We start from the raw sequence: 119,374 nt of genomic DNA, 5'->3' as shown, positions 1-119,374 counted from the left end.
TCGATGCTCTTCGTAATATAAATAATGGATTATAGCATCTCTACCAGCCATTAGACTGTTTCTCATTAGGTAGAAACTATGCAAAAAAGGCGATTTGGTACAGTAGAAAGAGCAGAGAAGAAGGACCCAGGAGATCTGAACTTCAGTTGTGACTACAATTGTGGCTGAGTGACCTCAACCATTTCACCTTTCTGTGTCTCAGTTCCCTACCTATAAAATGGGGGGAGATTCCCTCTCTGAACTATAAAACATTTGCCTTACTCAAAATACTAAGACTTAAGCAAATGGTATTGCAGACCTAAGTTTATTTCATGTGGAGATCCACAGAACCTTCTGGTTATCTATTAAGCCCTTTGAAACAGTGGCTGAAAGTTGGTCTATGTACAATTAATACTATTAACTAAAACAGTTTCAAATATTCAGTAACAATGCCATACACTTAAATCTGATGCAAGTGAGTACAATGCCTGTGAGGAGGTAATGTGTGTGCCGTCAATCAGCAGAGACAGCTGTGGATAATAGTACCATGAACACCTACCTGCCAAATCAAGTTCATTTTCCTCCCCTGCACCTTTCAATGACATCTTTAATACACTTAAACATAGTAATGTGTCAAGTAAAATGTTAAGATTCATTTAGAGCTTATTTCCTGTTGCAGAACATAATTGTGATTGTAATATTTGCCTCCTGAAGTAAGTCATCTCAAGATTCAATTAATTTCAAAAGCAAAAGACTGAACATAGTGAAAACCTAACATCAGCTCTAAAAAGCCAGCAAGGTCTACTAACCAAATGGTAACTTCAGATTATGGTCTGTGAATTGGAACACAGGGATGCTTTTAAACATGCAGATTCCCAGTTCTCAACCAACAAATTACGATTTAGTAAGGAATCCATATTCTTATGCACCTTGCAAAATTGTGTTGTACATCCATCCACTGGGAAACCACTAGACACAGTGATTTCCACAGCCCTTCAAAGTTCTAACAGTTCGTAACTGGCAAGAATTAAGCAATATTCCTGACCAAATGACACAAAGAAGACAAAACCCCTGTAATCAGAATATGAGTGCTCCCGACAAATGAACTGAAATGGCCAGAGCAAACTTACATGATAACCAGTTAGAAATCTCTGGGTTTCTTCAGTCTGTTATGCCCTCAGGTCCACAGTCCAAGAAAGCTAGCTTAAAGAAGGCTAAAGTGAAGAAGGAAGAAATAATTTCCTGAGTACAAGCTGAGAGCCAAACACTACGCTAGATGTTAATAATGCTTTGCCAACTGAATCCAAACAGGCAGACTTCTTAAACCAACATGCATTAATAATCACTTAATCCTGAGTGTGGGATTACAGGAAAATAGTTCAAAAAACAATATATATTGTATATCTGATAAGTATATACCTGCATATCTGATAAATAACAATGAGGAAATAAATGATGGTATATCCAATCAATATTAAAAAGGAATAAATAATGGTATGTCTAATAGACAGCAATAGGAAAAGAGTGAAATCTATCTTGATATCCCAATAAAATTTATGAGGATGATTAAACAAAAAACATGCTTAGAATGGAATGTTATAATCTTTAAAATATCACATTCAAGTACACTGTCATTAGAAATCTATCAAACATGCAGATCAAAATGCTAAGAGTAGGTGCATTCACGGAGGAATGATAGGAACAACTTTTATGCCCAAATTTTCCAAATTTGCTCTAATGCTCTAATATCACCATCATTTACAACAAATTAACCCTTAAGATATAATGAAAAGAAATAAGCAGCAAATAAGTGAAGACAACCATGGCTGAGGAGTGGCCATCTCCAGGGCAAGTGTGGTCCAACTCCCACCCACTTCTCTTCTGTAAGAGAAGGAAAAACCCAGCCCTTGAGTCATCACTTACTGTGACCCGGCCACATGTGGGGCCCCAGGGAGGGATGCACAAAGCTATACATTCCAGGCGGCAGTACCCTTAGGGGGTTCCATAGTACGGCTGCAGAGAGAGAATAAAATAATGTGTGAACACAGTATTAAACAAAGTGTCCTCTGAGGATAGCAGAGGACACAATTAATGAGAAGGAATCACAGAAAATGAACCTTAGCTTCATACAGCAACAGTGACATTTGGGTTTAGTTGGGTAGCTTTTGCCAGAGAGCTCATTTTACTTTCAAAGCCTCTATCTGGCCAGAGGTTTCTTCTCTGGAAGCCACATATTAGAACCATCTGGTACTTACCAAGCCAGGAGGTCCACTGTGAGTGTTCCTGGGACCTGGGCTGAGCACTGAAGGCTTGACCCTTGCATGACCAGCCCCCTGTCTTTAGAGGCTAATCACCAGGCCCGAGGGACCCTGCTCACGACATTTCCTGACCCCTGGTCCCATGAAGGTTGGCCACCTCTAACTTGTGCCAGTCTGAGAGGGAAGAAGCTTGCGTATGAGAGAAGGAAGGAGCAGGTAGCCAAGACTGGAGGATGAGACATTAATCAAGTCTGGTAAAAAGGGTCATTTAAAATTCTAAAATCAATACAGCTAATGCATTGGCAAAGAGCAAGGACACCTGACCAATGCAGAACCCATTTATTATCTTTAATGCCAAAATACTGTTTTCTGCTATTCCACTTAATATCACTGAAAAAGAAGTTCAGAAATTGGATTATATATAAGAAAAGTTGGAAATGTCACTTTGGGTCAGAACAACAGTTCATCTGGATGAGTACTTCGCCTTTGACAGTGGCACCAAGGGAAATTTGGGAGAAAGAGTGGTTGGCACTTCCTGAGAAACCAGCCTCAAAACTCCCATTTAATAACCCATTGTAAATCTTTTTTGTACATAGATGTATCTAAACCCTTCCAGAGCCCTCTATCTGCTTTGAAATATGTTGGTATTACAGTACCAACAGGAGAGAGCTAATGCTGAATTGTTAGCTCGGCTTCCTGGCCCTCTGATCAAGTAGCTAAAATGTGCTTTCTGTCCCCGTGCCTGGATCAGCCAGGGACTCAACAACTCGGTGTCCACAGGGAGCGGTGGTAACAGCAGCTTTGAGGCCATCGACAGCCCATAACGATTGACTTATCCCTGCTGTTGGGCCAAATAAGCACATAATTTGTGGTCAGCAGCTGAGTTTATGTGCACCACCTCTACCACCAACTGGCCAAGGGCACGTGGGAAAGTCTCTTAAGTTCTGTAAGGATTTGGTGAACATGCCTGCTCTCAGAGATTTCCAGTAGCGCGTCTGCTCTACCTATAGCCCACGGAACCACCGGGAGGACTGAACGGGGCAGATGCGATTGTGCTTCGTGAAGTGGGGCCAAATGTTACGTACCATCATTAGGTCCAAAATTTCCAGTCACCTCTTGAGTTAATCTCCTATCCTTGGCCCTCCAATGTATGGAAAGCAGAGTCGAAAATTTAAATTCAATTAGCACCACTCTTCAAATTGGTAATCAATCAATTTTGAGCATGCCTCCCCATCAGTAAAAAATGTGAGCCCTTATAATTAATTTTGTTATTCTATTTATATATAAATGTTATGCACATACTAGGTACTACAGTGCTAATATACGATGTGCAGTGTAAAACCTATATGGGGGAAAAAAGCCTTTAAAAGAGAGAAAATAAATACAAACAGGAAATTCCATACTCTAATAGATCATTTTACACACCACCGGCATGCCCATTCCTACCCTCTATTAGAGAGACTAGTGCCCTAAACAAGGATTCACGATGGGATTCGGGGGAAGCAGAACATCAGTGAAGTCCTGAAATAGGGTGTTAAATTTTGTGTGTATGTGTATTTTTCTTGGGGATGGATCCTCAACTTTTTTCAGATGCCTCAAAAGGGTTCATGACCAAAAATCATGTTATGAACTACCGCACAAAGGCAGATTACTTATTTAATAAACCCTGGGCTTTCCTGAACTATGACTTTCATATCTCATTTTGGGTCTCACACCTGGAAAATGCTGCATTTTGGGTCTCACACCTGGAAAATGCTGCTTCTCCTGTTCTAAGGCCTGGGAGAACCAACCAGCACCGACCCACATTAAAATCGAGGTTTGGGCGCCTGGGTGGGTCAGTTGTTAAGCGTCTGCCTTCAGCTCAGGTCATGATCCCAGAGTCCTGGGGTTGAGCCCCACATTGGGCTCCCTACTGGACGGCGGGAAGCCTGCTTCTACCTCTCCCACTCCCGGTGCTTGTGTTCCCTCTCTCTCTGTGTCTCTCTGTCAAATAAATAAATAATCTTTGAAAAAAAATTAAAAAACAAAAATTGAGGTTTGTCTTTCATTCTCCCACTTCCCTGCCATGGGCCCTCTCTCCTGTGTTTTAACAGGCCTGGCAGATGCTTTACGACCCAGAGTTGGACTTTCCAATATCAAAGTGCACCTGTCCACAAACAAATAAGAACAAACAAATTCAATAATGGAGACTGATTAATGAGTTATTCTTTTTAGGTAAAATATGCATATGTTAATTTTTTTTAAACGAAGTTTAACCACAAAGAAACTGTAATTCCTGGTACAATAAAAGACTGTAAGGACAACTGGAACATGTTCTTCAGGGACCTTCAAATCCCCCCAGAACCAAATGTCTCCTCATCTGGCTCTTTCTAAACAGAGCTATTATTTCCCCAAGCTATAAGAATTTTGGCCAGAATTAACAATCCTCATGGACTCTAGAAGGCATCCTTAAAATTGTAATTCATTACATATTTAAAGAAATTCACAAACACAAAATGCCACTAAAATAAAATTTTTCTAGTGTAGCACTGCTCTTGGTGCCCAATGACTTAATTAATCATCAACAGCATGGGGGGTGGGGAGAAGCAGAAACAATTTTTTTCATGGACTCTATTAATGCTAGGCAGAATAAGAACACCTACTCATACACCACCGAGCTGAGTAGATGGCCTTTCTCTCCCTACAGGATGTCACTTTGAGTTCACTGCTCCCCCTGCTGACTGGATAATAGAACACCCCAGTCTTCGACTGCAGCCACATGCACACCATCCAAGAAAGAAAACTCAGATTTCAGAGTTGAAAATAGAATGGCCTCCTGTGCTTATTTCCTGTTTGCCCAGACACACAGCCTTCCCTCCAGCTTCTGTAGCAGCCTACCTTCATGTCCTCAATGCTCCCGCCTTTTTTTACCCTTTTAAATCTATCCTTAATCTCTCTCCCATGGAGCTGGTAAAATGGAAGTCACAAGTAGGCAAATGTAAGCTCAAGGGGAGAACGGGAGAATAGCCTTCTGGGTGAGTAGAGCTGTCCAGTGCTACTAACGTTGCCCCACAAGGCAGTGCGTAACTCCAGGAGTGAAGCAAGGAGTCTTGGGGATTACACAGAATGGACACTACAGGATGTGATGGAAAGAACAGGGGCTTGGGTGGCAGGGCTCTCTGCCTATGAGCCCTGTTTCCACCATCTCCTCTTCTGTAAGATGGGGATAACGATGAACTAACTGCCCACCGGATGGCTGGGATTGGAAACAGGAAGGCACAGCGGCGTGGGGGGTGGGTGGGCAGTGAGCAGGCAGCACCACTGTGGCCTCGGCCCCAGTCCCCGCAAGACTGCATCTTCCCTGCAGCCTGGAGCACCACCCTCACCCTTCCAGGAGTGCCCGCTTCTCTGAGGACAGTGGCCTACACCGCGAGCACATCTACAGTTCGGTGACACTTCCATTTCTCCCGCGACAAATGGATTCCAGCAAACTTCCAAACCCTCACAGTTCTGGTGAATCCATCTCCACAATCCAATAAAAAAGCAAACAATGAATCATGGAACACTACATCAAAAACTAATGATGTACTGTATTGTGACTAACATAACATAATAAAAAAAAAGTACTGAGCTTTTATTAGAAGCCTGAAAATCTTCTCAATTTTTTATGAAGAAAAAAACAATCCCACCTCAACAGTAAAAACACAAAGTAAAACTTCTGGAAAAAAATTTTTTTTTCTAATTCAACTAGGCTCTGCCGTATGCTAATAGGTTCATCCGATTTGGGAGACAAAGCTTTCTGAGCAGAGACAATGGCACTTTGCTTGCTTGGAAGCCCGTTCTTGTACACAAATGGACTACAACTCATACATACATGTTGAATTAGCCAAACTCCTGACACTTAATTTTCACAATTCGAGTTTCTAAAACTTTGTCTCTGGCAGCAGAAATTCTAACTCAAGAGTTATCAGCACAAGTGATAATCATAATTACTAAATCCATGCCCTAGGGGAAATTTCTTGGCCTATATGAATTTACTCAAGGGCTTTAAACATCATTAAATCACCTATTATAGCCAGTGCTTTGAATGTCTATATGAGTATTATTATAAGTGGATCCTTCAAAGAAGTTGGATTATAGTCATTTCCAACATGGTTTTTCTATCCCTGATTATAGGTCTCCTCTTCCTTATAACACAAAAGTCTAAAAAAATTTAAGCCTTATCAATGTCACTAAATTAAAGTTTCCATCAACTACTTTGCTCATCATAAGATGCTCCTAATCAAAAGAGTAAAAAAAGACTTTACTCAGATAACATCTAGAAAATTGTCTATATAACCCTTTCTCTGGGTTTATTCATAATGAATATTTATTTGTCGTTAAATATTACAATATAGTATATTCACATTGGCTAATGTGAAGCTCCGCATGTATTCTTAGATTATCTTCAACTAAAATGTCACAATAAACACTCGCCTTGTCACCATAAATTATAAAAAGAGTCTTGCTTTTCTTCTCCCAAGCTTGGGAGGGCTATCTATCAAACAGAGTACAAAGTCCACTAAATCCTTTGAACCTTTGAAGAGAGAAAGACAAATCAATGCCAAAAATGATGGGCCTTCTCACCAATACACAAATTAAACTGTGTATTTTGTAAGATTTACAGGGTAGGTGGGCTTCTTTTTATTATCACTTTTGCTAGGTATCTGTCAAGTGAGTCTAATTCAGTAAAATAGATTGATCCATTGGGGAAAACCTCTAATCTCCATTCTGGGTTGGGGGAGAAAACCATGAAGACAGTTTAGTCACTCTACACCACTCATATTATAATTTAATTGGTCTGAAATATTGTTTTAAAACTCCCTTTGTGATTGTAATATGCAGCCAGCGCGGTAAGGAAAACTGTACTGGACTAATGCCACAGGGTTCTGAAATGCTCCCTTAAGATAACTGGTGAAGTTGGAAGTGGGTGCAAATGTGCCTCTTTCTAGGAAGATGGTGTGCAATTTAAAGGTTTTCCAGAGCCCATACAGTATCTACCTAACCAGAATTGCTGGGGGGAATCAAGGTATCTTCATTTTTAATGACTATCACTGAGGTGATTCCCATGTATTCTCAAAGTTTGGGAACCACTGGTTTAGTTGTGTCACTGTATTACTGACATATTCTAAGATGATTCTGTGACCCTCTCCCCGAAATGTTTAGGGCCACAGCTCTAAAATCATGGGCTCTAAGCTGCTTTAAATGAGAACATGTAATGGCTCATTGAACTCGTGAGCAATTAATTTGGGAACAGTTGCAGTATTATAAATGTGATTACTTATTGCAAACCCAATTAATCCAGTCAGGAGGAATGTTAATTACAAAGGAGTATGGAAATTAGCATGAGTGCATGACTAAATGCCTAAATTCTGACCTATTATATTGTGGTCTGGTAACTTACTTTAAAAAATACTTCCATAGGACAACTCATGTATGTATGTGTGTGGGGGCATAAGGTAACATTAGTCCACACTCCAGGACTGATGAATGAACTTGGAGATACCCTACTTAGGAAAACCCAAGCTTTAGAGGCGGCTGCTGTGCCATTTCAAATGGGCATTGCTGAAAGCTACATCGGGGATATATTAATTAGCATAAAAGATGTGAAAAGTAAATTTTTACTGTTGAAATAATGGTTGTTAAGATAAATGACTACTTAATATTTAATATTAACAAAATTTGAGCTAAGCCTTGCTCTACTAGCAGCCTGCCACTTAATAATAAGATTGACAAGAAAAGACAGATAGTCCAATTGGTCTCCAACCACTAGAAGCTACCTATATTTATCTAAAACTCCTGAATCACTAAACTGGTTTAGATCAGATTAGAAAATGACTCAAAAAAAATTTTTTTTTCAGAAATGGCAGGAGATGGCCAAGAAAATAATAGGCAAAGCAAAACTGTATTTAATTGATTTTAAAAAAAAAGAAATTGCATACAATAACCATATTTCTCTTACAAGCAATGGAATAACAATCAAAACAAATCCAGACAGAGTAGAAAGCAATTGGGAAGGCTTCCAAAGCTCCCAGAAAAATGATCTCTCCTAATTTGGGAACAGCTAAGATTTAGTAGGCCTATGATTTTATGGCCCTTTCCTCTTCCATAACTGAAAAAATAGAAGAGGCAGATACTTAGCCACCTGGGCCATTTGACTCCTTTTCCCTGAGAATGTAAAACTTGGAGTGGAGAATGACAGAGATTGGGAGCCCTTGAAGTTGAGGCATGCTAATGACAGCACTCTAGGGGTGGCCATAAACTTCTGCTGATGAGATCGTAGAACCATAGCAGGTTTTGGGTTGTGCTTTTAATTATGAAATAACCCAGTATCCTTTCACTATCTATTTCACTTAAGTTAGAGGAAAATTGATTTCTATTACATAAAACAAAAACCTTTAACTCATGCACCTAGTAAACAGATATAGAGTGAACAGCAAAAACAGAGGACTGTAAGGCTATCTTAGAGTAAAGAGATACTTAGAGTTAGTAGAAACAAGAACCAGAAATTTAAATGGCCCGAAAACATTCACCAGAGAAAAAATATTGTAGGGAGACAATGCCACAAAATATCTTGCAGACAAAGGTACTGATAACATTTGTTCTGGACTATCTTCTCAAGGATGTTCATAGAGTGATAATGAACAGCCCTGAAAGAAGGAGACAGTGTCTCCTTCCAGAGTGGAGAACAGGTTACTGTCAATGTAATAAAGATAATGTCTCCCTACAGGGCAAATGTCTGGCAGGTTTGCTTGCAGTCCACTGTAAAACATTCGGGTTCCCTATGCTTTGTGTTCTTCTGTTGAAGTGGGTCCAGCTGGGTTGCTCTGCACTGCCCCCACAGGCCCTGGGGGCAAGGGAACCGGAAGCAAACATAAAGCTTCTGTTGCTTGCCTTCCTGTGAGTAACATCTCCTTTGTCTCTGACCTAGAAGTTGCATGTCTTCTGCCAGCATTTGTTAAACTGTAGCTGGCTAACATCTCAGCTTTAAAGCAGAGAAAATTTCAGACCCTCCACAGTTCTTGACAAACATTTTGAAGAAAAATACATATCACAATGGAGCTGCCTCAGATCTGTATTCCTATCTTTCAAGTTGCCTAGCAACTAGTTGGTCACCATTGATCTGACACTCTGCAGTAATGAAAGACCACACTATGTAGAAAAGTATGATGGAACCGTATACTTCAAGATCACAGAGATTGTTTGATTCGTCTCCGTATCTCCTTTATCACCTAGCCCAAAACCTAATATAGACTGTATGCTCAATGATTTTATGCTGAACAAATTATTAAATCAAAGAATTAACTAAAAAATGACTCTGCTGAGATATGTACGGAATTCTAACTGAGATAGTATTAAATCTGTAGCACAGGTACTTTGCCTCAGAATCATTCTGTTTCTTCAAGTTCACTTAATTGTGAATAATAGAGATGACTCAGGGAAGCTCATGCAGCAGGGACATAGAGTGGGAAAGGTAAACAGCTTTGCTGAAACTGGAGCTGGAAAATGCCTCTTTTTTTAAGGGGGTTTTAGAGATCTCAGGAGCAGGAATTTGTGACTCTTTTCTCTGCAGCTCTCCCACTAATCTGGTTCATTCATATTCCACATGTTTGTCTTTTTAGATCTACTATTAATTAGCAGCTTTTTTTCCCCTTGCTGTCCTAATTCCTTAGGAAGAGATTTCAGTGCAGTTCATAAATCCCCTGGAAGCCTACTAACTGATGACCTTTGAGTAGACATCCCATCAATGGTGATCATTAATGTCATGTGGTATAACACCTGGCCACCTAGGCATCAGAAGCCTTGGGTGGGGTGATTTTTCAAGAGGGCAAGGGTATGAAAGGCCATAAACAACATCTCTATTTGGAGGTATGCAGCCTCTCTATCCTCTCACTCTTTCCCTGTCACTTCTTCCTCCTGAAAAATATGTACCTTATTTCATGTGGTTTGAGTACTTTGTCTTCAGATAAGAATGTAAAACACAAAAAGTTCTTAGACATTAAAAAAACACGTACCTATACCAAAAAAACTTGGGTGGTGGGGGCAAAGAACATGAATTCTGAAAAACAAAAACAAAAACAAAATGTCATTAAATATACAAAACAAATGTTCAACTTGTCTAATAAAGAAACAAAAAGTACAATCTTAACTGGTCAATGACTATCCTTCTTTTAAAAATAATAGTGCTTTAGCCAAAATATCAGTCTTATGTACAGCTGGCATGAGTATAAATCAGTACAAAATTTCTGGGGAGCAATTTATCAGTATGTACCAAAAGCCTTAAAAATATTTTTATACTTTTGAGCAGTTATTATTCCATACCCTGGAATGTATCCTAGGAAATGAATCCTTAATTTTTCTAAAGACTTTTGAGCAAGCAGAGTTTGTATTAAGAGTGAGACTCTAGTTTTCTTCCCTTGTCCAAATCTAAGCACATAGCTGTCCTCTCATGCAGCTGCCCAGAGCAACCTAAGCTTGGAGAGGGAGCACTATACTCGTGTGAAAGACAAGCCCATGAATTACAGAAGTCTTCAAACTTTGAGAAATGCCATGGCTATTTGCAGCATGAAGCTGACAGAAGGAACCAGAACCCGGGAGCTCTCAAAAAAGCCACAGCAAATCCACTCTTTGAACTGGCTCGCATGCCTAAGTGCCAATCCAGTCATCTGAACAGAAGGTGTCCTGGTAAGGAGTCTCCAAGAAACACCAAAAGGTTGTACTCATAAATGTATGTCTGACTACCTCCTCTTCCACTGAAGTCGATCCCCAGTTGGCTACGGTGAAATCACATTCTCCGCCTCCTATATCCTATCCGCATGAACGTGATAGAAGGGCCTAAAGGAAAGACACTACAGCAGCATAAGTACTTGCACAAAAATAATGATCGACTCTCGTATCACATCTCAGGCGCAACAGTTGTCATAGCCTTATTATAGCAAAAGATTGGAAATTAACCAAATGTCTAATAATAGTGGATTGGTTAGAGTAGATATGGCACATCCAGATGATGGATTGCAATACGGTTATGAAGAATGTTCTCCAGGAATACTTAGTGATATGGGGTGAATTAATAACTATATACTAAAATAAACAAGTAGATTACAGTGAAGTTGCCTCTCAGGCAGGAGATAGGTTTTTAAATCACGATGAAAAAAAAAAATCTCATATAGTTAACATTACCCTTGAAAATCTCCAGGTTGGAGAGCAAATACCATAACTGCATCATAGTTTTTCTTTTTAGCATTAGAATAGGTCATTGTGTCTGTGATTGAGCATCAAAGCAGCTGGTCTGAGTTTAGACCCTGTTATAGGAAAAAGTATGTATTTTTAACCACTGGAGTCATGGTCACTATAGCAAGATGCACATACCATAAAAGATACACAGGAATTGAGACACACAGACTAAGGAAACAGTAAATTCCTATCACCCATCTCGTGCTTATTCTGGGGCATATACTTGTGAACAAAATGAAGGGGAAATTTTTAAAAATCTATTTAAATTGTTGTCCTCTCATATGCACACAGAGTAAAATTCACGTAAGTTAAATGTGTGTAATGGTTATTTGTATAAAATCACTATCTACAAGTCCAAGACTGCTTTAGAATTTTCATTTTATACAGATATGCATACATGATCCAGAAAGAGTATATGCAAAAATTGAATAACCATCATCTCTGAAGAGATGATGAGTATTGTCGAAGTTTTCTCATTTTTCTGTATTTTAAAAAAAAATTTAAATGAACATTTATTGCTTTCATTATCAGAAAATAATAGTGACTGTTTTTAACTGGCACTCACAAAACATAGATGCTATCCTTAAAACCAAGCCTTATTCTATTACAAATCCTTAGCAGTATATAGCATTTGATGCACAATCTCTGTATCAAAAGAACAAGCACTTGGTTAAACAAACTACTGCTAAACACAACAGAAACACGAGAACATACGTGGAGTGCAGGAAGTCTCAATCAACAGAATTCTATTAGTCTACCTCAGGAAAGCAGTGTTATTAGGGACTATTGAACAGGACACAGAAGCAGCCTCCTAATATTGAACTGGACATTAAAATGTACTTGTCAAAAGAAAAAAGAAGGTTCTGTCTAGATATGGATTGTGTAAATATGCAGAGTCTATAGTAAATTATGTTAGGAGACGCCTTCTGAGCTCCCCTGAATTCCTATCCTTTATGCACTTGCCTAAAATTTCATTAAAATACCTATTATAGCAATACACTCTCTGCTCCATTCATAAAAAATGCATAGATGCATTCATGTAATAAAGGAAATTTCTCACTGAAACACATATATCACTCTGGTAAGTCTGTTTTAGTGATTGGAAAAAATAAATGTCTCATAGGAGAAGGATTTAAAAGACAGGTCAGTTAAAATAGTTCTTTGATTGTGTAAAATTACTGGTCATTGATCCATTGTGTCAGATGTGAAATGAGATTAAACTGTAAGAGTCGGTTTTAAATTCTCAGCATTAAACTGAATTAATAAATTGAGCAAAGACATGGTTCAAGTAGGATTGAAAGGTTCTGCTAAAACCAGACTGTTTAGATCCATTAGCAACACAGCTATAAAGAAAGAATATCTTATCAGAAAGGAGTGTAGGCTGTGGAAAATTAAGAGAGTGCTAGACCCAATCTTGGTGTAGAATTACATGGAAGGGATTAGGAAGTGAGGGGAAGGTAATTAAGTAGAAAGAACAGCCGGAAAGAACTGAAAAGCGAACGATCAGATGGTCTGAGGTTGAGCCCCTCACCATCTGTTGGCAATCATCAAAATTTATTTGATCTTATTGTGTATTTACTTTGTCAAAGGGGGGGGGAACTCATTCTAATGAATGAATAGGTGGGATACAAGGTGAATGCCCATTATAACAGACCTCATTATTGCTGGAGTAAAATCATTGCCATTGCAACATAACAAATACAATTAATGCAACCTGATTGTTCCATCTTTGTTCATGTCTCTGACATCAGCTTCATAAAAAGGTTCTTATGCTTTCCTGGCCTTTTGTGATTTAGTTGGAGGGTTTTGTCTGTAATTTTACTGTCATTGTTTATTGTATGTCTGTCTATACAATTTGCTCTTGTAAAATTTCTGAGTGACTGCATGTCTCCATTAGGAAAGTAGGTCAACCAGCTACTTATGTTTCCCCCTTCTAATCACCATCAGCACCTGTGATTTCAATATCAGATAAGGGAGTTAACCATCACCCAGATATACAGAGAAGAAAATTCAATTCTTTCCTCGACTTTACCTCTGGCCCCCATATTCACTCAACTACCAAATCCTTCTGAATGTTTTTCCGACATGCTTTCCTTTTCAAATATTTTGGTTCTACCTCTCATTTTTTCCCCCCATATTGCAACTTGAGGCTTTCATGGTCTTTCACCTTAAGTGCTACCTGCCTCTCTTTCTGTCTCCCTCAAATCCATCTGCTATCACACAGAGAAAACACAAATCTGACCTTTCAATCTCCTGTTAAGAGATTTCTGTTTCCACATCACTTACAGGATAAAGTCAAAAGGCATCTGTGTGGTATATGAAACCCTTCACTACGGTGTCCCCTGACAATTTCACCTCTCTAGCTCTGCTCTCCCATCTCACAGTTTATACCCTTCAGCAAAACCAGAGTGATTTATAAAGCAACTACTAATAAATAATTAAGGAATTTTTATTATAATCAACCCATGACATGCCTCAGGGATGAGTATTTTCATTCATTCTTTATGCCTGTGCCATGCATTACTATTTTAAAATTAGCTGCTTGGGTTTTCAAGTGCAAGCCTTACAAGTAAGGCAGAATGGACGACAACACTGCCAGCTGTCACACAAGAGCGTCAGGACAAGAGGTCTCAGCAGAGCTCGGCAAGACTAGCAGATACATCATCGTATCTCCAGACACATATTAGTATTGCCCACCAGTCGAGCAGTGTGCAGCTACACAGGAGAGTTATATATTTTCCTTTATTAAAAAATGATTGAAACAGTGTCGTTCTTTGTCTAGTATCATCTTTCACATACCTAGCAACACACTTTTAACATGCCGGATATTTGAAAGCTTTATCAGAAAAGGCTGGCTGACTCAAATCAAGGGTTTTATTTAATTTAGCTCTGAAGTTGCTGGAGGAAAATAAATTGATGTCAGGTTTTTAATTTTAAAGTTACATTTGCATTGCAGATGGACTATTTAACAGTTCACATAATCAATAAAATTACTGCTGAGGCACAGGATATGTTAATGAGACTCTAATATCTGAGTAAGTTGTTTCCTTCTGAAAAGTCAAATCATGTTTGTTTGCTTGTGCAAGTTTGTTAATTATAGAAAATCACCTTCTTTCAATGGAAAAACAGCTAACTGATTCCACAAGGTACTTGGCTCCTTGCACATGATAGGGATTAACATTATCTTGATAAGTAGAGATATTCCACCCCACACCCCCTACCCTAGAAAAGAATCTGCAGATCCAAATTTGTGTAAACTGGTTTTTAAAATGCTGATTCATTACTGTCCCAAATGCCAGCGAAGAAATAGTTTTAAATGTCTTGAGTATTCCAAATATCTACAAATGGGATGAAATAAGCATTGGGCTAGTTAAAAGTAATGCTACATTTTTTGAACATTTAATTTTCTTTTCAGAAAGAAAAGATGAGAGCTGTTTCTGTTCTGTTACTGAGCAGTTTAAACTACATATTTTAACAACTTTACTGAAGTATCATCAACACAATAAACTGAACATACTTAAAGTATAAAATTCAATGTATATATTTGATATATATGGAGAGATTTTATTATTTCTAGTTAAGAAGTCAGAAAGATAAGAAAACAATTGACTATATTCATAGTAATACAATCACCATTAAACCTTTAAAACACTGCCCTTCCAAGTTTAAAAAATCTATTCATATATATGTTTGAATAAAATAGATATATGCTTCTACTTCTACCAAACCACTATACTGCATATACGTTCCCTTGTTTAACTGTTAAGTTTTCATGAATATTTTCCATGTCTTTCCTGATCGTCCTAAAGATGATCTTCAGTAATACAATGTACATTTTTATCAGTAGTAAAATAATTACAAAATGAATGATGAAGGAAATAATCACCTATAACCATAGAAATATAAACAAATAACCATACAAATAATCACTATTAAACTCTAAAACAATTTTAATCTACATAGATGAATTACAAATATAGATATGTGTGTATATATATACATATGCTCTTATTTTTATTAATTAGTAATCAAACTATCTGTATTATTTTGTACTCAAGTGAATTTTAATGAGCATATTGTATATTTGTAATTTGTGCTGCCAAAGGTCAAAAAATACAGAAACGCACAAAGAAAGATACTATCACCAGTAACTCAAGTATTACAAAAAATTACTTAAATTAAAACTTTGGAATAGTGTTTTTCTGGAGAGCTATAAACTGCATTATTATTTAATTATTATTTATAAATTATATTTGATATGGGCATTTTTTCATGTCATTAAATACCTTTTTAAGGAATAATTTTAAATAGAAAATAGCTCTATAGTTGACATCATTGGTATTTTTTAAATCTTGGCCAATTTATAGCTAAATTTTTCATCTCAAAAAAATGTACAATCCTTTGATTAGTAATGAAGTTTACATTTTTTTTTCAAATGCTCATATGCCTTTAAAAAAATATTTATTTTGTCAGTTCTATATGCTATAAATATTTTTTCCCAGCTTCTCCTTTGTTTTTATGGTAATATTCTTATACAGAAGTTTTCAATATTTTCCTTTATAATTTTTCCTTTGGATTTTTGCTTAGTTTAAATATTCATTTCTGTATTTTAAAATTTATTTCATGTTTTTAATTTTCACATGTGGAATATATTTAGTAAATGATGTGAGGTAACCAAGCATCCTTGCACATGAAGTTGAAATGGCATCTTTATCACATAATAAATTCTTATGTATGCATTTGAATTTAAAATTTCTGCTAGTGGAGTGATGAAAGCCTCAGTTCAATCTCAGAGCTTTTGTTCCTTTTGTATCTGTTTAGTTAAATGTGGCATTGATTTAGGGTGGTGCTTTTTTTTTTTTTTTTAACACTCTATGAAGTGCTGTTATTGAAGACTTACATTTCGATTTATATACACACATAAAGTTATTTTTCCTCTTCAGATTTATATTTTCTGTTAAATCAATACAAGCTTTCTGCAGAAAAAAAAAACTAAACAAAAGTATAAAGAAGCAACAAAAAATTAGTTTAATCCCTCTTAATCTTAGTATTCAACAGCAACCACGGATAACACTTTGACATAATTAATTCTAAGCTTTTTTTTTTTTTTTTAACCCACTTCACCACTTTGTAGAGGCTATGAGAGATGTAAATAAAGGTTTCTAAATGGTTTTATAACAATGGCTTTTTTGTTCTTTCCATAAGGCTTTAAATTGTTTCATAATAATGAAATTCTTTATTCTTTTAATGGAGTATGAAATACATTTTTTAAAGAACCTATATGTATAAGCCCATACTCTTAAAAACAGAAAACAAGTAGGTTTTCTTATTTGGTGAAAATGGAAATTCTCTGTTTCACCAGTGGGTGGCAATCTCAACATATACCCGCTTTGGTGATGGTAATGGAACCTGCTCATGCAAAGGGGAAAACTAACCTAAAATGTCTGACAAACAACTCCAGCAGCTGTTGTTGCCCTTCAGTTGTTGTGATTCAGAAAAGAAAACAAGAAACCTGCAGAAATAATCACAAGTGAGAACATTACACAACATGGAACAAAATTACCTTGGCTTAAGGAGGGCTCGGCGAAAATAAAAGCTATGTGTTAAAATATTATTCCTTAGGCGCTTCCAAAGAACACAGTGTTTTAAATATTCCCAGATAGGACTAAGAGTTTACATCGAACAAACATCCTACAATTACACGAATTACAACTCTTGCTAAAAAAAACCAGAACAAAACAAAAAGTAATGGAGAATATTAGCGTGATGGGAAAACAGCAAATCTGAGTTATTGGCGAAACATCCAAATACAAGTTGAGCCACCATGAGAGGTAGTCAGGAAGGTAGAAGGCTTATAAGGGCGGAAGAATCCACATGGGGATGGACTTGGAAGTAATAGCCAGAAACTACACTTACCTCTGATTTCAGAAACAAAGATGAGCAGAAAATCAAAGTACTTGGTTTTTCAGGTGCAAGATTCAATGATCCCAAACATCAGATCACAAAAGAAAGCAGTTCTTGGTACTTTCATTGATAGTTTTGACCAACACACTTAGATACTTAGTCTCCAAGCCAAATACAGCATAAATATGGCAATTTTTTTTATTTCGTAGAAAAACCATATTCTTTTTTGCATTAATGATTAAAAAAATAAAACAGCAAACAGACCTATATAGCACAATCACTTGAGGTGGGGTGGGGGTGGGGGGGATCTTCAAGGTGCTGGGCAGTCTGAGATTGAGGACAGGGCTCTGTGGCAAAGCCGAAGGGTGTGTCTCCAAACTCAAAAAGACAGAGCTCTGAATCCACTCTGTCCAACCCAGTTCTGGCTTCCTGACCAGGAATCCAGGCCCGTTGGCTATCTACAGTCTGTTAGTTCCACTTTCCCTCTAGTTTCGACTCCAGTGTTTTAGAACCTACTGAGCTGGGGGGAAAGCAGGGCACAGCGGGAGTCTGACTCAGGATTCAGCAATGCTGAGGGCCCCTCTGGCAAACCTGTTAGGTGCTCCCTGGGCAAAGACTGAAGAGCCTCTAGGGAGCACTCTGGGGGGCGGGGAAGGGAAGGACAATGAAGCTGACCTAGACCTAGAAATAAATCTATAGTGGCTGCAAGAGTAAGGATTTCTTTTTCTTTTTCTTTTCTTTTTTTTTTTTTTTAAGATTTTTATTTATTTATGAGAGAGAGAGAGAGAGAGAGAGCGTGCAGAGGGAGAGTGAGAAAGGGAGAAGCAGACTCTTGCCTAAGCAGGGAGCCCGATGCAGCACTGGATCCCAGGAACGCAGGATCATGACCTGAGCCGAAGGCAGATGCTTAACTGACTGAACCACCTAGGTGCCCCAAAAGTAAGGGCTTCTAAAGTGTGATGACTTTTTTTTTTTTTTAAGATTTTATTTATTTATTTGACAGACAGAGATCACAAGTAGGCAGAGAGGCAGTCAGAGAAAGAAGGGGGAAGCAGGCTCTCCGCTATACAGAGAGCCCGATGAGGGGCTGGATCTCAGGATCCTGGGATCATGACCTGAGCCAAAGTCAGAGGCTTTAACCTACTGAGCCACCCAGATACCCCTAAAGTGTGGTGACTTCTTGATGGTAACTACCCCCAACCCAGCCTCGGGGATTTCTATTAAAAAGTGACTATAAATAGAAATCTAAAAACTGCAAACCTCTCCACTAGTATCAAACAGCAAAAAAGAGACATTTTTATTCCCTGCCTTATCCAGTCTTTTCCACCACTTCGCATACAATGTAAGGTTGCCAGATGCCTCCCCGCACCACCCCCACAACTTGCTTCTGATTACCAATGTCACTCTCAGGGTATAGCTTACCATAATCAAACCCAATATCCTACCAATGTGGAATAAAGCAGGGCTTCTATAAACCGGACCCTTTTTCTGCATTAATAAAACACAATATTCCTTTAGCTTTTTTCGTATTGACTTAGAGCTCTGAATAAATATTTATCAGAGGTCAGTTTGATGGGGACAGCACTAAAATAGGCAATCTGCTAACTTAAACACTATGTGAAGCATATTCAGCACTCCGGCGGGGATTCAGGTCACCTCAATAGATGGTGATAGATGAATTAATGCAAGATCAAGTGCCACAAGGAGCATGGCAGATTCCAAGAGCTTTAGTAGTTCAGAGTCCAGAAGCAGTTACAGCAGACAGGACTTAACAGCTAACATTCACTGAGCGTCTACTCGGTGCCAGGCTCTGTCCCGTGTTCTCTCAGTAGCATGATCTCATTTAATCCTCACATCAACCCTGTGAGTTAGACACTATTATTATCTCCATTTCACAAGCAAGGAAACTGAGCCTTAGAGATGTTAAATAATTGATCCAAGAGTACACATTCATAATTGGGAAGAGCTGGTTCTTGAACCTAGACAGCCTGACTCCGTTCTGCTGCGCCTTCTCCCTCCGCAGCTGCGGCGCCGTCGGTTTCTCAGTCATGCCCGAAAAATCAGAGGTGTCTCATTTAGCTTAGTTCATGGTGGCTGCTTTCTGATCTTCAGGGACTGACACTTCTAGGCTCCCTTTTTTATGTGAAACCAGGCACACTGGACATAATGAAACAGTCTGAAGCTTTGTCACATCTGAGTCCACCGCATTCATGAGGATCCGGCCCACGCTGGCAGGTTAGCGCTCCGTGAAAATGAGCAGCATAAACATCAAAATAACCCACAACGGAAGATGTATGAGAAGAGCTAATATTAGGATCTATTTTTGATTTGGGGATAGTAACGTAGATAATTCAAAACTATTTACATCTTTTTCACTCAAATAACAAGCATGACAGCCTGCATCATGTGTGCCAGGTGTTGCAAGAGATACTATGGGTATTCACGGCAGGGCTCTGGGAGATGTTTATGGATCTCTGGAAGCCGATACACTTCTTAAGGTTTTTTCCCTTGGGACTTAAGTTTCTAATCCTAAGCATGCAAGGCTATCACGACAGACGTGAGTATGAAAAATACTACATAACACCAAGGAGAAATACACCAAAAAAGTAAAAAGCCTTTCCCCAACATTAACTGAGAATATTTATATTAGTCGAATGCCAACAACTCCAGGCCTATTATGATTGTATTCTCAGCCTCAGGAGGACAGTGCTGTGAATAATGATAAAGTAGAAAGAATTCCTTCTACAGTAATAAAATGTTTGGACTTTTTATACTGTTCTGAGGGCAGGGAGCAAAACAAAACAAAACAAATTTGTCAATAAACATATGAATAATCCCTATTAGAGTAATGAAAATGAAAAGCGATCTTATGTTCCTTAACAACTTAAACATTTACCTAGACAAGTACTATATTTAAGGAGCCAAATTCTGCCTCACAGGGAACCAGCTGGCCATGAAATATAATCTCTAGCTGGATGGAGGATAAACAAAGTTTACTTCTTCGTGCACAACATGCAATGAAGATGGAAAGCACACTGCCCTGGGGTTTGTCCGGAGCAGGTGTCAGCAGCCTCTGTGAAATGGCTGCCAAGTCTTTATTTATTCACTCTCTCACGAACTGGAAGAGGGAAGGACTCTAGTATCTTTAGGTCATTCACACACACAGGCCCAGAAGTGGATGCACTTGGAAGCAGTGAGGTTAAATCTATAGGCAGAAACTCTATGAAAAACACCTGGCCTATGTTTGCTGCTCCACTGAAAATGTGGGGCTAGGGCATCTCCCCCAAAGAACCTCTCCTTCCACAATTCCAGTTACTGCTCCTACGGCTTCTTTAGAGTCCTTGAGAATTTCCTTTTATAATGCAAATACCCTTAAGAGAGACCACACACCTTCTACCTATCAGCACAAAGCCTTAGGACATTGAAAGATACCACTCCAGCACACTTGCCATCTTATGATAGGAGAAGAGAACATTTCAGTTTCACGTGTTTATCTGGTCCCACTGGTGTGGGGCAGGAGAGGCAGAGTGACAAGGAAAGGCCAAGAGTGTTGTTGGTTATGAAAGGGAGTAGCTGCTTATTTTCTGGCTGTTCTGCTTGTCTGCATTAAGATCTCAAGAGGAAGGTGCAGTAGATCAGCTTTGGGGCTGGAATACCACATTACAATCAGATTTTACATATATTTATGCTACTGAGTGGGTCAGTAAACAACAATAATTGTGTTCTGACCAGAAGCAGCATACTGCATTTGGGATTTATGAGAAAAACAAAAAATATAGTGTGGTTTACCTCTAGATGGCTAGCCAACAGAATTTTTGCTACGATTTCCCTACTCCCCAGAGACAACTGGAGCAATAGTTAGTCCTCCAGATCATCGTGTTAAATAATGAGTCATAAGTGCTCCTGGATCAATTAAGGAAATATTCACTTTTTTCTGTTTTATCCCTATATAATTTTTTTCTTTTCTTTTTTTTAAGATTTTATTTTAAAATAAAATAATAATCTCTTATTCCCTGTGGGAAGTAATCTCTTCCCACAGGGTGGGGATTAAACCAACAACCCTGAGATCAAGAGTTGCATGTTCTACCCCCCTTCCCTTTTTTTTTTTAGTTTGATCCTAAATAAACTGTCTTTAGTGTATATATGAGAAGAGGGATGTTATGTAAGATTGATAATAGAGAATTAATAAGGGATCTTTAAAAATTTTCATAACTTGATAAATTCAGTTATCAAATAGAAACTGAGAGCCACCTTCAGACTCTACAATTGGGAGCTTTTAGCCTATTCTTTCTGTCTTCATATCCACCCTTCTCTAAGATATTTTGTTGTTGGTCTTTACTACCCAATATTCATATCCTACTTCCTCAAGTAAACTGTACAGTTTTCCGTGGCAAACTATTTATCTACCTCTCAACAATCAGTCTGTATATTTAGGGTGGCATACCTGGCCCCTGGCCAATCAGGGCAACAGATCCCCCAGGAAATTGGGTGGGGATCCCATGACCCAAATTGGTCCCATTACAATGGTTCCAGGGATTTGTGAGGAAACTGCCAGAGAAGAGACACTCTCGCTTCTCCTCTGGACTTGAATGCTGGAGAAGTTAGGTCTAGAGCTAAAAAAGCAAGCCCAGGAGATAGCAGATTTCAGAGAAATGGCAAAACTAGGCCCTGATGATATCATTTGAGTCCTGTATCAAACCCCAAGATTCTCCGTTCCATGAGCAAATGCATTCTTCTTCTTAAGCTATTTGGAGTTAACCTTCCTTTCCCACACAATCAGAGGACACCTATCTGATAGACAAATTTACTTGCTTCTTCTTACCTTGTGACTATTGTGTCTTTTTCCCTTCTCTAATTCAGTATATTAGATATTTAACAAAAATACCAAATTTCCTGGACTAAATAAAGTATTTTTTTTCATACTTTACAACCAAAGAAACTTTGAGAAGTAATGATGTAGCTGGCATTGCCTGCACATTGACAAAACTTATCTAAGTAAAAGAAGAGCCTTGTATCGAGTTGGGATCTTTTTTTGCACTGGTGTCACACATTATACAACTGCATATGACAAATTCAGATTCCAAATTTTCATTTAAAATACTTTGAAAATGACTGCATTATGAAATAGCACTGAAATGAAACATTGCAATAGCTGAAGATAAAGATTACCTGGCAGAAGTCGGGCAACGCAATTAAAGGTGACAGAAATTGCCAAATCTTTTTAATAAATCATCAAATTTTCAAAGCTAGGAGAGATTGGGGCAAACGATACATGCTTATAAAGAATCATAGCCAGGCCTCCAATAGTTGTCTGTCAGAAATATTGGCTGACTTTCAAGAGAGGTTATTTAACTTCTAGAAATGCTTAATTCAATTGCAGATAAAAAGAATGTATGAGTTTAATCAAATAGGCAAAGCTTACAAAATCCTAGTGCTCTCCCATGTTATAGTGCCCGCGCATCAATCCTAAACATGTTAAAGAAGTTAGTCTCCTAGGAAGTGTTTTCCATATGACTGTCCATAGATGAGAATGATTCAGAAGAGTCTTCAGACTCCAAATATATAGATTCAATCTCTATGAAGCCAAAAACATAAAATAGCACTGTTTACATAAACTAACATACAGGTACTAAATTTTATTGACAGGTTCTGGTTCTATGATACGGACTAACACATCCTGATATCTCTTCTTCACACATAAAACCAGAGAATAACAGAAAGAAGGAGGGAGGGATGGAGGGAAACCTTAATAAGAAAGGAAACTCTTGGTGGGTGTAAGCCTGTGAGGTATCACTGAAAGAAACTGGCAGCTATAGCAATGAGCCAAAGTTACAGCCATAAGTTTAGGAGGCAACCAGGTTATTGTCGGAAGTCATCATAATTGGAATTCATTATAGGCCAAAAAATCTTTGGGCCCTCTACATCTGGAGCATGTCACAGTTGCTGTGCTATGGCATTAAGACAGTCATTCTGAAAGGATATACTGCCCTTGCTATAGCCACATCGTGTTCTATCAGGAGAACTACATCAACCAAACTGAGAGTCAATTCGGATACCATTAGGAGAGTGCCACAGCCTAACATATACACAGGAGAATTCTATCATGGAAGATAAATGTCTAAGTGAGATTTATTAATCCCATAGCAACACCATGAAAGACAGCTAACAAGCTCAGCCCCTCAACTCACAATAAAGAACTTACACCTGAGGAAGTGAGTTAATAGAAAGTTAATAGAATATTTAATCCTATAGGAGAAATAAAGCAGGAAATTTAATCAAATGCCTTACAAGCAAGAACAAATAGTTATGAAACAAGAATAAACAGCAATAAAAATAATCAGTTAAAGATTTTTAAAATGAAAAATTCCCTCATTAAAATATACAACTTAATAAACAGACTGAATAACACTGGATTTATTGCAGAGTAAATTGCTGAGCTATCATATATTGCTGAGGATTTCTTCTAGAACATAAAACAGAGGCAATGATGTAAACTCTGGAGGAAATTTTAGGAGATACAGCAGATAGATTCAGAAGTTCTAATAGCTGACTCAAAAATTTTTCAGAAGAGGAGACAGAAGACAAAAAGGAAGAGCAATGCTTGGAGAAACAGAAGCAAAGAATTTCCAAGAACTAAGTGATGAGTTTTCCTTGTTAAAAATGCTCACCAAGTGCTACCAGAAAAATAATTCAACAAGAAAAAAATTCAAGTTTAGAAACTTCAGAGTAAAACTTCAGACCATGAAAGATAAGAAGTAAACCCTTCTGTTTCTCTTTTCCCGTTACCTAATTAGTTTCCTTTCTTCCACTTCTCTTTCTTTGGAGGTGATAGCATTGCCGAAGGCACAGGAGGCAGTAGTGGGCCTGGAGTTGAAGAGGTGATTGGCGCATGGGGCCAGCAATGTATTTGAGGAGATCCAGTGAAGACAGGGACCACTTTTGCATGAGGACAGGGAAAGGGGAGTAAAGAGGGGATAATGGTGAGGCTAAAGGCGAAAGATATGGCTCCTGTGGTCAGGAGATTAGTTGCATATAGGAGAGTTGAGGGAAAAGAGTAACAGTATTAAGGATAACAGGAGGTAGATCTAACAGTGTTAGAGAGGTGAATTATAAATATGAAAAGGAGGAAGGCTAGAAAGAGGCCTGGACTGTGAAATTGGAATTGGAGGTACCAATGTGAACTTCTGTTTGTTTGATATATTTAGGTGGGTAGATACACAGATATAGAGATGGATCATAATATTGTGTATGCGTGTTTACATATGCATATATATTTCTACTTTCTACTGAGAGACTCTAGGAGCAATGGCACTCTAGTAGCTAACAATGAACATAAGGGAGTGCCCAGATCCAGCAGATTCAAATAAGGATCAACAATGTCTGAATAACACAACTTAACATTTGCTAATATATATAAATATATACATGCATATCTATGTATACACTTACATGTATATATAATCTAAATATGATATATACATATATATCAGAGCATGAGTGTAAATATATATGTATACATACAAACACACACATAACACACAGAAAATTAACTTCTTTTTCTAATATAAATAAGTTTACAACAACAAATAAACATGTGCTACCCACAAAGGTTCAACAAAATACAAAAAGAAAAAAATGTGATATTATGTTATTGATATTATGATATTATGCACACCATGTTCACTGCCCACATGCAATGAAATTAGATATAGAAACTGAGGCAAAAAACAAAATAAGAACACATAAAATAATAGTAAATGAAAGATTTATTTTCTGGTTCTCACAACTATCAGTAAATGGATAGGGCATAATTGGTGGCATCTTATAATTGAGGAAATATAAGCCCAAATCTCTTATTCAAAATTGCATAATCCAGAAACCTCTGAAAATCTAAAGCAATTTTATATTTATTTGGCATCAAATAGAATCTGATCTGAAATCATTTAGTAGCAAAAGCAGATCTAAATTGACAAGAGGCCATTTAAAGACTTTATTCTACTAAAAGTATGGATATTCCTATGTGAGTGGCAAAAAAAAAAAAAATCATACTTTTGGGTAAGCAGTGCTGACCCAGGTCCCTCTGGGAGAAGTTACATCATAAATTCACATGTGGTATTGTAAGGACCTATTTAGCCAGAGCAATTCCATCCAGTTAAACAGTGATTTTGTTGTTTATTATGCAGTAAAACTTAAACTGATGATGTGCCCCCCCACCCACCCAGGGGACTTACTTAAAAGCATGTCCAGGAAAACAGTCCCAGGTAACAGCCCAAATACAAGGGTGGATCAGGCCAGGTGGGGACATCCAATCAGTGGGGCATGCATACAGTCTCCCTAGCTACCAAGGAGTATGGGCCCTGCATTTTGGGTGCCAATTCTGACCAAGGTGATAGGCTAGTTCAAATATCTACTGTAGGGTAAACTGTGATTCAATTGGTCACTTGTGTGTGACCTAGTATGACTATGCAGCGTTCTCTGTGTGTTGCAATCTCATTGGTCACTTGTGTGTGGCCAGGTTCAACCACATAGCCTTTGCCTTTAAAAGTTAGTTGGCAAGGCAGGGAGGGGTCACCCTCTCTGTAAGAGGCGGCCCCGACCAGTCAGTTTGATTCTCGATGCTTGGCACAAAATAAAGCTTTGCTTGACCTTTGCTTTGTATCAGTCTTGCTCCTTTGATTATGGACCCATCAGTATATGGATTTATGGTACCATTTTAAAATCTAAAAATTTTTGAATTCTGAAATACACATCAGACCTCAAGTGGTTTTTACAGGAAATGTAGACCAGTACAGTATTTCTTCTGCATTCTTAACCTAAGAAAAGGGATAAAGAGGGGAGCTGCTTAGTTCCAAGATCTATTTTTCCACCTCCTGAAGCTTCCCAATCAAGCATTTTTCTGTGGCAAGACTACAACTTTATGGCCATTAAAATATGCAAACTCAAACTGTTTAATTTTTTCTTTCTTTTCTTTTATGTGGAGAATGATGGAATACAAACATTTCCCCTCAGAGACAGGGCTTTGATATCAAGAAAAAGAAATATTTTGGTTGTTAATGATTCAACCTCCAAGGGTAAAGAGTCATCAAAGTTTATGGAGTGGGGGGAGGGAAACAGGAGAACTACATTTAAGGAAAGGGAAGATGCCTGTGAGGGAAGTCTGAATAGAGAGGAGTGGGTTTTCCACCACCTTCCTCCATCCCTGGCTAAAAGGAAGATGGAAAGAAGTGAGTAAATGAAAGGAAGTACCAGAAGGAGTCCCAGGAGCCTACAGCCCAAGAAAGAGCTTGCCACATGGGAAAAAACAAGTGGGTGGGTCTAATTAAGGACTATTGCCAAGAGAACTATTCTAGTGCCCAGAAAAGAGTGGAAGGTGAGAAGCAAGCAGATCTCTGTAGTGAGAATGTTACAATTCCAGCTGATCTCTCTTTAGCAAAGAAAAAGGACTTAATAAGAACCCAATATTTCACCAACTGATTTTAAGCAGGGAAGCTGCCTTCTGGGTTATAGACTTCTACTAATCTCTTACTGAATAACCCATTGAGGAAATCTCCCTCCTGAGTATGATACTCCAGGACTTCTCTAAAACCAAGATGGGAGAGATAAAATCCTGGACGACTAGTATAGTAGTAATGATGGGGAAATTACTCCCTGCATTTCTGCTGCAGGGGAGAGAGTAAAGAAATGATTAAAACTTCATTTTGTAAATAGCCTGAAAGACTGTCCTACAGCTGAAGGATTTGGAAACGTAATAGCTTATGCCCCTACCTATCTCAACATCTCTTTATTGATAGCTGTTATCAGAAGTGTGGGCAGTTTTAGCTACTGAACCAATTTACAGATTTTGAAAAAAAAAAAAAAAAAGTACAAGAAATCATATCAAAAATAATTGCAATGGGGCGCCTGGGTGGCTCAGTGGGTTAAAGCCTCTGCCTTCAACTCAGGTCATGATCCCGGGGTCCTGGGATTGAGCCCCGCATCAGGCTCTCTGCTCAGTGGGGAGCCTCCTTCTTCCTCTCTCTCTCTCTCTGCCTGCCTCTCTGCCTACTTGTGATGGCTGTCTGTCAAATAAATAAATAAAATCTTAAAATAAAATAATTGCAGTTTAACAGATTAAATGCTAAAACAGATTTTGTATAGGCACTACTAAAACAAAGAAATAAACTCCAACAACAACAACAAAACCCCAGGCAACCTTTATAATCTTATAGACCTATTCCCCCCCCCTTTTTTTTTAAAGATTTTATTTATTTATTTGACAGAGAGAGAGCGAGAGAGCACAAGCAGGCAGAGCAGCAGAGAGAGACGGAGAAGCAGGCTCCCCACTGAGCTGGGAGCCCAATGCAGGGCTCGATCCTAGGACCCTAGGATCATGACCTGAGCCAAAGGCAATCGCTTAACCAACTGAGCCACCCAGTCGCCCCTCGGATCTATTTCCCATGTTGACTAGGTCTATATTTTAAATTTCACCAGAGGCAAGCTCTTATCTTTCACAACCTCATAGACCATCATTCTACCCATTCAAATATGCCTAACTCCCATTAACATCTGAATGCCTAGGAGTTTCCATAAATGAAAACATAAATCAAAACTATAATGAGATATCACCTTGCACCTGCCAGAACAGCTATAATCAAAACCACAAGTAACAAGTGTCGGCGAGGGCGGTGGAAAAAAAGGAACCCTCCTGCACTGCTGGTGGGAATGCAAACTGGTATAGCCACTGTGCAAAACAGTACGGTGGTTCCTCAAAAAGTTAAAAATAGAACTACTTGAGGATCCAGTAATTGCACTACTGGGTTATTTATCCATAAAATAGAAAAACACTAATTCAAGGGGATACATGCATCCCTATGTTTATAGCAGAATTATTTACAATAGCCAAATAATGGAAGCAGCCCAAGTGTCATCAATAGATGACTAGATAAAGAAGAGGTGGAATTTTATTTAGCCATAATAAAAGAATGAGATCTCACCATTTGGAATGAAATGATCGGAGCTAGAGTATTACACTAACTGAATGAAGTAAGTCAGTCAGAGAAAAGCAAATACCGTATGACTTTACTCATTAGCAATTTAGGAAACAAAATAAACAAGCAAAGAGAAAAAGAGAGAGAGAGACAAACCAAGAAACAGACTCTTAACTATAGAGAACAAACATGGTTATCAGAGGGGAGGTGGGAGGGAGAAGGAGTGAAATAGGTGATGGGGATTAAGGAGCACAATTGTCATAATGAGCATAGGGTGATATATGGAATTGCTGAATCACTGTATTACACACCTGAAACTAATAAGACACTGTATCCCATATTACTACTCTGGAATTAAAATACAATAAAAATAAACAAGAGTTTCCATAAATGCGCAAGTCCAAGGAGGAATTATGGTAGATGATAATTTTCAAAAGAAGATAAAACCACGACTTTCATAAAAATACAAAATTAACATATGCCAAAGGTGTTATTTAACTTGTTAATTAAATGAGACCCATTACAATAGGTTCAAAAGGAGACCTCAAAGAAGACACATTCATGAATCATGAATAATATTGACATGAATTTGCAAAACTGGCTTTTCCATAGGAGGAAAAATGTTTTCCTTCTATATACAAAATTTCTGTGCCTGTCTACAGACAAGAATTATTTGCAATGTTAGCCATTTTTCTACAACTTAACTTTACTCTGTACAGAGTTGTAAAATAACTTAGAGACAAGGTTACATATTCCTATAGGTTCAGGTAATCACCAAAGGCTCTGTATTGTGTTGAATATATAGACAGAAGTCTTCTTTGCTTATTCCAAAGTCCTACATTTCCCCTTATAAGTATTACTTGAATACAATTTTCAAACTGTCACAGCTATTTCTGCAATTCTATAAGTCAAGCTGAGGATTCAGTTTTAAAAGAAATGTTCATCATTCATATGTATAATAAATGTCAAGGCTTTTTGATAATTGTCAAAGTATCAGTGACAGTGAGTAGGCAGAAATGATTAGTTCCTGTTCTGATACTTACTAGATATACTTACGGGTTGCAAAAACTTAGGCAAGGATAAAGGGAGAGAAAAATATTTTGTCAATCATTACTTTAAAAATAATGTTCAGTAGAAGAAACATCTTGATAGTCATCAACAGCAATGCCAATAAATATTTTTATATGTGCTATAATATTTCTGGGTAGAATAGAGATCAATAAAAGGATTCTGTTAATCCTCGAAAATGGTCACTGAGAGGAAAATGTAGCAAGTAGTTCAAACTTTATTGGAAACATTATAAAGAGACCTAGTTTATCCAAATTATAATTCCTGAAACACTTTCTGCATTCTAAGACAAACCTATAATGAACTAAATGCTAGTGGTAATCACCATATTAACTGTGGATCAACATATTGATATAATAAGGTTTTTCTTGAATATATTACATATCACACACATATGCTAAAGTCCCTTACATGTAGCAGAAAGAAACCCAGAGCTATTTTTACAATTTTAAATTATCACATCTGTGTAAATGTTACAGCATTCATTTTGGGGGGGGGGGTCTCTTTAGGATTTACTTGGTGCCAAGTCTTTTGGTCACAAAACTCTAAATTAAAACACCAGGAAAGTATCTGATTTTCTTAAAAACATTACTTACTGATATGACAGAATTATACTGCAGCAAAATATAGGGATTTCCTTATATATTTTTCCAAAGAAAGATAGGGAAACTCTGCTTCCAGCTATTATAGAAAAGCATACATCAGAATACTCTTCTTGCCAAAATCAACTACCAAATGCATGAAACAAGAGTTTGACAACAGCAGAGAATCCTGATGGCAGGCAGGACTTGAGAAGTAGCAGTCCTGCAGGAAAGATAAGCACACTGAAGTGAGCCATTTCCCCTCCAGGCATTTGCAGGTTTGTAGCAGAAACTGATGCTAAACAGAAAGACAAACCCGAATTGCAGCACGCTTACTGGGCAGAAGAGACAGAACTATGTAGTTGAGGGCAGCCAATGGGGTTAAGGCTTGAGAAAGAAGAGGAAATACATAAAAGTGAGCTTGAAATCCTGCACGCAATTTCCCTAAAGAGTTCACCATCTCGAAAAATGCACAAACACAGGGGAAGACTCCCAGGAATTTAGGTGACATAGCAGTATGGTAAAGAGCTAGGCAAAAATTTTAGTAGTATGGTGTTACTGAGGACATACAGATTACAATTCTGGGATCACAAAAGTAGAAGGGATGTAGGACATAACTCCATGATACATCTGAGAGCATGCAAAGGCTATGCCTTAGAAATAAGGCTATCTATGTCCTAGGAATGAAGGTAAATTAGAAGTAGACCAGTCCCATCAGAGTAGAAAATCCACTCTCAACCAGTTTAAGGGGATCTTCCATGTATCTATCTTCCTGTCAAAATGAAAAGGGAAAGACATCATCATGTAAGACTGCTAAGAATTTTTATTCAGGATGCCCAATACTCATCACATATTAATACAGAAAATAAGAAGTTGGACTGTATAACAAAAAATTTAGGAAACATTTGAGAATAGAAGTAGAACTAAAGATGACCCAGATATTGGAATCATCATTGGAGACTTTAAAATAACAATGTTAAATAGCTACATGCTAAGAAATGAAACTGGACCACTTTTCTACACCATACACAAAAATAAACTCAAAATGAATTAAAGACCTAAATATGAGACCTGAAACCATGAAACTCCTAAAATAAAACATAGGCAATAATTTCTTTGACATTGGTTATAGAAACATATTTCTAGATATGTCTCCTCAGGCAACACAAACAAAAGCAAAATTAAATTATTGGGACTATACCAAAATAAGAAAATATTGGGACTATACCAAATTAAATTATTGGGACTATACCAAAATAAGAAAAAGTTTTGTTCATCAACATGAACAAAACAACAAGGCAATCTACCAAATAGAAGAAGACATTTGCAAATTATATACCTGAAAAGGGGTTAATAGCCAAAATATATAAAGAATTTGTACAATTCAATACCAAAAAATTTCAATTACAATGGACAGACGACTTGAGTAGACATTCTTCCAAAGAAAATATACAGATGAACAACAGACACATGAAAAGACTAATCATCAGGGAAATGCAAATCAAAACCAAAATCAAATACCACCTCATATATGTCAGAAGGGCTAAAATCAAAAATATAAAAAAAATAACAAGTGTTATTTGAGGATGTGGAGAAAAAGGAACCCTCATGCACTTTTGTGGGAATGCAAATCAGTGCAGCCACTTAGGAAAACAGCATGAAGATTCCTCAAAAAATTAAAAATAGAATTATAATGTGATCCAATAATTCTATTACTGGGTATTTTGTAAAAAAAAATAATAATAAAAATAAAACAAATAAAAAAATGCCTAATTCGAAAAGATACATGTACTCCTATATTTATTAAATTATTTACAATAGCTAAAGTATGGAAGCAACCCAAATGTCCATCCATAGATGAATGGATAAAGAAGGTATGATATAGCTACAATGGAATATTACTCAGCCATAAAGAAGATATGATATGGATACAAGGGAATATTACTCGGCCACAAATAAAGAATAAGATATGTATTGTCAACAATACAGATTGACATGGGGGTATTATGCTAAGTGAAATAAGTCAGTCAGAGAAAGACAAATAACATGACTCCACTCACATGTGGAATTTAGGAAAAAAAACAAAGTAAAAAGAGACAAACAAAAAAATCCCAGACTCTTAAATACAGAAAATAAACTGGAGGTTGAGAGAAGGGAGGTGAATGTGGATGAGTGAAATAGATAAGGCGATTAAGAGTACAGTGATCATGCTAGGCACAGAGTAATGCACAGAACTGTTGAATCATTATATTGTACCCCTGAAACTAAAGTAACACTATGTTAATTATACTTGAGTAAAATTTTAAAAATAACAATGTTCAATATATTCATGAAAGTAGAGAAAACAAAGAATTTACAAAAAGACAGAAATCTACCAAAAATAAAGCAGAAACTGTATAACTGAAAAAGATAACTGAAATTGTATAACTGAAAAAGATAACTGAAATTAAAGATTCAATGCATCTGTTTAAAAGCAAATAAGATAAGGCAAAAGTAAAGATTAATAAACTGGAAGAGAGGACTAGAAAACCTCTACATGAAAGTCAGAAATGGGGCGTGGGCTGAGTGGCTCAGTGGGTTAAAGCCTCTGCCTTCAGCTCAGGTCATGATCCCAGGGTCCTAGGATCGAGCCCTCCATTGGGCTCTCTGCTCAGCAGGGAGCCTGCTCCCCAACCCCCGCCTGCCTCTCTGCCTACTTGTGATCTGTCAAATAAATAAATAAAATCTTTAAAAAAAAAAAAAAGTCAGAAAGGAAATTCAGTGGGAACAATCAATGGGAAAAGAACAGTCCTTTTAAAGGTGGCACTGAGACAACCTCGTATCTACCTGCAAAAGTCCAACCTCTATCCCAAAACTAACTCAAAATGGATTATGTGAACCTAAAGCCATAAAACTTTCAGAAGAAAACACAGGTATAAATCTCAAAGACCTCAGATTTGGCAATGGTTTTTTAGATAAGCCACCACAGCCCAAGTGACAAAAGAAAACAGATAAATCGGACTTCATCAGATTATCAAATTAAAATGTTTTAGCACACTTTAGCACAAATTTTTAAAGTACAAACTTTAAAGGATCTCATCAAAAAAATTTAAAAACCCTCCCAGAATGGAAGAAAATATTAGCAAATCATGTATCTAGTAAGAGATGCATCCTAAATATGTAAAGAACTCTAACAATTTAATAATTAAGAAAATAACACAATTGTAAAATGGGTCAAGGTTTCCAATACTTCCAATACAAAGTACAATATTTCTCCAAAGGTCATACAAATGACAAGTAAGCACCTGATGCTCAAAATCATGACCTGAGCTGAAATCAGGAGTTGGACGCTTAACCGACTGAGCCACCCAAGCACCCCAAAACAATATTTTTAAATGCATTGCTACAAAATAGAAAGAAAATAATAAAATATACTTATTAATTCAACTTAAAGTTAGGGAAAACGCAAGAGAAGGACCCAAAGCAAAAGGAATAAAATCAATATAGTATACTAATATAGTAAATTTAAACACAAATATGTGACTAATTACTACAATTAAAGGGCAAAGTTTTCAAGAGATTTTAAAAATCTGTATGCTGCTTACAAGACAACTACCTTAAATGTAAAAAAAACAAAAGTTGGAGGAAATATATGGAAAAAGTGGTAAAATGCAAACACTAACCATAAAAAAAAAAAACCCACCATTAAGATCCAATAAGGTAATCTTTAAGGCAAAAAGTAATAACTAAAAATAGAGACATAGAAATATAATTTTTAAACAGTCAATTCAAAAGTGCACTATTCAAAAGGCATACCTTGTTTTACTTTGCTTTACAGGGCCTTGAAAAACTCTTGGGATGATGTCTTTTGGACACCTTCAGTTTTAAAAAGCTGCGGATAGTATTTAATGTAACAACCTGGGCAGGGGGGTAGTTAGCTTATAATCAAACATATTAATAATTCTTTAATCATACATATGAATATTCACATAAAGTGGGATAAATAAAATCTATAAATTGCCACAGATCAGCTGTCAGATCTTAACTACTTAAGGAGTTTTCTGAGATGTGCCATTCCCCCCCCACACTTTTCAATTTTAGAATTGCAAATAAAGGATTGTGGACCTGTGATAGCAAACAGCCAAACTGCATTTATCATAAACCAGGAATATTCTAAGTGCCTTATATATCAAAATATTTTATCCCAGCAAGCACTATGATTAGTGTCATGTTACAAATGAGGACACTAAGGCATAAAGAATTTAAGTAATTTGCCCAAGTTATGTTACCTACTGAGATGCAGAATCAGGAGTCTGTTCCAGAGCTTATTCCTTAATCAACTTGATATGGTGGTTCTCTGAAATCTAATTTAAGTCCTAATTACCTGTAAAGCAACATTTAAAGGCCATTCGAAATAACAATTTCTAAATTCAACTGGATATCAGTCAGTTTCTGACCAAAGGGACCATTAGAACTGTAGAAAAACTCCCCTGCTCTGTGTGCATTCTTGCACTGTGAACAGAAATAGAAAATCTTATTCAAAGTACCAATATGTACAATATCCACCAACATGTACCAATAACCACATTTTTTTTCCCTGCCATGCAGGCAGGGAAAGAACTATCAGGGAGTGAGAAATTGGTGGGGGAGGCAAGCAGAAGGGAAAATAACATGTGAAAATCAATAGGATCCGAAGTGGGTAGCCTTTTGTCATCCCCACATGTTCATCCTTCTCTTGAGAGAACAGGGTAGCAAGTTGTCTGGGCTTGGCTAGAAGTCACACTGCATTGGGTATCCTAGATCTCCTCTTGAAGAATTCTATAAAAGTCACGTTAGAATGCTGGTTATTGATTTAGAACATTTCTTACCTCTGACTCACTCAATGTAGTAAATACAACTTGAAAAGCTTTACCAGAATTTTCTGTAACTTAAATTCAACTGCAAAAATACAATGGCTTCTTTGAGGTCTCTGCAGTAACTTTAGCAAGTTATTAGCTTTTCTTTTTAAATCAGATAACCAGCATTTTCCAAATTAGATTTCTTTATAGATACATAGTAACCATACTCTGTCCAAATATCCTCTGTTTAGGTGATTGGCTCTGCAGTCTAGGATATAACTGTTGAAAAAATGTTTTTTTAATGAGATGTTTTCAATGTTAGTCAAAGAAACAAGGTATTCATTGTGTCCCTGGCCATCCCAGATAGAGTCAAATCTAGGCTGTGTCTGTGGGTTGAAAATCATTTTAATTATATGTCTATATTCCTGTTGGAAAACAATCTGCCCTATTTTATACTCTTGTTTTCCTATTCCCATTTCATGCCTTGGGCCCCCCAGGTAATCACAGTGTTGGCTCTTACATTTGAAAAACAAGTTTAGTGAGATTAGATTTGATTCTCCTTGGTGAAAATGTTGGCTCGCTGTAATATTGTAGTTATGGCATTTGAGGCACATACAGAAGGTAAAGAACTCTAAGAATCAAAGGGTCCAAGAAGTTACTTAATTCTGAAAAAAATGAAAAAGCTAAGTTAGCAGAACACATCTTGAAAAATCCAAAAAACGAATGAGAATATAACAATCAATGAACTACTTCCAAACCCCAGCACTGAATGGTATCAAGTATTCAAAAAAAAGAAAAAAAAAAAAGGCGTAAGATCAAATGGACGAAAGTGAAAAAGGATAAAACTATATAGATGAAAGTTTCAAATAACTTAGTAGCGCCTATTATCTCTCTCCCCAAGGGCAGAAGGGCCATTACTGCCGCTGTGGGACAGTGACATATTCTCTTCATTGCTGAATTGAACCAATCTCCTCTCTTACGGGTGATCACAGCAAGGGTAAGTACACTAAGTGAATCAGGAAAAGAGATTGCTGGCGGGGATGTCTGCAGACAAGGCGTGAAAGAGCGCTTCTCTGGGTCTTACCAGGGCAATCACATTATGGGAAGAGAAACTTTCAATCAACTAGGAAGAAAAGGTTATTATCCGGGAAGTCCTCTTTTTTTCACCTGGTCACTGTGAAACATCATGGGTTAAGAAGAAAGTAAGTGGCATTCGAACACACAGCGGCCAAGGCACCCTGATGCGTACTTTGTTCCTGTGATCTTCCTTGTGACGTAGATGTCTTTCTCCCTCATGAGACCCAGGAGACTACGGCAGAGACGCTGGGTAACTCGCCCACAATCACTCAAGCAGTAAGTGATCCTCTGGGATTCAAACACAGGGTTGCGGGACTTAAAAGCACGAGGTCTTTCCACATTTGGAAAAGTTTCCCTCTCAACAAATAGGTTCCCTCCTCCTTGCTCTTGCTCTTCTTGGAAATATATTAACTTGTTCTCTTCTCCCTCACCTGAGGCAAGAATTCTTTGAACTGGAACAGAGACTATTTCCTCTCAGACAGAGACTCCTTTTCAATCAACTGTTTTCCCTCAAACATCTTTAGGGAATCCCATCTATGAAAACACTTGGGACTGGGAAGAGCAAATCCAGGACAAAAAGACAAAAATCCTTTTAAAATGTGCTTTTGAAAGGGAAGGGATAGACACTGTTTTTGTTAGTAATACCAGTGCATCCTGGCAGTTTGGGTTTAGGTCTGGGATCTAGAGCACCCCTCCAAATGACCCAGGCGTGGCCAAGTATCTGGAGTGACTTAGAATGCCCAGATTGCAGGCCTCCTCCATGCATGTGGTGCCACAAGGATCTCTGCCTCTGGGGATGGGAAATGTGGAAACAGACACTGAACATCCTCAAGTTCTTCACGTTCTTTGTCTACCTTCATGCCAGTCTTTGCTGAACACGTAAGGGAATATTAAAGTGAGGATGGGGTAAATGTATGCAATAGGACTTTTCTAACAGTCAGAAGCCCATCAGACACAACCCCCAGCAGAGTTCAATTTCACCTACCACAGTTTGCACGATTTAAGATACCTCTTTTGCTGCTACCAAGGTATGTGGGGGCCTGGACCCAAAGGAGAATTACAAGCACAGTGTTTATGGATATTTTGTCCAGTTTATAAGGAGGCACGATGAAGTCTTCTCACCATAGAACAATTCTTTAGAGACAGGAATTTGTAAGATCTTCAGATTCAGGTCTCTCTCCTGGTCCACAACTGGACACACCTTCCTGGCTTGCTTTAGCAATGGGTAACAATGAATGCATTGTTTCAGAGATTCAGTATTCCTCAATTTTTCCTCAGCCTTCTGAGAATACTTGTGACTTCTATGTGCTGTCCATATACACATTTTTAAAACTGCGCCTGTAATCTTAGTTTATGCCTTATAAATGACACCCCACAAGAGGAAAAGTTGAAAGCGGAATTCTCCTGAACTCAGTACATGAAGGATTAAAGTTCTCCCTAAGGCTGGGAAATGAGGGAAGACGGCCCTAAAATGGTTAAGCTTAGCCCATTATGACTAATAATTGAAGATAAGAAGGAGAAAAGAAGAGTTGACTGTGTCCTGAGTGTGTTAACAGTTAAAGAATGTTTAACCAATTCCCTGTGTTCTGATTTCATACGCATCACACAAGTTTCAGGCTATAATTATCTACAGAAATAGAATGGACTAGTCATAGACTAGAGTTCTCTGGTTAGTGTGACAACTATACTTCCCATTAAAAATTAATAAATTGCCACTCAATTTTAGATATTAACCTGTGAGCTTGGCTTACATCAAAGTGTCACTGAGAAATGCATCCATTCTCGCTGATTTGACTAAAACTTCAGGGCTTCAAGCCTAGACAAGCTCAGGGCTGGATCAGTTATTGTGATAAATTCACCAAAATAAAGCTTTCTTATAGGGTTCTGTAAGGTGTCTAGAAAGCCAGCTGCTGGCCTGGCCCTGACAACATACCTCTCACAGATGGGGCCTGTCTTCGCATTTCTATTACTTCTGTGCACTAATGTTAACCCCAGCAACCCATCAATTGCTGGCATCCTAGTCAGCCTTATGTGCAGGAATGTACCACAAACAGAACACATTCCTTACAACTAACTGGGGAAAGTACACTTCAGTTGTTGTCTCATCCCACTTGTGTCAATTGTTGATTTTCACTTTTAGAAGAAAAACAAAATTAAAGAAGGGAACGTCGATAATCGTTGCCCTCCTCTCACCACCAAGAACACCAAGCTAATGCACAAAAGAGAACACTTAAAAAATATTTGGACTTACAGGATTTTTCCAGTTTACTATACATGTTTACTTTCACCGGTTTTGATAAGGAGAGACATGATTTTTTTTCCTGTGCAATTTTTCTCTGTCTTGAACATCTGAAAGCAGACAGATTTGCAAATCCATCATCAAGGTAGGATACTGTAAATATATTTTATTCATGTTTACCCATGTTATCTAGAGAGTTGTTTGCTTTCCTACTGTTTCTGGGGAAAAGTGAGAGCTCTACTTCACAGGACTACCACAAACAACAGTAATGTAATTTCATGACAGCCAACATGAAGAAGCACTTCTCTATCAGTTTCTAGATGTATTTTGAATTAAATCAACCAATATTTATTGAGTTCCTAATATGCATGCTCAGCACAGAGAAATCCCCAAGTTTATATTCATGAAAATGCTATATTTGAAGGAGGTTTTATGTGTTTATTTGAAATTGTGTCGAGACTGAGAGACAGGTGGGGGTCTTCATTTGTTCACTCTTGTTGCTACCATAAAAAGTGTGTTTTCCTTTTCCTGTGAAAAGTGAAATAAGATCTATAAGAGGAATTAAAATTTAACTTGGACATCTCAGCCACAGAAGTCTAGGTGTAGTCCACAGATCATAAATAGCCTTTGAAACTCGGTAACACAGGGATGGCTGGCTGTTGCCCTCCACAGCCACACAGTCCTGTGGAAAGAGAGGATGCTTCCGCTGCTAGAAACTCTCAGTGCCATCACCATATGAACAATCCTATTTCCATTCATCAGTAAAATGCCGGTGAAAAGGGAGATGGAAAAACATCCCATAAATAATTAATGATAACCGTAACAAACGTGTATTATTTCTTATCTTTTGTATTAGCTCTTTTTAAATACATTTTTGTGCTTACTGTTTTTGTAATATAGAAGATGAGGTATTTTCTGAATGGGTTGGGGAGACTGAGGAACCTCCGTGTCTCAGTGGCTTGGGACAATGTCCCGGAAATGCATTTTCAGGATGCCTTTGGAAAAAGAAGAAGCATGCTCTCTGATGAGCAGATGGAATTTTGCAAGGTTTTGGTGAATAAACTGTGCTAAGAGTTACACTGTTCTCTTTCCCAGGAGTGAACATAAAGTCTCTGAGAACTAAAACGTGCAATATTGCTGACTAGAAGTAAAACTGAAAGTTCCACAGATTGAATTTTGGTGGCTAAGATAAATTTTGCTGTGTGTGTGTCTGTGTGTATGTGTGTATGTGTGTGTTTGCTGTTGTTGCTTCTTTCTTCCTTTGGTGTACTTTTTTTTTTTTTAAAGATTTTATTTATCTATTTGACAGAGAGAGAGTATAAGTAGGCAGAGTGGCAGGCAGAGGGAGAGGGAGAAGCAGGTGAGCAGGGAGCCCGATGTGGGGCTCGATCCCAGGATCCTGGGATCATGACCTGAGCTGAAGACAGCCGTTCAACTGACTGAGCCACCTAGGCATCCCTGGTGTAGCATTTTTAATCTCTCTCCACAGACCTCAACTTTTATTTATTCATAAAGTTTCTCAATAATTCCAGTATAAGCTAAGCTAGCTTCTCCAGTCTCTGTGATTGGATATACATGGGGACAATTATCATTAACTATTCTACTTCAAGGCACTCTAATGTCCTCTTAAGGATCAATTTCCCCTTTCAGTGTACAATCGTAGTTGGAGGGTAACTATAGGTGCCTGCCCTGTTGGGTTCCCAACTCTAAGGACAGCTGGAGGATGGGCACATGACCTAGGGTCACCCACTGAATGTTTTCATCCTACACTCTGAAGCTAGCAAGTGAGGCAAAGACAAAACGAATGGGTGACAGTCATATGCAGCAGTGTCCCTCAAACAGAATCCTGACCAGACTGTTTCAGCCGTGCTTTGCTGGCTGTACTTCCTGCTTCTCTGCTCTTCAGAACTCTCTGGAATATTCTCCATTCCCAAGCCTGGCCTTCTACCTAACCTCCAACTAATTTTGAGAGCCCCCTGATACTTTCTGAAGTAAGTTCAATTGTCCTTAGTCATGAACTTCTGTTGCGTGCAACTGATATCCCTTACGAACATATTATAGAAGTCAGTACTCGACTGTATGTTTTCCCATAATTTTTGTACTTCAGTTTTGTCTCCCCATCAGGATTTTAAGTCACAGAGTTAATATTTACTAAGTGCTGAAAATGTTAGTAGAGCAGAAAACATAAGCTGAAGGGGATTTCAAAAAAGAAGTTATAGATGAAGAAACAGACCCTACGGCTAAAGCAATTTGCCATAGTTCACATGCTCAGCAGTGGGATCAGGACTAGAGCAAGGATTACCTGCTCTGCTGTTTATTACTCTTTCCACCAGAATGGGCTTCCTTCTTGTTCATTAAGTCATTTTTTGGGAAACATTAAGACTAAACTATGAATCATATTCTCAGATAATATTCAAAGAGAATATAACGTGCATTCAAACAAGGAGCCCCAAGAGCAGTTACAGAGCACTCTAACAAAACAATAGAACTGCATCCGTCATTTTAGGATGTCATCCCGCGGAGCTAATGGAACACAGGAAATAATTCCCAAGAATGTGCCAAAGAAAGTAATTTCCCATAAGAACCCAAGGAAATATACTCCTATAATGATGACTGCAATAACTGATATACTATTCATAAGCCTTCATCTATCATGAGCTTTATAGAATTATTTCCATACTGAACAGAAATTTTTCTCTCGGTTTCTTCCATGAGACAGCTGCAATACTTAATGTCCCAGGATTAACCAAAAGGTATCATGTTGGATTCGGAGTGACAATTTGCATAAGTGTCGCAGGGAGAAGTTTAAGAATTGTGCTGAGAGGTCTGTAATTCACATTAGAGAAGAAGCCAGGAACATTGCTGTAAGAAGGCCAAACACACGTCCCTTGCTGTCTGTGCATTCTTTAATGTGGTTACAGAAAAGCTGCACTCTAATGAGACACAATGCATACTGCTCCTGCCAGATATTTCCATCTCTGGAGTTTTAAGCTCAGTCCAAGAGGAAAGATTTCCTGTTCTGGGGGTTTAAATCATAAATATCATAGAGCAGAACCTTTAGCTGCCATGTTTTCATTGCTTTGCATACGTTTTCTTTTTTTTTTTTTTTTTTGCTTTGCATACGTTTTCTATGTTAACAAATTAATAGTTTGTTCTTTCTTTTGGCATGATTAATATAAACTATTTATAACAACACTTAAATCCATAACTTCTATCTTATAACAAGCAGATATATCATCTAGAATCTAGACGTCAATTACAACTACTTAAGTACAGGCATCCCCCTGATGGGCAAGGATTTAATCCTTGGGTATGAAGAGCTGAGTGACAGAAAACCTGGAATAACACAAAGGAACTTTTCATAACTGTCTTGATACAGTAGTAGCCCTGAGGTTATGAGCACAGATGGAAGATGTCTTAGTAGTTTCTTACCTCTGAGGCCAGAATTACTTAGAATTATATGGTATATGTGATCCATTAAGTTAAATTAGGTTAACAAATCTACATGGAGGTTAGGGCCAAAAAAATGTTTGAAAATTTTTTGAGAAAAGCATAGCCACCATCAAAATATTTCACCAAGGCCTACAAGGCCCTTTGTTAGTTGGCCTCTGCCCTTTGCCCAAAGCATCTTCTATCACTTCCAGCCTCACTTACTAAACTCCATCTACACTGACCTTCTTTCTTCATCTTCTCTTAGAACATTATCACTTTTATCCCAGAATCTGGAATGACTGCCTCTTTCTCATGAAAGTTTTCAACCCAAAGAGCTTCCCAGACCACCACAGCTAAGGGAGCCTCCTATTCCCTGCCTCCTTCAGAGTTACTTTCTCCTGAATCCTCCATTGGCTTCATGGCACTGACCCAAATACAATTATCCCACCCATTTGTAACCCGTTCACTTATAGTTAGTACTCTATGGGGGAAAAATATGAACAAAAACAAATGAAAACACATTATTTTTTTCTAACCATTGCCTTCAACCTTGCACTGTTCAATTTTCCTTTCGTGCCTTTTAACAATAACTCAGGCAGCTCTCAAAGCTGTTGGGTCACTTTCAGTTATTAAAAATCTAGACCTGCTCATTTATAAACTTCAAGTCTCACTCCCCTTCTCAGGATATCTCTTCCCAGCATCTTCCTTCACTATTCCTCTCTAATTCTTCTGGTATTAGGGCTTTTGGAATTGGGGATGAAAAGGAAGAAAATACAGCCAAGATCTTACATAACTGTCTGTTTGTTGATGGTTCTCTCTTGGTCACAGAGGCTTCTCTAGGTAACACTATCTAGCCTTTGATGCTCTCCCTCCAGCAAGCCTTCAAAGGCTAGTTCCTCAGAAAACTCTGAGTGATCCCTGGCATAGGCAGTCCCATTCTGGCTCACTTCTCCCAACTTTCCCAAAGCAGCTACCCTGGAGGTATGCCACAAAGTTCTTGGTTGTCAAGATCTACTCCCAGGTAAGGTCACCAGGAGGACAACTTGAGTCCATCTACAGTTATAGTGTCGATGTGAGCTGGGGAATATATATATTTGCCATGCCAAGGTGAAAGGACAGGCCACTTTCTCTATTCTGCCATTTTTGCTGATTTTTTTTCCGCAATGTAAAAACAGCAGAGAGGCAGATCAGAGAGGCATACATAAGCACCTGACCCAATAGAAAACCAAATGCAGTCTTGCTTTCTTGCGGATACCCCCGATCTCTTCGGATGGCTATCTTGAAGTTCCCCTCTCTTGGCTTTTGGGGTTAAACAAACATTCACTTGACTTTTAGGGGATATCTCCCCAACTCTGCTAAGTACAGTAGAAACAAATGGAGTAGAGGAAAAGCCAAGTACTCTCACTACAGGCAATGGATTCTTTCTTTCTCTGTCCCCTCTCTAAGAGAAGTGAATGAAAATGGAAAGAGGAGATGGCCAGACACTTGGGAGAATTAACTTAAGCAACCACAGCCTTTCTGGGATGTCTGTCCCCACTTCTTTGCTGTTGTCTTCAGAATCTGGAATACTAAGCACATGTTTTACCCTCAGATTTGGCTATTGCCATCAACCTAGGATTTTCCACCCAGTGAAAACGGTCCTTACTAAGCATCCTGTATTAAATCATATTTTACTTATGTGTGTACATTTTTAGCCCTCCCATCAGAGGAAAAGTTCAAAGAGGCAAGAACGTTCTAATTCATTACCATATCCCCAGCCTCTAGTACAGGGTTTGGCACATGTGAGGGGCTGATTATTGAGTGATTGATAGTATAATGAGAGAATAACGGGAGTCTAAGGAAAGTTGTAGTTTGGGGGTTTTATTACTACCCCATGCGCAGAATAAGAAAAGACATCCCAAGTTTACAATAGTGACAACTCTAAGGTCAAATAATCTTTGACAAAGCAGGAAAAAATACACAGTGGAAAAAAGACAGTCTCTTCAATAAATGGTGCAGGGAAAATTGGACAGCTATGTGTAGAAGAATGAAACTCAACCATTTTCTTACACCGTACACAAAGATAAACTCAAAATGGATAAAAGACCTTAACGTGAGGCAGGAATCTATCAACATCCTAGAGGAGAACATAGGCAGTAACCTCTTCAACACTGGCCACAGCAACTTCTTTTAAGACATGTCTCCAAAGGCAAAGGAAACAAAAGCGAAAATGAACTTTTGGGACATAATCAAGATCAGAAGCTTCTGCACAGCAAAGGAAACAGTCAACAAAATAAACAGGCAACCCACAGAATGGGAGAAGATATTTGCAAATGACATTACAGACAAAGGGCTGATATCCAAGATCTATAAAGAACTCCTCAAACTCAACACACACAAAACAGATAATCATGTCAAAAAATGGGCAGAAGACATGTACAGACACTTCTCCAAAGAAGACATACAAACAGCCAACAGACACATGAAAAAATTTTCATCATCATCAGCTATCAGGGAAATTCAAATCAAAACCACATTGAGATACCACCTTACACCAGTTAGAATGGCCAGAAATTAACAAGACAGTAAACAACAAGTGTTAGAGAGGACGTGGAGAAAGGGGAACCCTCTTACACTGCTAGTGGGAATATAAGTTGGTGCAGTCACTTTGGAAAACAGGGTGGAGATTCCTTAAGAAATTAAAAATACAGCTTCCCTATGACCCTGCAATTGCACTACTGGGTATTTACCCCAAAGATACAGATATATGAAAAGAAGAGACATCTGTACCTCAGTGTTCATAGCAGCAATGGCCACAGTCACCCAACTGTAGAAAGAACCAAGATGCCCTTCAATGGACAAATGGATAAAGAAGATATGGTCCAGGGGCGCCTGAATGGCTCCGTGGGTTAAGCCGCTGCCTTCGGCTCGGGTCATGAACTCAGGGTCCTGGGATCGAGTCCCGCATCGGGCTCTCTGCTCAGCAGGGAGCTGCTTCCTCCTCTCTCTCTCTCTCTGCCTGCCTCTCTGCCTACTTGTGATCTCTCTCTGTCAAATAAATAAATAAAACCCTTAAAAAAAAAAAAGAAGATATGGTCCATATATACAATGGAGTATTATGCCTCCATCAGAAAGGCTGAATACCCAACTTTTGTATCAACATGGACGGGACTGGAAGAGATTATGCTGAGTGAAATAAGTCAAACAGACAGAGTCAATTATCATATGGTTTCACTTACTTGTGGAGCATAAGGAATAACATGGAGGACATTGGGAGATGGAGAGGAGAAGTGAGTTGGGGGAAATCGGAGGGGCAGACAAACCATGAGAGACTGTGAACACTGAGAAACAAACTGAGGGTTTTGGAGGGGAGGGAGGTGGGGGGTTGGGTGAGCCTTGTGGTGGGTATTAAGGAGGGCATGTATTATATGGAGCACTGGGTGTGGTGCATAAACAGTGAATTTTGGAACACTGAAAAAATTTAAATAAAAAAAAATACAATAGTGACCAGACTAACTGCTATTAACAAGCTAGTGACCAAACTATAACTACAATCAGGGGTCCCCCCATTTTCCTTTTCTTTCTCTCCCTTTCTCTTCCTTATTCCCCCATTCCTGTTGTCCCTTGTCCTTTTCTCCTTTCCTCTTTTCCTCAGTCTCTTCTTCCATTAACAAGGAACAAAGCAGTAGACTACCTCATTTCTATGTATGGATAAACAGAGGAGATTTTATTAAGGTGAAATTTTGAAAAGCCAGAACACCAAGTTAACTAATTTAGAGCAGATACTTGACATAGGACTGAATTTCAAAGGACCTTAAGCTAAGCAAACAGTAACATGTCTATAGACAAGAAACCTCATGTTTTTCATATCTTTAATTTGAAAAAGATCCCTGGTTATATTAATGCCTTTTCACCCAAACTTTTAGAATAGAGGATAATATTTCTCCAATTTCTACACCTACTTTTTTCTTTCTCTCCCTCTTCCTCTTTTTTCACTCAGAATATTCTCTAATCAAATTCACACTGGAAGAAGAATACTGAGCAATGTATTCCTCCGTTCATTTCAGGACTTTCCTAAATTCCCTCCTGATTTTTATCTGCAGGTTCACAAATGTTTCCTAATCAAGTGCATATGGTGATATATCAATATCACCAATATATCATCAATCAATATATAAGGTGATATATTTTAAGTCAGTTCCAAAATGGAAAGCCAAAGGACTTATCCAGGGGCTATCAGGCCAAGCAAGCATACTACTTTACTTAGATTGAAGAACTACTTGAGGGAACCATTAAAAAGCAGGGTCTAATGATAGTGGGAGAGGATGGCAACCCTCCCTTTTCCAACCAAAAGGCCTCTTTTGACTGTCACAGAACTTGAGTTTCTAAAATGATCTTTTATTAAAATATTTCCTTAATTTTCCCTTTGTTGTCCCCAGTGCCACGCTGATCATTATCCTAGCCCACATGAAGCAACCACTAACCACTTTGGCAACTGCCACACTTAAAATGAATGATCTTTGAATCTTCCTTCCCTCTTACTACATCTAAGCAACTACCAAATTGTATAGTTTCTATTCCTAAGGCACATCTCAGGTCTGACCCACTACTTTCTATTATCAAGTCAGTCAGTCTCATTGTAGGGGGATATTATGCTTCAGTACAAAAAACAAAACAAACAAAAAACCCCAAACTATTTAGTCATAGTGTTCCAAGTATCTGATTCTAGTTCTTGAGTTACTTTACAATTTTGTAAGATATAGATAACCAAGAAGAATGCATAATAATTATCATCTATAATTGTGTAAATTCTGTCTGGTGAGGAGTCAATTTTCTCCCCCCCCACGCCCCCCCGCACCATGAGGCCAGTTTTACCTCCATTTGCACTTTTTTATTCAATATTTTTGATTCATGAATATGTCCTTTTTTTAATAATTTCCCCTTGAATTTATGACACTCACCAGTTTCATTAATAAGTTAAATAAAATCTTTAACATCTACTCAGTTTTATATCTGTATGATGTTATGATTTTACCTTTTTAAAAAGAAGTATATTTTGGGGCACCTCGGTGGCTCAGTGGGTTAAAGCCTCTGCCTTCGGCTCAGGTCATGGTCTCGGGGTCCTGGGATCGAGCCCCACATCTGGCTCTCTGTTCAGCAGGGAGTCTGCTTCCCCCTCTCTCTCTGCCTGCCTCTCTGCCTACTTGTGATTTCTGTCTGTCAAATAAAAATAAAATATTTTAAAAAATAAAAAGAAGTATATTTTAACATCAGTGATAACACTGTCACTTCTTAACATTCAAGGTCATCAGTAATATGGTCCCTTTGGCCATCCTACTCCCCAAGTAAACTCGTCAATACTAAAATAGCCTAAATCATTATGAGTACACGGTGGGAGCTTTTGTTTCCTTTTGCTGGTTCTTGGCCAAGACTATTCATCTGTTCAGATCTTGCCTACCTCCACAGCTAGACCCAAGGACCACTGGGTGCATTGGACCACTGGGCCAGTCTTAATTTCATGGTCAAGAAAGTCCCCTGTGTATATATGTAAGTCTGGTTGCTGTACAGCCAACAAGTTATTCCTCACTGATAATATCAGTATTTGGGAATCTGGTTTTATGATCTAACCACTAGGTGATTCTGTCTGGACATAATGGGGATCTCTTAGGTGAGAGATGATGAAGAATCTGTTTTGTTAACCTCTTTTTTTTGGTTTGTCTGTTTGTTATGTGGGAACTCAGCTCAGTCAAGAAAACATTTTACTCTCACTGAAAGTAGAACATCCCTTTGAGATCTGCACTAGTGGTTCTGTGTTTATTGTTAACCTAGGAGAGGTGGAAGAGCTCAAGCTGCAAACTCCCCGCAAGTCCAGGCCTCTAACTGAGAAAAACTTTTACCTCTCACTGTGTGTTCTCCCACCTCTGGAACATGTAAATAAATAATAAGGTCTCTCAAATCCAAACTGCTCCATTCTAATTGGTTCATAAGGGAAAATAAACACTCATGTAACTCTAATATTCCCAAATTTCTCAGAAAATTAAAAAAAAAATGGACACGAAAAACTAGCCTTAAAAATTTCTCACAGGAACCTCAAGGTTAGAAGCAGTTTTGTCACAAGTTCATATAATAAAGTTGCATCTTTTACAATCTAGGTGAGTTTGATAACTTTCAGTTTGAAAATAGCTATCTGATTCTCCACTGGTTTTATTGGTGCAATTGTATTCCTTTGCTATTGCTGCATGACAATATTATCACAAACTTCTAGGCTTAAAGCAATACACATTTATTAACTCACAGTTTCTGTTGATCAATCAAAGCTAAGTTCATTAGGCCTACTGCAGGAAGGGATATCACCACCTTGAGAGATCCCAGTAATGCCTCAAAATGGGGAAATTAGGGGAGGATAATTATAGGGCTCGGGGATCTGGACTTAAGTGGTTGAAGGTAAGTTTGTCAAGACAGAAAACTAATTGACACGGGGGACAGTCCTTGACATAATAGTTTAGGATTGAGAAATATAGCATGGTCTGCTTCTTGACATGAGTCTTAATAAGTAAATGTTTTTTTTTTTTTTATAAGCTACCTATTTGGCCAAGGGAGCAATTTATTATCCTGATAGGAAACAGAGCTGTTTGGCCAGATGAACAAATCATATGGATAAATTGCTTTTTTAGGAATTTCCAAAAGCAAGTAGTAAAATTGTTTATTGGTTTATATCTTTATCCTCCTGAGCAAAAATTTCCTGGAACAAGTATTATTAAGTCAAATTGATACAGGGAATCTCAGCTCTCACTCACAAGCTAAGTGAATATAAAGGGCCTAAATTCTTAAATTTTAATTCTGATAAATGATTCTCTAAGTTGTAGCATGTCCACTTAAGCAAGATATTTATTTAAGTTTAAAATCCTGGGCTACTCTTAAATGAAGCTATTTAATGCCTAACCTTAGACACTTAGACAATTTCTAGGTGAACTATAATACTGAAATGTGGTCACTCAACGTATTTTTAATATATATGCTTTTGTTTCTTACAGTGGGTATATTTGTTGGTCATGTTAATGCTTGCGTTCATTTTGCTAATTTAAAATGCAAAAATAAGTGTATGTGACTCTAGAGAGTTTTATGTGTGCCTTCAGGAGTTTTGCCAATTTGCTAAAGTATACCATAGATACTACCACATTTCCCTTCCAGTTTTCTCTATGAAATACAAGTTAGCTAATTTGACTGAAAGTTATCATCCAGAGAGGTAATCAAAGACCAGACCAAAGCAATTGTCGCAGAAAACTATAACTATGAATACAAGGCAATGGAAGGGCATATATGGCCCTTATCACTACATCTCTATCTTTGGGGTAAATACCGAGTAGTGCAATTGCAGGGTCTATTTTTAATTTTTAATAGCTCTATTTTTAATTTTAATAATTTTTTATTTATTATATATGTTAAATATATTATATTTATTATAATATTTATTAATTTAATAATTTTAATAGCTCTATTTTTAATTTTTTGCAGAATCTTCACACTGTTTTCCAAAGTGGCTGCACCAACTTGCATTCCCACCAACAGTTTAACAGGGTTCCCCTTTCTCCACATCCTAAACAATGAATCTTGGAATGCTGGGGGGAAAAAAAAGAGATCCTAAACAACCAACCAATCAACCAAAAACAAGGCAATGGAAGGTGTGTTTTTGTTTTCAAGGAAAGGACAGTAGCTTTGTCTTAAAAAATTTGGTTCTTCCAGGGCGCCTGGGTGGCTCAATGGGTTAAGCCTCTGCCTTCCGCTCAGGTCATGATCTCAGGGTCCTGGGATTGAGTTCCACATCGGGCTCTCTACTTAGCAGGGAGCCTGCCTCCCCCGCTCTGTCTCTACCAGTCTCTCTGCCTACTTGTGATCTCTCTCTCTCTCTCTCTCTGTGTCAAATAAATAAATAAAATTAAAAAAAAAAATTCCAGAATGTAAAAGAGGATTGTGTGAGACAAACATTTGATACAGAAAGTTATAGTTGGCAGAAAAAAAAAGCAAACTATTTGTTTCAAACTGCAAGCTAGGAGTCTGAAAAGAATAAAATGTATTCAAGTTTTGACAAAGTTCACTCAGTTTTGGTGGATTTATTTGTAAGATAATTTAAAAAAGTAAAGCAAGGAATTAATGAATCCTTTATTGCTAGATAGAATATTAATGCTAAACTAGAATTTGGTTTTTTAAATACTAAAATGACAGTTTATCTTGAACTATTTGTCCTTCTCTTAACAAGGGATAGTAAATAGTTATTCTTTCACATTCTCTGTGATCTGTCTGCATGGCAGAAATTCCATATCCCATCAAAACAGTCTTCTGTATTTTATGCTGACTTTGTTAAGCCCTTGATTATCAAGCAACAAGAACATAAAGTTCCTCATTTCTGAAATATCTAAGATTCCTTTCAATTGTGTTACCTTCTTGTCATTTAGAATACTATATTGTCACTTTGAATAAGAGGTAGCCAACTTATAGTTTCTCAGGCACACCTGATCCTGTCATAATCAGTGATCTAAAGTGCTCTGATAACTCTTTTGATTTTGCTTTCCCATGATCATATCCCAGATTTGGAAATATTAAAATTTCAGGATTTTTCTTGTAAAAATCCTTTTCATGTAAAACTTCTTTGAAAATTTCCCATAAGCATCCTAGAAGTTCATGAAGATTTGTTGTTTTGCCTTATAAAAGAAGTGATGCCCCAAATAGTTGTTTTCTGTATTTCCTTGATTAGCTCAACATTACTATAAGAACTAATCAAAATAGCAGTCAAAATAAAAGGTAAGTTTTATAGATAAAATAAGACTCACATACATGTTTCTGAGATTGTACATACAACAGAATGAATAAAAAGGTCCTGGAGATCTGTCAGCGCTCTCACTGATCATAATACAATCTTATTCCTGGGAAAAATACTAATCATATTATTACAAAAAATTATGTCCTGCACTCAATACAGATTGTATTCACTTCAATTTTGGCATTGTTCATTACCATGGTAAAATAACCGTAATCACTTAGTCTTGTGATTTCTGTTATCTTCTGAAACTTGCCAAAAGGTATGGAAGTTAAATTTGTATCTTCACCAAAGAAAGACAATCTCAGAATTTCACAGAAAGGACTGTACTGTGTTCTTTTAACTGTTGATATCAACAATTGGCTCAGGAGTTGCAACTCTAGAGCATAAAGATAACACTGCCTGCGCAGTTGTCAGGTATATGTGGGAATGGTTGGGATTTCCAAGACCTGTTCTACTTCAGAAGCAGATGACTTCACAAAAGCAGCCTGATGACCCAAGATGTAGCAGAACAAGAAATAAATACATAAATGAACAAAACAAACTAAATTTAATCATAGATCCTTGGTTTGGAATACTGATGGTAGTTATTTGTTATCTATTTTCTGATACTTGTATGAAGAAGTCCTTTCTTTTACTTGGTAACTTATCTCTAACTCTCTAACTCTCAACATCAAGTGAAATGTTTTAAAAATAGCTTCTAAGACTCAGTGCTTCCTTCATAATTTAAAACCAATTGTGTATACTGAGCCTCTATATCTTAGATCAAAATAAAGTTACCTGCATAGAATTAATAAGAAACGGTTTTCCTTTCACTAGTATCAAATTCTTATAAAAAAATTTTGTGTTACCCCAACAGAGAGTTTTTACTGCCTTCAGTTGTGACACCATCACACAAGGTCCTAACCGGAGAGTCATATATGAAAACAGGTGACATTTTATCAGTTATGAAAATTCCATCATTAAGGAGCAAGTATACTTCATGTGTAAAAGCAAGAAACCATAAACCAGGTATCACCCAAGAACACTGGTCTGATACCTGTTTTTTGGTTAAAGCTTCACAGATCATAGGCAGCATCACTCACTGGCTAGACAAGAACTAGAGTATTTGGGACTTCAAATAGAAAGGAATTCTCCGGAATCAATAAGCAATGAAGATGAAATCTTGGGACAGGAGGTAAAAAAAAAAAAAAAAATGCTTCTAAATGACTGAATCCTATATCCCTTAATGAAATTATTCAGCAGCATTTAGTTCTTTGCCCTGTATAGCTGCTCAATACTGAATGCTCAAGGAGGCACATATGGTTAGTTAATACCTTTTGCTGAACTATGTAAACAAACACAATAAAACCAGACGTGTGTGTGTGTGTGTTGTGTGATCAAAAACAGCCTCTAAAGGTTATTTATGATCAAAAGAATACATTATTAAGCAAAATTATTTAAAATTTGAAATAAAGCAAAAAGGTGGGTGGCAGGACCTTTCAATAATGTACTGGGGTACCACTTAACAGATTAAATCAAGTATTATTTAATTATCATCTAAAGGAAGGTATCTGTGCTTTACTATTTTCTATTAAACACCCAGTCTCTGTGACATACACCTTAAGTGATAGATATTGACTGGTAGAGAGCAAAGTGAAGAACAATGGCTTGTGAATTTACCAGTGACAAGGAACTTTGAAAGAAGAAAGAATCTTTTACTGAGCATCATCACCTAAGTGTCAAAAACTATACATTACTCATTACTCATAAAAACAATCTTGAATGATAGGTATTATTATCTTCATTTTACAAGTAAGAAAGTTGAAGTTCAATAGGCAAAATGATTTGCCACATTATTTAGCTAGTAAATGGTGAAGCCAGGTGTCAAACCCTGAACATTCTTTCAAAACCTACGCTCTTGTACATTATTCTACCCCCGTAGTAAAAACTTTTTTCCTAACGACCACAAAGTTAGACCTGCCACTTCTGCAAACCAAAAATGATATCTAAATGTCACCAAAAAGAAAAATATGATAGTTAAAAAGGCAGAATTTCATGATGGGAAATGTAAGTATATGTTCTGTGTGCATAGAGTAAAAGATCTATGAGTCATCTCCTGCAACCCACTAAGTGTTTCGTTGAAGATTGCTCTTCATCATCTAGCTAGATGGCAATTAGAAGCCTGTGAGACAAAGTATCCCTTAGGAAAAACTGGCTCAAGAATAAATCATTTAAAGTGCTTTACAGACGTTACCTAATACATTTTCACACATCCCTGTGAGCTACACAGCCCCACACAAAAAGCGATTCTAATTTGTTTACGGACCTTCAAAGGTGATACAGTGTAAAGTGGAAGGCCAGGATGCTACTAACAACATTAGACTTACCTGAGGCCTAGGGCAGTTTTGGCCATTTCAGCTGAAACACCACTAAGTTAATTAACCTCTATTGTTTTCCTTAACCTGCTTAATGAAAATGTCAGTACCATTTGGGCCAGAAGGCTGTGAAACCAGGCAGGTCGTTTAGTGTTTTTTTCTCCCCATCAAGCTGCTCCATTCTGATCTGATCAATGGTTAACATCCTTCACCTTAGAAACAGTGGGAGATATTCATATTCTCCTTCCCTAAGGGACAAGGTGCCTTTTAAAAAGCAGTGAACTGTGAATTTCCAGCTAATTTAAACAACTCTTCTACAGAAAGGAGAATTTGTCTTAGCCTTTGAGGAAGACATAGGACAAAATAATTGTTACACTACCATCCCTCTCCCCAGTTTATTTTTAAAAACTGTTTACACAAAAAATGTTGATTTCACCTGGAAAAAAAAAAGTGTACAACTTGGAATGGAGTGGGAGATGCATTTTTTTTCTGCCCTAGAGAAAGGGTGTTTGAGAGTGGTGGGTGCAGCAGAATTTCACACATGAAAATTTAGTATGTACTATGTTTTCTGGGTTTCAATTTGTAAACATACTTCAGTGGAAACAAGAAGACACTGAAAACAATGTTATGATAATCTTTCCTAAGCTTGTTGCCACTTCAGTCTCCCCCATGTTGGTAATGATCCCTGAAGCCACCACTTAGTTGCTCAAGCCAGAAACAGAAGTCACACTTGGTTCTTCCTCCTCGTCTCCCACATACAAACCATCAGCAAATGTTGTCTATTTTACTTCTAAAGTTTGTCTCTAATCTGTCCACCTTTTTCTCATTTCCTCTGATTTTACCCTTGTTGAAACCAGGAAAGTAAATGAGAATCTAAGGACAGGTAGTAAAGCACTTTCTCAGAAGTACAGACATTTGAAAACACTACAATTGGAGCAGTAGGAAAGAAGACAGAAGCTGGAAAAGTGGGAGAAAGACAACACAACTGCGGTATGTGGAGAATTTAGACAAAAATCTGCCCAGAAACCTGAGGTTGCCTCTCACACATCTCTCAATCTGAACACAAGGATAGATGTAAACATAAGGTGCATTCATAATACGTTTGTTATATTTAAGACTATAATATCATGTTTGAAACTTTTACCTTATACAACTTCCAAATGATTACTGAGATTTCTGTATAATTTTTTCCAAGGTGAAATCTTCCAGATTCAAAAAAATGCAACTAAAAACATATGATAAGGTAACTGAGGAATAGTTTAGAATTTCTTATTCTTTTTTGTATCAGTTTTTGAATACTTGAGTAAACACAGATTGGATATTTGAGTTTTGTTTTGGATACACTCAACTTCAGAATCCAAATGCCAATATTCGAATTCACTGTAATAAAAGTAAGTTTTAAATCTACCATAGAAAATTATTCACTTGTCCAAACAAGCCAAAATTCAGTTTGGAAAATATTTATCGATTCCAGAGTCTCAAAATTTTTTTTAGAAGAAAAGTGTATCAATTTTCAAGAACGTTCTTCATTAAATGAACTTACTTTAGATTTAAGAAACATTAATTACTTATTAAGTTCAAGGCATATTCATGTATCAAAAGATAATTTTTAGAAGAGGATACAGCATGACTTTCATACAGATATAAAATGAACATGTGTCTAAGTTTTTATTTAATTCATTAATTAATGAAGGAACCAGAAGATATTACAATTGGTTCAAAGGAGAATTAAAAGAACCACACATATATGGCATTAGGAATAGTGAAATAAATTTGCTTAACAAATGTAAAACTTCAAAACTGCTCAATATCCACAGAGCAATAATCAACTGAATCCCAATGAGATACAATTTGCATTTCTATGGACAAAAATAATTTGCATTACTATAAGTATTATATAACTTAGAGCAATGTAAAATAACTCAAAGACAATAAAAGATTCAGAGACCCGATAGAAGCAGATAATCTGGACAATGCCCACTTTCCCATTGAAGACAACCACAATATCTTGGACCGTTTCTAAGTCTTTCACAAGTTTTCTCTACAAAATACAAAAAATACTAACTCCCTGTGCTCCAGTGCATAAAATCTAGAAGGAGGGGAATGAAGAAGACAAAGATAAACATAATAACTGAATAGATTATAAAGCACAGTGGGATGTATCCCAAAAGACTGAGCTGATAATTTCCCAATACACAAAATCTGCACAAGCACAGAAGATATCTGTTCTGATTAGAGGGCGCCTGTGCTGGGTGCATACTTAAGCACAGACAGAAACAAAGTACCATGAGAAATCCGAGAAAGGAAAGTTATAGGAGCCATAGGCTTACTTCATGGACGAGACAAAATGGGGCAGTCTTTAAAGGAGAAAATTCTTCTGATTGTGGTAATCATTTCACAGTCTGCATAGATCAAATCATCACACTGAACACTAGAAATATAAACAACTGTCTCTGTCAGTCTCTCCTCAACAGAGCTGAAGTAGGGAAAAAAGAAGACAGGTTTTAAACAAGCAGAATGTGAGGTGCAGGGAAAAAAAGTATTTTAAGCAAAGGTTAGAGGAGGAGCAAGGTGACAGATATATAATGTTCCTGGCTTGTAGCTTAGCATGGTTGAAGGAAATGAGAGCTAAATAGAAGACATGGTGGTTTAGGCCAAACCACAGACAACCCTCAATGTAAGAGTATGGGAATTCTGTGTGTACTGACAGGGAACCCCCAAAGTTTTAAGCAGGGAAATGACAAGACCAAACAGAAGCCTCAGACAAATAATTCTAGCAGCAATTAGCAAAAGAAAAAGAGAGAGAGAGAGAGAGAGAGAGACTGAAAAAGTGAGCTATTAGAAAAAGGAGCACTAGGAATCTATTGCAATGGTCAGGTTGGAGCCTGAACCAGAGCATTCTGGGAGAAGGAAAGAGCCTAAGGAAGCCAGAATAAGCAGCATACGGTAAATCACTAATTAAGTGATTTGGGGTTTTTGACTGTGCACTCAATATTCGTTAAAATTTGAGCATACAACATCCATTAAACACTTTAAAAAAAAAAAAAAAAAAAAAAAAAAAAAAATTTGAGCATACACCCCTCCAACTAATGCATATGTATTTAGTCATAAAAAATGTACTGGTCTATTAATAAACTAATATAATGCATGTAATTTGAAACATTCATACGTGCTCACAAACTTTTTTTGGTCTTAAAGACAGTGGTTTAATTCGTGTTTGGATGCTTAACTTCTAAATGTCTTGTTAATTTCCATGGCTTTATATTAGTAGTAACTCACCTCCAAGCACCACAGATTTATAGCAAGATCTGTAGTTTACAATGAGCAAATGTAAATTCTCATTTCAAATAATCGGGATAACTTCAAAATTTTTTCTGATTTCTTACAGAATTAAATTATCCATGTCTATGTATGTCATGGATGACACATAATCTATGTATATATCTGATATATCTATATGTGTGTATATGATAGACTTTTTTTAAAAACAAGTAATGTAGTTGATGAAGAGCTTGTTATTAGCAGAAGATTCCATTCTATACATTCTTATTTGCTAGTGCTTTCATAATTAGAATCATCTTCAATTCACATTTACCATAGGGATTTTTAAGTCATCTTCTATTCTGTGAGTTTAAATAAAAGTAGATAATACAATCTGTCAATCCATTTGCTAGGCTTATAGGTACAATATGCTTAAAGTCAACAAGTGAGCTATTGCTGATCTCTTCACAAATGTGAATTCCCTCACTCCCCTCAAGATTCCTCTCCATGTGCATTTGACATGACTCTACATACAGAACAAGTTAGAGTACCAGGAAAGCACTTACATGAAATAGTAATAAAACCTTATTTTATTGTAGTTAGGAATATTGGAAATAACTTCCTAGATCTATGATAAGCCATTCCTGCCCAGACATGCCACATCAGCAAATCAAAAATTATCTAAGTTTAGTGTCTCTGTATATGCCCCCACTTAACCAGAAATGCAGTGAGCCAATATGCAAACACCAAGCTAGCTCTGGACCTTATACTTATTTTCTTGTTTCTTTTCATCCCCAAATTGACTATGTGATGCCAGCCAATTAGATATTGTCTCTTTTTCTCTTCCTTGGTTCTTTATTTTTTTATCCAATAAATATTCCTTGTCTTCCACCACATTTTGCAATTCTGTGAAAGGAGCTATCCATTTCCCAAGGTGTTAAGTGAAGTTTGTTTTTATCACCTGAATTATCTTTTAAAATCATTTTTAACAGGAATTCACTAGAAATAGAAGTTTTAGTACTTTGTTCTGACTCTCCAATGGCTCATCTGTGATCACACACCCAATTAAAAACCCATACTTGCTAAGGCAGAGGAGAAAGATGAGTCAAAAATTAGGAGGCATGACTTGAAGACAGTAGAGTCAGTAAACTAAATGGTAAACATAATAGAATGAATGGGTTTCAAAGTTATACAAAACTGGTTTCCAACACATTGAATCTAAGGTACCAGGAGATACTCAGTGAAGCTATCCCTGAGATATATGAACAAAGTCTAGGGCACATGAGAGGAATCTAAGTTGCATGCATGGATCCAAAGTGATAGTTGAAGCCAACTTGCAACATAAGTTTCCCAAGAAGAAAAGTAAGCAAACAAGCAAACTCTGAAAAGTACTTACATATAAGGATTTGAAAAAGCAAGAGGATTCTTCTTGGAGATGCGTGAGAAAGGAGAGAGAAAAGGCTGTAATGTCATAGAAGTCAAAACGAAAAGATTTTAAGAAAGCAAATATTCCAACAACACTGCTCAGGGAAGAAGGATAAAGCTAGAATAAAGATATTGGATTTGGTCATTTAGGATGTGGTTGACATTTGAACAAGTGATTTAAGTAAAGTTATAGGAGTACGAGTCAGTTTTCAAGTTCTTAAAAATCAATTAAGCAGTGAAAGAAAGGAAGAAAAGAAAGAAAGAAGGAAGGAAGGAAGGAAAGAAAGAAAAGGAAAGGAAGAAAGAAAAGAAAGAAGGAAGGAAGGAAAGAAAGAAAGAAAAAAGAAGCAAGGGAAGAAAGGAAGGAAAGGAAAGGAAAGGAAAGAAAAGAAAGAGAAGAAAAGAATGAAAGAAAAGAGGGTAATCACAGATTGTTCCTTCAAGAAGTTCGATAGGGGGGCACCTGGGTGGCTCAGTGGGTTAAAGCCTCTGCCTTCGGCTCAGGTCATGATCTCAGGGTCCTGGGATCAAGCCCCACATCCGGCTCTCTGCTTGGCGGGGAGCTTGCTTCCTCCTCTCTCTCTCTGCCTGCCTCTCTGCCTACTTGTGATCTCTGTCAAGTAAATAAATAAAATCTTTAAAAAAATAATAATTAAAAAAAAAGAAGTTTGATAGGGAGAAGAGAGATTGTGTAGTGAGTTAAGAAAAGTGTTTTAAGTTGGAAACATTTGAGCTTATATGTAGGGCAAACAGTGAAGAGGAATAAATTGAAGATAGAAATAAAGAAGGGAAACTTATGAGACCAAGTTCTCAAATAGAGATATACCAAGACACAGATGAAAGAGGCAGCTTTAGGAAGAGAAGGGAGGAATTTTTCAAATCTGAAAAGAAGTATAGTTAATAATACCATATTGGGTATTTCAAAGTTGCTGAGAGAGTAGATCTTAAAAGTTTTCATCACAAGAAAAAATATTTTAATTATGTATGGTGACTGATCATTGTGTAATACTTCATATATAAATATATATAAATGTCAAATCATTACATTGCACACCTAAGATTAATATGTTAGATGTCAATTATACAATAAAAAATTAGATCAATATAAACTAAGGAATGGATACAGTGAAACAAACAGTTTATACCAGAAGATTCTCACCTCAAAATTGTGCTCCTCCTACTGTTCTGGCTGCTCCATTTCGTCTCCTTTTTTTGTCCTCTTTATCCCCATGACCTCCTGTGGTAAAATGAGAAATAGATATTTGGTTAGAAGAAGAGGGATAAATGTTGTAGTTGTTTCTGTTTTTGTTTTTAAGTAATGCACATCTGTAAGTGTTCCTATCAGATGATTTCTCTTTTTATCAGATTATTAGGGGGTGAGGTAACCTGCAGAGCATTACTAAACATTCTGGATGGTTTAGGGGTAGGCAAATCAACATGGAACCGCTATCTAGTTTTTAACATCAACAGATTTGAGCTTTGAAAAGTTCAGTCTGGTTAGAGGTATGGCAGTAAGATTGGATTTTTGAGCCAGAATTGAGGAAGATGAGTGAAAGGAATAGGAAATTCAGGCAAGAAGTCATGCCTTAACCAAGGCAACAGCAAGAGGCTAGAGCACAGACCTCATATTTGAGAGTTATTTAGAAGGGAGAAAGGCAGTGGAGCCAGTGGAGACCTCAAAGTCAATTACTCTTTCTAGATACTTGTCACAGAAAAAAGAGAAATGCAGCAGTAAACACACAGAAATAGTCCATGAATATATTTCATTAAAAAGAGAAACTTATTGGTAGAAGGGAAATAGCCAGGAGAGAGGGAGAACTTAAAGAAGACACAGAGAGGACGATTGACATAGGGATGACTGATGGGAGTCATCAACACCCCAAGAAAAGGGATGGGAAGAGATTTAAAGCAGAGGAGAGGGATTAGCTTTAAACTAGGGGGAAGGAAGAACGAAGTCCACAAGCTATTTACAATATTTCAGAAAGCCTTCTGGAAATTGCAATTAAATAAAATGTCAAGTTTCTTTACTTTTGGCAGGCATTAAATCAATCCTGCGGGCCAACACTGGTTATCACACGCTGATCAGAAATTCTAATTTGCTGTTGATGACATCATAGAAATTGCTAGGATGTTATTGGCGGACCATATGCTGTTAGCAGAGTTATTTATCTGGTTTTTACAATATCTGATTTAATTCCTCCAGCATGTGATCAAACTTGGATCAGAAGAGTGACAGCCAAAATTAAGCGACCATTTCCAGGGAACAGTGCCTAGTGTTTGTACACTTATTTAACTTTATTGCTTATTAGCATTACATCCATGACAGTGATGTATGTGATTTCATTTAAGTGACAAAATCTTTCAAGATATGGGGTCCACGGATGAAAACATAATAAAAGGAGTTCTTGGATGAAAAGAGTTGGGATGACAAGATCTCAATAGTCCCTTCAAATCTTACATTCTATAATTTTAAGAGGGGTTCATAAACACAAGTTCAGGAATGGCTAAATGGGAAAGTTGTAAAGAATACTTGAAAACACCCCACCTAACCAGTGACTCACTTTAAACAAGGCAAATAGATAGGAAAGCAATGTAAATAACCATTTGCATCTGGAGGGCAGCACAGGAGAGACCAAAAAAAAAAAAAAAGTGGGTGAGGGCTAACAATTAAAGCACAGGCATGCTTGCTTTATCGATAACCACAAAACATTAACCAACTTCAGGAGCAGGAATGATTGTCATGTGAGCACACTTTTTAATGTTTGGCGCATCCACCCAGCCAACCCTTACGTAAATACAAATGAAGAGCGAGGATCTTTTCCCCTCAACACCTACACCAAACTAGGCTCATTCTGTACCTTCTACTCTGTACTTTGGTGTACCTTCGCCCACTGGAACTGGGCAATTTTTTCTTTTTTTTTAAGTTTCAAGAGAAATGGGCCAAGAAAGTAAGTTTAAGAGCTGACTGGTCTTCTTCGTGGGTTTGGGTGCTTGGGCTATCAGCAATTTCAACACCTGGCAAGCGTCTGGGATCAGCCAGACTGACCAGACGCCAGGAATATCACATCCACCTGGTTGGGGGGGGGGGCGGTGGGGGCATAAAAAGGCAAGGAAAAGGGTCTGTTGGGGAAGGGGGGAGTAGAATAACGTGACCTGTAGTTCTGTTACCTCCAACCTGGGCTCAGGTAGTGGCCAGAGAGACATGAGAAAGCCCCAGGACTCGCTTCTGGGCTAACTTGGACCCCTTGTCTCCTCTACTCACATCCTCATGTCCCTGTCGCTGCCGCCGCCCGCCAGGGCCCATGACCCGGTGACCCCGGAGAGCGGTCTGGGGCCCGCGACCCCGGAGCACTGGGCATCCGGACCCCCCTCGCAGGCGCAGCCGCTATTAAGGCAGGAGGCTAAAGGGGAGGAGGAGGAAGGGGAGGAGACAGGCGTCCAGGGCGCCTGGGGAACCGGCACTGCCGAGCAGGGGTGGCGAGGCTGGGGTAAAGCCGCCGAGGCGGCCGCGGCCGAGGAGGGGCAGGTGGAGGCCCGGGGCGCCGCGGCGGTGGGGTCAGGCTCCCCGGCGGGAGGCGCGGGTGACGGCCGCGGGGGCTGGCGGCGGCTCCTCGCCTGGCTGCGGCGGCGGCAGCCCCAGTGCTGCCCCTGTGCGGCGCCCCTTCCCCGCTCCGCCGCGCACTGTTGTCATGGAGGAACCAAGATGGCGGCTCTGGCCTACAACCTGGGCAAGCGGGAGATCAACCACTACTTCAGCGTGAGGAGCGCCAAGGTGCTGGCGCTGGTGGCCGTGCTGCTCCTCGCAGCGTGCCACCTCGCCTCCCGCCGCTACCGAGGTGAGCGGGCCCTCCCCCTGCCTGGGCCGGCCGGGGGAGGAGGCGACGCGGCGGCTGGAGGCCGCCCCCCTCGCCCAACACACGCCCACGCTCACGCGGTCGCCCGCCAGCCCGCCAGCCCGCGCGCCGGGCCGGCGGGGAGGCGGTGCCCCCACGTGCCCCCAGGTGGCCCGGGCTGCGGGCCGGGCGCCCCTGGCTGACTGAGCGGACCCCAGTGCGGGCCGCCCCCAGAAAAGGGCCCGTGGTCCTGGGGCCCCAGAGCCGCCAGCGCAGCGGTCCGGGCAGCAGATCCGGGCCTGGCGCGAGCTGCTTTCGGGGTCCGGGCTCCTGCGCGACCTGGGCCGGGGGAGCCGCACCAGGCCCGGGCCTCGCGTGCACCAGGTCGGACCCTCGGACCTCTGGGGCCAACCCGGGACGCCGAAGGCGGAGGCCGCCCGGCCAGGGGCACCTTTGCCAGAGTTGGGGTCGTCGATTCTGAGCCCTAGGGGTCCGGCTCTTTGGCTTTTGTTTAATCCGGCCTCTGCCCTGTACTGCAGAGCCGAGCTGTTGTTGGACAGCGGCAAGGGCCGCCCCATTTTCCTCTGCCGCCCGGGCGACAGCTGGCAAAAGATGCCCTTGGCCAAATGGAGGGGGTATCACCCAGCCTGTGTGATTCAGAAACGTTTAAAGGGTCTGGTTGCACACTTTTTACAAAGTAAAGGCGCTGGGGCAGATAGAAAAGAAGTTACGGGTTGACAGGAGTCGAGGTGGGCAAAGAAGTTACGTTGGAAGCAGTTTGAAAGGAGGCCTTCCGTGTGGGTTTTGAAATTGGTGTGAAGGGTAAAAGGAAATATGACCTTATTTCAAAACGAGTTATCTTTCAGTAATCAAGGGATATTTACTTGTCCTTGTTGATTGGTTTTTTTTTTTTTTTTTTTTAATTTTCTCTGTTAAAATGCCACTAGGAGAGAGGCTGGCAAGCTGAGGGAAATTAATAATGATAGGATCTTTTATTTTTGGCTCTTAATATTATCGAAGCCATTATCTGGACAGCTCTGGGTGACTATGAGATTAATTGATCAAGATGTATTGTGTAATGGACAGGTGCACATTTAACGCTATTCCCATTAAACTTCGCATCCACTTTTGCAAAATATTCAGTAAGTGGATTATTGGAATCTGAGCTCTGTTCTCATCCCAGGAGATCTTTCAAAGTGTAGGGTATTTTGAGCAGTTTTGCTACCTTTTTTCCTGCCAGGATTATAAATCTTTAGTACCCTACTGGATGAATATCTCCGTATATAAATGCACTGAATCGATTTTAAAAGATAAATTCTTTATACCCTTTGGCCTTTTTCTTTCACCCTCCTATAGGTCACAGCCATAGATCTGGCTGGGCTTTGGTTCATCCTGGGTGGATCTAATGGAAATCAGACACTTTCACATGTAAAGTGAACTAGCAATGTTGATGCACTCGAGGTTGTTTTGAAGAAAATTTCCTAACTACTATTAATCATTTTATGTCTGGTATAAGATGACAGTAACCCAACTCGATTTTGTCTATGTGAAGGTAAATGTTCTAACTGTAGTGCTACAGTGCTAAAGATAAATATCTGGTCCCCCCCTCCTTTTTATATTGTGCTTTTGTCTTTTGATAAGCTTGGGTACTAATTATTATAGTTAGATTCTGTATTTCATCCTTTCAAGATCTGTCATCAGCAGAGAAAACAATGTCAGATGGAACTTTATGAGTCAGTGTAGCAATCTGGGGTTGTTTATAAAGCCTCGGCCAGAAGCTAGTCATCGCTTCCGTAGGTGCTTCGGTGTCTTCAGTGTGAAGCAGTACACCTGGTGTGTGTACTTGCCCAGACTGAATGTCAAGAACTTGCGCCAGAGACTGTTTGGGAAAAATAATGATCCTACCAAGAAGTTTTTAGACATCCTCCTGCTTTGGCAGAGTCAAACTGAGTGAGATGTAATGTTCTTCACACAAAGATAACCCTACACTTGAATCACATTATCATAAATCTTTAGAATAAGAAAGAATTTTACATTAGATACAAAGGTTTATGCTTTATGTTAAAATCTGCAGTGTGTGGGTGTGCAGATGCCTCAGGCAAGGTAGAGTGAATGCAGCTCGAATACCCATCTTCAGTATCTCTTGCTTTACAAACTATCGAAAGGAAAGAAAGAATTATGTACCAAAGAAAGTAAAGCTTGGTAAACACTACATGCTAACTTTCAGTACTTATTATATGCCAGATGCTGCTCTACTAAGGGTTTTATATGTTTGAACTCCTTTTGTCTTTACAACCATTCCGTGAGGTAGATGAAATTACCATATTTCTTCCCACACCACCATTTTTGACATCTCTGTAATCAGGACAAATTCTTAAAAACTTTATTGCATGTCAAAGTTTAATTGATAACATTTTTTCCTAGTGTTACATAAAATAGTGATGTGTCTTATAATCAGTGGTCTTAGATCCAGCGAATTACGGTATTATTTACATTTTAAAGATGAGGCATGAGAGGTTAACTTGCCTAAGGACACACAATTAGTCAGTGATTGAGCTAGGATTTACAACCCAGTTAGTCCGCCTCATGCCATTAGGTTATAGACTGCCTTTCTCAGAGCTCCTTAGACAGTGGTGATGTATAGAAGATGGAGTGAGAAAGCATTTTCCAGAGGGACATGGATTAAATCATTTAGAAACACTAATTCAGCCTCACAGTACCAATCGAGTTTTCGTTTTCTTTTTCAAGTAAAATGGTTTTCTAAAAGTTGAATTAGTAAAACTTCAAAATCTGACCAACTTACTTTTTAGTACCTATGTTTATCTTTTCCCTTCTTTCTAAACTCCAGGCTCACAGTCTCAGTATGCTTTGCCCTTTTATGCATCTCACAGATACCTAATTTTCTCTGCCTGCAGTGACCTCTCTCCTTAAAAGAAAGTGCAGATTTTTCTTTCAGGGCGGATTCAAATGTCACCACCACAGAAATAAGAATTAGGAATCTAGTGTTTCTATAGCCATGAGTGCACACTTATGTTGTATCATAGTAATTTGTATCCATCTTCCCCACACAAACTGTGAACTTTCAAGGGCATTTTATGCATCTTTAAACCATCTGAGCTTAACATACAGAGGAACTCCATAAACCACAATTGGACAAGTAGATTCTCAAAGTCCTTATTTCCTTATGGTTTTCTCCTTTTATTTGGTTCTTTTGGTTTTCATTGAATTTCATGTTCTAATAGTATGTTCTGATCTCAACTTTAGAAGATAGAGGTGTTTCTTTTATTTATTTATTTATTTATTTATTTATTTATTTGACAGAGATCACAAGTAGGCAGAGAGGCAGAGAGAGAGGAGGAAGCAGGCTCCCCGCGGAGCAGAGAGCCCGATGTGGGACTCGATCCCAGGACCCTGGGATCATGACCTGAGCCGAAGGCAGAGGCTTTAACCCACTGAGCCACTCAGGTGCCCCGAGGGGTGTCTTTATTATTAATATTACTTTCATATAAAGTGGTAGAATGACATTTTAAATAATAATCCTATTAACTATATTTTTCTGAATTTTCTTAATCTCTAACATTACTAAATCACAAAATGTCCATTAATATTGTGATTACAGATTAAAAACATCATTTCCGTGACAAGAGGCCAGTAGCTATAGCCTTAAGGGTAGTTCCAATCTGGATAAATTTTAATTTTTTAATTGATAAAGTAAACTTGTCTCAAATGCCTTAATTTTCTTGAGATCTAATTCCTTTCTGTCACCAGGCATATTAAATGCAAATATTAAATATCATTGCATGTTTGGGAGAAAAGTGAGTTCAAAGTTCAGAAATTAAAGTAAAAAGGAAGCAACTCTTGGTCTCTTAGCCTTTTCTCTCTTTGCCAGAAAGATCCTGATCTATATGACAGCATCTGTAATAGAGGCCACTCCTAGTTTGTCAAAGGAGAAATGTAAAAGGTGATTTTTCAACACAGACCAAAGTGTGACCTTGCTGAATTTTGGGCAAACAAACATTAAACAAATCATGTTAAAAACTTTATGGTCTGATATTTTCATGGTTGGTAGTATGAAACAGATAGCTTTGGTAGGATGATTTTCCCAGTCTAAGGTACAGAATGCCAGAGGTCTTCTATTCAAAGGGAAAAACAAGTTATGGTTTACTTAGCACATTAGATGTTTTCTTTAGTTGTTATATTTTGTTTCTCAGCCTTTTTTTTTAAACACGTGTTTGTCTTTATACTTACTTGGGCCTGGCGCGAGCTGCTGCTGGGGTCCGGATCCAGGTTGTTTTTAGTATCTTTCTATTATAGAAAAATTATACATAAAAACCTGAGACTTTGGATTGACAAACAAAATGCTTATGGTTAAAATAATATACTGAGGAGGAGGACAGCCATTCATCTAGATAATCTTAGTATTGGAGATAGCTGAAGTAGATAGTTCTCTCCCTTTAGTTGTGTGTGTGTGTAGTTTTTTTGTATTTTATTTTGTTTTGTTTCTAGCTTGATTCATCCAAGCACTTGGTAACTTGCATCTCATACTGGTTGTTTTAAATTATAAGAGACAAATGAAAATAATGACTGGGATTTTTTTGTTTTCTTTTGTTTGGGGTTTTTCTGGGTAGATTTTGAAAGGGAAATATGTGCCAACAGATATTTATGTATACTTAGTATACATGATAAAGATGTGGGACTTAAATTTATTTTAACATCTAGATTACATTTAGTGATTTGGTCCGAAAATACCTTTCAGGAAAAGGGAGCTTGTTTCAGAGTCTGGAGTTTTGTGGGAGTTTTCTTTTTTTGATTAGGTTAATTTATTTTCAGTTAGATTAAATAATAGTTATTATCACCACTATTTTATTTTTCAGACAAGTATAAGAAAGTCTCTTGCTTTTTCGGTTGTTCTAGTTAGCAGTTCTTTTACTTTTCTAACAGTTCTTTTTTTTTTTTTTTTTTAAAGATTTTATTTGTTATTGGACAGAGAGAGATCACAAGGAGGCAGAGAGGCAGGCAGAGAGAGAGGAGGAAGCAGGCTCCCCACTGAGCAGAGAGCCCGATGCGGGGCTCGATCCCAGCACCCTGGGATCATGACCTGAGCCGAAGGCAGAGGCTTAACCCACTGAGCCACCCAGGCGCCCCTCTAACAGTTCTTTATATTAAATTCTATCTATTGAAATAGCTGATAAACATTCTGTCCTCTGACAGAACCTCAACCAGTACTATACAGAGGCTATCGATTTCAGATACAAAGATTACTAAAAAAAAAAAAAAAAAACTTTGCATCATAAAATATATTAAGAAGCATCATCATCAACTAGCATTCATTAGCAAATTAAAAGTTTCTTTCCTGGAAATACCAGTAGTTTCTTTTTTCTTTCTTTTTTTTTTTTTTTTAAGATTTTATTTATTTTGAGAGAGAGAAAGCACAAGCAGGGAAGTGGCAGGCAGAGGGAGAAGCAGGCTCCTCGCTGAGCAAGGAGACCCATGCTGGGCTCAGTCCCAGGACCCTGGGATCATGAGCTGAGCTGAAGGCAGACGCTTAACTGACTGAGCCACCCACGTGTCCCAAGACCAGTGGTTTCTAAAATACGATGTTTCTAGTGCTTTTCGGTTAGTGGCAACTCCTGATCTGTTTAGGGGGTGGGCGCAATATGGATTCGTCAGTCTATACCTATTTTTTTTCCCACTAGCTGAACTACTAAAAAACAATGTGTGAGTGGTAGTAGTGAGGAAAAAAGAACTCTGCATTTTTAAACACATTTTCTGATAGAGAAAAGACTGGTTATTTTAAGATGTTGGTATTGTACTTCCAACTTCATAAAACCATATTGAAAACCCTGTAGATACTTAACAAATAATATAATTCCACATACTGAAGGTGTGTTTCTGTTTCGAATTCTATTAAAAAAACAAAAATTAAATAACAACAAAAGGAAGGGAGATAGAAGAAAGAAAAGGAAGAAAAAGTCCACAGAATTAATGCCTAGTTATTTGCAACTTCTATTAAGTTTTTTAGAAAATACAAATTACTAACTTTTTGCTTGGTTTGTAGGTGTATTTAAAGAGTTAGAAATGCTACAAGTGTGGAATTTTCATTCTAATTTTAAACATTTACTAGATTTTTAATATAGAACCATTATAAAAGAATGAAGCAGAAGGATGTTCTTAGGAAAAAAACTTAATTGTGTGTTCTTATAGTCCTTTTTTTTACTCCTTCTTGATTATTTATGTATCTTAATTTTGTTTTTTAGAACTAGAATTAGTTTTTAATAATTGGAAAGAATTAAGAACTGATTATTTATTGTTTTCTTACAGGGATGTTATTAAAAAATCTTGGAAATACCAAAAAATAAATAAATAAATAAATAAAACCCTGCACAGGCTACATATATAATTGCAAAATTTTAATAATTTATATTTTTGTTTTCCCTATCCAGTTTTCTACCAGCACAACAATGCAGTATTTCCACTTTCTCTTCCTGTTCCATTTTAGAATTTATGACACTGAAATAACAGCACCTTCATTATTTATGCATACCCATCTTGTATTTGTATCACCTTTTATCTATACGTTGGCCAGATAAATGGATAACCAGCTAAGAAAAGAGATGTGTTCTTCTTCTTTAAATATTGGGTGTTCTCTGTCCCCACCCTAAATGGTTCAGTACCATTTTTGTGCCATAGTGTTCCTCTCTCCTGACCTTAACTATTTGTGGCTTTTAATAAAGAACTAGAAAGTAATTTAAATAATACATATATTTTATTGTAACCCCATGGCTTTTCTAAATATCTTGTTTTTCCCTTATCCATTTGACATATTTGGACTTTTTTAATACCTCCAACTCCCTTTTAAACTCCTTGAGTCATGTAAGTTAATGTCCAATAAAATGGCCAAAGGAAAAAGGGGGACCATCTCTCCCATTTATACAAAACTCAAGGGTTTCCCAGGTGTGGAGCTTTCTGTATGAAACCATGACAGCCTCAACCAAACTAGGAGGAGTTGGCTGGCTTATGAGCAGAAAGGAAGGCAAGAACATCAAGAGAAGTAGAGAGGCTGAATATTAATAATGTGAAAATCTACATTTGTTATTGATACCGATATTATATGCCTTCAGCTACCATGTAGCTGACATAGTTCTAAGTCTTATCTTTGTAAATTATAACAGGGTAAAATTTTGGTAAGCTCAATAGGAACTTCTTTTATTTTTTCTTTTTAAACATTTTATTTATTTATTTGACAGAGATCACAAGTAGGCTGAGAGGCAGGCAGAGAGGGAGAGGAGGAAGCAGGCTCCCCACTGAGCAGGCAGCCCTCTGTGGGGCTCAGTCCCAGGACCCTGGGATCATGACCGGAGCCGAAGGCAGAGGCCCTAACCCACTGAGCCACCCCGGCGCCCCCAATAGGAACTTCTTAAATAAATCTTCTGTTTGCACATTTACAGAATAGGGCTAGCATACTTCCTCACGGGGAAGTTGTGAAAATCAGGGAATAGATGGTTTTTTTGTTTTTTTGTTTTTCTTTTTAAAGATTTATTTATTTATTTATTTGACAGACAGAGATCACAAGGAGGCAGAGAGGCAGGCAGAGAGGGAGGAGGAAGCAGGCTCCCCGCTGAGCAGAGAGCCCAATGCAGGGCTCTATCCTAGAACACTGGGATCATGACCTGAGCCGAAGGCAGAAGCTTTAACCCACTGAGCCACCCAGGCACCCCAGGGAATAGGTTTATATAAAATATCTTCATTACTGCTTTTCCAGTTGTGCAAATGGATTATACATTATAGTAATTGAATAAAGTAATTAAAGAATCCATTTCTTCTTTTTTATTCCTTAAACTTTTCTTTTTCAAGTAGGAGTGGTAAACAGATACAAGGACTAGTTTGAGATCATGTCCCTAGAAAAAGACCTGAAGCAGAAGGCAGTTCTGAATATAGCATTTAAAAATATAGCATTTAAAAATTAGGAGTCCCTTCTACAGTGAAGCATCTGTCATTAGTGGCTCTTATCCTCTTGAATATTAATGTATTGATATTTACTGTGCTTCTCATGGATGAGTAATATCCACCTAGAACCTATAGTGAAGCATAGAAAACTTTGTATTTTTTCATCTCAGAGAGCTTACGTGAGGTCAGATAATCAACATACAAAAATATGACTATTGTTTACCACACTGTTTGTTGAACCATTACAGGCAATGATTCATGTGAATACCTTCTCTCAAGTGGCAGATTTCTCGGAGAGAAAGTTTGGCAACCTCACAGTTGTATGATGCATAAATACAAAATCAGGTAAGGTTTCTTCATTTTGTTGCTTGTTTTCTTTTCTAGCATGTGTCTTAATATCTAGTGGAGAGCGGTTACTGAAGCAAAGAAAATACTATATGGTACTTTTCTCTATGATGGTAGAGAATTGCTGACAGAGTGGGGGTGGGAGGGGAGGTGGGGGCAAGCCCAGATGAAGATTCCTGCCAAAGCATTAGGGAAATAAATTGTCCAAGCTTCTTTAACTCGGGTGAGAGAGAATCAGGCCCAAGGCAGTAAGTAGCCTGTGAGTGAAGGACTGTAGCTTTAGGGCTTGAATATCTACCTCATGGAGTTATTCTGAGATGACAGATATAAAGCACTTGATACACTTAGAGTGCCTCTTAAACACTTAATAAATGAGGGTTGTAATTATTGATCATTGTAGAGTTAGTTTATCGTCCACAGGCTGGTTGGTTAAACAAACCGGGCCACCTATCTCTAAAGCAACATAAGTGTGTGTATGATAATCCTGTACTACTTTCTTCACAAACTATGTGCTTTGAAATGCCAACATGCTGATTTTATTACTGCAATTAATGTTTCTTTGTTGATTTCAGTGAAGCAAAGAACTGTCTTGTAGATAAACATATTGCATTTATTGGCGATTCAAGAATTCGTCAGCTGTTTTATTCTTTCGTAAAAATAATCAATCCCCAATTCAAAGAAGAAGGAAATAAGGTAAAACTTACCTATTCTCTCCATTAGGTTATTGTTTTAGAAGTTAACTAACTGGGTAGTTATAGGAGGAATATGCCTCTCCACATTAACAAAGAGAACTATAAAAGTTTTACTTTGGTTTTGGGAAAGGTAGAGGGAAAAAGGGATGGTAGCCATTATGGGGAACATATGGAGAACACAAGAAGAAGTGGTGGATAAGGTATTGGTAAACCTTTTATACCATAAACTACTAATTTTTAGAAATAGTAAGTTCTTTCAGTAGAAAAACATTTTAGAATTCCTTAGAACACTAAGAGCAAATATCCCTCATTCTTCTTTTCATATTTTGCCATATTTCTTTTTAATCACTTAAAAAAGTGATAATAATCTTGTAATCTTTTAGCATGTACAATTTATGTCTTGCTTCTTTCCCCACCACTTACCATAATTCACCGTATTATTATATAATCAATATAAGTATCTTCATAATGGCAATGTGTTATTGAGTGGATATATGTATAATTTTATATAATTTTCTTTTCTTTTTGTAATTTTCTATTTTTTCTTAATTTTACAATTTAAAAAAAGGACATTCTTGATTACATTTCTGCATGAAAACTCTGCTTTTTAGATTATTTCTTTAGAATTGAATCTCTGTAATGCAAATATTAGGTTAAAGAATACAAACATTTTTTAAACTACTGATTAAAGCGCTAAACTATTTTAATTTACACTGCTATTAGCAATGTCCATCAGGACCTAATTTTCTGCAGCTTTGCTGGCACTGGGCAATTATACTGTATACATAAAACAACAATGCGACAAATTTCTGCTCTTTTTATAGAAAATTTCTGATTTTAAAAATGTATCTGTCTTTGAAAACTAACAAGAATGGATCTCCCTACATATATTTGTTAATTTGTTGATTAGTTAATATTTTGTGGATTACCTCATCCTGTCTTTCTTTTTATACATTTTTAAGTGATCCAAAATTCCAGTCCCTGTCTTCAACTGTGGATGATTGGGAGTGGGTGATAGCAGGGAGAGAAAAGTAAAATACAAGAAAGTTTAGAATTGTATGGGGGAATAGGTAATGATTTTATGATGAAAATCTGCTTGTTCCCCTCAATTTCCCCTGTGGTAAGGAGTTGAAAAATGAGGGACTTCCCAGCTAAGTATGTATCTAGTCAACATAGTCACTACATCCTTGGGAACTATTCCTGTGAGAAGAGTCCATTGGCTATTCAAGATTCTGTCCGCTAGGAAAGGGTAGTATAGATTCTAAATTTGAACAAGGGTAAGTGATAAAGTCCACTATTCATTTATTTTGATATCTGTAATTGTATTTTTCATTTGTATTTATATACACAAAATTATACAGAAAGATTTAAACTATTTAATGATATGAGATTATCACAGTTTTAAAGTAAAATACTTTCAGTGAACTTGTAAAAAGTAGAGAGATTTCTAACTTCAAAGAAGCAGTTTTAATATTTCTAGGCTAGTATGAATTTCTGAAAATTAGAATAATGGATTTGGCAGCAGTTAGTTAAAAAAACTATGATTTAGTTTACAGCCAAAAGTAGGTACAATATGGTACATTGTTTCAGAACCCTGGTTATAACACAAGGTTTCCAGTCTTTATTTTCTAGAGGTGCTCAGTTAACCCACAATTATCAAACAAGATACATTTAAATTTGTGTGCATTTAAAAAAGAAACAAAGACAGTTTGTCATAGTCTAAGAGAGACAGTTGCTGAGAAACTAGTTCAAACTGCTGATGGAACATTTGCCAAAATGTATTTTACTTAGTTCCCTTGTCTGAACACCTTGAAGACAGAGATTGTGAATTATCTTTATTATTTTTAAAATACATTTCTTGTGTCTTACAAAACCTGGCATATTGGAGAGGCTGATTATTATTATTTTAGCCTTGGTATGGGTTTCTTTGGGAAGAGTAGGAGTATTGAAGATAATTCATTTGAATTTTTCTTCTCCGTGTTGAGGCAAAAAAAAAAAAAAAAAGCTGTAGAACAGGACTCTTTTCTCAAATTCCATTTTGTGGAAGACTAGTTCTACAAAAAGCTCTGGTCAAATAAATTTGGGCAGAGCTGGACATCATATCTCCCTTTTAGATGGTTTTACTTTAGGCTGGGATATTAAAAACTTGAGAAGTCTTGCAGTAAATCAGACAAACAAACAAACAAGAAAAGCTCTGTTTGTGTTGCTTTCAGCCAGAGTGCAAACTAGATACTCTGGGGGCCCCTTGACCTCAAATCAGCTAGATCCTAGATTAAAAAATATATACTTGTTGATGTATTTCTAGACTTTGAGGAAATGGGAGACACTCCCCAGAAAAGGAACAAACCATGAGTCAAAACCAGAGACGGGAACAATAATAGCACTCAGTGGAGGTTCAGGCTGCCCTGAAGACAGATGCCAAAGGCTGCAATGCTTTGTATGTAGAAGGCAAAGCTTTGGGCCAGCAGATTTCTCAGTGGTAATATTGGAAGCCAGAGGACACTACAATAGTAACTTTAAACTTCTAAGACAAAGGAAATTTCAATCTAGAATTGTGTACCTAGCATACAAATGTCTATTCTCAAAATTTAGAACATTTTCAGATAAACAAAAGCAGTAAGGGTTTACTGCTGTATAGATTTATAATAAAGGATTTTCTAAAGCATAAATGGAAGAAGGGAAATAATTCAGAAAAAATGATCTGAAATATAAAAAGCAATGGTTAGAGAAAATCCTAAGGAGGTATGTAAATCGAAAGTGTATAAAATGATATCTTTTTACACTTTATAAAAAGACAGTATTAAAGAACTGGCTAATAATAGCATGTAAGTTCAGAGGGATATGATCACAAAGTTTTCTGAAGTTCCTCTTTATTCTTTTAGGTATTATCTTACTTTAGAACTTAAGTTAAAGATGATAGTAAAATATCAAGAGCAAGAGCTAAAAGGATAGAATTAGGGTGTATGAATTCCAAACAGAAGAAGAAAAAAATTAAAACCAAACTCCTCTAATGCCAAATATATGTCCCACACATACATAACATGCACACACATGTATATGCTCATACACGTGTTCGTATCTACCTATACAAAACCATATATGTACATGTAAAAATCACTTTTTATATATATTCCACATATATTATAAAAATGTGTGAGGGAGATAGAAATCAAAAAGTGCAATGATAAAAACATTTATAATCAAAATAAATGCAAGTAGTCTAAACTTGTCAAGTAAACAGATTTTCTGATTGGCTTTAAAAAGAACTTTCAGCTGCTTAAAAAGACATATCTAAAACAAAAAACTATGGAAGGTTTTAATTTAAAATGAGAAAAGATTTACTAGACAAATACTAAAGAAAGATAAGGCATATTAATGTAAGACAATAGATTGTAACGCAAAGTGTTAAGGATACAGATACTTTTTAATGACAAAAGTTTCAAGTCACTAAGATTTTAAACTCGTGGGCATGAAATAAATTAACCTTAAAGTGTATAAAGCAAAATTAATATAATTACAGTGAAGAGTTGACAGATCCTCCTGAATAGACCAATATCATATCAAAAACCTCCCAAAAAACAAGAGCCCAGGACCTGATGGATTCCCTGGGGAATTCTACCAAACTGTCAAAGAAGAAATAAAACCTATTCTCCTGAAGCTGTTTCAAGAAATTGAAGCAGAAGGAAAACTTCCTGACTCTTTCTATGAAGCCAGCATTACCCTGATCCCCAAACCAGGCAAAGACCCTACCAAAAAGGAGAATTTCAGACCAATATCACTGATGAATATGGATGCTAAGATTCTCAACAAGATCCTAGCAAACAGGATCCAACAGCATATTAAAAAGATTTATCCACCATGACCAGGTGGGATTCATCCCTGGGCTACAAGGATGGTTCAACATTCGCAAATCAATCAATGTGATAGAACAGATTAATAAGAGAAGAGAGAAGAACCACATGGTCCTCTCAATTGATGCAGAAAAAGCATTTGACAAAATCCAGCATCCGTTCCTGATTAAAACGCTTCAAAGTATAGGAATAGAGGGAACATTCCTGAACTTCATCAAATCTATGAAAGACCCACAGCAAATATCATCCTCAGTGGGAAAAAGCCTACAGCCTTCCCGTTGAGATCAGGAACACGACAAGGATGCCCACTCTCACCACTCTTGTTCAGCATAGTATTAGAAGTCCTAGCAACAGCAATCAGACAACAAAGAGAAAAAAAAAGTATCCAAATTGGTAATGAAGAAGTCAAACTCTCTCTCTTTGCAGATGACATGATTCTTTATATGGAAAACCCAAAAGACTCCACCCCAAAACTACTAGAACTCATACAACAGTTGAGCAACGTGGCAGGATACAAAGTCAATGTACAGAAATCAGTGGCTTTCTTATACACTAATAATGAAAATACAGAAAGGGAAATTAGAGAATCGATTCCATCTACTATAGCACCAAGAACCATAAGATACCTGGGAATAAACCTAACCAAAGAGGTAAAGGATCTGTACTTGAGGAACTACAGAACACTCATAAAGGAAATTGAAGAAGACACAAAAAGATGGAAGACCATTCCCTGCACTTGGATCAGAAGAATAAGCATTGTTAAAATGTCTATACTGCCTAGAGCAATCTATACTTTTAATGCTATTCCGATCAAAATTCCACCCGTATTCTTCAAAGAGCTGGAGCAGATAATCCTAAAATTTGTATGGAATCAGAAGAGACCCCGAATCGCTAAGGAAATGTTGAAAAACAAAAATAAAACAGGGAGTATCATGTTAGGGATGCTTCAAGCTTTGCTACAAAGTTGTGATCACCAAGACAGCATGGTACTGGCATAAAAACAGACACATAGACCAGTGGAACAGTGTAGAGAGCCCAGATATGGACCCTCAACTCTATGGTCAAGTAATCTGCGACAAAACAGGAAAAAATATACAGTGGAAAAAAGACAGTCTCTTCAATAAATGGTGCTGGGAAAACTGGGCAGCTATGTGTAGAAGAATGAAACTGAACCATTCTCTTACACCGTACACAAAGATAAACTCAAAATGGATAAAAGACCTCAATGTGAGACAGGAATCCATCAGAATCCTAGAGGAGAACATAGGCAGTAATCTCTTCGATATCAGCCACAGCAACTTCTTTCAAGATATGTCTCCAAAGGCAAAGGAAACAAAGGCGAAGATGAACTTTTGGGACTTCATCAAAATCAAAAGCTTCTGCACAGCAAAGGAAACAGTCAACAAAACAAAGAGGCAACCCACAGAATGGGAGAAGATATTTGCAAATGACAGTACAGACAAAAGGATCTATAATGAACTCCTCAAACTCAACACACACAAAACAGACAATCATATAAAAAAATGGGCAGAAGATATGGACAGACACTTCTCCAATAAAGACATACAAATGGCTATCAGACACATGAAAAAATGTTCATCATCACTAGCCATCAGGGAGATTCAAATTAAAACTACATTGAGATATCACCTTACACTAGTTAGAATGGCCAAAATTAGCAAGACAGGAAACAACGTGTGTTGGAGAGGATGTGGAGAAAGGGGAACCCTCTTACAATGTTGGTGGGAATGCAAGTTGGTGCAGCCTCTTTGGAGAACAGTGTGGAGATTCCTCAAGAAATTAAAAATAGAACTTCCCTATGACCCTGCCATTGCACTACTGGGTATTTACCCCAAAGATATAGATGTAGTGAAAAGAAGGGCCATCTGTACCCCAATGTTTATAGCAGCAATGGCCACGGTCACCAAACTGTGGAAAGAACCAAGATGCCCTTCAACGGACGAATGGATAAGGAAGATGTGGTCCATATACATTATGGAGTATTATGCCTCCATCAGAAAGGACGAATACCCAACTTTTGTAGCAACATGGACAGGACTGGAAGAGATTATGCTGAGTGAAATAAGTCAAGCAGAGAGAGTCAATTATCATATGGTTTCACTTATTTGTGGAGTATAACAAATAGCATGGAGGACATGGGGGTTAGAGAGGAGAAGGGAGTTGGGGGAAATTGGAAGGGGAGGTGAACCATGAGAGACTATGGACTCTGAAAAACAATCTGAGTGTTTTGAAGGGGCGGGAGGTGGGAGGTTGGGGTACCAGGTGGTGGGTATTATAGAGGGCACGGATTGCATGGAGCACTGGGAGTGGTGAAAAAATAATGAATACTGTTATGCTGAAAATAAAAAATTAAAAAAAAAAGAAATAAAAAGTCTAACCATAAAATGAAAGATGGATAAATTCCCATACCTTATGATTAAGAGAATCTGTTCATCAAAAGATACCTTTCAGGGGTGCCTGGGTGGCTCAGTGGGTTAAAGCCTCTGTCTTCAGCTCAGGTCATGATCCCAGGGTCCTGGGATGGAGCCCTACATCAGGCTCTCTGCTTCCCCATCTCACTTTGTCTGCCTCTCTGCCTACTTGTGATCTGTCAAATAAATAAATAAAATCTTAAAAAAAAAAAAGATACCTTATAGAAGAAAAAGCAAGCTATGAACTAGAAAATATTTATAATATACATCCAAGACATACAAGGATTCAGAAAAAAAAAAAAAAAAGAAGAAGAAGACAATTCAGTAGAAAACAAAAGAAGAAAAGCATGACCAGGCATCTCAAAGAAGAGGAAACATAAATCCTAGTGTAAATCTGAAAGGTGTTTAAACCTTTCTAATTTGGGAATTTCGAATGAAGACCATAGTAAGATACCATTATATACCTACTTTAGTGACAGAAATTAAATTTTACAGTGGCAAAAAATATGAAGTCTGTCAAGATTTATTAAAGCTTCTGTATCTCAAACTGCTGGTGAAAGTATAAATTGTTAGAAACACTTCAGAAAATAACATCCATTATCATGTGAGGGTGTACATTTGTATAGCCTGTGAACCTATAGAACTATTATTAGGGAAACTCTTATTATTCGTTTATTAAGAAACATATACAGGAAGGTAACTATCAGTGCTGTTTATAATCTAGATTTGGTGCATTGTAGTAACTGGCCTAGACTCTACAAAAATAATAAACGTAATATTTGATATATATAAATACAATAAATTGATGTACAAGGGTTTTATTTTTTTTATTAACATAAAATGTATTATTTGTTTCGGGCACCGGACTCTGATTCATCAGTCTTACACAATTCACAGCACTCACCATAGCACATACCCTCCCCAGTGTCCATCACCCAGCCTCCCTCTCTCTCCCATCACCCTCCACTTCTAGCCACCCTCAGTTAGTTTCCTGAGATTAAGAGTCTCTTATGGTTTGTCTCCCTCTCTGGTTTTGTCTTATTTCATTTTTTCTTCTTTTCCTCTGTGATCCTCTGACTTGTTTCTCAAACTCCACAGATTAGAGAGATCATTTGATAGTCTTTCTCTGGTTGACTTATTTTGCTTAGCATAATACCCTCTAATTCCATCCACATCGTTGCAAACAGCGAGATTTCATTTTTATGGCTGCATAATATTCCATTATATATAGATTTTTTTAAATTTTACTTATTTATTTGAGAGAGAGAGAGTGGAGAGGTCAAAGGGAGAGCAGACTCCCCACCCAGCAGGGAGCCCGATGTGGGACTTGGTCCTGGGCCTCCAGGATCATGACCTGAGGCGAAGGCAGTTGCTTAACCAACTCAGCCACCCAGGCTCAGTTTCTTATTTTTATCTTTATCCATTCATCTGTCTATGGACATCTAACCTGTTTCCATAGTTTGGCTATTATGGACATTCCTGCTATAAACATTGGGGTTCATATGCCCCCTCGGGTCACCTCATTTGTACCTTTGGGGTAAATACCCAGTAAGTGTAATTGCTGGGTCATAGGGTAGCTCTGTTTTTAACTTTTTGAGGAACCTCCATATGCTTTTACAGGGTGGCTGCACCAGCTTGCATTCCCACCAAGAGTGTAGGAGGGTTCCCCTTTTTCGCATCTTTGCTAACATCTGTTGTTTTCTGACTTGTTAGTTTTAGCCATTCTAACTGGTATGAGGTGGTATCTCATTGTGGTTTTGATTTGTATTTCCATGATGCTGAGTGATGTTGAACACTTTTTCATGTGTCTGCTGATCATTTGGCTGTCCTCTTTATAGAAATGTCTGTTCATTTCTTCTGCCTATTTCTTGACTGGATTATTTGTTCTTTGGGTGTTGAGTTTGGTGAATTCTTTATAGATTTTGGATACTAGCCCCTTATCTGATATGTCATTTGCAAATACCTTCTCCCATTCTGTCATTTGTCTTCTGGTTTTGTTGACTGTTTCCTTTGCTGTGCAAAGCTTTTGATCTTGAAGTCCCAGTAATTCATTTTTGCCCTCGTTTCTCTTGCCTTTGGTGATGTTTCTAGGAAGAATTAGCTGTGGCTGAGGTCAAAGATGTTGCTGCCTGTGTTCTCCTTAAGGATTTTAATGGATTCCTGTCTCACATTTATGTCTTTTATCTATTTTGAGTCTGTTTTTGTGTGTGGTGTCAGGAAATGGTCCATTTTCATTCTTCTGCATGTGGCTGTCCAATTATCCCAACACCATTTGCTGAAAAGACAGTTTTGTGTTTTGTTTTGTTTTGTTTTTTCCCATTGGACATTTTTTTCCTGCTTTGTCGAAGATTAGTTGACCATAGGGTTGAGGGTCCATTTCTGGGCTCTCTATTCCATTGATCTATGTGTTTGTTTTTCTGCTGGTACCATACTGTCTTGATGATTACAGCTTTGTAATAGAGCTTGAAGTACAGAATTGTGATGCCATCAGCTTTGCTTTTCTTTTTCAATATTCATCTGGCTATGCGGGGTCCTTTCTGGTTCCATACACGTTTTAGGATTATTTGTTCCATTTCTGTGAAAGAAGTTGATGGTATTTTGATAGGGATTGCATTGAATGTGTAGATTGCTCTAGGTAGCATAGACATTTTCACAATATTTGTTCTTCCAATCTGTGGACATGGAATGCTTTTCCATTGCTTTGTGTCTTTCAGTTCTTTCATGAGTATTCTATAGTTTTCTGAGTATGGATACTTTGCCTCTTTGGTTAGATTTATTCTTAGGTATCTTATGGTTTTGGGTGCAATTGTAAATGGGATTGACTTCTTAATTTCTCTTTCTTCTGTCTCTCCGTTGGTGTATAGAAATGCAACTGATTTCTGTGCATTGATTTTATATCCTTTCACCTTACTGTATTCCTATATGAGTTCTAGCAGTTTTGGGATAGAGTCTTTTGGATTTTCCACATAAAGTATCATATCACCTGCAAAGAGTGAGAGTTTGCTTTCTTCTTTGCCAATTTGGATGCCTTTTATATCTTTTTGTTGTCTGATTGCCGAGGCTAGGACTTGTAGTACTATGTTGAAGAGCAGTCGTGATTGTGGACAGCCCTGCCATGTTCCTGACCTTAGGGGAAAAGCTCTCAGTTTTTCTCCATTGAGAAGGATATCCATTGTGCGCTTTTCGTAGATGGCTTTTATGATACTGAGGGATGTACCCTCAATCCCTACACTGTGAAGAGTTTTTGTTTTTGTTTTTGTTTTTAAAGATTTTATCCACTTATTTGACAGACAGAGATCACAAGTAGGCAGAGAGGCAGAGAGAGAGAGAGAGAGAGAGAGAGAGGAGGAAGCAGGCTCCCCGCTGAGCAGAGAGCCCAATGTGGGGCTCGATCCCAGGTCCCTGGGATCATGACCCAAGCCAAAGGCAGAAGCTTAACCCACTGAGCCACCCATGCACCCCTGTGAAGAGTTTTAATCAAGAAAGGATACTGTACTTTGTCAAATAATTTTTCTGCATCTATTGAGAAGATCATACGGTTCTTGTCCTTTCTTTTATTAATGTAGTGTATCACATTGATTTGCAGGTGTTGAACTACCCTTGCATCCCAGGAATAAATCCCACTTGGTCTTGGTGAATAAATCCATTTAATGTACTGATGGATCCTATTGGCTAGTATCTTGGTGAGAATTTTTACATCCATGTTCATCAGGGACATTGATGTGTAATTCTTCTTGGTGGGGGTCTTTGTCTGGTTTTGGGATCAAGGTCATGCTGGCTTCATAAAATGTGTCTGGAAGTTTTACTTCTATTTCTATTTTTTTGGAACAGTTTCAGAAGAATGAGTATTAATTCTTCTTTAAATGTTCAGTGGAATTCCCCTAGGAAGCCACCTGGCCCTGGGCTCTTGTTTGTTGGGAGATTTTTTGATTACTGCTTCAGTTTCCTTGCTGGTTATGGATCTGTTTAGGTATTTCTTCCTGGTTCAGTTTTCGGAGTTTATACATCTCTAGAAATGCATCTATTTCTTCCAGATTTTCTAATTTGTTGGCATAGAGTTGCTCATAATATGTTCTCATATATTGTTTGTATTTCTTCAGTGTTGGTTGTGATCTCTTTTATTCATGATTTTATTTATTAAGTCCTTTCTCTTTTTGATAAATTTGGCCAGGCGTTTATCAATCTTAGTAATTCTTTCAAAGAATCAGCTCCTAGTTTCGTTGATCTGTTCTACTTTTTTTTTGGTTTCTCTTTCATTGATTTTTGATCTAATCTTTTTTATTTCCCTTCTCTTGCTGGGTTTAGGCTTTATTTGCTGTTCTTTCTCCAGCTCCTTTAATTGTAGGGTTAGGTTGTGTATTTGAGACCATTCTTGTTTTTTGAGAAAGGCTGGTAATGCTACATACTTTCCTCTTAGGACTGCCTTTGCTGCATCACAAAGATTTTGAACAGTTGTTTTCATTTCCATTTGTTTCCATGAATTTTTAAAATTCTTTTTTAATTTCCTGGTTGGCCCATTCATTCTTTAGTAGGATGCTCTTTAGCCTCCATGTATTTGAGTTCTTTCCAACCTTCCTCTTGTTCAAGTTTGAGTTCAAGTTTCAAAGCAGTGTGGTCTGAAAATATGCAGGGAATGATCCTGCATATTTTGGTACCAGTTGAGATCTGATGTGTGACCCAGGATGTGATCTACTCAGGAGAATGTTCCATATGCACCAGGGAAGAATGTGTATTCTGTTACTTCGGGATGGAATATTCTGAATATATCTGTGAAGTCCATCTGGTCCTGTGTGTCATTTAAAGCCCTTATTTCTTTGTTGATCTTTTGCTTAGATGATCTGTCCATTTCAGTAAGGGCAGTGTTAAAAGTCCCCTACTATTATTGTATTACTGTCGATGTGTTTCTTTGATTTTGTTATTAATTGGCTTATATAGTTGGCTGCTCCACGTTAAGGGCCTAAATATTTACAACTGTTAGATCTTGTTGGATAGACCCATTAATTATTATATAGTATCCTTCGTCATCTCTTATTATAGTCTTTGATTTAAAATCTAATTTGTGTGATGTAAGGATTGCCATGCCAGCTTTCCTTTGATGTCCATTAGCATGGTAAATTGTTTTCTTCCCCCTCACTTTCAATCTGGAGGTGTCTTTGGGTATAAAATGAGTCTCTTGCAGATAGCATATCAATGGGTCTTGTGTTTTTATGCAATTTGATACCCTGTGTCTTCTGATTAGGATATTCAGCCCATTTACCTTCTGGGTAACTACTGAAAAATACAAATTTAGTGCCACTGTATTCCCTATAAGGTGACTGTGTGTGTGTACTATATATTGTCTCTGTTCCTTTCTGGTCTATGTTACCTATAGGCTCTCTCTTTGCTTAGAGGACTCCTTTCAGCAGTTTTTGTAGGGCTGGTTTAGTGATTGCAAATTATTTTAGATTCTGTTTGTCCTAGAAGCTTTTTATCTCTCCTCCTATTTTCAGTGACTGCCTAGCTGGATAGTAGTATTGCATCGTACTTGCCAGGGGCCAGGCTAAGCAATCTGCTCAGGTTTGCTCTCGGGAGCTTTTGTTCCCTGAAGCCTTTCCACACAACAGTGGAGAATGAGAATGAAGATAGCGGCCTCCCAATCTCCAGCCCTGGAGGAAACGAGAACTCAGGGCCCTGCTCCTTAATGCAACCTTAGAGAAAAGCAGTCAATCACTCCTGTCTCCCTGGTCTCTGGCTGCTGTTCGTGCTCACCCAGCCTGTGACCAAGCGTTTCTATCTCTGATGCACAGCCCCATTTGGAATCTCCAAACCCAGCAGATTCCTGCAACACACTCCTGAGCCACTCCTCCCAGATGAGGAAGGAGGGTATCTTCCCGGGTCTGCCACTTGTGGGGTCCCTGCTTGATGAGTAGTGTCACGACTGAGCCACAGATCACAGTTTATGGCAACTCTGAGCTGAGAGCCCACTCCTCGGCTCCGTCTCTGCATCTAGCTTCCTGGCTCTGATCCCCGGGAGCTCTGCCACACTTAGGCACCATGGTCTTTCTGTGACACTGAGGACCTGAGACCATACTTTCCCCACAATGTTTCCATCCCCAGCTTAGCCACTAAAGTGACATCCCTCACTAGAGCAGACTTCTAAAAGTTCTACTTTTGTGCTCCACTGCTCTATCACTTGCTGGGAGTCAGCTGACTGGAGACTCCCTTCCCCGCAGTCTGTCTTCCCGTATATCACCTCAGATCCACTTCTTCACATGTCCTGTCTTCCAGAAAGTGGTTGCTTTTCCGTTCCTAGAATTGCTCCTATTCTTTTCTTTGATCTCCTGTTGAGTTTGTAGGTGTTCAGAATAGTTTGATAACTATCTGGTTGAAAATTGGAACCAGACAAAATTTAGGTCTCCTACTCCTCCACCATCTTGCTTGCCCTCCACTCAATGTAGGAAGGTTTTAAAAGGCCAGGAGTTGCTCTAGATTATAAATGATTAAAGAGACATGATAACTAAATACCTTATTTTAATTGAATTCTAGATTAAAATAGAAGAGTGGTAGAGAGAACATTATTATGAAATTAGGGAAATTTGAATGTGGACCATATATTAATATTTTATCAATGTCGAGTTTCTTAGGTGGGAGTATAGTATTGTGGTTATATAAGAGAATATTTATGTTCTTAGGAAATGCATGCTTTATGTATTTAAAGGTGAAATGCTGGGGCACCTGGGTGGCTCAGTGGGTTAAAGCCTCTGCCTTTGGCTCAGGTCATGATCCCAGGGTCCTGGGATGAAGCCCCACATCGGGCTCTCTGCTCAGCAAGGAGCCTGCTTCCCTTCCTCTCTCTCTTTCTCTGCCTTCCTCTCTGCCTACTTGTGATTTCTGTCAAATAAATAAAAATTAAAATTAAAAAAAAATCTTTAAAGGTGAAATGCTATGTCTGTAGTTTACTTTCATATGGTTCAATAAGAGAGAAGCAATGTATATGTCTCTGCAGAGAAAGACAAAAAACCTAGTACAGAAAATGTAAACAGTTGATAAAGGGTGATTGGGGTGCTCATTATAATTTTGTCATTTTTGCTCTCAGTTTGACATTTTTAAGTTTGACATTTTTCAAAATTAAAAGTTGGAGAGCAAGCCAGTTACATGAAACAATATATCATTTAAGGATGTATATCCATGTGACAAAACAATATGATAAAAGAGAAAGCAAAATATAAACGAATTTCAAAGTAGTGGTTCCCTTGGGTGAAACAAGGAATTAAAAGGAGAGGTTCATGTAGATCACTCTGTCTTGGTAATGCTCTGAATTGTGCCATGGGCTCATGAGTGCTTATTTGTTTACTGTGCTTTGTGATTATATTTGTGACACATTCTTTTGTATATATCAAATGTTCCATTAAAATGGTAAAGGAAAAAAGAGAGAGATTGAGTTGAATTAACTGAGCTTTGCAAAAGGAGGAGAAAGAAAGTTCATGACATATTATTTCTCTGAAGAAAAACCTCAACAAGGTCAGAATGGGATAGTAGGAGGAAAACACACGTGTGATTTTGTCTAAACCAGTATTTCCAAGATATATGGGATCAAGGAACCTCTTTCATAGAACACACCTTAAAGTACCATTGGTCCCAAGAGTCCTTTTGGGAAATGATGCTTGAATTTTAAATGTTAGCCTGCAGATAAAAGCAAGCTTTAGTTCACAGAGATATAAATATAAACTCTATTTGTCTGCTTAAATTAATGAAGACATTTCAGCCTTTGTTTTAGGAAGAGAATTAGCTTCTTTATTTTATTTTACCTCCACCCCAGCCCACCCTGGATTTCTAACTCTGAAAGGATTTCTATTCTTTGTATGGAACAGCTTGGTTACAAGAAGGTGTCTCCAAACCTTACTTTTTTTCTTCAATTGGACCACTTATGTCCAGTCTTCAACTGGAAACCCAAAATAACCTAGAGTCCTGGATGTGTGCTTCTGTTCAGACAGAGCTGGTACTAGTACACTGGTGAGAACAGACTAGTTGTTGCTGCAGGAACAAACCACTCTACAGTCTTACAAAATGCTTTTCTCACTTAGTGGTGCATGTAATAGGTGGGCTGGCAGGAGGCTTTGCTCTATCTCCTCAATCAGGGATGCCTGCTTGTTGGAATTTGTACTTTCTTCTAGTTTTACCATTTGAAACATTCTGCCTCTGCAGTCTCAGCATTAGGTTAAGCCAGAGACTAGAGAATTGCCCTGGGAAGTGGAAGGTGACCCACATCACATCTAAGCACATAACATTGGCCAGAACTAGTCATGTGGCTCTTTCTAACGGGCGTCGGGCCTGGGATGGGGGTCGGGGACTGAGATGGGACTCAGGAAATGCAGAGGAGCAAACCATCCCTGCCATAGATAATACTAGGACTAAACTGGAATGTGGCATTCTGGGCAGAAAGGTAATTTATTAGGCATGTTTACATATTTGTTTGCTTATTCGTAGTTGAGGTTTTATCTTTGAATTATATCATAAGTGTTAAAAATCACATAGAAACAACGTGGTATCACTTATTTTTTGGTATTCTATGCAGGTCTTTTCCCCTTCAGGTTGAATATAGTTAATTGAGATGTGGTGCATAAATTAACAAAAGTAGCTAAAGGGAGAATTGTTGACATAAAACTAATTTATACATGAATATTTATTTCTCTGTTCTGTGTTTTTTTAATGACAGCATGGAAACATTCCTTTTGAAGACAAGATTGCAGCAGTTAAAGTGGTAAGTTCATGTAATAGTAAGCTAAATGTTGTGTGAAAACTATTCATTGGTTAATTTATTTGTAGATCAGCTAATGCTTTGTGTATACTAAATTTATTTCAATGTATTTAGAGTAGATAAGAATAGCTAAAATGATTGAATAAATGGATGCACTGTTTTGTATAATAAAATGGAAAATTTGGTCTCTCAGATTTTTTTTTAATCCAGAAAAAAAAATAATTTTGTATGTTAATTTGAAACCAGTAGGTGTTCAGGATTAATACCAGTAAAAGAATATATGTGAATTTTCTGAATTTCTAGTTGCTGTGACTTCTAGGTACTGAGAATACAGTGGGGATCGAGACAAAGATGTCCTAGACCTAATAGATTTTGCAAGTCCTTATAGTTCTCTACATGCATTAAATGTGGAGTAAGGTGGTAAAAAGGAGAAAATAGGACATTAGGAATGTACAAAACAAGGAATTAAAAAGTTTCTCCCTTGAGAAAGAGATGTTTTAACTGAAGCTTCAAGGATCCGTAGGAGCAAGTCAGGCTCAGCGGAAGAGTTTTATGAGCATCGTGGACAGAACAGTACATGCAAAGTCCTGGAGAAAAAGAAGCACAAAGAGCATCCTAGGAGCTGAAGGAGAACCAAAAGGACACTTAGTGTGAGGGGGAGAGTGGCAGGAGAACAGGCAGGCAGAATGTCTTGGTAGAGGCCAGATCCTGCACCTTCTTAGCAGTTTTAAGAACTTTGGAATTTATTCTGAGGGCCATTGAAAGTCCTTGAATATTTAAGCAAGAATGTGGCAAGATCAGATTTAGATTTTGAAAAGATTACTACAGAGAGTAATTCAGAGGAAAGCAGAAGTGGATACAAAAAATGTCATGAGACCGTTGGGAAAGTGAGGGGAGTGAAGGTGTCGTGGACCTGTGATGGTGTACATCAGGTACCCTGTAAGACCCGTGCCTGTTTATTTTGAATAGAGGATATAAATTTCTTTAACTTTTTCTTTTCTCGTGTTTCTTTTTTTAGGATTTTCTGTGGCACCCAGAAGTTAATGGTTCTATGAAACAGTGTATCAAAATGTGGACTGAGGTGTGTATTTGAAAATACAGGCCTTTCTGGTTTTAAGCAACCAAATATTAAAAGCTCATGAACACACATTGTTTTGCTCCCCCTTACTCACCTGTCCCACTCTTTTGTACTTTATGTAGACTTTTTTTTTTTTAAGATTTTATTTATATATTAGAGAGAGAAAGAGAGCACAAGCAGAGGGAGCAGCAGGCAAGAAGCAGGCTCCACGCTGAGCAAGGAGCCTGATGTGGGACTAGACTCCAGGACCCTGGGATCATGACCTGAGCTGAAGGCAGATGCTTAACCAGCTGAGCCACCCAGGTGTCCCTATGCTGATTTCTTAGTAGCAACTGAATTGTGCTAGATTGATCCTGTCACTTTACTGAGAGGAGGGAGTTTTAATCCAAGCCTTCTGCTGCTACCACTCTGACCCTACAGCCATTATGCTTATGCCACACTTTCCAGACAGAATCTTCTGTTACTGCTGTAGCTCAGTTCATTCAAACCCAGGGCCTCTTCCCAGCATAACATACATTCTTTTGAGTGTTTTCCCACTTTCTTCTTGACTCATGCCCCAGTTCTTTAGGAACCTATTTTTTGTTAAACAGCCTGGTTTTTTTCCCTTTTATCATTACACTTGTGACCCAGGAGTTGAGCCTGGTGTATTTTGGCTCATAATGTTTGGAGATAAATAAGATATAAGGACAAATATGCTATTAACCTTGAAAACCCCTAATTCCTCACAAGTCCACTCTTGAATCTCCACAGTAGTCTCCATGTAGCTTTGGGGCTGTCCTCTAATTAAACCTGTATTCTTTCCCACGCATATTTGCATTCGGGATGGATAAAGCAATATTCAATTTTGTTGACCTTGTTTTGCTTAATTACTTCTGCTGCAATGGTATTTTTTTTTTTTTTTGCTTCTTTTCACATTACATGTTTAGTACGGCAGCCACTTCATACATTGAACAAGCTTTTGTAGTCAACATTTCTAACTTTGTGTCTTTGACAAAATGTGTTTAAGTTTTCAAAAAACAAAACATGCAAACAACTTCTAGAATTCAACTTTCTGATAAATTGCAGCCTCACATAATTGTATTTTGTTTTTGTTGATACATTTATTGCACAAGTATAGAATAATGTTACGTGTATATTTCAAATGATTTAAATGTGTTTTATAGCTATACTGGACCTAAAGTGTAGCCATTAAAGTGGTAGAAATTCACAGTTAAATAAACATCAGCGTGGTATAATGTATAAGTCCTGCAAAATAACAGAAGAGGTTTGTAATTTACTAACGTACAGATACATTGCGTATCCAGATTTTCAGTTCTTATAATTTGCTAAAACTAGATTTTGGAAACATTAACTTCTCTTGTAAAACTCCATGTGACTATTGGGGGAAAGGAAAGATTCAGCTTATTTAGGGAGATGGCAGTGTCTTTACCTAAGATTGATTAGCTGATTGATTTAATTTGTTTAAAGATTATGTAGGTATGCATGTATTAATACATTTATTTTGGCAGTTTTTGTAGTAAGCTGCTAGATCCTAAGAATACAGTGATCCATATTTTTATAATTTATGTAGTATTGGTAGCTTTATACTGGGTATTAGGAGTATGGCTAGAAATTAGCCTCTTGTCTCCGCCCTCAAAGAATCTAGTATTGCAGTATCTAGTAGATAGTCACTTTGTGATGAATAACAATAAGGTAATATGAAGAGTAACTACAGAATTGAGCACAAAGGACCATAAAAGCACCATGGATAGGGGCACTGAGTATGGGGGTTGGTTAGGTATAGGTGCTGGTTTAAGAAAGCTTTACAGAGAAGATAATATTTCCAGAAGAACTGTGGGGCCAGAAAGCTACACTTATTAACTAAAATAGGGTTATTGAAGCCTACAGGCATAAAAACAAAGTTAAATTTAGACAACTTTACTATGATTCAACAGATATTTATTAATCACCAGCCATTATCTAGGTACTGGGCTAAAAACTGCTGATACCTTGGTTAACATAATAGAGTTCCTTTCCTCAAAGAGCTTCCAGATGAGTGACAGATAGAGTTAATTAGGAAAGTGATGTGACAAGTACCAGGATAGGGGAAAAATAGGGTGCAGGACAATTATATAGAATAGGCACTCACTTTAAGTTTTCAAAACTGGTTTTAGGATAAAGTGCTCTTCAGGGTGAGGGTCCAGGGTCGCATGGGTGATTCAGTCTGTTAAGTGTCTGCCTTCGGTTCAGGTCGTAATCACAGGGTCCTGGGATTGTGCCTCACATCCTGCTTAGGAGGAAACTTGCTTCTCCCTCTCACTATGCCTGCCAATCCACTTGCTTATGCTCTCTCTCTCTCTCATAAATAAATAAAATCTTTAAAAAGGGGGGGGGTGAGAGTAAGGGCCTGGTGTGATAAAGGAGGGTTGTTTCATGCATAGGAAATAGTATATCCAAAGATACTGAAGATAGAGTGTAGCCTAGTCAGGGAATCTTTTTTTTTTTTTTTTTTTTTTTTTTTTTTGAGAGAGAGAGCGAGCACAAACAGGGGAGAGAGGGAGAAGCAGGCTCCCCGGTAAGCAGGGAGCCTGGCACGTGGCTCGATCCCAGGACTCTGGGATCATGACCCGAGCCAAGGCAGGGGCCCAACTGACTGAGCCACCCAGGTGCCCCACCTATTCAGGGAACCTTACCAGCAGTTTTAATCTGAATGGAGCTTGAATTCAAAGTGCTCCTTATTTATGTTTGGTTTTGGCTATTAATTTCATGTGCCTCCTCTGGGGTGAGAGTTGATAAGAAATGAGGTAAGCAGATATTAGGTCATGAATAATATCCTAAGCTCTCTTTGGTGTGGTATAGATTCACCTTATCTATCTATCAATTTTTGATTACTTTAAATACTTCGTGGTATATTTACTAAAAATAAGAATATTGGATTGAATTTTTCTTGAGGGTAATGGAGAACCTCTGAAAGATTTAAACAAGAAAATGATGGCATATAGTGGGGTAGTTGTGTGAAAAAAGCCAACAGTTTAGATTTAATACCCTAAGTGGGTGGTAGTCATTAAGTCTGAGCTACTCAGGTGGATTTGGAGAATCTGGGTACAGTGTGAGGTGATACTTGAAGTTACTTGAATGGAAGACATTGAATAGGCAGCGGTTTTAGAGACTAAAGAAGAGGGCTTATGATGGGTGATCAGAAACTTGTGAGAAGGGGCAGTAAAGGGAGTAAGAGGAAAAGCAGAAGAATAATTGTAACACACAGGGGAGGAAGGAGTTTTAAAAAGTGGACGGTCAGAAGTGTCACTTAAGGAACTAGAGGGTAGAATGAAGCTAACAGAATGTGGTAATCTATAGTTCCTTAATGGGAAGGTCAAGCCCCAAATCAGAACAGGTCCAATTAAGAAATAAATGAGAGATAAAAAAAAATTACCATAGTAAGGGCAAAATGCTCTTCCATGTAATCTGTTGGTTAAAGGTGTGAAGCGGGGGAAGGATTTGAGAAGGAGGCAGGGTTGAAGGAACAGGTTTTTGAGGATAAAGATGAGTTAGCATTTTATAGATGGGGGAATGAAAGAGACTAGAGAATGAAGACAAGATTGATGAAAGTTGGACATGGATCATTCATGGGTATAGCCCTGTGTGTAAAGAGGGGAACTATAGAAACACAGAGTAAGGAGTAGCCATGAGGAGGAATAGGGAGATATTTCTTGATTCTGTTGTCCAAGAAGATAGGCTGGTGAGGTTATAAGAATGGAGGAAAGATGGCTAGAGCACACAAGCCAGATGAATTCTGTTTTTTCTAGGAAGTTTGAGGATTAAATTTTATATTAAAAGTGAGAAGGAAAGCAAGAGGGACCTGTAGAAGGGAAATAAGATTTGGGATAACCAGTGTGAGGAATGAGAAAGGGAGTCATATAGAGCTAAAGGAAAAGTTCCACTAAAATAACAGTCTAAAGTGAAGCACACTAGACTGAAATTAAGAATATCTATGAAGGAAATTTTGTTACTGTTTCTCCACTTTCATAGTCTTCTACACCAGCATGTATTACCTTTATAAAGAGACAATACCTGTTGTTTTTATTTTATGGATGAGTCAGATTTTTTCTAATTAAATGTCTTGCTTATTTTTTAATTGTTCCTTGTGCACATGATTATAATATCAGGTCTTAGATGTTGTGGAAAGTACACTTCAGGAGTCACAAGACCTAAGTTTTGGCTTTGTCCCTACCAGGCCTCAGCAATACCCTATAAATTTTTCTAGTCTATATGCTTAATTTTATAAGATATGTGTTTCTTCTTCCCTATGTCACAAGTGGCAAGAATCTATATTAAAATGAGCTAATTTAAGATAACTTAATAAACTACTAAGTACTATATAATTGGTAGTATTAGTAATACGACAATTTGCATTTGGTGAGGATTTCTACCAAATTTCTCCCTATATGGGTTTTTTTTTTTTTTTGTACATTGTGATCTATAATAATTAGCAGTTTATTTTGTTAAATACATATTGGGTTTATTTTTCTCAAAGATGACATTTCTTGGGCGCTTGGGTGGCTCAGTGGGTTATAGCCTCTGCCTTTGGCTCAGGTCATGATCCCAGGGTCCTGGGATCGAGCCCCACATCGGGCTCTCTGCTCAGCAGGGAGCCTGCTTCCTCTCTCTCTGCCTGCTTCTCTGTGATCTCCATCTGTCAAATAAATAAATAAAATCTTTAAAAAAAATGACATTTCTTGTATCTTAATTAATGTTTAGACCATGTACCCTATAGCTTTCATGAATATTTTTTTAATTTGCTGCCATAATATTACTAGAGCTTTACTTGGTAACAGAGTTTTCTCAGAATTCAGAGTAATATTAGGCCACATTAGATTTTAGTGATGTGTTTTGTTTTTTTTTTAAGAACATCAAAGAATTAAACGTATCAGCTTCATGCCATTCTGTTAACCACATAACCATGTAAAGGCTTTAGGCATTGGATGTTGCATCTTGTTATATAACAAGAATACAGTAAGGAACTCTAGAAAATTAAAATGCATTTGGAAGAAAAAACTTAAATTTAAGGCAAAAAGTAAGTGATGTTACTTGTATTAATTCCCTTAACTGGATAGAACACTATTATAAAGATTTTCTTTCCTTAGGATTCTGTTGCAAAGCCCCATGTGATTGTAGCAGGAGCTGCCACAGTAAGTTGTTATCTATATTCTTACATAATGATTTTTGTTTCATACTTAAGGACATGCTAAGAAAAAGTTAATTTATGTTAAATAGAATTCTTGATTGTACTTATATTTCAGTTCCCATATCTATTATAATTAGTGAGGCTGATGAATTTTCATGAAAAAATCTGAGTGAACTTTGTAAACTTGGTGTTAAAAGTCAATATTATATTTTACCTGAAATTACATTCTTTTTGAATGTTATACATTGTCTAATTTTATATCACCTTTTTCTAATTGCCTTCATAGAATTCTTGAAATAATTTTACCAAACTTTAGTCTAATGTTGAATAAAAATGGGAATTTTCTTAAAATAATAATTTCTGTTACAATAGAGTAAATTACAATTTTTCTATGATAAATACCGAACTAATGCTTAATTTTTACTTCTCAGTGGTCTATCAAGATTCACAATGGTAGCAATGAAGCGCTTTCCCAATATAAAATGAACATTACCTCCATAGCACCACTTTTAGAAAAACTGGCAAAGACTAGTGATGTTTATTGGGTCTTACAAGGTAAGGAATGAGTAATGAACAAATGTCATTTTGTATATATTTTGAGGCATGGGTTTTTATTGTCTCATGTTTCAATAAGCAAAATTACTCTTTCGTGAGAATAAATCTTGAAGTAAGGTTTGTAAAATTAGAATAATTTGAGTTATTTGCTTTCCTTTTTGAACTTAAGGAACAGACAGACTAATAAATATAATAAATAAAAATAAATAATAAATAAACAAAAATATCCTCCAAGGAGCCTCCACATACAAAATGGCTATAGAATATAACAAAGAGAGTAAGTTCTCAAAGGCAAATGAGATGTTTAGCTCTGATTTCACTTCTTTCAGAGTATATTTATTATAATTGGGAAATATAGAAAAAATTATTAAGTCTGTTTCATAATATTAGACTCATTGGAAATAAATGTATTTTGGAATTGACAAAATATATTTAAATCATACCATCTAGTTTATACTTGGTAATGAAATTCTTTAAGAGAACGTTGACATTAGTTCAAGTCATTTCAGGAGTTTATTGAATGTCCATTATTTAATGCCCAGCATAATATGAAATTGCCTTTGATATTTTAGTAATTCATCTTGCTTGTCAGAAATTCTTATGATTATTTACAAATTGAATGTCAAGTTGAGTGGAACAACAAGGGTGGCAATAATCTGTTCTGCAATCTATATTATTGATAGACTCATTGTTAACCTTTCTCTTACTAAAATGAGAAGAAATTATATATGATAAGTGATAAGGACCTTGGTCCTCAATAATATTACTTCCTAATTGTGACAACAAAGCAGTGACAGGAGAAAAAAAAGATTGACTGCTACTCTTAAGTAGAGAGTCTTCCCCAATCCAGTTTTAAATTCCCATTGCCCAGTAGAACTCAGCATCCCCAAATTTTAAACTCTTAAGACACGCTAGAACATAAAAATGCTTCCTGAAAACTACGTACATAAGAGAGAAAAGGGATAAAACTTCTTTAAATTTGAAGGAGCTATTGATTGATTGAAAGCATCTGAACGTTAACAACAAAATATGAAATGCAGTCAACTAACTTGCATGATCACAATTTCTACCAAGAGGGATTTTTTAAATGTGTTTTTAAAAACATGTGTTTCATGTGCAGATCCTGTTTATGAAGATCTATTAAGTGAAAATAGGAAAATGATCACTAATGAGAAGATAGATGCCTACAATGAAGCTGCAGTCAGTATTTTGAATAGTAGCACCAGAAATTCTAAATCAAATGTTAAGATGTTTAGTGTTTCCAAATTAATTGCTCAAGAAACCATCATGGAATCATTGGATGGCTTACATCTCCCTGAATCAAGCAGAGAAACTGTAAGAATTCTTGTATCTGTCAGAAAATAGAGACTATGATAGCTAATCGGTTATAGCTATACATCACTATAATATGGTAACAAATAATTTATTTTATTGCAATCTTAATTACTTCTAGTTATTCTGTCTAAACATATATCTACACATAATTTTGCTCTCCATTACCTCGCTGAATATATTAGTGAGAGTTTTAGTAAAAAGGGGAAGTAGTTATGCAAGGGAGGAAATGAAGCTTCATTTATTGAGTGTTAGTCACTCTTAATATACCTTATCTCCTAAGAAGCTTATAAGTTCTCAGCACGCTCATGTTTAAAAACTATTACTTTATGTTCTCTTTGCCTTAAACCTTGAATTTATAAGATTAAGCTTCTATGAAGAGCACATTTTAAAAATATGTAGAATCATTTTTATTATTTCCTTATAATTCTTAAACCCTAAGTATTATCCAAGGTACATAGTAGTTACTGAACAAATCCAGATTGACGGATGGAAGGGGATTTTAGGTTAAATAAAAAAGAAAACAGCATAATTGTAAATTTTCACACAAAGTACAACAGATATTATTTAGTTATTGTTTTCTTATAAAGCAGAATCTTTCTGAGGATGACATAACCCTGAGTATTCAATAAAAGGCTATGATTCTGTTCCTGTCTTGCATAAAAATGTGTTTTTGCATATACAGCCGCTGGGTTCTCCATATATTTTAAAGGGGTTTTGTGGACCCCCTTCAACTGATTAAGAACCTTAGGTTAATGTTTGTAGGCTGGTATCTTCAAGAGTGCCAGGTATAGAACTTCCTGAAGTCACAGGGCTAAAAGAATGAGTTTTCTAAATAGTTGAGTCTTTTTGAATGCTTAGGCTTAAAAAATATAATTATTTTAAGTTCCAAAATTGCCTAACCTATAAAATTTTTATGAAACTAGATTTGACTGAACTTCAACTTGGCAGAATATTGGCAGTTTGTCTAGAAGATTTTTATTATAATGATACCATGTTGAAGATTCCATATTTTATTTAACATTAGAAATCTTAAAACATTAGCATCCTAAGTGTTCCATAAACTATAAACCAAATGAAAAGCAAATTACAAATATTGTTATCTAAGAATAAGTGATTTTTTTGGTGCCAGTAATGTTATATCTTTTTTTTACATCTAAAGACTGGGACTGTATCTTAAGTATCCTGGTATCTTCCATATTAAAATCTGCTAATTAAAATTCTTTGGACTTTGGTATCTGTCAGTATTTTTTTCACTGAAAGTCATGGCCCATTAACTGCCATGAAATGGCTGTTTCTTTTTTTTTAAAGAATAGAATAGGAAAATGTCAGTATGCATTCCAAATAGTAAGGAGAGGTATTGTTTCTTATATATGTGTTCTGGGTCACATTATAAAACGAATCTTCATTTTGGATTATAGTCCAAGAAGTTAAAAAAACCCTGAACTGGCTATGATAGCTTGAAGGAATACCATTATTAGCATGAGTGTTTGGGAAATGGTAGCAAAAAGTACAAAGGCATTTTGGTTTCAGTGCTGAAAAGTCAGTAGTATTCACAAGAGAAAATCTAATGTGAGATATATTACTGACAAGATAATAACCAAATAACTTGATTTGTTCACAGAGTGCAATGATTCTTATGAACGTGTGTTGCAATAAGATTTTGAAGCCTGTAGATGGTTCCTGTTGTCAACCTCGGCCTCCTCTTACTCTCATACAGAAGCTAGCTGCTTGTTTTTTCACTCTATCTATTATCGGATATTTAATTTTTTATATAATCCATCGTAATGCTCACCGGAAGAATAAGCCATGTACTGATTTGGAAAGTGGAGAGGAAAAGAAAAATATTATCAATACCCCTGTGTCTCCGTTAGAAATACTTTTACAGTCTTTTTGCAAACTTGGCCTGATAATGGCTTACTTCTATATGTGTGACCGTGCAAATCTATTTATGAAGGAAAACAAATTTTATACACATTCAACTTTTTTTATTCCAATTATCTACATCCTGGTTTTGGGAGTATTTTACAATGAAAATACTAAGGAGGTAAGAGTCATTTTCTTTTTAGCTAATGTTATCCTTTTTATCTCATTATAAACTCCAAATTAAATAAATAGTATCACTATTATGCCAGAATATTCTAGCATGTATATAGAAGACAAAGGGATATTGTAGTTGTACTTTGCCTGGTGGACTTTTAACAGTTGCTTTTTTGAAACAGTTCAGAAAAAGTTCAAAAACTCCCGAGAAGATTGTTGAAAAGTCGGTAAATAATGATCTGTGAAAAAGATGTCATAACTTAGGTGTTATTTTGCCTGTTTGGGGATGGAGAAAGTGGAGGTGCTCCCAATTTTATAATGGTCTGCAAACATGAGATACTGTTACGAAAAAAATGTAACTGAAAAATATAATTAGCTAATGCCTATATGCATATTTTATATTTACATATTTATACAGTCAGAAATGTACATGCACAAATTCAAATGTACATAATAATGTGGGCACTGCTTACAATATTCTGAATTTCCTATTTAGAATTACTGTAATTGCTTAGAGTATTAGTGCAACTTCTTTATAAGGCATGATTTATTTGAATTAATAAACTCTATAGTAAGAAATAACTCTCATATGAGGATGACTAATCAGTTTTTTCATCTCCAGTGAGAATATCCTTGGGAAAATAAACTATACCAATAGACCGTTTTTTCACAATAAAGTATAAGAGAACTATAAGGTCTTTTCTAGCTGAAACTCTAAGATTTTCTTAAAATTATAAAATGCCATTTTACAGCTTTACAAACTTATCTGTCATAGTATAAATGTAATCTTAATATAAAACCTTGAGTAGCAACTTAAATATTTAAACTCTCTTTTAGTTTATATTAAGTTTCAAATTTATATTTTATAAAATTTTCAAATTTCGTATTTTAAATAGTTTTATTATATCTTTTATCAAATCAAATGCCAGTCTTTAATTGTTTTTCCCCCCAAGGTTCTTTATATCCTGTAAGAAAAATTTACTTAATAATAGCTTCATAATGAATTTTAAAATAGATTTTGGTTCTTTTCCACAGACTAAAGTGTTAAATAGAGAACAAACAGATGAATGGAAAGGCTGGATGCAACTTGTGATTCTGATTTACCATATCTCTGGAGCAAGTACAGTAAGTATTTTGAATTTTCTTACAGAAGACATGGGAAATGGTAGGACTGTACTGTTTCTTTCAGGGCATCACCTGTTTTGTGTTTTATATTCTCCATTATTTAGAGACCTGTTTTATTTCCCGCCCAACCTTTATGCTTTCCCATTCTTCTCCTACCACCTGACTCTTTGAGAAGGTATAGTTTTAAGGCAATAATTTATTTGTAATACTTGGCCTTGATTTTAATTTAGTAGAAACAGCTGATAACCTAAGGGCATTATTTCATGCCACCCTGTTGGACAGCTCATTTTAACTTAGGAAGAAACTGTATAGATGCAAAGGATTCCAAATAGACAAGTTACGATCAGAAGAAATCAAGTTAAATGATTATATCTATATTCTACCCTTACTTGCATTTTAAGAAGTTTGGCCAACTGCTTTTACTCCTTTAAAGTTTAAAAACCTTAGAACCCTTTTGCCCCAGTATTCAAAGAACTCAGGTCCTGATGGACTACCATTGCACCATTGATGTGCCCTACTGTCTGAGTATCACCTCCTCCATGAGCCGGAGGACCTTTTCTTTGCTCACCGAGTGCCTTCTGTACCCGAAGAAGATCATTTTTCCTTCTCCCTAGGTGTCTTAAAAGACAGGTTTCTCATGGTCTCGGAATACCTTGGATTTGTCAGGGGTAGAAAAAATGTATTCCGAGTTGTAACATTCCAGCCACATTGCAGTTAAAATAAGCTTTTGAGGGTGAACCCTGCTATCTAATAACCACTCTTCACACAAGTTTTATAGTGACAATACCAAATTAATTTCTGTAAAATGGGTTTTGAAAATTTGAGAAACTCTTTCATAATTAGGGAACTACCAAACTGTTTTTTATTGCTTACATAAGCACACATCTGTAAATAGTATTTGAATCAATGATAGATTGAGGTAGGAGGGGGAGTGTTGTCTAGACAGAAATATTTTGAAATTTCCATAGCAGCAGTTAAGAAGGTAAATAGTATTGAGGATTTTTTCTCTAAAAATTTTTCTCTAACAGGTATCTCTAACAATTTGAAAGTAATATTATTCTTCATCGAGTCTTTTCATCATTTTCAAAAATTGTCAGTGATTTTATGGATGGTTTGTTTGAAGGGCAGAAGGTAAAAGAATGAAGTATAATTTATACTGAAATTGTATGGCTCTGATAAGTGTATTTGCGGCAGCAGTGAAATTCCTGTGACACAGCAGCTGAGGGGGACCTAGTGTGTTCACGTGGTTACAGAACATCCCAGACAGTAGAAGAGATGTGAGGCAAGGAGAGATGAGGATTGTAAGATTTAGTGTATAAGCCCAGTTCAGAATTTGCAGGATATATCTGTCAAATTCTCTTAAAAGTAAGTAGAGATGAATATTGAATCCTAGAAATATCTCTGACGTATGAATAAAGAGTAGATTAATTGGAGAGGGGAAAAAAGCTTTGTTTTAAGAAAATGCCACTTAGAGACATAATTAATTGCTGACATATTAAAGGGTGATACTCCTATTTAAAAAAATCAGATAGAAAGAATTAATGGCAGATTAAGTTCCTCAATTCAGTGATTCCAGAAAGAATTTGGATCATAAAAAGATGAAGGCAATTTGGCATTCTATTATAATCATTTGCCAAGCTAGCATTCTAATTCTAATATATCTTAGACTACATCCCAATATATCCTAAACCACAATTTTTTAAAAATTCCTGTTCTGGAAGGACATACTTTTCATTAACAGATGATTTGTTATGATTAATTAACATATTCCTGTTCTTTTATATAATAGGATTTTGTGGTTAAAAATTAGCTGTATCTACATCAGCAAAGCATTATTAGCATGGGTTACAATGTATTTTGGGGACTTGATTCTTGGATATTTGAGGGATTACCCTCATTAAAAACTCTTCTTAACTGCCACAGTTATTTTAATTAGCTAATCTTAATGTTTTTATTTTGAGTAAAATATGTCAAACTTTAGTTGTGCCATGTTTTTATACTAAAATAGAAACCATAAAAAATTACAGAGCATTATTAAAATAATCCAGATGGTCTGGCAGATTGCAATTGTTGGTATAAACATCCCTTTAAGACATAATTTATAGGAAATATGGATAAAATACTGTGATTTTAATATGGAGAGTACAGCAAGTTAGGTTTATACAGTAGAAGATTTTGTGTTCCACTGTAAGTTTTTTTCCTTTGAAAGTTTATAAGTAACTTTCATGAAGGAATCTGAATAAAAGATCTCGAGGAAAAATTTGAGGACTAGAAAAAGAATAGAATCAAAAGCTAGTCTAGCTATTCATTATAATGCCGTTGGAATTCCAAATATATTTTAATACTAAAATTTTGTTGTAATACTTGACTTGTAAAAGATACAAAGAAAAATAATTTGGATTAAAGGAGAATACAGAGGAATGACAACTAAGTGCAATGTGTGATCCTTGATTCAAGATTGCTAAAAAAAAATTTTTAAAACCATAAAGGATGCTAATGGGACAATCAGATATTTGAATGCAGATTATACAATAGATGCTGCTATATTCATATTAAATCTTGATTATGATAATGATAATATGGTCATTTAAGAAACTATTCTTTCTTCTTAAAAGATACTTGCTAAAATGTTAAAGGATAATGTCATATAGTCTACAACATTCTTTAAAATAGGTCAGCATGGTAGATGGGTGCCCATTGTACTATTCTTGCAGTTTTTCTGTTGTCTGAAAATACGTTAAAATAAAAACTTGAGAGAAGTAGTACATGAAATTTGTAATAATCCGACATTGGCAAGTACTTGGCAGATTATTGTGATGGTGTTTAATTTAAGTGACTAGCGTTTACTGTTTGTTTTAAATGTAATAACCAAGTCTCGACTCTGTAGGCCCAGCCCCAGTCCTGAAGGGATTTCAAAGCATGTTTTATGGATAGTGGTTAAAATAACTGGGAATAGTTAGCCTAGGTTGGACAGATGTCTTCAGATACTTACAGAACAATCAGATAAATGATTGACTGTGTACAAGTGGCCCTAGAGCTAGACTCTCCATTATGGAAACTCCTAGCCACATGTGGCTATTGAGTACTTGAAGTATAGCTGGTTGGAATTGAGATGTTTTGTGAACGTGAAAAGATATATCAATTAAGTATGATTCATTGCGATAAATGCATGCTAAGTTCAAAAACTTTGTGTAAACAATATGACATATCTTACTACATGCTTATTACATATTGAAAAAATATTTTTAAAATATTTCGTTAAATACATTGTATTTTTAAAATTAGTTTTATTTGATTCTTTTAGTTTTTTAAATATTCTGGTAACCATATTAAAAAGGTACTATGTGGCTCACATTTTATCTCAGTTGCATAGCACTGTCCTACAGAGCTGAAGTTGGTAGCTTTTACGCAGTTAGATTTCAGCTTTTCGTGAAAAGGAACTTTATGGTAGTAAATGATCAGCTGAAAATGGAATGGATTGCCTTGGGAATTTATATGTTTTTTACTATTAAGAAGTGTTCAAGGGGGCGCCTTCGTGGCTCAGTTGGTTAAGCATCCAACTCTTGATTTTGGTCATGATCTCAGGGTTGTAAGATCAAGCCTCGTGTAGCTAGGTTATGGAACCTGCTAATCCCTCTGCTCCATCCGTCCCTACCTTCTAAAAAAAAAAAAGAAGAAGAAGTAAAGAAAAGAAAATAGTTCAGATACTTGAAGGGAATATTTTAGAGTACTTTCAAAAATAAGGTAATAGGTTTAGATTTGATAAATTCTGTGGTTTTAAGATGACATTTGTACTTTCATCATCACTGTGATTCTAGTATGTTACTCGTTCACTGAAAAATTTCTGATTTAATGATGAGATTAAACATTTAAAAAGAACTAATGATAAAGGGCAATAAATAAAAACTATGTTTGGTATAGAGACTGTGAGTGCTTTAAGAACACCACGGAAGGAACAATGACTTTCATCTGAGAGTAAAGATAGGGAATTTTGGGGGCACCTGGATGGCTCAGTGGGTTAAAGCCTCTGCCTTGAGCTCGGGTCATGATCTCAGGGTCCTGAGATTGAGCCCCCCATCAGGCTCTCTGATCAGCGGGGAGCCTGCTTCCCCCTCTCTCTCTGCCTGCCTCTCTGCCTACTTGTGATCACTCTCTCTGTCAAATAAATAAATAAAATCTTAAAAAAAAAAAAAAGGAATTTTGAACAGGGTTCTAAAGAAAAATAGGATTTGAATAAATAGGATAAAAATAAAAACAGGATTTGAATAAGCAAAATGTGGTTACAAGAAGAACATTCCAGGGTAGAAGAAAGAGATAAACAAAGGAAAGGTGACAGGGAGACACAAGAAGGGCCAGTATGGAAGACAGAGAATCTTAAGAATTTGGCTAGAATGCAGGTGGTAGTGAAAAATTGATGACCTATTATAAATTCAGGGATTTTTGCCTTCTCAAAAAAGAAAAAAGATGCGTTCAAGGATGCATCCAAGGATATATGTATATGTAAAATATATATATATATATATATATATATATATGTAAAAGATACATATATTCAGGGACTTGTAAAATCTATGTAGGTGTCTACTTAGTTATTTTTTCCTGCAAAGTATCACTTGGGGAAGACACAGTAGCTCCAAGTGGCCATAAGCAGTGTCAGTGCTGGATGGTTACAGAGTGATCAGATGAGTCTATAAAATGGAAGCCAAAACATCTTTATGTGGACTAAGGGATTATCCCTGAAAGAATGGTCTTAAAATTGCAAGGGTTGGTTGTCACTAAATAAGGCTTTTAAAGACCATTTAAAAAAAAAAAAAAAAACAGAGTACTGGTTGTATTGTGGCAATCATGAATATCCACATAAAGGACCAATGGCTGATGGACAGGGTGAACCACAGTGTTCGAGGGCTATGAGAGTTAGGACTTATGAATCAGATGATATTGCCAGTGGTTCCCATAAAATATAGATCAGAGATGTATTACATCTCATTTAACTTTACAAGTGGAGCTAGGATGCTCTGAAAAACCATCGTAAATGATTCTAAGGGCCTTGGTCATGGTGAAACAATTGATGTGAAAAAAAAAAAAAAGAAACAATTGATGTGGGAGTATAAAATAAAATCGATTGATAAATTAAAGGGGGGAGGAATATAATATTTCTAAATTATGTTTGCATATGTTTTTAATATAAATGTTTTGCTAAATATTATATATAGTGAGTTGTTATATGACAATTTACAAATCTAAAGACTGTGTATTTGAGGGGGCCGAAAATGTGGGACTTCTGTTTTGTTTTTTTATCTTCTCATTGGGAAAATGGGAAATCTATAGTTACCTTGTATTCAGCATATCTGGTGATTAATAATTATGGATACCATATATTTAATTCCAAGTGGAGGAAACGTACAGAGTATTTCACATTTATTAACTCTTGCATTCCTCATAAGAACCTTCTTGTTTTGCAGTTAGAAAACTCACTTAAAGTCTCATAGCTAGTAAGTGGCAAAACCAGAATTTGAATGAGGTCTGAATCCAAAGTCTACATTTTTTTTTAACTCTTGCTATGTTGCATAAGTTTTAAAAATAAATCTTTTCATTGAGCTCATGCCAACTGGTAATGGTGATCCATTGTCTTGATTAAATGTATTGGCTACGATAATTCAAAGTATAGTTAGTGCCAACATATTTTTTCTATTTATTCTTGTCAACAGTTTTTGCCTGTGTACATGCACATCCGGGTCCTAGTTGCTGCATACCTCTTTCAGACAGGGTACGGGCATTTTTCATACTTTTGGATCAAAGGAGACTTTGGAATTCATAGAGTCTGTCAGGTAGGAATGTATTCAGCTCTTTTTCTTTCATTTTGGCATGAAAATATAAATATGGTCATTATAAGGGCACGACTAATTTGAATTTATGGAATTACACTTTAAAGTTGTGTTATTTCTGTGTTCTGTGGTTAATAATTTGAGATAAATAATTTATTACTGAGGGAAGGGAAAATGTAATTTAGATGAGTGCCTAATAAAGGCACTAGTACACAAGGGACAACATCGCTAATTCGGTTCAGTTTTGTAGAAATGTACAGCTACCTGGGATTATTATAATATGTTATGTTTTCTTTTTGAAGAGGATTAATATTTATTAAGTTTCTACCTTGTGCTGGGCACTGTCTGAATATTATTTTATTTACCCCACATTACAACCCGGAGTTGTGGTTTTCATGTTTACAGAAAGGACACTGAGGCTCAGAGAAGCTAAATAATTTGCCTACGGTCACATAGTAATAGTACAGCTCTAATATCAATCTGCTCAGATCCTGTGTTCTTTGAATGACATCACACTGTCTGAAATAACTGTTATAGGGGTCCCAAAGCCACTTTTTAATTTGAGTAATATTATTTTGTATCTATGACAACTCTCAATTTAATCCTAAATGGGGTAAATCAACATCAAACAGAGATGAAATGGACACCCTTTTGTTGAGGTAATCTAATCTCTGCTTATAAACTGTAGCCCTAGGAAGGAGGCTTATCATTCTTCCCCAACATTTAACAAGATGGCAGTTATAGCCAGAGGACAGCTCAGGCTGGTGCTATGCTTGGATTTAGTTAATATAATGATGCATAAATATTTTATATTCAAATCTTTACAATGATTGTAGAACAAATGTAATTTTAAGGATTAGTAAAATATACTTGTACAGTTACTACTTTAGTCTTAAATAAATGTTTATACTCTGTCAGAGAGAATCTGTCTTTACTCTTCATGCATACCTGGAATGAAAACCATTCTCTTCTCCTTTTTCATAGGTCTTATTTCGTCTCAATTTCCTGGTAGTGGTGTTGTGTATAGTGATGGATCGGCCTTATCAATTCTATTATTTCGTCCCCTTGGTCACCGTATGGTTCATGGTCATATATGTTACTTTAGCCCTATGGCCACAGATAATCCAAAAAAAAGCAAATGGTAAATATATTCTCTTACTGTTAATAAATATTCTTTTAATGTACTGAATTTCTTTTTAGTTGTTAAAGGCTATTTTTTATTGACACAGAATTTAAATTTATGTGTAGTATTGACATTTGAAACTTTGTTCGTAAACAGTCTTTTTTAAAATGTTTCAGCTAGCTATTTCAAGTGATATAACAGGGCAGATCAGTAGTTTGCACGTATACTGTCTGTGTGTGTTCTTTTTTTTTTTTATCTAAATTTTTCAAAGTCATTTTACATATCAGCTAAAGCAATAGTTTTCAAACTGTCTTATACAGAGCCAGAGTGAAGAGCACTAGAAGAGAGAAGAGCCAGCCAAATAGGCCTCCAGGCCCCTCCATCCTTCCCCAGTCTTTGGCAGCTCTGCTTTATTTGATTTTTTACCTATATTGGGAATTTTGGAGGAGCATTCATTTGCAAAAAGGCTTTTGGGGTTAGCCAGGTTTAAAGAGCACTGATATAATTTATCTTCTAGACCACCCTTAACACAGTTACTCTCAACCTGTTGTACATACAAGGAAACCCAAATGCCCGGAAGGTCATCAGCCTTCAAGCTCCTCACAGACAGTTACTGATGATGTTCACAGTGAGGTTGTGTGCATCTATCTTAATGCTTCTTTCCCTCAAGATCATATCATTGAAATAAAAGCTTCCCTCTTTTGGAAAAATTGAAAGTTGTTGTTTTTAATAATTTTTAACTTAACTCAACCAAATACTGTATATTAGAAATAGTTTCCACTGACTTCCGTTATAATGTCAAATAACTTTTTCAGGTAAGATTTGAATTCCAGCCTTTCATCAAGTCCATGAATGTCTTTGAACAGCCTCTGTCACTGAATCCCTCGATACAAACCTAGTGTATGAATCAAATGAAGTCAATACGTATGAACTGTGAACACATAACTTAAAATATGCGTGTGTTAAAATACATCTTAAGGTTAAACCCTGATCCTTTAGGGAGTTCTTAAGCTCTCTCCTAGGAACTCTAATGTTTCAGCCATATTACCTAAGCTATACTCAACATGAATATTAGAATGATGTTGAACATATTGTCCAAATTTTGTTGTGCCCTCGAATAATAAATAGGTATATTGGAACCCAGAAGGTATTTTCTGATGTGTTTACAGTGGATGAACAGGAGATACAGAGGGTGTCAGGCGTAGGTTGTGGCCTCTTCCTAGCAAGGAGGCTCCAGCTTTTCCTTCTGGCCCTTCTTGTAATTTATACCACTTACGTATAGTTTATGTATCCTGTGGGCAGCCCTCAATGATTTTGAGAACTATGCAGGGTGTTCATATGTTAACCAGAGACTCTTAATATGTTTTCTAATGTAAATTTATACCTTTTAGTAAATTAAGTATTTTCTCTCTTAGGAAATTGTTTCTGGCATTTTGGCTTACTGTTGAAACTAGCCTTCTTGCTGTTATGTATATGTTTTTTGGCATATTCTCAGGTTTGTACAGTCTTTTCAGTTTATATTTTGTTCTATTTTATTTTAAAGTTCAAGTCTATTAAAGTATGTGAGAAGAGTCAGAGCTTTTTTTGAGCTTCATTTTTTAATGACTGTAATAAAAGTGTCACTCTGTAGTTGACTACTCAGTGTAGTTCTTTTGAGACCTATCTACTTTTGTTACCACTGTTTTTGTTGTAAGAGCAATTTAAAGCTCTTCCTCTGGCAATTGTTCAGAATCCATTTTACTTGACTTTGATCAATCAAACGTTTATTGAACGCCTCTTATACGACACTACTCTAAGTGGAGATCAAAATTCTCCTGACAGAATTTGCAGCTTGGTTTGTGCATTATTCATTGCATCAGAGTGTTACTTGATTTTTCCGTAACTGCGTAGAGTAAAATTTGGGCCGTTAGCAAAACCAGCTTAGGAGCAAATGGGTTGGTATAGATGTAGTATGTTTAATTTAATAAAATTTTGGGTCATTTTCGTATCTCTGCTGTCTTATCCCCCTAGTATGATGGTTGAGGTTTTCTCAGCTACTTAAGCAAGATGGCTGGCTGCTACCTGCTGGTCAGTCCATCAGGCAAACATTATTTGGGCAGCATGATATTTGTCATAAAATATTCTCATTTGAATGCCTATAGGTTATGACACATTCTGCAGTTGGCTCCCATCCCCAGCATTCCCTGTCTTGGGCTTCACTGTGTCAGGGGCAAATGCCACATAAGCATCATGTGTGTGTGTGTGAGAGAGAGAGAGAGAGAGAGAGAGAGAGTGTGTGTGTGTGTGTGTGTGTGTGTGTGTCTGTGCGTGCATATGCGATCTTATTAGCTGGCTTTTGTTGGTTTGTTTTGTAGGCTTTCATACTTTATTTTCATACTTAGAAATAAAGCATTTTTATTTCAGCCTGACCTCCTAGGTTTTTTACAGGAGATTTATAAAGTAATAAGGAAATGACAGCAAATGTATGAAGAAATAGCCAGGTAACTGCAACAGCTCCTTGACATTTACTCATTAAAATTCCAGACACTGAGGTGCATCTGAGGGAGAAAAGGGAAGGTGAACCAGGGGTTCAATAACGAGACTAAGGTTTCCCCAGCTTTGGATCACTGGAATGAAAGAGAAAAGTCATGGCCTGGTATAGCCCAGTGTCTTGCACAAAATGGGTGCTCACTAAATACTTGCCCATTGATCACATAAGAAACAAGTTTTTAATCAGAAATAATGTTTTAAATGATAAGTGTGTCACATATATCTGATCTATAAGACCATATATCTCTAATAGATACTATATATTTCTGTTTCATACTGATTTTGTATTTTATATTTCTGTATTTCACATACATATCATATATATGATCTGTAAGTTCTTAATATCACAACTCTTGGTAAGAATCATCCTCCGTTTTCTGAGGCATAGATTTTGATAGACCCTCTGTAATAAGGTGTAAGTATTTTAAATTCTTAAATGGTTAAATGGAGAATATTGCATTTCATTAAAATAATAAACTTCTAAGGATTCAGCATTACCTAAAATACAATGCTGTTTTCTTTTTCTTTTTTTTTTTTTTTTTTTTTGGCTTTTAATAGCCTTTTTTAAAAAGCTGTTATGTTACATTTTTTATGCTGTGGCATTAGGTCTAATAATGGAGCGCTCCTTAATAGAGTTTGTTGCATTCTTTAGTCTGGAAATTGAAGTTTTTGTTCTCTTCTTTGAAAGACTTCATTAATGTGCAGGAATGCACCCAAGACTTCTGCCCCTTCATTCCCAGATTTTCTAGGCTTGTCAGATTAATAAGAGGGTACCATTCACTAACTTGACCACAGTAAAATTGTAAACTTTGTTTCAAAGGCTAGTAATGGCATTTGGGTATGGTTGATTGAGTAAGGTGACTAATTCAGAGTATTCTTTCAACTCAAATGGTTAATTATAGATTATTAACATTTAGAGGGGAAAAAACCCTATTTTAACCTTAACCATCATTCTCTAAGATATTGATATCATATTGGCTAAGGTCTTTTGTATTTTGGTGTTTTGATCAGTAAATATTAGCTGTTTGTATACTAGATTAAAAACCTTAAATGGAAGAATTTTCCAGTTACTAGCTTGCTTTTTTTTTTTTTTAATTTTGCAGTCTCAGTAGCCTTTCATGTGCAGTGAAAGTAAATTAACAAAAAGTTTTAAGTCATCTTTGTTAGCCTTTAGTAAAATAAACTTCTTTTCAAATGAAAGAGAATTTTTAAATTGTGAATGACTCTCATGTAATCCTAACTTTAGAAAACTATAATTTATAATAGATTTAGAAAATAAGTATTGACTCATACCATCTTAATCTGTGTTCTGGATTCCTTTTCCTAGGGTGCATTTGAGAAGATCTTTTCTCTTTGGCCATTGTCCAAGTGTTTTGAACTGAAAGGGAATGTATATGAATGGTGGTTCAGATGGAGGTTAGACCGTTACGTATGTATTTACCTTGTGATCTTTTGCCATTTCAAATTATACTTAAAAAAATTATTTGGAAAATTATTATTTTTTTTTTTTAGTTTTAGAATAAGGAAACATGTTGACTTGGTAAATTAAAGCAGCCCTGCTCTCCCGTCTTTTTTTATAGCAGAGAAAGTGTGTGCATGGGTGTGTATATCACCTGGAAAATACTGTAAAAATGTTGTCTACAAAGGGGCCTTTGTTTGACTCCTAATTTTGACTTATAAGTGATCCCTCATAGGGGTGCCTGGCTGGCTCAGTTGGTGAAGTGATCTCCGGGTCATGAGTTGGAGCCTCACGTCAGGCATAGAGATTACTTAAATAAATAAACTTAAAAAATATATATATCCCTCATGTATATGCTTCAGCCATTCAACACAATATTTACTGAGCCCCGATATAAGCTCTAGATGTTGGTTTTATGAGGAATATAGTAGAGAAAGAAGACATACCACCGGGTTTCTAAGCCTTACTATCAGTTTTAAAACCCAAGATTACTACTTATAATTAGGTGCTAAATTATGCAATGTGGATTTTGTGGTAGAAACGTGCAAAGAAGAGAGACCAGTGTCATAGGTGTTTCTGTGAATTTAGTCTTAAAGGGAAGTGAAGATTCACCTGGCCAAGAAAATGTAAAACATCTAACACAGCATTTGGAAAATAATGGACACTGAATAAATATTAATTACCTCTCCTCTCTCTTTCCCCTTCGTCTGCTGTATTTCACTCATCCTTTTTTTCATTCAACAAATGTTTTCTTAATGCCTGTTCTGTGCCATTTCTCGTTTCTAATATGTGTGTACTTGCCAGTGTACTACAGGGCATTTCAAAACCACAGATGAGAAAAAGTTTTGCTAAAGGCGTGATATAAAATAATTTTAAATTCTCAACTTTATCATTAGAACACCGTACTATGATACGATAGTTCGCTTTATGACCTTGTTTAAAAAAAAAAAAAGAAGCAGCAGCAGCTTTGGGGTGCCTGGGGGGCTCAGTCAGTTAAGCGTTCGACTCTTGGTTTTCTGCTCAGGTTATGATCTCGGGTCATGAGAGGGCTCCACACTCAGCAGGGAGGCTGCGAGGCCGCTGGGAGATTCTCTCCCTCTGCCCCTCCCACCACACCCATGCACATATGAGCCCCTCGAAAAATAAATAAATCCTAAAAAAAGAAGAAGAAGAAAAGCAAAAGAAGCTTTATGGACTTTCTGGCCCACCTTATTTTTTTTTCCATTCTTGTGTATGTATGCTCCTTCTTAAAAGGTGGTGGTGGTAGTGTTGATTTATTTGATTGAAAGGATTAACCTAAAATGTGTTTTATTTTGGGTTAGCATTTAAATTTTATCACACATCTCCATGATAGTTTTATTTATTATTTTTGTTGTTGTTCTTTTATTCATTTTAATTCCAGTATAGTTGATGTATAGTAGTTAACAGTTTTATACGTTGCTCAGTGCTCATAATAAGTGTACTATTAATCCCCATCTCCTGTCTCACCTCACCCACCTCCCCTCTGGTAACCACCCATTTGTTCTCTATAGTTAAGAGTCTGTTTTTTTGGTTTATCTCCTTTTTTCTTTGTTCATTTGTTTTGTTTCTTAAATTACCCACATGAATGAAGTCATATGGTATCTGTCTTTTCTGATTGACTAAATTTCACTTAGCATTATACCCTCTAGATCCATCCATGCTATTGCAAATGCATTTTTTATGCCTGAGCAATATTCCATTATATATATATATATATATATATATATATATATATATCTTTTTAATCCATTTATCAGTCGATGGACACTTCGACTATTTCCATAATTTGGCTAGATAATGCTGCTATAAACATTGGGGTGCATATATCTTTTTGAATTAGTGTTTTTGTATTCTGCAGATAGGTATCAGTAGTGGAATTACTGGATAAAAGTCCTAGTTTTAATTTTTTCATGGAAGCTCCATGCTATTTTCCACTGCAGCTGCGTCGTCTGCTTTCCCACCAGCAGTGCACAAGGGTTCCTTTTTCTCCTTTTCCTTCCCAACACTTGTTGTTTCTTGTGTTTTTGTCATTTTTTTGAAATTATCTTTATTTTTTCACTTGCTGCTGAGACTGCTCAAGTGAAGCAGCTTATCTCATATGTTGCAAGAGCTGTTTGCTGTCCTATTGCAGATAGTTTCCAAAAGTCATTGACTTTATGTCATTTCTTGAAGTTTAAGTTTCTTGTAGAAACTTTCAGCTTCGGGGCACCTGGGTGGCTCAGTGGATTAAGCCACTGCCTTCAGCTCAGGTCATGATCCCAGGGTCCTGGGATTGAGTCCCGCATCAGGCTCTCTGTTCAGTGGGGAGCCTGCTTTCCCCTCTCCCCGCCCCCGCCTGACTCTCTGCCTACTGGTCATCTTTCTCTCTCTGTCAAATAAGTAAAATCTTAAAAAAAAAAAAAAAACACTTTAAGATTTTAACTTACTTATTTTTGTACATATTGTCCCCATTTACCAAATATTTATGCCATTTACTGGAAAATAGCCATTTAAAACAAATTTTCTCTTCCTATTTTTCAGGTAGTCTTTCATGGAATGTTGTTTGCTTTTATCTATCTGGCTTTACAGAAGCGTCAAGTACTTTCCGAAGGAAAGGGTGAACCTCTTTTTTCAAACAAAATTTCCAACTTTCTATTGTTTATTTCAGTAGTTTCTTTCTTGGTAAGTTTCAAAATGTAATCTGGTAATTTTTCAAAGTCCTAAATGGTACAGAAAATTAACTTTAAGAAACAGGAATTTAATCAATTTTTTAATATAGAAAATCTTTACTTTTAAAGATCCTTTTACTCCACAGTTTTCTAATTGAACAAAAACACCAAGAGAATGTATGTATAAGTTAAATATGAAGAATAACTGAGGATTCAGTGAAATGGAAATTTTTAAAGTTGTAATAAATTTGGGGAAAAATATAATGTAAGATATTTGACAGGAAGAGCCATCACTGTGTCATGATCGCTCTTTCCAGAAAAGCACAGACCTATGCTCCTCTTTCTCTGCTTTCTTTTATTTGAGCAGTTGAACAAACCAATTGTGTGGGCAATTTTTACTGAAGTTTTTAAAAAGCATCATGGAGTATAATGTAACAAGCAGAGAAAACTATGTAAAGATGCTGAGAAAGCTGCCTTGTGAGGGCCTGTTTTCTTGAACTGATCCTTTTTTTTTTTTTTTTGGTTTAGACCTATTCCATCTGGGCTAGCAGTTGTAAAAACAAAGCAGAGTGCAATGAACTCCACCCATCTGTGTCTGTGGTGCAGGTAATTGTCTTGATTTAGAAAATAAACTTTTTCTTTATTCTTGATAAGAATGCAGTCTTTAGAGACAGTGAGATTTGAGATCAAACTATAAAATGTAGGTATATTACTTAATCTTCCTAAGCCCTACCTTCCTTTACTGTCCAGGGATGTTAAAATCTCTTTTAAAGGATTGTTATATTAAATGTATGGAAATGATTGGTATTGGTCACTTAGGAGGCACTTCGAAAATGTTAGTTCTCCTCATATTTGCTTTGTCCTCATTTACTCCTATTTCTTCATTTACTTATTTAAATATAACTATTGATGTATTAAGTCCCATGCTGTATGTACATGTACATACATGTGTAAGAAGTTCAGTGTTAAGATGTGTACAGCTCCTGCCCTCATGGAATTTACATTCTAAACCAGTGATGTGGACCTGTCAACATTCATTCATCAGACATTTTTTATTCATTTAACAAACATTTGATACCTGCTATGCACTAGCTATCAGGCTGGGGGGTTACAGCGGTAACCAAATCAGACCTAGTTCCTGTGCTCCCAGAGCCTCCATTCTTCTGTTATTAGTAGTAATCCTAGAATCATGTGTAATGATTCATAGTACATGATATTACAAAAGAATCTAATATGGGGATTTGACCTAGTTGGAGTTGAAGCAAGGTGTGGTCAGGGACAGAAATTATTTCTCTGGGAAAATTAAGTGGAGAATGGAGGGAGGAAGGCAGACAGCAGGGATTCAGGCCCTGTCGGGGAAGGGAGCATGTTTGCATTCAGGGAATTTGAAGAAGGCCGTTTGGGCTACAGCTCCAAGAGCCAGAGTCTAGAGAAGTCTGTGTTAGTGACTGGGGAGGTGGCCAGAGGCAAAGAGCAGCTCAAATCAGCCTGGCATTCTGCAAAGGTCCCTCTGGTTGTGGCTCATTACGGGACACGGTGGTAGTGTGGCGATAGTTAAGTACCGGCTGCTTTGGTAACACGTGGGACTTCTTTCCAACCTGCCCTGGTGTCAGAGCAGGGTTCCTCGAGAAAGCAGTGTCTAAGCCAAGACCTAAAAACTGAGCAGTAAAGAGGAGCAAGGATGATTTCTAGAGGATCTGCTCTGAGGTCTCAAGTTCTCTGCACTGCAGAACTCTTGTTCCCTTAAACCTCTGTATAGTCTGTAGAACCAAGCATGTGACAGACTCCTCAAATACAATTGATAATGAAATTTTAAACACTGTACTGTATTCATGTAGTGTTTTCATGACTTTTATAGACAGTAGTAGTGCTCACCAATAACTTTTTGCATAACGTATGTGATATCATCTCTGTTACTCCTGATGGAAGGGAGGTGTTACCATTCACAGTGCACCAGTACAGAACGATATAAAGAGAGCTAAGGGAAAGAGTGGCTATACAGAAAGAGTGGCTACACAAGCAGTCCTGAGCCTTATCACCTTCCTTTCCAGTCACTGCCCTCTGCACACTCCTATTTCCTTAGTACTTTTCCAGCGAGGACTTCAGGTCCTCTGTTGCAGAATAAAAGAATGGACTGGGAGCACAAATTGAAGCAACTACTGATTTTATCGGCAGCTACTTCAAGAGTGCTAGTCCCGTGTTGTAAAAATCAGGGCATCCAGGGAGCCCCGAATTTACATCCTTATCACGTTTCACTCTTATTCTCAGACACCAACAGGTGAGGTAGATGTGGGGATGTAGGTATGGATGTGATTATTAAAAATTCATATATGATTATATGTCCTTAGCATACTTATCTGAGGGGGCTTAGGAGTTTAACATGCACAAGATTCTCAGTGTTTTGTTAGAAAGTATTTTCTCAGCCTGGCCCTGTTTATGGGTCAATCCTTTTTTTTTTTTTTTTTTTTAATTCAAGTACAGTTAATAGTGTTATATTAGTTTCAGGTGTGCAATATAATAGTTCAATAATTCTATATATTTCTCAGTGCTTATCAAGATAGTGTACTCATGGAGCACTTGGGTGGCTCAGTGGGTTAAGCCACTGCCTTTGGCTCAGGTCATGATCTCAGGGTCCTTCTCTCTCTGCCTGCCTCTCTGCCTACTTGTGATCTTTCTCTGTAAAATAAATAAATAAAATCTTTAAAAAAAAAAAAAAAAAGATAGTGTACTCTTAATCCCTTTTGTCTGTTTCACTCTTATAGATCAGTCCTTGAATCCTGACCTTTTAGTTTTGCCCATCCGTCTGGATAGAAATTTCCAGAAAGGCTTGCTATAGAACAGCATACAGGTAGTTAACTATAAGTAATATATATTAAGTGCTAGCATAGTATCTAGCAAGTTGCAATTGCTGAACAAATTCTAAGTGTTATTATTATTTCATTATCAAGCTAATAATGATGACTTCCTAGGCCCCAGTTGTCTTCTCCATGGCTATCATTTCTTTGATTTTTCTATTCCCCTGATCACATCGTTTACTAAGTGTATGACAAAACACAGACTGGAATAGGATAAGAAATGAGTACACATTGAGAAAGAGTAGATTAAAGTTAGAAAAAAGGAAAGTGATTTGCTTAGGGCTCTTCTTGGATTTTCTGATGCTCAGACTAGTGATTTGTATTTATTTGTGTCATCTAGCATTTTACAGTTTGTGCCATACATTATAATAATAAAGTATTATTAATACTCTAATACAATATAATAATTATTAATACAATAATAACTCATTGAAGGCTTTCATGTGTGAGGGCTTTATGTAGGTCTCACCTTTATGATTTTTACCACTCATATATACCACCTGTGCTATTAATTACCTAATGTGTTTCTTTAAATGGCTCACAATGCATGTTATGATAAGTACCTTATATATGTTTTTCCATCTAATGTTCCCATCCACCTTCAAAGGAAATCTTATCCCTATTCATATGGATGAGGAAACAGACCTAAGGGAGTAAATAAAACACCTCACCTTCAATCCCAGAACCAATACAAGGCAAAGGCCAGATTCAAACTTGAGGCTCTTTGACGCTACTGCCCATGAAGATCACTCAACTTAACAGTACCTGAGTAGTTCACTTTGGTTCCTTTTTCCCAATGATAGAGTGACCCACAGATCTCCTCCTTGCTCATCCTCTATGTATCCCAGAGGCCTATTTCGAGATCCTTGACCAGATGCCCAGAGTAGGATCAACACTGAATATGGGATTTTTCTCTGAAATAATAGATTTTTCAATCTTTTTATGAGAAAAGGTTTTTGAAGGGTATCTGTGAAGGCGAAAACAGTTTTTTCTTTACAATTTCTTGCTTCTTTATAAGGACAGGAGATTCTAAAGAGAGTTCTTTGCTTGATAAACTAGTTACTGAATGTGACATTGAATGAGAAGTTTAGAAAACTCAGGATTGTTCCATCTGGTAAAAAAGGATGTAGGAGAAGGGTGAAGGCCAGGTGCCCAAAAGCTGGAGGTTGTCTTTAGGGAGAAGAGATTGAAAGGGTAAAATATATGACATGTGAATGCAGTTCAGTATGTCATCTGCCTGGCCACATAGTGCAAACATGAGGACACCTTCAAAGTTGTGCCATTTCTCAGAGCGTATTTACATGGCTGTTAATGGAAGGGACTTTTGAGGAGTGCAAGAGGGGAGTATGTTGCTGCCAATCAGGCAGATACTTTATGGAAGAAGCGAAATTGTATAATGGGATTTTTTAAATTTGCCTACACAAAATATGATATCATTTCTTTCTACACAAAAGGCCTCAGGTGGATTTATAATTTATTCAAATATACCTAAAATTGTTCAGCCGTGTGCTACCTAAAATCTGCACTAATACCCGGTACACAGACCACATGTTGAGAAATCTAGCTTGGATGGAGTCTAGAACAAAAATAACTTGCTGGGGCGCCTGGGTGGCTCAGTGGGTTAAAGCCTCTGCCTTGGGCTCAGGTCATGATCCCAGAGTCCTGGGATCAAGCCCCACATCGGGCTCTCTGCTCAGTGGGGAGCCTGCTTCCTCCTCTCTCTCTGCCTGCTTCTCTGCCTACTTGTGATCTCCATCTGTCAAATAAATAAATAAAAAATCTTAAAAAAAAAAATAACTTGCTAAAACTTTCCCTATCGAAAAAAAAAAATTGTGTATATATCAAATTCAAGAACATAGATAATAAAGTTATCACTTGAAGGAAAGCAAATGCTTTTATTTTTTATTTATTTTGCCTTTTTGGTTTTTCCTAGATTTTAGCCTTCATCCTAATAAGGAATATCCCTGGATATGCCCGATCAGTTTATAGCTCATTTTTTGCTTGGTTTGGAAAAATATCATTAGAGGTTGGTACATTAATATTTTGTTTGATCTTACAGAACCAAGTGTTACGTGTGTGTGTGTGTGTGTGTGTGTGTGTGTGTGTAAATCCAAAATACATTTTTTTTAAAAATCAAAGCTGTGTTCTTTATGGAAATACAGAGAAGAAACTCAGAACTTTCAACAGAAATAAAGTAGTATATTTCTAAAAACTTATTTAAATGACTAGACATAGATGACTTTCAAATATTTTTTATATTGTCTTAAGCTTTTAAGCACTAAATTGCTGAGATCAGAAAAGAAAAAAGTTAAATAGAAATGAAATTTATAAATAGATATAAATGAAGTCAAGCTGAAGGGATTTTGATTTGTTCTTCATCTCCATAATTAAATATCACTGGAATTTAGTTTATCAATACTTATCCTAATAAAATTCACCATTAGATTGGAAATTTGGGAAAATTTTTTAACCTTACTACATTTTATATGAAATACTAAGACTTATTTAAAACCTTAAAGTAGGTTTAAAAAAAATTCTGAATATTCTGAACTCTATTATTCAAAGTAGGACATTTTAATGAGGAAACAGAACAGATTTTAATCTGTTTAATAAAAGATATATTTTAGAGTATAAGATTTATTAAGTTGTCCTTAAAATAGGGAAAATAAATTTTTCTATGTTCTTTAATAAATGTTCTATTGTTTTTTTATCTCATAAGTGAGACTGAATAGAATTCAGAACTAACCAAGAATGACTTACCAAGTCATTCAGTAAATAAAAGAATATTTGTTTTGCTATCCCCTTAATATTAGGAGCATGAGCATTTTTATTTAATGAATGAATTTATAATTTGGTATTTCTATTAAAAATATCAAAATTGTATAATCTCATATTTGAGAGGTAGCTTGCATTTTTCTGCTCTCTGATATTTTGAAAAAATGTGATGAAAGAACCACATTTGTAACCACATTGAAAGTTGTAGGGCAGCCCTCTGAGGTCCCTTCCCTCTTCCGGAGCTTTGTAGTATGGCTCAATACACTTTGCTTTGCTGCCCACCACTCTTCAAAAGAAAGAAAAAGAAAGTTGTAGTGGTGTCAACTAATATGTATACTCATATGGAAGTTGCAGTATACTTTAGGAACAGGCAAATGTAGTTGGAAACATTTGGCCGTGCAGAGCAAACTTAAGGATATAATAATGCCCATATCACTTCCTGTTCATATATCCACATAAGAAATATATTCACAAATATGTGTAAATATGCAGTATGTACATATGTGCACAGACCCACAGTAACTCTTTATTTGGGGTCTAAAGACCAGAGTCCAGAAATCCTTCTGTCAGCTGTCTGATATGTCATGCAAAAAATATATATGTGTGTGTGTGTGTGTGTGCGTGTGTGTGTGTTTTCCAGTTGTAAGGGCCCTGTGTGATTTCTTGGGGACTTTGAAGCCATGCTTCAGCAAGTAGGAGTTCTGAAGAGCAGACTACAGCCAGCTTTTCAGGACCAAGAGTGCAACGGAAGTAAATGGTTTGGAAAAAGCCTCTAACATAATTATGCTAGGAAATGTTTAAATTAGGCAAAATTGTGATGTAGTCGTTGACCCTCTGTATATATCTAACTTTAAATACTCTCCTTCCAGCTCTTTATTTGCCAGTACCACATTTGGCTGGCTGCCGACACCAGAGGCATCTTGGTACTCATACCTGGAAACCCTATGCTCAACATCATTGTCAGCACTTTCATATTTGTTTGCGTGGCGCACGAAATTTCTCAGATCACTAATGATCTTGCACAGATTATTATTCCTAAAGATAACTCATCTCTCTTGAAAAGGTTGGCATGTATAGCTGCATTTTTCTGTGGACTCCTCATCTTATCGTCGATTCAAGATAAGTCAAGGCATTAGGTTCCTAAAATCCTAAGAAACTTAAAAACTCTTCAGGCTAATTTTGTGTCTCCCTAGAGGAGAAAAGCGTCTATCTGGAGATATAAATGTATATGTAAATTAAAAACGTGTGTGGCAAGAGGACAGCTCGGTGGCGTCTGTTGAACATGTGTGGTTGTATATATCGGAAATGTACGTCTCCAATGGGAAATGCTGAAAACCAGTTGAAGCAGAGTGCATTGTATAGGATTGCATGTGAAACGTCTTTTCTACTGGATCTGTGTATTTCCATTTATAAATGATTTTAAGTTAACACGAAGGCAGGGAAATAATTACCTTTCCAGTAAAAACATAATTTAATTAGCTTAGTGGCACCTCTGAGTGTTTTGATCTTTACTAAATTTGTGGTAATTAGATTGTCTACACCTGTATTCATCATGGAACTTCCTCTTCCACGGAAAACTTTCTTACTCCAGAATGACTGCAGTATTGTTTTCTTACCATATGTGCAATGATGTGGAACGATGAGCAGTATGCCTTTAATTTATATGTGTTCACGTGCTGATGTTACCTGTTTCCTGACATGGTTTTTCTTCCGGACTGTGGTTTTCAGGTATACCTAAATCTTTGTATACTTTGTCTCACAGAGTTGTTTTAGGCTCCATGACAGGGTTTTGTCACTGTCAGTGTTGTCACTTCTTTTATAGAAAGGCCAAATTTTCTTTCCAATTGTAACATTCATCCATTTGTTTCCTTTCCTTAAGCTATACCAGTGTGATACCAGTTACCCTGTGGATCTAATTAATATGTTTTCCTCCAACTAATTAATTTCTGTCTAGTACTTCCAGTGTTTGGAAAGCTCTTTATAATCATTTTGGTATTTCCTATTACCTCCCCTCCCCCCGTTTTTAAGAAAAATATATTTATCAATCTAACTGGTGCAGTATAGTAAAGATTCAAGCTGTTTTGACTGCGACATATAACCATAAGTAGAATTTTAAGTAAACCGGTGACTTTGGGCAATATATGTTTTTTGTCTTGTTTTGTTACAAGCTAACTGTTAGAGGTATAAATTTATTTATCTGTTGTACAGATTTGATTATAACGTTTAATGTTTGAAAGATTGCACTTGTTTGCTCTTATTGTGTGTGGGATAAAATATATTTTCTGTTCTTGGTATATGAATATATGGAGTAATTTAAACAGTAAATAAACGTTCTGTGGATGCTTATTTTTGTATGGGCAAATTATCGATTAAACTGTATGTGTCCTTTTTTTAAAAAATCTGGATCCATTCATGATTGGTTCAAATTTCTAATTTATTTCTTCAGCTTGAATTTGCTTTTCCAACCTCTTTGTGCATAGGGAGAGGTCACTGTGATAGTTGAATAAGGAATGATTTAGTTATCAGGGTGTCAGAGGATAATCTGCCTTTCCACCCAGGAGGTTCAACACTGTGGGTTATTAGTAGTCTTACTTGAAGATCTTAAAATTTTAATTATTATTTCTTTAGCACTGGATTTATGTGCCAGTGATCTCTTCCCATTAATTGTGGAATAATTCTCAGATAGAAATGTGTGTTCTTTCTTTTTCTCTCTTCTTCTGCCCTTACTTAATCTTTTGACATTTCCCAGATAGACAATTGTAATGATTCATTGCTCTGCCTCCTAGACTGCAGCCTTATAAGTAGAGGATAGTATAGTTATAAATCAAAAACTTCCAAGTACCATGATCACATTATTCTTGCTGGTGTAGCTTGCCAATGAGTCGAGTGCATTTTAATTTAGCTTGTAAGTTTTATTGCCTAAAAAAGATTCTTCCTGATGAAACAATTGAAAAAGAAAGATGACCAGCATTTCTGTTTTCTGGAAGCACTTATGTCTTCCAGTAGTGATGCCCAATGAATATGTTTTCTCTCCTATTCGAATTCAACCCTAAAACTTAACTAGCAAGCCCTTTCTTCATCACATGATCTCATTTAATATGCCCCACTGTTTTATTATATATAATAAACGCAAGATAGTCCTTTTGTAATTAAAGTATATTCTGTTTACATTTAATTTTCTTAATGAGTCTTATGGGTAAGAGGTGATTGTGGTGGAAGCTGCCATAAGGATAGCATTTCTTTATGGTATAGGTTTTAATACCCTTTCTGCATTGATTCAGATTTTGAATCAATGAGCATGGCTCATTCATACCATTCTTCAGAAAAAGATGTTTAGCGGGATATTTCGACACACTAAAATTGAGATAAAAGCCACAGAGGTTCTCTAAACTCAGATTTTCTCTACGATAGATTGCACTGAGACATCTACCATCTGGTCCCAGAAGGGACTTGCTTGACTCAAACCTATCTCGATCCTTCCGTTTCCTTTGCCAAACCTTCCCATTTCCATGGATAGCCAACATAGCCTTAAAAATTCATAGCCTTGACCTAAAACCATTCACTGTACCTCTAAGCTAGATTCTATGATTTGTTTTA

General features: G+C 37.0%; 1 protein-coding gene and 1 long non-coding RNA gene across 2 annotated transcripts; one reads left to right on the top strand and one right to left on the bottom strand.

Annotated features, from left to right (window-relative positions):
• Positions 1-38,179: 38,179 nt before the first annotated feature.
• On the bottom strand, positions 38,180-60,814 carry LOC116569255. Its single transcript, XR_004276934.1, has 3 exons — positions 60,580-60,814; positions 58,571-58,648; positions 38,180-38,252 (listed from the first exon to the last, which is right to left on the bottom strand). It is a non-coding gene; the product is annotated as an uncharacterized LOC116569255 (long non-coding RNA).
• A 45-nt stretch (positions 60,815-60,859) lies between these two features.
• Positions 60,860-118,176, top strand: CASD1 (CAS1 domain containing 1). Its single transcript, XM_032305377.1, has 18 exons — positions 60,860-61,247; positions 69,440-69,536; positions 70,109-70,229; positions 85,207-85,251; positions 86,267-86,329; positions 91,450-91,494; positions 91,922-92,045; positions 93,166-93,380; positions 95,002-95,424; positions 96,453-96,542; positions 102,251-102,370; positions 103,352-103,508; positions 104,906-104,985; positions 107,347-107,448; positions 110,020-110,160; positions 110,676-110,753; positions 114,936-115,028; positions 116,647-118,176. Exons 1-18 carry the CDS (start codon positions 61,115-61,117, stop codon positions 116,911-116,913), a joined length of 2,394 nt encoding a protein of 797 aa, XP_032161268.1. The 5' UTR covers positions 60,860-61,114; the 3' UTR covers positions 116,914-118,176.
• The last annotated feature ends 1,198 nt before the right edge of the window (positions 118,177-119,374 follow it).

Source organism: Mustela erminea, chromosome 11 (assembly GCF_009829155.1).
Source record: "Mustela erminea isolate mMusErm1 chromosome 11, mMusErm1.Pri, whole genome shotgun sequence".
In the NCBI taxonomy this organism is placed as follows: Eukaryota; Metazoa; Chordata; class Mammalia; order Carnivora; family Mustelidae; genus Mustela; species Mustela erminea.
The sequence above is the reverse complement of the archived record's forward strand: the minus strand, read 5'-3'. Positions and strand labels throughout refer to the sequence as shown.

Bases quoted from the DNA above. Each gene is read 5' to 3' on its own strand.
- CASD1 (XM_032305377.1), top strand. From the start codon at position 61,115: ATGGCGGCTCTGGCCTACAACCTGGGCAAGCGGGAGATCAACCACTAC. The intron at 104,986-107,346 runs GTTTGTACAGTC...TCCTTTTCCTAG, and splicing joins GTTTTTTGGCATATTCTCAG to GGTGCATTTGAGAAGATCTT. The intron at 115,029-116,646 runs GTTGGTACATTA...CTCTCCTTCCAG, and splicing joins TTGGAAAAATATCATTAGAG to CTCTTTATTTGCCAGTACCA.